At 37.2% G+C, this 117,771-nt stretch overlaps 1 long non-coding RNA gene and 1 pseudogene across 1 annotated transcript; both read left to right on the top strand.

Moving 5' to 3' along the window:
* Positions 1-35,984: 35,984 nt before the first annotated feature.
* On the top strand, positions 35,985-107,618 carry LOC110347864 (uncharacterized). Its single transcript, XR_002392733.2, has 4 exons — positions 35,985-36,112; positions 42,637-42,801; positions 106,724-106,832; positions 107,428-107,618. It is a non-coding gene; the product is annotated as an uncharacterized LOC110347864 (long non-coding RNA).
* LOC101699158 (unconventional myosin-XIX pseudogene) lies at positions 99,692-103,912 on the top strand (annotated as a pseudogene).
* Positions 107,619-117,771: the final 10,153 nt, after the last annotated feature.

Genomic DNA, 117,771 nt, shown 5'->3' with positions numbered 1-117,771 from the left:
ACTAAATGGTCAAAGACTGAAATCCTTCACACTAAAATCAGGAAGAAGACAAGGATGTCCACTATCACCACTCTTGTTCAATATAGTTTTGGAAACATTAGCCACAGCAATTAGACAAGAGAAAGAAATAAAAGGAATAAAGATAGGAAATGAAGAAGCCAAATTGTCATTATTTGCAGATGACATGATACTGTATATAGAAGACCCCAAGAACTCCACCAAAAGTCTTCTAGACTTCATAAACAAATTCAGTCAAGTAGCTGGTTACAAGGTCAACACACAAAAATCAATAGCTTTCCTCTACACGAATGACAGACAATTCCTTTCACAATAGCATCCAAAAAACTGAAATACCTAGGAATCAACCTAACTAAAGAAATCAAAGGCCTCTTCTCTGAAAACTATAGCACTCTGAAAAGAGAGATTGAAAATGATATCAGAAAATGGACAGACATCCCCTGCTTCTGGGTAGGAAGGATTAATATAGTGAAAATGAAAAAAAAGAAAAAAAAAGAAAATGGGCATACTTCCAAAATTGCTATATAGATTCAGTGCAATTCCAATTGAGATCCCAGCAGCATACTTCATGGACCTTGAGAAAACAATCCAAAAATTCATTTGGAAGAAGAAGAGACCCAGAATAGCAAAAGCAATTCTAGGTAACAGAGACATGGTAGGGGGTATCACAATCCCCAACCTGCAACTGTACTACAAAGCTACTGTGATAAAAACAGCATGGTACTGGCAAAGAAACAGACCTGAGGACCAGTGGAACAGATTAAAAGATGCAGAAACGCCAGACACACTCAGCCATCTTATCTTTGATAAAGGAGCCAAACACCCTCACTGCAGGAAAGATACCCTCTTTAATAAATGGTGCTGGAAAAATTGGGTTTCAACTTGCCAAAGATTAAAACTAGACCTATATCTCTCACCATGCACTCAACTAAAATCGAAATGGATTAAAGATCTAAATATTAAAACAGAAAGGCTGAACCAGTTGGAACAGAGGTTAGGTAGAACTCGTGAAGACATCAGTGTAGGAAAAGATTTTATGAACAAAACCTCAGTTGCCCGTGAACTAGCACAAACAACCAACAAGTGGGATCTCTTCTTATTAAAAAGCTTCTGCACAGCAAGAGAAACCACCAACAGTGTGAAGAGACAACCCACAATGTGGAAAAAATCTTCACCTGCTTTTCCTCAGACAAAGGTGTACTATCTCGAATCTATAAAGAACTTAAAAAGATCAGACCTCCCAAATTTAAAGACCCAATCCAACAATAGGCATCTGAAATGAACAGACATTTCTCAGACAAGGAAGTAGTTATAGCAAATAAATACATGAAAAAATGTTCTACATCACTGGTCATTTGAGAGATGCAAATGAAAACAACACTGAGATTCCACCTCACTCCAGAAAGAATGGCTGCTATCATGAAATCAACCAGTAACAAATGCTGGAAAGGCTGTGGGGAAAGAGGAACCCTCCTCCACTGCTGGTGGGAGTGTAGACTGGTGCAACCACTGTGGAAATCAGTATGGAGATACCTCAAAGAACTAGGACTGGAAGTCCCATTTGACCCTGCTATTCCCTGTTAGGGTTTTTCCCCAAAGAATTAAAAGAATCATACCACAGTGATATATGTGCACCCATGTTCATAGCAGCACAGTTTGTGATAGCTAATACTTGGAAACAGCCCAAATGCCCATCAACTGGAGACTGGATAAAGAAAATGTGATTTTTTTTATATAAAATGGAGTACTACTCAGCCATAAAAAATGAGAAATTAGAGACATTTATTACTAAATGGGTGCACATTGTGGCAATACTCTTAAGTGAAATAAATAGGACACACATGTATAAATACCAAATAATTTCTCTGGTGTGAGAAACTGAAAGTGTAAATAAGGACTAAAATGTATAATAGGTAATGTGAAATAGGAAGAAAAGGGGCAAAGGGGAAGGAAGTGGGAGGGGTAGGAGAAAGGAAAGAAGGGTATGGAATTAATATGAGAAAATGGAAAAATAGGAATAAAATCTTTGTAAATAGGGAGGATTGGAGGGGTTGAAGGGAATGCTGGGTAAGGGTGAAAAATAAGAACCAAGAGAGATTATGTAAAGTTACAAATTTCCAACAATGAATGTAATTATATTGTATACCTAAAATGTACAAATGATTAGAATGAATAATCAATAATGCAAAATAGGAAGAAAATGTTCGAAGGGGTAGGGGTAGTGGGAGGGGCAGAAGAAAAGAAAGAAGGGAAAGGAAAAATGCTGAGAAATGGAAAAAATGGAAATAAAGTCTTTGTAAATAGGGAAGGGTGGAGGGGGTGAAGGGAGGGCTAGGAAAGGGGAAAAAATAAAGATGAATCATGTAAAGGTACAAGTTCCCAATGAGAAATGTTATTGTGTTGTATACCTAAAATGTACCAATAAAAGAATTTAAAATAAATGATAATGCCAGTACAACATACTGGAGTCTATGGGACACAATGAAAGCAGTTCTACGAGGGAAATTCATAGCAGTGAATGCCCACCCTAGGAAAACAGAGCCAGCTCAAATACAACCTAATGCTGAATCTTAAGCTCCTTGAAAAAGAATAGCAAGACAAACCCAAAGCTCATACAAGGGAGGAAATTATAAAGATCAGAGCAGAAAGCAACGCAGTGGAGACTAAGAGAATGACACAAAAAAATCAATGAATCTAGTTGATTTTTGAAAGAAATAAAATCAATAAACCCTTTGATAACCTTATGAAAAAAGGCAAGAAAAGGCTCAGATCCATGCAATTAGGAATGAAAAAGGTGAGGTCACAACAGACCCAGCAGAAATCCAGAGGATTGTCAGTACCTACTTTGAGAAACTGTTCTTTAATAAAATGGAAAAAACAGAAGAAATGGACAGATTTCTAGATACATATGAATTACCAAATTTAATGAAGAAGATATAAAAATTCTAAACACCCCAATTATAATCAGTGAAATTGAAAACATAATTAAAAATTTACCAACAAAGAAAAGCCCAGGTCCTGATGGGTTCACTGCTGAATTCAACAAAACATTTAGAGAACTATTGCCACCACTCTTTAACCTTTTCAACGAAATTGACAGGGAAGCAATACTTCCAAATTCATCACTGAAAGCAAGTGTTACTTTGATTCCAAAACCAGCGAAAGACCTAACCAAAAAAGAGAACTACAGGCCAATCTCCCTAATGAACATAGATGCAAAAATCCTCAATATGATACTGGCAAACAGAATACAGAGGGTCATCAAGAAGATCATACAGCCTGACCAAGTCAGATTTATCCCAGGGATGCAAGGATGGTTCAACATATGTAAATCAGTAAATGAAATACACTATAATAACAGAGTCAAGGACAAAAACCATATGGTCATCTCAATAGATGCTGAAAAAGCATTTGACAAAATCCAACACCCATTCATAAAAACACCCATTCATTAAAAGCCCTGCAGAAAATTGGAATAGATGGTCTTTATCTCAACCTGATTAAGGTTATCTATGAAAAACCAACAGCCAACATCATACTAAATGGTCAAAAACTGAAAACCTTCACTCTAAAATCAGGAACAAGACAAGGATGTCCACTATCACCACTCCTCTTCAATATAGTTTTGGAAACATTAGCCACAGCAATTAGACAAGAGAAAGAAATAAAATGAAGAAAGATAGGAAAGAAAGAATTTAAACTGTCATTATTTGCTGATGATATGATACTCTACATAGAAGACCCAAAAAACTCCACCAAAAGACTTCTAGACTTAATTGACAGATTCAGTAGAGTAGCTAGATACAAGGTCAACACTCAAAAATCAAGAGCCTTCTTGTACACAATTAACAGACTCACTGGGAGAGAAATTAGGGAAACAATCCCTTTCACAATAGCATCCAAAAAATGAAATATCTAGGAGTCAATTTAACAAAGGAAGCAAATTACCTCTATTTTGAGAACTACAACACTCTGAAAAAAGAGATCAAAGAGGATATCAGAATATGGAAAGACAGCCCTTGCTCCTGGGTAGGAAGAACCAATATAGTGAAAATGGCCATACTTCCAAAACTGTTATACAGTTTCAATGTAATCCTGATTAAAATCTCAACAGTATATTTCACATAACTAGAGTAAACAATCCAAAAATTCATATAGAACCAGAGGAGACCTAGAATACTAGAATCAATTCTAGGCAACACAGACATGGCAGGGGGTATCACAACCCCAACTTGAAACTATACTACAAAGCCACTGTGATAAAAACAGCATGGTACTGGCAAAGAAACAGACCTGAGGATCAGTGGAATAGATTAGAAGATGCAGAAACAACTCCAGACATACTCAGCTACCTCACCTTCGACAAAGGAGCCAAACACCCTCACTGGAGGAAAGATAGCCTCTTTAATAAATGGTGTTGGAAAAACTGGATTTCAACTTGCCAGAGATTAAAACTAGACCCCTATCTTTCACCATGCACTAAACTAAAATCAAAGTGGATTAAAGAAAGATCTAAATATTAAAACAGAAACAGAAAACTTGCTGAAAGATAAGTTAGGTAGAACTCTTGAAGACATTGGCATAGGAAAAAACTTTATGAACAAATCCTAAGTAGCATGGGAACTAACACAAAGAATCAACAGGTGGGATCTCTTCTTATTGAAAGGCTTCTGCACAGCAAGAGAAACCACCAACAGTGTGAAGAGACAACCCACAATGTGGGAAAAAATTTTCACCTGCTGTTCCTCAGACAAAAGTCTACTATCTAGAATCTGTAAAGAACTTAAAAAAATCAGACCTCTCAAACTTAAGGACCCAATCCAAAAATGGGCATCTGAAATGAACAGATATTTCTCACACAAAGAAGTAAAAGCAGCAAAGAAACATGAAAACATGTTCAACATCACTGGCCATTCAAAAGATGCAGATGAAAACAACACCAAGATTCCACCTCACCCCAGAAAGAATGGCTACTATCAAGAAATCAACCAATAACAAATGCTGGTGGGGGTGTGGGGAGAAAGGAACCCTTCTGCATTGTTGGTGGGAGTGCAGACTGGTGCAACCACTGTGGAAATCAGTATGGAGATGCCTCAGACAACTAGAAGTCCTGTTTGACCCAGCTATTCCTCTGCTGGGTATCTTCCCAAAAGAATGAAAAGAATCATACCACAATGATATATGCTCACCCAGGATTATAGCAGCACAGTTTTTGATAGCTAAAACTTGGAAACAGCCCAATTTCCCATTAACTGGAGACTGGATAAAGATGTGGTTTGTTTGTTTTTCACTTCATAGTCTGAACTTTTATTTAATTTTTTATTTATTTTATTTTTTAAAATTAATTTTATTGGTACATTTTAGGTTTACAATATAATGACATTCATCTTTGGAAATTTGCACCTTTACATAATCTCTCTTTGTTCTTATTTTTTCCCCATTCCCCTGTCCTCCCTTTTACCCCTCCATCCGTTTCTATTTACAAAGACTTTGTTTCCATTTTTTCATTTTCTCATATTAATTCCATTCCCTTCTTTCCTTTCCACTACCCCTCCTACTTCCCCTTCCCCTTTGCCCCTTTTCTTCCTATTTCACATTACCTATTATACCTTTTAGTCCTTATTCTCTAGTGTGAGAAACTGAAAGTGTAAATAAGGACATGGGGTTTTTTATATAAAATAGAGTACTACTCAGCCATAAAGAATGAGAAACTAGAGACATTTATGGCTAAGTGGATGCACATTGAGGCTATACTCTTAAGTGAAATAAATAGGACACACGTGTAAATACTGAATTGTTTATCTGGTGTGAAAAACTAAAAGTGTAAATAAGGATCAAAATGTATAATTGATATTGTGAAATAGGAAGAAAAGGTCTAAAGGAGTAGGGGAAGTGGGAGGGGTAGAGGAAAGAAAAGAAGGGAAAAGAAAAATATGAGAAAAGGGAAAAAAAGGAAACAAAGTTTTTGTAAATAGGGAAGGGGGGGTGAAGGGAGGGCAGCAGAAGGCAGGGGAAAATAAGAACCAAGATACAACATGTGAAGGTACAAGATCCCAATGATGAAAGTAACTGTATTGTATACCTAAAATGTACCAATAAACTTAATGGGAAAAAAAAGAAATTTCAGGTACTAAACATACATGATAATTTGTATGAAGCCAGCTATGCTGCGGTCATCTGATTTGGATTAGACATTCTGTTACCTAAGTCATTAAAGCAAAATGCATTCGGATGTGAAATGAAAAAAAAAAAGAAAACAAGGAGTAGTTATAAAATCTTCATTTCAGAATCCAAACACTTTTTCCGTAGATTGAACGATATGGTTGAGAACTTGAAGCAAAAAAGCCACAGAATGCAAAAAATAAAATAAAAATAAAATTGAAAAAAATGAGGGATCTGGATCTTCTAGGAAAAACAGAAGGCTGTTTTTAAAAAATCCAAATATGAAATCATTGGTCCAAATTGGAACTGGATGTTCTCCTGAGGAAAAGCATTGTGCAGTCCAGGTGGGAGGAACATTAAGAAGCCACAATATGTGAAGGATATGTTGAAGAAGGCACATGTTTACACTCCCAGCAGGAAAAAAAAAAGACAATTAGAGAATCCAGGAAAACAAAAACATCCAAGAAAAGCATGATCCAAATATAGAGCAAACTAGAATGACAGCAATCTTGAGCAACTCATATATTAAAAAGATAATTTATTTTAATATTCTCTTTTGTTTTTAAAATTAATTTTATCGATGCTATATATATATATATATACACACCATATGATAACATTCATCCTAGTAAATTTGTACCTATACACGACATATCTTGATTCTTCTTTTTTCCCATTTCCCTGTCCTCCTCTCAACCCCCTTGCCCGCCTTATTTACAAAAGGTTTGTTCCCACTTTTTCCTTCTATTCTTTTTTCTTTTCCCTTCCTTTTCCCCTCAGCTCTCCCTAGTTCCCCTTCCTATTGTTCCTATTGGAGCATTTTTTTTCCTTTCCTTTCCCCCTTACCCCTCCCTAGTTCCCCTTCCCATTGTTCCCACTGGAACATTTTCTTCCTATTTTACAATATCTATTATACATTTTGGTCCTTATTTACCCTTCCAGTTTCTCACACCAGAGAAACCATATGATATTTGAACATGTGTGTCTGTATATTTTACTTAAGAGTATGGATTCAAGGTGCATTTATTTACCTAGAAATGCCTCGTTTATCCTTCTTATGGCAGAGTAATACTCCATTGTGTTAACACACACACACGCACATACACACACACTTTTATCTATTCATCAGTTGATGGGCATTTGGGCTGTTTCCAAGATTTAGCTATTACAAACTGTGTCACTATAACCATGGATGCGCATATATCGGTATAGTATGCTGCTTTTATTGTTTCAGGAAGATACCAAGAGGAGAATAGTTGGGTAAAATGGAACCTCTAGTTTTAGTTTTGTGAGGAATTTCCACACTGATTTCCGCAGAAGTTGCACCAGTCTACATACTCACCAGTAGTGGAGAAGTGTTCCTTTTTCTCCACAACCCTGCCAGCATTTGTTATTGGTTGATTTTTTGATAGTAGCCATTCTTTCTGGTGTGAGATAGAATCTCAGCACTGCTTTAATTTGCATTTCTCGAATGATCAGTGATGTTGAACATTTTTTTCATATATTTATTTGCCATTTCTGAGAAGTGTCTATTAATTTCAGATCCCCATTTTTGGATTGGGTCTCTAAATTTGGAGGGTCTGATTTTTTTTAGAACAAAGTTGAAGACAGCACACTTTCTGATTTAAAATAATTTTGGAAAGCTATAATAATCAAAACAGAATGGTACTGGCACAAAAACACACAGACCAATGCAATAGAAGAGTGAATGTTAAGAAATACAGCTAGGAATATACAGTCAACTAAGCTTTAACAAGGGCACCAAAAATACATAATAGGGAAAGGATTGTCTCTTCAATAAGTGGTTTGAGAAAGCTGGATATCGACATGCAAAAGATATCTTGCATGATACACAAAGATAACTTGAAATGAACACTTAAATCTAAGACCTGAAGCCATAAAACTCCTAGAAGAAAACATAAAGAAAAGTTCTTTAATTTTGAAGTTAGCAAAGATTTTTTGGATATGACAACAAAAGCATTGGCAACAAAATAAAACTCAACAAGTAGAACTACATTAAACAAAAGCTCTGTAAAACAAAGGAAATAATTAACAAAAGACAACATATAGAATGGAAGAAAATATTTGCAAGTCATATAATTGATAAAGGGTTAATGTTCAAAATTAAAATCTACCTTGACTCTCATCCTGAGAAACAACTTCTCTCTAGGTCTGGTTCCTATATCAGTGACACCCTATTTTTTTTTCCACAGATAAAAAAGCTTGCTATAAAAGGCAGAGTGCATTAAAGAGGGTTTACCATGGACTGGACTTTGTCAAGAGAGTTGGCAGATTTACCCTGATCGCCAGAAAAGGAAAACACTCACTTGCTTCTTTATACTATACGTGGAACCAGGGCCTATCAAGTAAACTAACTTGCTGCCTTCACACATAGATTATTCTAAAATGTGGCTATAGATACAAAAGCCATAGATACAGTAACAGCCTATTCTGGCATAAACTATTAATTTAAAGACACTTAAAAAGAATTGTGAGGTAGATTTTTCCATATTATTTGTCTTGGTATTTAAATATGAAGACTGCTCTGAACATGTTCTTTCATATAAGGTAAATTTGATATTATGTTCACTTAATACACTAATTGAGAACCTTCCATGTATTAGAGAATAAGCAATAATGCTTATTTCATATTGAAATAAGTAAACAAGATAGTGTATTAAACTTATTATACTCAGGAAATTGGGATTTGTAAACATGTATAGTTATTGTAGCACAGACTAAGAATTTACAAATAAATTATCATCAAAAGTTTGGTTTTTATAACTATTAAAAAGTAGAGAGGAATGTAACTTAGCTTAAAAAGTAGTGAACTTCTGATACATGATACAGTGAGTATGACCTTCAAAGACATTTTGCTAAATTAAATAAATCAATTAAATATATACAAAAATCTATAATTTCACTTTTATGAGGAATTCAGTATCTAAAATAGATATTGAATACAGAATTTCAGTATGGGATAATGGAAACATTTTGGAAAATGATAGTGCAATAAAGGCACAATCTGAATAACATATTGCCACAACTGACTTGACACTTAAAGTAGTTAAAATGGTAATATTTATGTATATTGTACCACAAATTTTTAAATGCAGAGAATCTATGTCAAGTGCAATTGTTTTGAGAACCTTCTCGCCCTTTAGGAATATCAGGATGTATTCACTCAGGACTGTGTCTTTACTCAATTCTCACAGGGGCATTGCTCTGTTAGCCTTTGTACAAATGGCCATGCACTTGAATCCTGTGTTGCTCATTCAGTAAAATGGAAGGTCATGAAGACCAGTTTTTAAGAAAAGCTTGGCCCTAAACCAAATGAAGAGATAATTAGAAAAACAGGGAGAAAGAAGATAGCAGCATAGAATTCAGCAGCATATCATAGTATCTCTAGGACCTGGACTTACAGTATCTGGAAAACAATAACATAACAAAGAGAAAAAGAAGTAAAAATCTGGGAATTAGTAAAGAGCTGACAGGAAACCTAGAAATAATAGAGAAACTGGAGAATCTGAAGACAATACAGGGAAAAGAAGGAAGCAGACTTCAATGGTAACCCTAGCTCAGGGAAGAAGGACCTGTTTCTGGAAATACAAGGTATCAAAGACTGGCCTCATCAAATCAGCAGTGGATGTCTCCCCAGAATATAGAATAATTGCCTGAAATGAAGCTTATCATAAGGTTATTAAAAATTGTCAAAGCAATTAAATGGAGACCTTTAGGTTTGGGGAGACTGCTAAATGAGATTCTTCTCAGTAAATAAAGGAGTAAATGCCAAAAAAAAGAAAAAAGAAAAACAAGTACTTCCCTAAGAAAAGGACCATAAAAGTAATGTTCTTTACACCTTTCCCAATCCCATTGATTTGGAAAGAAATTAGATTATAACCAAATTTACTTGTATCTTAATTAACTGGTGGAACCTTGATGCTTTACTATTAAAGTGTTTTTAAACAATATATACGACAAGTCAAAGTGTACACTTGAAACAAGTATTTTCCTACGTTTGAACTATATGCTGTGTAACTTTGACAGCCTTTGTTTATAAGAAAGCAAAAATAAACTCTATGCAATTAGTATGCTCTCTTGAAAGGAGGAATTGCTAAAGGTAATCATGGTATTATACAATAAACTTAATCTTCTGTGGTAATAAGTCTTCACAGCTACCTTGCTGTCAGTAAAATCAACACACTTCCTAGTCCATGAACCTATGAGTCATGTGGGCACTAACAATACTATTCATTACATATATGTAGCCCTTTCTGTGTCTGAAGCTTTAGTCAAGGCTAGAGCATACCCCTCCATAATGACTACGCTTGACTTACTAGAAATGCTATCACCCAGAAAGTTGTCATCAGAATGGTTTGATCTGGCACTAATTATATGCAAATCTACTCGATCAAAGAATGCTAAGAGAAAAGGCTTTGCTAAACCTTGATACCAGAAGGGAAAGATGACAGAGTAAAAGCCACGAGAAAATCACAGCCAATACAGGACCTAGAATGGAGACCCTGGAAAACAGCTAAGCAAAGAGAAAGAGAAAAATTGCAGTGAGAATCAAGAAAGATTAGACAAGGGGCCGGGGATTTAGCTCAGTGGTTTTGCCACCTGCAGCGCAAGCACAAGGACCCGAGTTTGATCCCTGGTACCAAAAAAAAAAAAAAAAAAGAAGAAGAAAAAAGAAAGATCAGACAAGAAGCAAGAAATCACAAAGAAACCAGAGAGAAGAATTTGACAAAAATAAATGTTAATACATTATAAAAATCCCATAGAGCTGATCCTATAGGTGCTGAAGTAGAGGAAGTTATGAGCATAGAACTAAAAACAAAATGGTTAAAGTGTCTTAAAAGATCAAAGAAAAAAATAAGCAAATTCATCTCATTTAGTAAGCTAGAATATTTAAATAAACAGATGAGTTGATAAAATTTTCAAGCTTGAGAAACAATAATGAGCTGATTGAGTTAAATAAGACAAAGTATGAATGACCATTTTGATTAAAAAATAGAAATTATAAAAAGAATTCAATCAGAAATTGAGGATATGAAAAATTCAGTGGAAAACATGGCAACAGATTTGAGCAGTGTGAAGACAGAATGTTAGAACTTGAAGACAAGTGTGATGTAGTAGATAATGTGCTCAGTGATACCCTAAAAACAAGGCATCATAGGAGCCAGAAAATCTCAGAATTAGAAGAAAAAATGAAAAGTTAGAAAATGACTCAAAAAGTATAAAAGTTTATTCATTGAAATAAGCAGAAAAATTTCCAAATCTAAGGAAACAATTCAATATTCAAGTCTAAAAGGTATATAAGACCACAAATAGTCATGACCATAAAAGAACTTCTCCATGACATATCCTAAGCAAAATTTCATAAATTCAATGGAAAGAGAATACTAAAAGCTGTTAGAGGAAAAAGCAGCAAGTAACCTATAAAAACAAGCCTACCCGAGTAATAGTAAAATTATTAGTACAAGCCTTAAAAGCCAGAATAGCTTGAAGCAAAGTTTTTCAAGCCCTAAAAGAAAACTATTGGCAGCCAAGACTTCTATATCCTGTAAAACTAGCATTCAAAATTGACAGAAAAGTAAAGATTTTCTATGATAAACAAATTCTAAAGAATACATGACCACTAAGCCAGCACTGTAGAAGATACTTAAGGAAATCCTAGACAGAGACAGGGAGATCATCCACACCGAAGATCCTAAAAACAGAGTAGTTAAACAAAAAGGAAAAAATAAAGGTGTAACCACTGGAAAAATAATGCAATGACAGGATTTAGGAAATATCTTATAATAATAATTCTCAATGTCAACCATATTAGCTCTCCAATCAAAAGACACAGAATGGCAAATTGGATTAAAAAGAAAAACAAAACTCAACCATATGTTGACTACAAGAGACATGCCCCATCCAAAAGGAAGCACACAGACTGAAAGTGAGAAGGTAGAAACTGGTACTCCAAAGGAGCCTGAAAGCAAGTAGCAGTAGCTGTCTTATTGTCAGACACAGGATACTTGAAGCCAAAATTGATTAGATGGCCACAATATACTGGTAAAGGCTACAATTTAACAAGAAGAGATAACAATTATAAATAAATATAATTGAATATTGGCACATCCATTTCATAAAAAGAAAGTTATTGAATGTAGAAAGGACAGATAAACACCAGTATAATCATAGGAAAGGACTTCAATATCCTACCCTCACAAATAGAAGCTGCCAACTAGACAAAAAAAAAAAAATCAACAAAGTTAAACCACGCCATTCAACAAATGGACATAACAGATAACTACAGAATATTTCAATCAACAAATGAATATACATATTCTTACCAACACCTGGAACTTTTTCCAAAGTAGACCACATCTTAAACTGAAAAGCATGCTTTGATAAATAAAAAAGAATGGAAATAACTACCTGCATACTATAGGGTCATACTAGAATGAAAGTAGAAATCAACAGTCCAAGAAACCACGGACTATGCAAATAAATGGAAATTAAGTAATACATTATTGAATAATGAATCATAGAAGAAATTAAGTTCCCAGAATCAAATGACAGTTGAAACACAACATAACAAAATATAGGACACAGTGAAAGCAGTCCTAAGAGGGAAGTTTGTAGTTCTACTACACACATTAAAAGAACAGAGTGATCTCAAAGAAATAAAATAATGATGCATCTCAAGATCCTAGAAAAACAAGAAAAATCTGAACCCAAAAAGTAGAAGGAAAGAAATTATAAAGGTTAGAGTTGAGAGTCCTGCCTCATACCATCAGTAAGTTCATGCAGAACCTGTTGAGCAGTGGTGTGGACCAGAGTGGTGCAGCTGTGGGCAGGTCCCAGCCAGAGGGCCCCACCCAGACACCAGTGGCTTGAGCACACAAGCCCATCCCAAAGAACTGCCCAGAAAACAGCTGCACAAGTGCACAAGCATTAGCCAGAGGCCCACACCATACCATCAATAAGTGCATGGAACCCTAGCCAGAAGCCTGCTCAGACACCAGGGTCTGGAGTGCACAGCCTCCAGCCAAAGGACATGCAAGACAACAGCTACAGAGGGGGGGAGGCCCTAGCCAGAGGCATGCCTAGATACCATCCCAAGTGTGCACAGGCCCCAGCCAGAAGCCTGCACAGACAACAGGTCAGCTCAGAGACCCAGAAGAACACCATTATGAACCCAGGAATTGGTACACTGGTGAGCAGCAGAGAAAACATTGTTCAGTGGCTTGGTGAGAATTGAAGACCACTGGGTGAGCAAAAGTTGCCTCAACAAAGAAACAGCAGGCTGCATCTGTTGAAATAAGAAAACACGTAAATAAGTCTCAAAACCAGACTTACAGAACTTCTAAGGCAATCCCAAAGGGAAATGAGATGGAACAATCTGATAGTCAACCACCTGGACTCCCTGAACTGGCAACAAAAGAGGATCTGGAAAAAACAAAATCAGAAATAATTTCTCAGATAACAACAGAGATTGTGCCCACAGTGCAAGACATGATTAATAAATCTGGGGCAGACACAGATTAAAAAAAATAGAGGAGCTGAAGAACATGATGGAATACCAACATAGAAAACAAATGGAATCCATAAAACATATGCAAACAGGTTTCCAGGAGATTAAAAACTCCATTGAAAGTTTATACAGCAGAATGATTGAGTGTGTAGACAGAATTTCAGATATAGTAGATAAGATTGCAATTAGTGACCAGGAAAAGAAAAATTTCTTTGAAATAGTAAGGGACCATGAGAAAGCATTCCAGCAGCTGCTAGATGATGCAAAGAAGAATAACATCAGAGTGATTGGAGTCAAGGAAGAAACAGGAGAGAGTGTAGATGACATAAAAAAAAACCCGTTCACAGAAGTAATGGCAGAAAACTTCCCAAGTAGGGGAAAAGAACTTGACATACAGATGATTGAGGCATACAGGACTCCAACTAGCCATGATAAAAAAAAATCTACACAAAGGCATATAGTTGTTAAAATTCCAGAAACCAAACAGAAGAACAAAATTCTAAAAGCAGTTAGAGAAAAGAAACAAATTACATACAAAGGAAAGCCCATCAGAATCACAACAGACTTCTCAGCACAAACCTCCAAGGCAAGAAGAGCTTGGAGTGATGTATTTTAAACCCTCTAAGCCAGATTGATGTACCCTGTAAAACTCTCTTTCAAAATTGATGGAGAAATAAGATCCTCTCATGACAAAGACCACCTTAGGAACTTCATGAATACCAAACCAGCCCTCCAAAGAGTTTTCTTTATTTATGTAAAAAAAAATTTTTTTTTTGGTACCGGGGATCGAACTTGGGTCCTTGCACTTGCAAGGCAGGTGGTGGAACCACTGAGCTAAATCCCCAGACCAAAAGTTTTAAATAATATCTGAGGGAAAGATAATGAGGATCACAACCCCAGGAAACCCAGCAGAATGGATCCATCAGGCATGACAAAAAATTAATTGCAAAGGGGGAGAATCCAACAAAAAGAAATGTCATGACAACAATAAGTCAATACGTATCAGTTATAAACATCAATGTTAATGGTCTCAATTCACCAATCAAAAGAAATAGACTGGCAGAATGGGTCAAGAAGCAAGATCCAACAATATGCTGCATACAAGAAACACACTTAACTCACAGACTGAAAGTTAAAGGGTGGAAAACAATACTCCATGTGAGAGGAACCTCAAAAAAAGCAGGAGTAGCTATCCTCTTTGCAGATCAAGTGGATTACACACCAACACTGATTAAGAGAGACAAAGAAGGACACAACATCCTTTTAAAGGGAACAATCCAAGAGGAAGAGATGACAATCATAAATATATATACACCAAACACTAGTGCACCCAACTATATAAAACAAATATTAACACACATGGAAAATGAAATAAGCACTAATACAATTGTAGTGGGGGATGTCAATACCCCACTGTCACAAATAGATAGATCAACTAGACAAAAAATAAGCAATAAAATACTAGAACTCAGTCAAACTCTTGAACAAATGAACGTAACAGGTGTTTACAGAGTGTTCCAGCCCACAAAATCAGAATAAACATCCTTTTCAGCTGCACATGGGTCATTCCCCAAAATAGAACACATATTCACTCATAGAACATGTTTAAGTAAGTGCAAAGGAATTGAAGTTATCCCCTGTATATTATCAGACCATAGTATGATGAAATTGGAGATCAATGCCAAAAGAAACCGCAGGTATTTCATAAAGCCATGAAATTGAATAACACACCTCTGAACAACCAATGGGTCACAGAGGAAATTAAAGAAAAAATCAGACAGTTCCTACAATTAAATGACAATGACAGTACAACATATAGGAATCTATGGGACACAATGAAAGCAGTCTTACGAGGGAAATTCATAGCAGTAAATACTCATATTAGGAAAACAGAGCAAGCCCAATTTAAAAACCTGATGCTGAACCTCAAGCTTCTAGAAAAGAAGAGCAGGACAAACCCAAAGCTCATACAAGGGAGGAAATTATAATGATCAGAGCAGAAATCAATTCAGTGGAGACTAAGAGAATGATACAAAAAAAATCAATGAAGCCAAGAGTTGGTTCTTTGAAAGAATCAACAAAATTGACAAACCTTTAGCCAACTTTATCAAAAAAAAAAGGAAAGAAAAGGCCCAAATTCATGCAATTAGGAATGAAAAGGTTGAAATTAAAACATTGAGCAGAAATCCAGAGGATCATCAATACCTACTCCAAGAACCTATACACCAATAAGATGGAAAACACAGAAGAAATGGACAGATTCCTAGATACATATGAATTACCAAAGTTGAACAAAGAAGATATAAAAATTCTAAACACCCCAATTATAATTAGTGAAATTGAAAACGTAATTAAAAATTTACCAACAAAGAAAAGCCCAGGTCCTGATGGCTTCACCACTGAATTCTAAAAGATATTTAGAGAGGAACTATTACCACTACTCTTAAAACTTTTTAATGAAATTGAAAGGGAAGTAATACTCCCAAATTTATTCCTGGAAGCAAGCATCACCTTGATCCCTAAATCAGAGAAAGACCCAGCCAAAAAAGAGAACTATAAGCCAATCTTACTAATAAACATAAATGCAAAAATCCTTAATAAGATACTGGCAAATAGAATGCAGAAGATCATCAAGAAGATCATACACCCTGACCAAGTGGGATTCATCTCAGGTATGCAGGGATAGTTCAACAAATGCAAATCAATAAATGTACTGCATTATATTAATAGAGCCAAGGACAAAAACCATATGATCATCTCAGTAGATGCAGAAAAAGCATTCAATTAAATCCAACACACATTCATGATAAAAACCCTACAAAAAATTGGAATAGACGGTCTCTACCTCAATCTGATAAAAGCCATCTATGAAAAACCAACAGCTAATATCATACTAAATGGTCAAAAACTGAAATCCTTCACACTAAAATCAGGAACTAGACAAGGATGTCCACTATCACCACTCCTGTTCAATATAGTTTTGGAAACATTAGCAATAGCAATTAGACAAGAGAAGGAAATAAAATAAATAAAGATAGGAAATGAAGAAGTCAAATTGTCATTATATATAGAAGACGGCAAGAACTGCACCAAAAGTCTTCTACACTTAATAACCAAGTTCTGTAAAGTATCAGGACACAAGGTCAACACACAAAAATCAATAGCTCTCCTCTACATGAACAACAGACTCACTGAGAAATAGGGCAAACAATTCCTTTCAAAATAGCATCCAAAAATTTGAAATGCCTAGGAATCAACCTAACAAAAGAAATTAAAGACCTCTACTCTAAAAACTATAGCACTCTGAAAAAAGAGATTGAAGATGATATCAGAAAATAGAAAGACATCCCTTGCTCCTGGGTAGGAAAAATCAACATAGTGAAAATGGCCATACTTCCAAAACTGCTATAGAGATTCAATGCAATCCCAATTGAAATTCCAGCAGCATACTTCACAGACCTTGAGAAAACAATCCAAAAATTCATTTGGAACAAGAAGAGACCTAGAATAGCAAAAGCAATCCTAGGCAATAAAGACAATGTAGCGAGTATCACAATCCCCAACTTGGAACTATACACAAAGCCACTGTGATAAAAACAGCATGGTACTGGCAAAGAAACAGACCCGAGGATCAGTGGAATAGATTAGAAGATAGAGAAACAACTCCAGACACACTCAGCCACCTCATCTTCGACTAAGCCAAACACCCTCATTGGAGGAAAGATAGCCTCTTTAATAAATAGTGCTGAAAGATTAAAACTAGACCTATATATCTCACCATGCACTAAACTAAAATCAAAATGGATTAAAGATCTAAATATTAAAACAGAAACATTAAACCGGCTGGAAGTGAGGTTAGGTAGAACTCTTGAAGACATTGGCATAGGAAAAGATTTTATGAACAAAACCTGAGTTGCACATGAACTAACACAAACAATCAACAAGTGGGATCTCTTCTTATTAAAAAGCTTCTGCACAGCAAGAGAAACCACCAACATAGTGAAGAGACAACCCTCAATGTGTAAAAACTTTTCACCAGCAGTTCCTCAGACAAAGGTCTACTATCTAGAATCTATAAAGAACTTTTAAAAAATAAGACTTCCCAAATTTAAAGATCCAATCCAAAAATGGGCACCTGAAATGAACAGGGATTTCTCAGACTAAGAAGTCGAAATAGCAAATAAACATATGAAAAAATGTTCAACATCCCTGGTCATTTGAAAGATCCAAATGAAAACCATGCTGAGATTCCACTTCACTCCAGAAAGAATGGCTGCTATCAAGAAATCAACCAATAACAAATGCTGGAAAGGCTGTGGGGAAAGAGAAACCCTGCTCCACTGCTGGTGGGAGTGTAGACTGGTGCAACCACTATGGAAATCAGTATGGAGATACCTCAAAGAACTAGGACTGGAAGTCTCATTTGATCCAGCTATTCCTCTGCTGGGTATCTTCCCAAAAGAATTAAAAGAGTCATACCACAGCAATATATGTACACCCATGTTCATAGCAGCACAGTTTGTGATAGCTAAAACTTGGAAATAGCCCAATTGCCCATAAACTGGAGACTGGATAAAGAAAATGTGTTTTTTCTATAAAATGGAGAACTGCTCAGCCATGAAAATGAGAAAATAGAGACATTTATAGCTAAATGGGTGCACATTGAGGCAATACTCTTAAGTGATATAAATAGGACACGTGTAAATACTGATTGGTTCCCTGGTGTGAGTAACTGAAAGTGTAAATAAGGAGAAAAAGGTGTAATAGATAATGTGAAATAGTAAGAAAAGGGGCAAAGGGGAAGGGAAAGTGGGAGGGGTAGGGGAAAGGAAAGAAAGGATTGGAATTAATATGAGAAAATGAAAAAATGGAAACAACGTCTTTGTAAATAGGGAGTGGTGGAGGTGTTGAAGGAAGGGCAAGGGAATGGGAAAAAAAATAAGAACTGAGAGAGATTATGTACAGGTGCAAATTCCCAATGATGAAAGTCATTATATTATATACCTAAAATGTACCAATAAAATTAATTTTAAAAAGATTAGAGTTGAAGTTAATAAAATTGAGATTAAAATATATATATAAATCAACAGTGCAACAAAGAGATGGTTCTTTGAAAGGCCAAAAAAGGTTGATAAACCTTAGCCAAATTTACTAAAAGAAAAAAATAAAATATCCATATCAATTCAATTAGAAATGAAGGCAAAATCACAGTGAACACCAATGTAAACCAATAACACTGCTTCAAAAGCTTATATTCCAATAAATTGAAGAACCTAGAAGACATGGGTAAATTTCTAAATGCAAGAATTACCAAAACTGAATCAAGAAGATATAAAAATCCTGAATAGACAAATAACGGGCAATGAAATAGCCTGTTGAGTGAATTCAGCAATGTGGCAAGACACAAAATCAATGAATTCCTGTACACCAGCAATGAACCCACTGAAAAACAGGTCAGGAAAACAATCTCATTTACAATAGCTTCAGAAATTTAAAATATCTAAGAATTTACCTAACCAAGAAAATGAAATACCTGTATAATGAAAACTATAGTACCTTGCAATAAGAGATTGAAGAGGACATCGGAAAATGGAAAGATATCACCTGTTCCTGGATAGGCAAAACCAATACTACCAAAATGGGTATATTGCCCAAAATAGGCATAATCTGGAACCAGAATAGATCCAGAATAGCTGAAGCAATCCTAAACAACAAGAACAAAGCAATAAGTATCAAAGCCTCAGATCTCAAATTGTATTAAAAAGCTACAATGATAAAGATTACATGATACTGGCACAAAAACTGATATGTTAATCAATGGAACATAATTGAGAACATAGAAACAATCCCAGCCTCCTTCAGCCATCTGATCTTTGACAAAGGAGCCAAAAATACACTGGATAAAAGATAATCTCTTTAACAAATAGTGCTGGTAAAACTGATTATCTACACACAGAAGAATGAATCTAGACCTCAGACTCACCCTGTACTAAAATCAAATAAAAAATGGATTAAAAACCTAGATACTAAAACAGAAATACTTAATCTGGTGGAAGATAAACTAGGTAAAACTCTTGAATATACAGGCATATGCAAGGATTTTCTGATAAGATCCCCAATTGCATGAAGAATCAACTAATGAGATTATATCAAATTAAAAAGCTTCTGCACAGAAAGGAAACAGCCAACAGAATGAATAGGCAACCTACAAAATAGGTTAAAATATTCTAGCTACTCCTTGGACAGAGGATTAATATCTAGAATATTTAAATAACTAAAAAAAATAAGACTCTCCCCCAAAATAAAAGACCCAAACAAAAAATGAGCAATTGAAATGAATAGATCCTTCTCAAAATAAGTGCAAGTGGCCAATAAGTACATGAAAAAAATGTTCACCATCTTTGACCATTAGAAAAATGCAGATTAAGGGCTAGGGATTTAGCTCAGTGGCACCGTGCCTGCCTTTGAAAGCGCAAGGTCCTGAGTTTGATCCCCGATATCCGCCCCCCCCCCGAAATTGAAAAGTTAAAAAAAAAAGAAAAATGCAGATTAAAATTAAACCAAGATATTTCATTTTACTCCAGAAAGAATGGTTATGGTTATCATCAAGAACACAAGAAACAATATTGGTGAGGCTTTGGAGGGAAGTGAACCCTTCTACATTGTTGCTGGGAATGTAAAAGAGTAAAATCACTATGGAAGGGCCGGGGATTTAGCTCAGTGGTTTCGCCACCTGCTGCACAAGCGCAAGGACCCGAGCTCGATCCCTGGTACCAAAAAAAAAAAAAAAAAAAAAAAAATCGTATGACTATGGAAACCAGTATACCAATGCTTCAAAAACTAAATAATAGAAATTCCATTTTAGCTCGTTATGCTTGTTCTGGGGGTCTTTCCAAAAGAGTTAAAGACATCCTATTACAATGACACATGCATACCCATATTTATAGCAGCGTGACTTATAATAGCTAAACCTTGGAAGCAGCCTATGAGCCCATCAACAAATAAATCTATTTTAAATGTGGTATTTTTACACAATGGAGTACCATTCAGTCATAAAGAATGATAAATTTGTGTAGGAAATTGGGTACACTTTGAGACCATGATGCTAAGTGAAATGAATCAGACATAGATTAAATATTGCATGGTTTTCTTTTATATGAGAAACCCAAAGAATAAATGAAGAGCAAAATAAAAAATAGATGATAAAAAATAGGGAGATAGACTTTGTGAAGATGGAGAGAGATTTGGGGATGGGTGAAGAAGGTAGGGGAAGGAGAAATAAAGGATTCAATATATATATATATATGCTTTATGAGAGAGGACTAGAGGTTAGAATTTCATTATATAAAATATTAACCATGCATTAAATATAATTTTATAAGATTATGTCAAATATTCTTTTATATTTCTTGCATGTATATATAACAAATTCACCACGATGAATGTATTTACTGTATACCACAGACATATACTAATAAAAACTTTTTAAAAACTTTGGTATTTCTTAATAACCTGTTCTATAAGAGTTTTACATTGTTTTTTATTTCCATCCTATTGGCAAGAAAGTGCAAGTTGTCATCTTTTGATTCATGATACCTTCATGGAATGTTCCAATTTTATTTTGCTATGCTACTCTAGAAAGATGTACCATATTCAGTGTGAAGTGCACAAGGCTGTTTTTCTACCTATTCCACTGTACAAAACTCCTCACTGGCTCTGTGCCAAAAGAGACCCCAACCCCACATTCCTGTTGGATTACCGCTTTGAGGCTTTCTCAACATCTCTCTGCTTCAAACTATTTTCATGATAAGAAAGGAGTAAACAAAGGTGTTTTTTTTTTACTAAATTCTCTCTCTGAAGCAGGTTTTTCTAATGCATAAACAAAAATATAGTCGGCATTTAAGGGCCTCTAGTGGTGTCTAAATGAGTTGGAATGAAGGAGCATCTGGATTTGTTTAGATACACAGATGGAGTTACATTTTTGCATTTGGATTGCATTATTTAGCAGAAAAGTGCTTCCTAGAAGACCTGCAAACAATTGCTTTTATTATCTGTCTCAGAAAATCTCATGTTTGATTTTTGCCCTATCAGTAGAGAATGCTATGCTCCGGACATAACTTTGGGGCCAAGTGCTTAAACACCTAACTTCAAAGGCCGTGAGCTCCAGAACTCATTAGCCTCAGGACTTGTGCACTAGTTTCTTGGCCTATCAGTGTCCCCCTTTCCTAATTAGTAAAATTAGTACCTATCTTGCTGTGTAGTGAGTACTAAATGAGCCACTTAACAACAAGTTTAGAAGAATACCCAAAACAGATAATTAAGTCGCCGACTTATGAACATTCTAGTTACGAACTTTCACAGATGTACTGTGTAAGACTCACTTTGTTGGCTTACCAACAAATCCGACTTATGAACAATTCTCCTGAGATGGAACTTGTTCACAAGTCAGGGACTTACTGTAGGAGTTTTAAGCTATTGTAATTACTGTGTAAGACAACTTATAACTTTCATAATTGTTAGCTTACAGTTATGGAGATACTTTAGCCATCATGTAGTTGATTAACACAGGTAGTTAAAATTAGGCTTTTGTCTTAACTTCATAATCTAAATATGCTATTTCCAGTTATAGTATTCACCATTGTCCAACTTGTAATTTGCTGATTATTTTTGCCTAGTAGAACTGCTTATATTTGTGCCTTTAAATTTTCTTTTAATAATGAAAGTCACTAAAATCATGGGATTCTAAAATCTTTGAGAGCTTGGTTATTAAAGATATGAATAAAAATGCAAGAAATGTAAAAAATATTTGACCTAAGCTTATAAAATTATCTTTAATGCACTTTCAATATTTTATATGATGAGATTCTAATCTCTGTTCCTTTCTCATAAAGCAAAAAGGAGCATCTCTACTTTTTCCACTTTTATAACATGGATCTAAGCCTCAAATAAAATAATTTTCATGAATTAAATTGACAACTGAGACATGCTATACAAAAGTCAAGTTTACTGAAATTCTGATTTAAACTGCCCAACACTGATGTGTAAACATTGCTTTAAACCAAAGATTTTTTAATTTCTCTTCTTTTTGATTAAATTTCTGTATTGCCTTTTATGATGCATTAATAATTCTGGTACTTTTATAATATGCATCAGTAACTCTTTCTTTAGCAAATATGTGTCAAAAGTTTGAGCAGCTTTAGGGAAATTCTATCAAATATTACTTTTTTTTTTTTTACAGAACTGGGGTTTGAACTCAGCACCTTGTGGTTGCCAGCCAGGTGCTGGCACCACTGAGCTAAACTTTGGCCCATAAATAATTTTCAATTATTATTTTACCTCAATCTTTTTCTATTTGAAACAGGAGAACAGTGCAGTTGTTTAATTATCTAATATTTTGAAATAGACAAGATCACCCACATCAACATTCCTGGATAGAAAACAGACACCAAATAACAGAAATGTGCACTGTTTGATATGAATAAATTTTTGTTATGAATATTTAGTATTTAATGTGAATGTACTTTGCAAGTTATTAGTGTATATTTATAGAAATCCTACATCTGATTATCTGCATTATCCATATTACTGGTGCTCAAGTGAGTTGCCCACTTCCAATTTGTTTTTATTAACTACATAGATTATAAAGGAACACATTTTTATATTTATTCTTGAGTAAATTCTCATCTTTGACAAAATATTGAATGATGTGATCAACTTCTTATCTTATGGAAAACTTTTCCATACAAACTCCATGAAATTAATTTTTCTCTTATACTCAAGATTAAGGGACGACTAATATCATAAGTGTCTTAGTTACTTTTCTCATTACTGAGGCAAAATACTTGACACCCAAAGTTAGAGGAGGAAAACTTTATTTTGGCTCACAGTTTGTGTTAGTTTCAGTTCATAGTTGGGTGGCTCTAAGGCAGAGTGGCATGGGAGAGGGGAATCACAGAGGAGAAATGGTCCATGGCAGGCAGAAGGCAGTAAGGCAGGAAGTGGCAAGCAATGACCATCTTTCTGTCCCTTATATTCTATCCAGGCTACCCACCCTTAGGGAGTATAGCACTCACACCCAGGTTGGGGCAGCCCTAATCCTAACATTGCACCATGAATCAATCCCAACATCACATTTTTTATCTTAGCATCGCACACCCTAGATCCAGCCACCTCTGAAAAGCCCCACCTACAACCACCATGAGGCTTTGAGGGGACATCTAGATACAAGCTATAACAATAAGTATTTTATTATCAATAAGGCCACATAGGGGGGCAGGGATTTAGCTCAGTGATGCTGCATCTGCCTTGTAAGCTCAAGGTCCTGCATTCGATCCCTGGTACCAAAATAATAATAATAATAATAATAATAATAATAATGTCACATAGTGAAGATACCATTAGTACCTATATTATTAAGGATTAAATAAGTTAATATATGTAAAAGGATTAGATCCTAGCACAGTAGGTTCTTGATTAATACTGACTGGGATTATTTCTTTTTATGGAATCCAGTGTCAAGACACTTATTTTAAAAATTAGTTTTAGTAAAAGTATTTGTACCTTTGTACCAGATGTTCCACAAATGGAAATATAAAGTGCATGAATTTAGACATAGTTCACTAGAATGCATCCATGCTATAAACAATCTCCTCACTGTTAGTGCTGAGGTGACTTATTTTTTAGTATTTTTGTGGTAATAAGGGTTGGAGATATATATGTGGCTTTGGGTTGTAACACCCAGAATTCTGGACAATTTTACATCCATTTTATTAGCCTAAATATGTACATCCAACCTATAGCCTACAGGATGCATGTGGCCTAGCAAGACCATAAACTTTATGTGAATTTTAGCAATATTTTTTATGACTCACTTATGCCTTGTAGACCACAACAGAAAGCTATGTAGAAAGATTCAGTGCAGTATGAATTCTACCTCCTAGGCCTGCCATACTCAGTGGAGACCTGTGTGTATCAGAAATGTTCTTGTGCAGCTTGACAAGTAAAATGCAATGATTATCAATATATTATTTCAACCTACCTATAGGTATGTGTGCCTGTGAAGATAAGCATTTATTGTTATTAAGCAGGCATGTAAGTTAACTTGGGCTTGTGTTATTTGTAAAATAATTTAATAAGTTAAAATATTAAAAAATGAAGCTTTGTTATTTATATACATTAACCATATTATATATCTCCTATGCAGCCCAAGACAATTTCTCTTCACTCAGTGTGGCCCAGGAAGCCAAAAAGTTTGGATGCCCATGGCCTAGGCAAGCACTGAAGTTGTAGACATCAAGAATTGTGTGTGGTCATGCGTAAATACTGAATAGTTTCTCTAGCGTGAGGAACTGAAAGTGTAGATAAGGACTAAAAGGTATAATAGATAATGTGAAATAGGAAGAAAAGGGGCAAAGGGGAAGTGGGAGGGGTAGCGGAAAGGAAAGAAGGGAATGGAATTAATATGAGAAAATGAAAAACTGGAAACAAAGTCTTTGTAAATAGGGAGGGATGGAGGGGGTTGAAGGGATGGCAAGGGAAGGGGGAAAAATAAGAACCAAGAGAGATCATGTAAAGGTGCAAATTCCCAATGATGAATGTCATTATATTGTATACCTAAAATGCACCAATAAAAAAAAATAGTGTGTGGTAGCCAGGCTCTTACAAAAGACCCTGTGGTTATGCGAGGCACCACTTGGTGGCAGTGCATCTACACAGGCTCAACACCAAAAAGTCCTTCCAAGGTCACTGTGTTGGTGAGAGGCTGGACCACCTAGGTTAGTTTTTGTCACATTGTAACTCTGTCCTCAGTGATCATAAATTGTTTCATCTTACAAATTCTGTTTAACATGAAATGCATTTTTTCACAGAAAGAGAATTCCATGGCAGTAAATTAGTTAGATCTATAGGCCAGTCCAGACACATTAACTTACATATTTTCTAAGAGAATATGAGGACTACACCCTAAAGCATTTATGAATATCCAAATGCCTCACCACTAAGAAAATAATTTCCCACCATAAAATGCTTGAAGTAAAACCTAAAGACATATGATCTTTAGATTTATAAAGAAAGTTCATCCATTTATTCAAAAAATATTCTCCTCTGCACTTGCTGTTGGCCAGACATTGTACTAGCCATGATGTTAAGACTTGTGAGACAGAATTTGACTCTGAAAAAGTGTAGGCAAGAAAAGCAAATGTTAGCCAGGGAAAAGCGGTGTGATAAAACTGCAAGGGCAGAACCTGGAGGGTGGTAGGAGGTCTGAGGAGGTGATGTTTGAGCGCTGACTGCAATGATCAGCCTGAGAAGGAACCAAGGAGCCAGATAATCATCCCACATTTCCCACATTTTCTCTTCGTGCTCTGTTAGGAAGACCACGGTGCAAGAAGGTCCTTATAGCAGGTCTCTGTGCACAGGGAAACAAATCGTGTTTATCTCCTCTTCAGGGAAAGACTGCCTGTGGGTTTTTGAAGTTTTTCTCTGATCCTGGGGCCTGAGCAATAGACTTTCTAAATTAGCAAAATAGGCAGTAGTTGCTTATAGGAACCTGGTAGATATTGGTGGAACTGTAGGAAAACATATTTGTTAAATTAACTGTTCATTGAACTCAGTGGGCCCCAGGTGAAGAGAGTGAGAGGCTCTGTGATGAGGGGGAGCCTGGACTCCCCCGCCCCGCCCCAGGAATAATTCAGGGAAAAGACTTGGAAAGGAACAACCAAAGGAATAGCTGAGTCTCTCTTCTCTTTCTGTAACATCATCTCAGGTGACTAGGTCATCACACTTCCCCAGCTGTACTGATTCTGGGGCAATCAGGTTCCTGGGAATGGGCTACTAGGTAAATGGAGAAGGAGAAGGAAAAGGGGAAGAAAGGCAGAGAGCTGACCTCAGACACTAGGCAGTACAGTATCTTGTCCTCCAGTCAGCCTAGTCACATAGTTGCAGGTGTATCTACATTTACATATTTCTATCTAGGGATCCTGATTTCATTAGAAAGTTGCATTTAATCAATGGTTGCACATTAACAACAACAATAACAACATTCTTCCTAGAGTTGAAGATTAATTGTGAGATTTGTGAGATAAGTGGTTTTTTCTTTTTCTTTTAAACCATGGATGTTTGGATGCCTGTTGGCTTACTTGCCATCTTCTTTCTGGAGATTCTATTCTGGTCATTTGTTCACTTCTTGCTCTGATCTCATCAAGCTCTTTTTCACTAGTTCTGCCTATGAGCACTGGAACATGCTTTTTCCTTCCTGGCCTCATATTTCTTTCTAACTCATTCCTTCAGATCCAAAACCCCTCCCACTTTGTGGTTCCACATCTTCTTGGTTCTTGGTTTATCTGTTTCTCCCTGGGCTTCTTCATGAGATTTTTTTTCTTTCTGCTTTCATTTACAAGTTGGTGTTCTTTCAGGTTCCATCCTAGACCCCCTGTATTCTAATTTCTCATTTAGCAATCATATTAGAGCAATGAAGCAAACAAATCCTATTACAAAATAAATGTGCTGAGTCAATAAACACCCCACAAGTGCGTAATAAACATGCATTTCTTGCTCATGCCACATTTCCAGAGTGTCAGCTGCAGTGCTGCTCTGGGTTCTGTCTACTCTGGAACTCAGTCTCTACATCGAAGCAAGGAGATTTTGCTAAAATACAACCCTGATCATCAATCTCTCCTTTTTGCAAACTTATGTCCAAATTCCTTGATGTGGCTCAAATGATACCTGACTCCTGCCACCTTCATCTTTCACTAAATTCTAGAATTCTACACACCAGTCTTAACAAACTAGGTACAGTCAGCCCTGTGTATCCACAAATTCAACCAATTTCAGATTGAAAAAATTACAGAAAATTCCAAAGAATAAAACTTGAATGTGCTGGTTGTGGTAGCATACGTCTGTAATCCCAGCACTTGGGAGGCTGAGGCAGGAGGATTGCTGTGAGTTTGAGGCCAGTTTGAACTACATAGTAAAGCCCTGACTCAAAAAAACAAAACAGAACTGGGGATTTAGCTCAGTGGTTCCGGCGCCTGCCTTGTAAGCTCAAGGTCCCGTGTTTGATCCCTGGTACCAAAAAATGAAACAAAATAACAACAACAAAAAACAAAAACAAAAACCTTGAATTTGCCACACAAGCACTGTGCTGAATCCATGTGAATGAAATGATGTATAGGCAGACTCCGCTGTGGCCTCCTGCCATTTCACAGATCCTCTTTCTCTCTCCATGTACTGTGTGGTTAGGCCTATGATGGTTGCATCTGCACTGAACACAGATGATTGTTCCCTTAAACAATACATACACCAGCTACTTGCATAGTATTAATATTGTATTAGATATTATATTATAAGTCATATGGAGATGATGTGAAGTATTTTGAGGAATGTGCCTAGGGTGTGTGAAACTATTATACCTTCCATATAAGAAACGAGCATCTGCAGATTTGGGGAACTTCAGGAACCGCATAGATATAGACACTGACTGTAGTTGCCCAAATGTGCTAAACTCTTTCACTTAGAGTCCATATACATTTTCTGTTGTCCTCTGTGATGTGGCTACCCCATATGTCCCCTGGCAGACTCTTCTGGTCCCTCAGCTCTCCGCTTACATTTCCCATCTCCAGCTGAAGCATGTCCTGATTCCCCAACACTGTTATCAGTCCTCTGTGCTTGCATAACACCTTTGCTTACCTCTGTCTCTGCATTGAGTGCACTAGGTTGAGGTGCTTCCCTACCAAAGGGACAAGAGTAGGTCACATTCCTTGTACCTTAGTGCTGAACCTACTTCCTGGCACATACTGAGTGGTTGATAAGTAATTGCTGGATACAAAAAGGACTGGTTATGTGAATGGTAATACTGTTTTAGAGGCTTCCTGGTATCTTACCTTTCTTTTGCCAAACATTTGAACATGAGACAATGGGCTGAGTATTTGGAACCTGACCCCAGAGTCCTGTTTATTTCCAAGACATGGTGACCTGTCAAGTCACTTCATTTCTCTGTGCTTCCAGCTTTGCATTTGTACAGTATTATAGTGAAGTGAAACTAAATGAGCCTTAGTTGAGAAGTAAGATTCTGTTGTTTTAACTTGTTCTTTTCTAGGTTGATTTTTATATACTGAAGAGCCATTATCTTTTAAATTAAATTAATTTTCTTGCATGAAGATGTTGCTTTTCAATATTCTCTGTAATCCACAACTTTATTGTAGGTATGATATTCCATACAGACCCTAGAAAAACTACTGTGATTCCACTGACTGTTAGCTATTTTGGCCTTGTCTCAATACCTTACTTATTTGTAGGAATCTAATATTATAATTTATATAAGACCCCACATTTACAGGCTCAGTTTATGTGTTTTTCTCTGAGTCATATTTGATTCGATAAATATAGGAAAGGATGCCTTTGCCCTCACCATCTATGCTTACAATATAACACTAGGAATGTGCTTTATGACAACACATTTTGATTGGTAGACATTGTGTTTTCTCTAATCATGGGGACCCAGCTGGGCTATTTTTTCAAAACATTCCAAATAGAGCCTTGGATGCCAACTTTGTTGATATTGTTCTTACAAATGGTGCACACGTCTTCTTTGAGCTTGGTAAGTTTTTAACACAACAGAAATTTCATTGAAACATAGAGATTTTTAGAAGCATTGATCCTGTTTTTATCTATTTCAGGTGCTGACATTGTTAATACTTGTGGTCCTGACTTTTACCCAAATTGAGAGAAGTACATGCCAGTGTATGAAGAGTTAGTTACACCTTTACTTAATATGATTTCAATGCTTATAAGGAAGATAAATACTTTCTAAAATATGAAGACTTTTGCTATATGTTTACTCTGCTCCATCTTTAGATAGACTCCACAGCCTTTTGAATATAATATACAATCATGCATTGTTTAACCATGGGTATAAGTTCTAGGAAAAGTGTTGTCAGATGATTTCATTGTTGTGTGAACATCATAGAATACAGAAATTAAGATGGCTACAACATCAGTGGGCAATATAATTTTCAAGGGACCACCATCATATATACACAATTATCATTGATCAAAATGTTAATGGGGGCCCATGGATTTAGCTCAGTGATACTGCTGCCTGCCTTACAAGTGCAAGGTCCTGAGTTGAATCCCCGGTACCAAACAAAAAAAAAATGTTATTGGTTCCATGACTATGCATATAAACACATTTTTTACCAAACACAGTTATGGGTCAGAAACTCTCCCACCAATTGCTAGATCTGTAAGATCAGGTATATATCTTTGTTATCTTTGTACCCCAGGACCCTGTACAATGTCTAGCATATTGTAGTCACTGACATAAGCAAGGAGGTTGTGTTTATTCATTCTACAAATGTGTGTTGGGTGCTTACTATATGCAGGCATTATTCTTGGAAAAGCAGATATTTTTCTCTCTCTGATGGAGCTAATGTGTTAACTAATTAGGAAACTGATAAATAGTATAAGTGTTAAGGAGATAAAACTTGGAATGTAATGTGTTAGTGGGAGTAGAAGTAAAATGTGAAAAGGAGACTTTTCATAGAATAGAAACTTTAAACGATGATATAAAGGAATTACCCCCGTGGATATATAGGAGAAAAGCATTCCTGGCCAAGAGAGATGCAAAGGGCCAGGGACAGGAACCTGCCTGGCTATTTATTGTGCTGTCCTGGCTAGTTATTGTGGCTGGAATAAAGTTGAAGAGAGGACTAGGGCAGAAGGTTACAGAGGGAATGGGGCAAAGTGAGACAACACAGCACCTTATGTGTAGTAGTAAAGATTTCAGCTTTTATTCAAGTGAGGTGGAAATCATGGGAAAGTTTTAAAATAAAGACATGGTTTGACTTATTTTTAGCAGAATCACTCTGGATGCTATAAACATAAATTAATATTTAACCTTTGATCATAGTTTTCAGTATATATCACACATAATATTTAATACATAATATATGTATGATGTATAATGTAATATAATGATAGAATAACAAATATCTGCATGGTTCTAAATATCCCAGCATTGGATCCCATGCAGTCAATATATTTATATTATGCAGTCACTTGATCTTTCTCGTGGCTGTTGTAATGGAAAGATACACAGATCAGAGCAGAGAGTAACTTGGATTTCTTCTTCTCTAAAACTAAATTATGAAGTTTTAATATTTGCTTTGGATGAGTAAATGTGATTAGAAATATCAATTTGTAATGATTTTTTTTAAAAAAAACACTAATCTACATATACTACAAATGAAAATCAGAGCCAATTTTATCCAGTACAGATAAGCAAAATGTATACAGAAATGAACTATTATGAAACTTGTTTAATACATTATTTTCCATTTCTGTTAGGATTAAATATAGAGCATAAGCCTTCTTTACGTAATGATATTAAGTATAAACACAGAGCATATGCAATTCTATAAAGGATTAATTTAAGTAAAACATACATTTAGCATAAGCTGACATTGTGAGACACTATAAAATTTCCTACAACTTTATTGGATTAAAAACACATTTATTATTCACATTAAGTCTTTAGATGAGTTTTAAGACTTCATGAGGTTCTATTTTCATGGTATATTTATTATGAAGAAACTATTACTTTTAAAATTAATATTCATTATTCCTAACAAACCATTTTGTCTAAATCACAATTAATTGTGTGTATATGCTTAATATAAGAGAAGTCCTTGTTTAAGAAAAAAAGAAAAATGAATGATGCCAATTATTGATTTCTGCTGACTATATTACATTTCTGAAATTATGCTGCCTCAGTTATCCATTGTGTAAGAAGCCATAGTGGATTAAATGAACAATCATTTTTGTTGCTGTGGTTCTGAGGGTCAAGATTCATGCTGAGTTCGGCAGAAACTGTTTCATTTGGTGTCAGCTAGGGTCACTTATATAATTCCATCTAGCAGTGGACTGACTTGGCAAAACTGGGTGGGAAGGTTCAGAAGGGCCTTTCATAATCAGAGCACTGGGACTGGAACTCCTTGATAAGTGATCTATTATCTCTCCTCAGTCAGGTAACCTGGATTTCTTAACATGACAGCTCATTCTGAGAAAGCAAGAGTGGATGCAGATGAGGTCTTAGAACTTGTACAGAGTCAGTTTCTCCACATTCTATTGGTCAAAGCATGTCACAGTATTAGACTGTCATCCTGGGAAGAGAAATATGTAGTCTTCCCCTTTTTCTTTTTTGGTACGGGGGATCAAACTCAGGGCCCCATGCATACTAGGCAAACTACCACTGCGCTACATCCATAGCTCTAATAGGTTCCATCTCTTGATAAGAGAAACGGCAACATGATATTGCAAAGAAGTAGGGACTTGGAAGGAGTGATCCATTGGTGGTGACTATTATCGCATAATAATCCACCACATATACAAACTAAAATCTAGTTTATCAAAAATTAATTAAGCACCTCTAATCCCAACACTCAACAGGCTGAGACAGGAGGATCTTAATGCCAACAGGGCCAATAAAAATGTTGCTATGTAAGATAAATTAAGTATAAATAACTAGAATACCATGATAACTTTAGAATGCACAAATGTCTTCACAGATTTTATTTATTATGGCAACAAACCTATCGGTGGCAACAATACCATGCTTGACAATGACAAAACTAATTTGATTTAGCATTCTGTATAATACCCTCCCACCTTCCTGAAGTTCAATCCTTCCCGAAGAAACAGGCTAACAGGATATTCATTGATCTAAGATGGAGATGCTCTGTGCACAGGAAGACTTTTGTCAGAGATCCCTAGGAAGGGTTTGGACATACTAGTGTCAAAGCACAAACTCATCTACATTTGCATGTTTATCTTCCTTGAATGTAAGATTCTCACAAAGAGAATGATATGTGACATTGATCAGTGTTGTGCAATATCCAAGCCTAGACACAAGGTTAAGGTCTGAAAAGTTGCTCTTTTTTTTGTTGTTTTGTTTTTTTATTTTTTTGGTACCGGGGATCAAACTCCGGTACTTGCGCTTGCACAGCAGGTAGCGAAACCACTGAGCTAAATCCCCTACCCAAAAGTTGCTCTTTTAAAGAAATGGCTTATGCCAGCAGTGGTGAACTTATTGCATGTGTTGCAGTGGGCTGTTTATATCATTGAAATCTGTGAAAGGTTTGCCATCACTGGGTTATGCTATCACTTATCAGTTAATTGCTACACTTAATTGGTAATTATTTTCACAAAAGTGCCTTCCTTCTTTGAATGCAACCACGCTTAAAATCACTGTTTTTATGCTAAAAACATTCTCAATTCTGATGCACTTATTGCTTATCCTTATAGCTCCTACAAATCTAAAGCAATAAGTAAGACATTTTGCAGTGGAATTTAAGTAGAAAGTAATTTTTGAAACATGATCAACCAGCTAAAAATTAAAACTTTGAGTATAGGTAAAAAAATGCACCTGTCATTTCAGGAAAAAATGGGTTGTTTCTGTGCTGAGCACTGAGCAGTAGCTGGGATTGCTGAAGGGCTGAAGTAACTAAACCAGCTTTTTGTATTCTGGTTGTTTCAGCTCTTTTGAAGGTTATACTCAGTTTTGCTTTTTGCTCATTTTTTATGCAGTAATTATATGCTATTGTGTAATACGAATAAGTCCAGGGAAGTTTTTTTTCTGTTTATATATTTTAAATGTCATCTTCAAAGATGCCCTGAGAAGGCTTGAGCCAATCAATAGCTACAGCCAAACATATTACTATTTACTTGGAACATGAACATTATTTTATTAAAATTTAATTATTTATATGGAGCAGAACTAAGCCACAGATAGCTTGCAGGAGTTCCACACAGATCAATATGTGACAAAATACTAAATCTGATTTTGTTTGAATCATAAAACACACAGTGCCAGATCTGAGCTAAATGTATTTTTCATTTGGTTATCACTATGAAAAGAAGAAAGAAAATCTATTTTATAGTTGGAAGTGGGAAAGCTTTTCATTCTTGGGCTTTCGAGACCTAATCCCCTGTTTTATCTGTGTTGAAAACATGGGTTTTCCCACTGGAGTTTATTGTAATAGCACTTTATGGGTAAGTGCAGTGGAAACAAGCGTTTCCTTCCTGCCACAGAGCATGGCAGGTGGGTGTACTGAGGCTGTCCTGAAAGTTTCTTGAGCCAGCTGTCCTTGCTTATAACATGCTCTGATGAACACACTCTGATGAAGCTTGACAGTCAAACACTGGTATTTCCCACACATCCTTCTTTTCTCCCACATCTCCATTCTGCCTGCCACAGATGCTCCTTTGAGTGGCTGAGGAGTTTATTGGTATTTACTGTACTGAAGGCAGGTGGAAACAGGTCCTCAGAGTCAAGGCATATGCAGTGATAAGGGAGCTAATCTGCTGGGTTGGAGAACCCCCAGGAGGTGGCACCTGGGCCGTGCAATGCTAATTTTGGTTACAAACTAGAGAACAAGTCAATTTCTTTGACATGTGTTATTGTACTTTACCCAAATTATCATTAAATTAAATTAAGAGGGGTTCTAGTGCTAAGCTATTTTGTTTGGATTCTTCCTTTATCCATTGCTGAATGAATAACTGTGCTTCAGTTCCTTCATCTGCAAGACAGAGAAAATAAAAGCATAATTATAAGAGAATTTGCTTAGAAAATGCTAATGGCAGATAAGGTGCTTAGAACAGGGCCTAGCACAGAGTAAATACTCAATAAACATAAGCCCTTATTTTTAATTATAATTTACCTTTATTAAAAATTTTAAATGGGGTATATTACTATAGTCCTAGCCTAACTGTCATGGTTTATTAAACTAAAAGTTTAAAACTTTAAATATCAACTACTCAAGCACTGCTATACAGATTTTTAAAAATCAACATTTTGTTAGTTTTACTTTAGATTTTTAAATATACAGAATTGAAGTACTTTATATTCATTTCTTCTCCTAAAAAAGCTTGAAGTGAATTTGATTTATATCAAATAAATGGTATCATACTGTATTTTTCTGTTTTCCTTCAATATTATAAATTTGAGATCTACATTGCTGTATATACCATAGGTTTAATGTATGTATTTCGTAGGGATCACCATTATTCATTCCCCTACTAACATGAGTTTTGGTTGTTTCCAGTTTTTGTTATTAAAAGAAATTGTACCATGCGCGCCTTATTTAGTTGAGTGAAAGCTTTCTTTTCTCCTTTGGTAGTGGGGATTAAAAACCCAGGGGAACTTTGCAACTGAGCTACATCTCCAGCCCTTTTGTATTGTGAGAGCGCAGTCTCACTAATTTTTCAAGATCAGACTTGTATCTGTGACCCTCCTGCCTCAGCATCCCAGGTAGCTAGAATTATTGACTTTGTGCCACTATGACCAGTTCCTGAGTGGAAGTCTATGGAATATAGAGAAAGAGATATTATCAGAGCACTGTGCATTTCTGCCTTTATTAGACATTACCAAATCACTGTCTACAAATTGTTAACAAAAAATACAGGTGGAAGCCATGTTTATATATAACCTAAGGCCAACCATCCATAACCACATGGTCAAAAATTTGTCACCTTGAATTTCTGAATTGCTAGCTGTAATCATAAACAAAACACAAAAGCTGTAAGCTTTACCTTGTTGTTAGCATAATTCACCAAAATTAAACCAATCAGCTACAAACAAGCAGTTCAGGGTTTTTTGCCCTAAAAAGGAATGGTGATGTATAATAGCCAACTACAAAAAAGTCAAAATATTTCCTTCTTTATGCTTTATAAGCTGTGCCTTAATTGCTATAAGGAGGCTTTTTACTGCTTTCAGTAGCAGGTCTCCTAGTTCAAGAACTGCTCTTTTGTAGCCATAATAAACTTGTTAAAATTATAAAAATAGGATTTTATCTTGACACAATTGACATTCCCATCAGAAGCCACTGAGAATTCCTCTACTCGATGTCTTCAGCATTATTTGGTATTGACAATTGTTTTAAATTTTGCAGATCTGCTAAATATGAATTGTACCCTGTTTTAATTGGAATATACCTGACACTTAGTAAAACTGAACATCTTTTTTTCATAGTTGTTGACTGAGTTTCCTCTTCTATGGATTGTATATTTCTCTATGCATTTTTCTAGCAGGAAGTTTTTATTTTTCCTTCAGTTGCTTTTGTTTTGAAAATGGATATGGCGGACTGTAAGACAACTTAGTAGTTCTAAATGCATATCATTTATCTAAATTATGAAGATTTATTGCAATTTAATAATATATCATGAATTTATTGAAGGACATTTCTAACTACATAAGTAACTACTTCTTATTTTTTGTCACCAGGGAAAATATTTCTGTTGTCCCAAAGATGATTTCTCAACAATGCATCATTTTGCTGGCAGATTTTACCTCAAAGAATATGAAGAGTAATAGGCCATATTATTTTAAACACATAGTCTCTTTACTTGGCTGTAAGTATTATGGTTGTTTTATTATAATATTTTATATTTATCTGTAAAGGTTCAGCAGTTTTTATTGATTGTCTACTGAATAACTAGGCACTGGGCCAGACTGGAGATGCAGGGAGGATCAATACTGTCATGTCCTTCACTAGTTTTGGGTTAGTGGGGAATAAAATAAAATCCCAATTTTAACCTTCAGGAATGAACTTTCTGTTAGGAGACATTCAAACCACACGCAGAGTGTAAAATATACGCTCCATATCTGGTAGGGGAGCCTTTGGAGGTAAAGTGACTTCTAAATGACTCCTGAAGGATGAGTAAGAAGAAGGAAAGGGTGTTCTAGGCAGCAGGAACTGCACATGTGAATGCCTAGAAGGAAAGAGAGATACATGCCCCCATGAAACAGTTTTATGTAAGGTCTCAGCCTCTTGGAATGGGTGTGGTCTACAGAGAGAGAGTGGGGAATCACTCAGACTGTAATCCGAACCCAAGAAAGTGTGTCAGATGAGGAAAAAAAGAGCAGAGAATGAGGCTTCTGTGAAGAAGACAGAGAAATTTACAGAGAGAAACAAGGCAATTGGTATGTTGTAGCTAAAAGAGCCAAGAGAAGGAAGACGATGAAAGAGGGTTGATGCATTCACTGCACCAAATATGCCAAACAGTCAAATGAGACAGGAGCCCAAACTAACTCACTAGATGAAAAAACAGTTCAACTTGTGAACTTGGTGAGGGGGTTTTGGTGGAGGTTGAGGGGTCAGTGGGAGCCATTTTTCTAGGACCATTTGCTAAAGAAGCTATCTTGTCTCCAGTAAGTGTTTTTGGCACTTCTGTCAAAGATAAAATAGTTGGATGTATCTGGGGTTGCTTGTGCATCTTCTGTTCTGTTCCACTGATGCATATGTCTGTTTTTGTGCCAATACCATGATGCTTTTATCACTGTAACCTTATAGTATAATTTGAAGTCAGATATTTTGATGTCCCCTTCTTTGTTCTTATTCCTCAGGATTGTTTTGCTATTCTAAGTCTCTTTTGGTTCCATATAAATTTTAGGATTGTTTTCTCTACTTCTGTGAGGAATGCTGTTGGCATTTTAATTAGGATTGCATTAAATTTGTGTTTCAGTTTTGCTAGTATGGCCATTTTGACAATTTTCGTTCTGCCTATCCAGAAAGGGAAGTACTCCTTCCCTTTTGATTTCATTGGAAACTTGGAGAAGTACTGGTGTTATATCCTCCATGAAGGTCTTATAGAATTCAGCAGTTAATCCATCAGATTCTGTACTTTTCATAGTTGGTAGGATTTGTATTATTATATCTACTTCCTTACTTTTTATTGGATTGTTCAGAATTTTTGTTTTTCTTGGTTCATTTTGGGTAATTCATGTGTTTAGGAATCTTTCCATTTCTTCAAGATTCTCCAATTTTTTTGAGATATAATTTTTCTTAGTAGTTACTATCTATCTTGTAGATTTCAACAGTGTCTGTTGTAATTTTACCTATTCATTTCTAATTGCGTTAATGTGAGTCTTTTAACTTTTTTTCTTAGAAAGTCTGGCTTATTCTTTCAAAGAACCAGTTCTTCAATTCACTGATTCTTTGTATTATGTTTTTAGTCTCAATTTCAGTGATTTCTGCTCTGGTGTTTATGATTTTCCTCCTTAAACTGGGTTCAGGTTTGGATTGTTGTTTATCAAATATCTTCAGGTTCATTTTTAGGTTATTTATTTGAGCTCACTTTGTTTTTCTAATGTGAGCATTGATTACAGTAAGCTTCCCCATTGGAACTTTCATTGTGTTCCATAGGTTCTGAAGTATTGAACTGGCATTGTATTTTGATTCCAGAAATTGTTTAATTTCTTCCTTTATTTTTTTCTGTGACCCATTGGTTCTTGGTTTAGGTAAATTTTCTGTGGTTTCTTTTGTGATTGATTTCTAGTTTCGATGTACAGTGGTCTGATAGTATACATGAGGTGACATCAATTCTTTTGTATTTATTTAAGCTTACTTTGTGGACTAGTATTTTTGGAAAGAGTGTCATGTGCTATGAAGAAGAATATGTATTCTGTTGTAATAGGATAGAACACTCTGTAAATATCATTTAAGTTCATTTGTTGAAAATGTGATTCAGATATCATATTTCTTTGTTAACTTTTTATTTAGTTGATCTCTTTGTGAATGTGTGTTATTGAGGTCACTCATTAGATTGTGTTGGTGTTTAGCTGATCTTTTATATCCAGCAGTATTTGTTTTATAAAGTTAGGTGCTCCAGTATTCAGTGCATATATATATAGTGGTACTGTGGTTCATGAACTTAATTTGTTCCATGATTCTGAAAAAGATGGCCACATTCACGTTCTTGTGGGGAAGATGGCTCCAGTCATGTTCTTCACCCAATGCAGAGTTCACAAACTCAAACAAAATTTTTCCAACCATTTCTGTTTGCAAACTAAATTGTTCACAAACAAAAGCATTCATGAACTGAGACACTACTGTATTTACAAGTATTATCTCTTCCTGTGGGATCATTCCCTTAACTAGTATGTAGTGACCTTCTTTGCCTCTTCTGTTCAGTTTTAGCTTGAAGTTTATTTGTCTGAGAGTAACATCGTCTTGTTTATAGCAACACAATTCATAATAGTTAAATCTGGGAAGCGACCTATGTATTCATCAGCAGATGAAAGAACAAAGAAAATGTGGTACTTATACACAATGGAGTACTACTCTGCCATAAAGAAAGATAAAGTTAAGTCATTTTGTAGAAAAATGGTTACCCTGTATGACCATAATGTTAACTGCAATAAATCAGACACACAAGCTTAAATATCAGATGGTTTTTCTTATATGAGAAAGAGCAAAATAAAAGTTAAATAATAGGTAATAGGAAGATAGGAATAATATTTCTATCTGTGTCAAAGGGGCATGATATCAAGAGATGGAGGGAGGATAAAGAAAGGGAGGGCAAGTTGATGAAAAAAGGAATTAAGATGTGCTACTTACATGTACCTACTCTATACAAGGAATGTAAACAATATGATATATACTGCAAAAATATACAAAAGAGGAAAGGGGTCAAGAAATGAATGGAAGGGGAAGAAAAGGAAAGGAAAGGGAATGAAAGTAAGGAATTAAGATGTATTATGTATATATACCAACTCCCCCCAAGGAATGTAAACATTATCTACTACAAATATATACTAATAAAGAAAATGATCTAAAAAATTGCTACATCTGCTTGCTTTCAGGGTCCTGGTGCATGAAATATGTTTTTCTGTCCTTTGATCTTTAGCCTATGAATATCTTTTTGGATTAGATGAGTTTCTTGAATGCATCAGACTGTTGGATTCTGTTTTTTGTTTTGTTTTTGATCCAGTCTGCCAATTTGTGTCTTTTAATAAGGGAATTGAGACCATTAAATTGAGAGTTATTACTGAAAGGTATTGATTTATTTTTGTCATTGTTTTCTCTTTCTGTTGATGACTCCTTTATTATTTCTTTTTTGTTTATTTGCCTTGCTTGATATAGTCATCCCATTTGAATTTTGGGGTTTGTTGGCTTCATTATCTCTGTCTAGGATATTCCTGAGTAGTTTTTGGAGTGCTTGTTTGATGTTCATTTATCTCTTAAATTGTTTTTCTTTTTTCATGGAATGTCCTTATATGTATTTTAAAATGTAATTTTTCACCAAATTCAATGGAATTAAATTTGTATTTTTCATGAATAAGTACAGCACTGTTCAAATACAACTCTAAATATTATATTTACATTGACATGCCCAAGGTGCCATGTTTCTTGTGTGTGTTTTCTACTTTTTCTCATGTTTACTTTTTAATCCCATGTTGAAGGTACAAATTATCTCTTAAACTCAGTATAAACAAAGTCACTCAAGGGAGAATATTTCTCTATATAAATGGGATAATTAGAAACCAGAAAAATTTGCAGAGTCAGGGTGGGCAGCACAGAACTAGGGCTCAATCATGCTCAGTTGTATTGGCTTGTTATGCAACTCATTATTTTCCTATTTTAATACAGGCTCTCATGTTGCCTTAGACTTTGCCTTTACTTCATGTTTTCCAGACATACAGCAGAAATCATATCTGTTTTCTCCATAGTTCTGATTAGAAAGAGAAAATATCAGGAAATAATGACCTGAAAATGCCAATATATATAAAAAAGTATCTAGATAACAAAGCTGATAGTGTATGTACATAGGGTGATGTATACTATCATACATGGAAAAATTGACTACAGAATATGCAAGGCCATTTTTAATCTACCCCTTTGAATATTGTACAAATATGAATATACATTTTATTTGTATGAAGCACAAATCACTCATGAAATAAGACATTTATATCAATTGCTAAATTTCCAATGGGCTATCTAAATAGTACCTGCAGTTACAGGATATGTGTTAGAAAGTTAAAGGCAGAAATAATTCAGTACAAATGTGCATTATGTATCTTTTTCTAAAGTACCCATTTAACTTGAGTTTTTCATAGTCTATTTGATCAGTTTTAGCATTTTTATAATTAATGTATTTCACTTCCATTGTTCAATTCTGCAATTCCTTTTAGAATTATCATTATATGTCATCATATAATTAGCACTAACTAGATGCTACCTTTTTGTGAGCAGGTGAATGAATTAAATGTTTTATCTCTACAATTTCTATCATCTTCAAATTGTGGTCACAGACATGGAAAGCAGAGATTTTCTGGTTATTTTGTCAGTTGAGGAATCCATTATTTTAATCATTCTGGCAGATGTTCTTGCTTTAATGGAACTTCTTGTAAATATAAATTCAGTCAGTGATCATCTAGATCCTGGGTTGATGCAAAGACTCCAGTTTACATTTGACCCTGTTCCAACCCATTTGACCCTGTTCACTTACTCTTCTTAAGGTTTGCACTGTTTGCATTGCCTGGCAAGGAATAGATTCTACCCTTTCCTCTCTTCTTGCATTCACCGATGCACTTCCTTTGTTCCAAATACTATTCCTTATCTCAACATATCTTGTTTCTCCCTCTTCTTCATGACTCCATTTAACAACCCTCTGAGAGAAATTCAAAACAATGGTCTACCTATCATACTGAGGCTTATGAGACATTGGTCAAGCTGATGAGTTTGTGTCCTGCACAAAGGCAACTGACCTGGAGCAGGTGATCATGTCCCTTTTAAAATTTGGAGGAGTGTCTCCATATTTCTTTTCTTCCTTTGGCAATGTCTAAAGAAGCCATTTATAATTCTGAGGCATAGTTACCCAGTCCTCTTTTAAGAATAATTAAGCATTTAAGGCTCAAAGCAGATTTTTCATCTTGAAGACAACTAAATGGATTTGTATGGTCCAACTTCAACATAGGTTATATTTTAGTAAATGGGTTCTGATTACACTTTCAAGAAGGGCTGCATTGTGTGGATGCTGAGTGGAGACAGTTCATGGAATGAAAGGAAGATTACCTTTTAAGAACTTGGAAGAAGAGTTCCTCTCTGTAATTAAATCAATCATTTCTACTTTTAATGGATTAAGACCCTAGGAATAGTAACATTCATTTGTTTATTCAACAAACATTTAAATGCCTCCACCATGCCAGGAACTGTTCTAATTGCTGGGGATGCAGATGCAAGTCCTTGTATGGACCTTATAGTCAAGTTCAAAGAGACAAACAAATTAATTAAGGAATAGTGATGCATTATGAAGAAAATAAAACATGATGATATAGTAGGGATTAATAAGGAGGCAGATTTAGCTTGTACTGTAGCCTAATCAGTTACTAACTATAATTTAATTTATATTATTGACACGATCAAAAAAAGGACTTTTTGGAAGGAAAAGGTTACCAGTAGACATAGAAAATGAGAGTCAGGCAACTCTCATGGAGGTAAGAGATTTGGTTTTGTTGCTATGAGCAAGCCGGGCCATAGAGAAGGATTTGTGCGTTTTAAAAAAGGAATGTTTTATCCAGTTTCATTTGACTTGGTTGGAATATGCCTTGCCTTATACCTCAAGATAATTCATCTCTCGTTGCTCTATTGCTATGCTTACTAAATGTTTTGATCACTAGTTTGATTAATAATTGTTTTTCTGTTAGTTAAATCAGGAAACAGGAGAAATGGTAGAATACCACTCTTGTATATAAAACCAAAGCATTTCCTTATTGTGAATTGATAACCAGGCTTCTGGTTTATAAATCAGTCTTGTGTGAATTTAGTCTATCCGTGACAATTTCTTCATTCCCCAAGGGTCAGTAAAATCTAATTTCTGATACTACAAAGTCAAGACCACATACTTTACTATGGAGAACTCATTATGATAATGCTTTTCTTGGCATTCCCTAAAAACCAGCTAGCCAAGTTTTCCATTTACTCTACCCTTCTTGCAAACTTCAGAACCATGCTATTCTGAGATGTTAATCAGTGTGGATGTAAAAAGTTAATACAAGCAAACACAATTTTCTCTTCCATGGATGTGTTTTCTTTCATTTAGCATTGTAAATACCCAGAGCCTGCTTATGAGTCTTATTTTTCTGTTTACAGTGGAACAGTTAAGCTCACCATGACTTACACAAAATTAATTGATGCAACCATTAACATTGGAAATATTACAGATATTGATTTCATTTGGAACAAACACTTGTGGACATTCTCACAATAAGTTGGGAGCAGAATGGTGGTAGATATAGCTGGAAAATATGAATATAAGTAAGTACTACTTTTTTCTTTTTATTTCTGAACATTTAAAATTTTATAAATGTCATTAATACCATTAAATAATTTAAAAATTCCAACCAGTATAAAAATTTATGTGTCTTGGAAAATTGCAACTAAAGAAACAAAAACTGAGAAGTTGATACTACGTTTAAGAAGTGTTTAGAAAATAAAAACTATTCATTAAATCAGGTCTCTCAGTGTTCCCCCCGACATGCTTAAATTATCTTAAAATCCTTTTTTGCCCCTTTGAAATATTCAGATCTACTTTCTGTAGATAGGCTATTATAGGACCGAACATTTCCCAGATTCTTATACCATACTAATCCCAGATACAGTCATGATGGATTTATTTAGCAGAAGCCATGAAAAAGTGTCTTTTCTACTTTATATCCAGACCAAAATTGACCCTTATAAAATAAGATAGAAAAAAATTACAGGTTTGTCATTGTCATTTCTGTATAAATGCTTTTCACATTGATTAACTTTCATATGTACCTCAAAGACAGACTGAGCCTTGGAACTGAGTATGAGGTCATGATCTTTAGGATCTGGTTATCAATGACAAAATAGAGCTGGGTTGGAATTTCCTGAATAAGAGGAGGTGATACAAAAGAAAGTAGTAGAGACTCATTGAGCAGAACAAAACCTCTGTCTAAGTGTTTGAAGTACTTAGTCTCTGGCTAAGTGTTTGAAGTACATTTAGAGTATTTACAGGTGGAAAGATCATTGTTCTAAAATGACTTAAAATATTTATTTTATTATGACTTTAAATATTTATGTTGTGAAATATTGCAGAGACAATATGTATATGGCTACAGTTCATGATATAGAGTAATTATATCCATGTGGGTTGATATGCCTACCTATTAATAATTAAAACTAATGAGACTATAGTAATATTTCCAAGGTGTTCCTGAGTTTTCAGGGTGTGTATGAAGTAAGAGAGATTTTGGTTCTTACCTATTGTCTTAGTCACTTTTCTCATCACTGCAACAAAATACTCAGCTCCCACAAGTTAAAGGAGAAGAGGTTTATTTTGGCTCACAATTTATAGAGGTTTCAGGCCATGGTTGGCTGGCACTAAGGCAGGGTGACACAAAAGAGGGGCATGATAGAAGAGAAATAGCTCATGGCATGGTGGCAGGAATCAGAGAGAGAAAGAGTGATCAAGGGAGGAAGGAAAAAGACCCTTCCAGACCATGCCCCTACTGACCGACCTCCTCAGACTAGGCTTCACCTCCCAATATCAAATTTAGCTATAAATTCATCAGTGGAACAATCCACTGATGAGAATCATGCTTCCACGATCCAGTCACCTACCCAGAGCTCTGCCTGTGAATTCATCAGGCCTTGGGTGGGGGGCACATCTAGATTTAAACCATAATACCAGTATGTGTCTATCTTTTAGCAGTTGTACATTGAGAATCATCAGCCTATACCATGATGGCCTCATTTCTCTAAAAGTCCCTGGACATGAGAGAATTACTCCTTTCCTGGGGTCTCAAATGCTCCACTGTGATTTTGTATTTGCCCTAACAGCAGTATTTCACTGCCCTTGAATATCCCTTTGTGTTTGCAGTAACAATATTGTAATATTTAAATGTTTGTCAACTGTATTTTTCTTTTGTTTTGCTTCAGTTTTTTCTAATTCAATCACCCTTGTCCAGTGAAAGAGAAAGATGTATGTCTTTATTTGCTGTTTTCTAATTCTAGAATTAATGTAGACTAGATAGTGTATCATTGAAATGTAGTATTTAGCCTGTAGTACTCTGTGATAGATATTGTTGCAGTGAAATGATGACAGATACTATGGAATTTCTTGATTCTTTTTTTTTGTGATTCACTTCCAGCTAACCCTTAAGAGTCCCTGGGATTTATATAAACAAACCTGAGTTGTAGCAGGAAAGAGAACCAAGAGAGGTAACTCTCTCCCATTGTTCAAGTTGGAGATGGAGGCTATTGGAGCATAAGGCTGGGTGGAAGAAGGAAAGGAGATGCAAGCGTACTTGGCATGCCCCTGCAGAGCGTCCTGCTTTCACTGGTGGTGGGACATACTTAGACCTGAGGGTAGGGCAGTCCAGGAAGGGGATAGCTGTAAGCAAGCTCGATAGAAGGAACTGAACTATACTGACTAATTGTGTCACAACCCCTGCGCTCACTAACAACCAGGTGGTGGAGGCAGCCCATGACTTGTTGGGAGGGGGAGGTGTGGGGAGTCTCCCTGTGAGGGCAGCTGTCCTGAGCCCGTGTGACTAGCTGGGAAGAATCTGGGAAGCCCTGGTAGCTTTAGGCTGTGGGAGTCCTAGTCTGCCTGTGGTCCAAGAGATCTCTAGGTTGTTTCTAGGTTTCAAAAGACAAATGGGAGGCAATTAACTTCTGAGGACTCTATTTTAATAAAGTATAGACTTTCTGTCCCATAGTTCATAATACCTGTTCTTTTTTTTTGCATTGTAAGAAAGTTGTAAGGATAAAAAATAGTGGTATAAGTTATCTAGGTAAAGGAATTCAGAAAGTTCAAAGTGATACCATCATTTTCTCTGTGTGTTATTTCCTCTTAGCGCCCTGCATTATTATACTATGATATTTTTGGCCTGCAATTGGTGGGGCAAGGACTGTTGAAAATTTCTGCTTCTTAAATAGATTACCGTTGATACTGAAGAGTGACTTCCAGTTCAATTTCCGTTTACTTCTTCCCTACCCTATTGCTATTGAGCCAACTCATACTTTGTCGTACCACTCACAAATGTCTACTTCCCAGATCACCAATTGGAATTTGTACCTCTCTCTGACCACAGCTCAGACTTGCTAAGTGACATGTTCAGACTCCCTTATGCGTTCTGATCCATTACCCTTTTACTTCCCTGAAATAACCCAATTTAACAACCCATTTCCTTTCTTAGCCAGCTTAGGTTGCATGATCATTTAATTCATTAACACTTTGTCCTAAATCCTTTTTTCCTCACTCCCTTCTTTCATGTTAGACAAAACATCAACATTGAATGTAGCAAGATTTCCTCTTCTTTTGAGTCTGAACAGCCACATGCTAATGAAGCATTTGTACCAAAGGGAGAATCAATGTAACTATAAGTTGTGATTAAAACTGTCTTGAAATTCTACCTGTTTTTTTAACCCCTCCTGCCCCTAACTCTCCTACTTTACACAGAAAGCAGAAGCCATCAGATAGAAAATCTGTCCTCTTTTTCCCAAACATATCAACTATCTACACTACAGCCATTCTATTATTTTTCTTTCTAATAGGGAAGCTGCCTCTTTTGTTCCTGGCAATCCATGGGTCTCACGCTCTCCCGCTTCCTTGGGAACCCTACCCTATTGGTTACTTTTGTCTTATTTTATATATACAACCTCTCATTGCATAAGATTTTAAACATTCTTTGTGTCTCCCATTAGAAAAAAAATTCCTCTCTAATCCCATCTTCACCTCAGAACAGCCTTTGCCAGGGTTCCCAGTGACCACCAGTCACTAGGTTGAGTGGGAAATTTACTCCTTAACTCTGTCCCTCAACAGAGGCCAGCACCATGGTCAACTCCTTCCCTCTTTCTAAAATAAATTTTTTCATTTTACTTTTTATTTGCAGAAATTTTCAATTATTTATGACAAAGAAAGTAGTAAAACAGCACTCCTAAGTTCCTGCCAGCCAGCTTAATGGTTTTTAAATTTTGCAAATTCTTTTTTTTAAATACTCACACAAACACATACTCTCTGTTTTTATTTGTTTGCCTTTGCTGGAGTGTTTTAAATCAAATTATAATTATTTCTCCCATTATTATACTTCAGTATGTATCTGTTAACAATAAACTTGATCAATTAACATAACTCTAAAATCCATTTTATAACAATTAAAAATAATCTTTAAAAATTAATAATTTCTTATATCATCTAACATTAAGGTTATATTTAAATTTCCTAAATTGTTTCCAAAAAGTCTCTTGCCAATTAGTTTGCTTAAATTGGGATGGAAACAAAGTACATATACATCATTTGATTACCATGGCCTTAAGTCTCTTTTAATCTATAAGAGTTAACCCTTTCCCTTTTTCCAAACCAACTGTTAAATGAACCAGGTCACTTGTCCTTTAAAATTGCCCACACTCAGCTGATGGAATGCTCTTGATTTCATTTAACTTATCTATCTGGTATATTAACTCTGACCCTCAGTTAGGTTGAGAGACTTGATGAGATTCAGGTTCCTCTTCCCATACGTGGTAGTCTATAGCATGGGCAACTTACACACCTTGGTCACCAGCTCTCAAGTTTGCTGCTGATTTTTTTCTAAAGGACTATGAATGCAATAGGATTTTGTAAGTTTAAAAGGGTTGTCCCAATTAGAGTCATAGGTAAAATGGAGTACTAGAGGCTTAGGATCTCATTGCTAAATGACAGGAGGAGAACGATAACTGGCAGGAGGTTTACAAAGGCTTGCACTCCAGGACAGCTGCAGGAAAGGGGCAAGTAATTGTGTAAAGATCCAATTATATGAGAATTGCTGGCCTCTGCACTATGCCTAGGGCTGGAGGAGGAAAGAACAGGTTTCAGGTACGAAAACTAAAAGAAAATGCATACATCTACTTAAGTTGCATGACTCTCCCCAGGCTTCTCAGGTTGGAATGAATAATAGAAATTCCCCTGCTTAATAGAGCCCCCAGGTTTTGTTGACTTTGCAACTCTCCAGAACAAGCAGGAGGCTTCAGGAGCAGAATAATTTATGCCAAGTTATTGTTTCCCACCCTCTTAAAGCCTGAACTCCTGTTAGCTCAACATCAAAATCTCATGTCCCTCCTGGGGTCTTCACTCTTCTATTAAGGAAAATCAGTCTTTTTTTCATAGACCAAGATTTTCTAAATCTTTATTTTCTGTAGATTTGTAGTAAAACTGATAAGTGTAGTTTGTATTATGTTAGGTTGTGTTTTTAGCCCTAAATACATGCTTATATTATAATACCAGAAGCATCCCTTACTTTATGCATGCCTTTCTAGTTCTTCCTTAAAGGATTTAAGTAGTATACTCAGAGTGGATTTTGTCTTCTAAATTTCATTACAATAAAAGACTACATCTGTATAAATTGAGCCAACCATTTGTTGACAACTGTTTTCTTCCTTATGCAGTTTAAATTTTGCAGACAGCATTGACATATACATATATACACCATAGATAGATAGATAGATAGATAGATAGATAGATAGATAGATAGATAGATGGGAGATAGACAGACAGATAGATTACTTTTTTCTCTTTCGGTCTCTTAAAATCACTCATGTAATGAATATGACTCATCTTTATGTCCCTAGCATCATTCTAAATAATGAGGTCCTATGAAGAACAAGATATAGTCCCTATTCTTGAGATGTTCACCATGCTTGGGTGGAAACAGAAAGGAAATTGTTGATTACAATACAACATAAGAGTTGTAACAAAAACAGGCAGGGATGGACCAGCTTACTTGACAGCTCTTAAGACCTTTGCCCCAACTCATTGATCTCCTATGGAACCAATAACTACACAGAGGAAAAACAGTGGTTTTCTATTTATAAATTCTGTGCTTGTCACACACATATTGTCATAAGCAATCTCATCTTGAAATTCTACTTTTCTACTAACTGTGGTCCTAGAGGAATAGAACTGACATTTCACTCCTGTATTCCCACATACATCTATCCATGAAGGATGTATTGACTGTCATCTGTGGCCAGAGGAGCCATAATTTCCTTGAGAATCCTAGATAAGGGGAGCAAAGACCGTACCCAATAGATTTAGGATGAAGCCAAGCAGAGTGTGACTAATCCACTCATTGCAGGCTCCTGACAGTCCAATGGCTCTAACGGAGTCAACTGCAGAACAATGACCACTGAGCATGAAGACAGATGTAATTACCATGCTTCAATACATCACTTAGGAATTACTACAGCAAACCTAACACATAAAATCACAAGGTTAAAGATGTAAGTGTGTAGAGGAACAAAATGTGGCTTAAAAGTAAAGAAAGTATTATTTCTTGACTCAGCTCAAAGAGAATATAGGCAGCAGGCATTTTTTCTGGTCATCATTCATTTATGTGAGGCAAGCCTCTCAATTTCTTTGGTTAAGTGAGAACTCTATCCAAGTTACTATACTGTGCATAACTGTGAGAAAAGGAAACTTAGTGACTCCCTTCTGGCTTAAATATGAAAATGTGGAATAGCACATCAATATCTAAAGTCCAAGTGTTTTACCAAACTGCTTTTAACATTTAGAAACAGCATTTATAGCAACACTTTTATTATGTACATTGCCATTTGCTTTTCCCCTGAAGCTGCAGGGGGAAAATGTGACATTTTCTCTGTCTCACTTACTGAAGTTTCTTTCACTAGAACTTACAAAGGCCTATGGATTTTCCAGGGCAAAAACTAAAATTACATTAGTTATCATAGAGAGAAAGAGCCAGGCTCAAGAAATCCAAAACACAAAACTTGGAAAAAGGAAAATGTAGAAGACAAATAGGACATGGGACATGTACTATTTTGTATCAACATACAGATGATGTTTTCTAACATCTCAGGCATTTATTTCATTTTGAACTTCTAAATATTAAAATTTAATACGGTAAATAGAACAAGGAATTGTGAATTAAAGATTTGTGATCCGGTTCTAACTCCAGCATCAATTAATGAAGCACACTTCATTGGAGTCCATAAAACGGACTGTGGAGCCTCACTGTCCTTCTGGAAAATCAAGATAGTATTCATGATTTGGGGATTTCCTTTCTCATTCTGAAATTCTTTGACAGGAATTAGATAAGGGTATGTGGACCTGAGTAACTGGTTAAGTGAATGAATTGATACAAAATAAGATTTTAGAGAGTTTTTGTGTGTGTAGTTCCCAAACATACACAGCTGTATTTAGGTACTTCTGTGTTTTTATAGTCTTCACTGATAGTACCAAATAAATACATGCTTTCCAAAAGTTTGATTTGTGTTTTTATTGTGGAAAGCCTTGCTTGAGTTTGATATATTAAGGTGCCCTCTAGTGGAAACATAAGTGTATTGTTTTGTCCAGTGGCATAAAGCACTGTACAATTTGTACATTTTTAATGAATCAAACCTCTAAGCTTCAAGCAGTGAATTTTCCAGTTCTCAAGATGTCACTCTCATTAAAATTCTTATTTGGAATCCATACTGAAATATAATAATAATATGTATAAAGATAGAGTATCATTTAAAACAAACCTCTTCTGTCTATTGTTGCTCTGTGAGTAACAGTGTACATTGCATTATATAAAACAAGGAGGCCTTCTCATACATGCTCATCAAATGCATGAATATTACTCCGTGCCTGTGTAACGGAGAAGGGGATGCAGTGGTCTCACAGACTAGCCCAGGCATACAGCAGAGGACATATTTTCTGAGAGTTCTCCGGGTCATCAGGTTACATTAGAACTGTCTGTCTAGCCTCTTACTCACTAGCCCTTGTAGCAACATAATTACTATTGGTGTAGTAATCAATAAAGACATTTCTTTCCAGAGATTGAACTTTCCCCTTGGTTAAACAGCAACTGAAAGCATGTGAGGGCAACATTTAAACTATGTCTACAAACCGACTTAGCACAATTAACTGATCAGCTTTGTTTATAAAAAGTGACAAAGGTATTTCAGTCAAGTGGCAAAGCTGATTTTGGGAACCAAATTTACCTTATTGATTTCAATTGTAATATATCTGTGCATGGATTCATACAAAATATCACATTTGTTATGTGTTATGAATTAAATGGAAAGAAAGATATGTAGAAATTTGAATGTTCTTAAGTTAAATAATTACTTTGATGAGTTTTTCATAGGGCAGTATTTAATGTAGTAATTTTCAGTGACAACTGTTTATATTAAATTCAGTTCACTCTTCATAGCAAAAGGACAGTACTAGAAAGTTCTATGGCAATTGTTTTAAAAAATTAGATATGTTTCTATCTTTAATTTTAACTTTTATTTCTAACTGACCCATTTGTACATACTTATGGAGAACAATATGATATTTCAATGTTTATAATATGCAACCATTAAATCAGGTTAATTGGCATATCCATCGGTGCATTTATCATTTATCATTTTCAGGTGAAATTACTGAATCATACGGTAATCTATTTCCAATTCTTAAAATCTCCATAGTACTTTCCATGATGGCTATATTAATTTACATTCCCACTAGCAATGTATGAGAGTTGCCCTATCTTTCCATTCCTTCCAGTATTTGTTATTTTTTGTCTTTTCAATAATAGCCATTCTAACTGGGCTGGTTTTACATTTCCTTGATGATTAATGATGTTGAGCTCTTTTTATACAGTTGGACATTTGTATATCTTCTTTAGAGAAACATCTATTCATATCATTGATCTATTTTTAAATGAGATAATTTTGGTTTTGCTGTTGAGGTGTTGGAATTTCTTATATATTATTAATGTTTATCTCTTGTTGAGTGAATAATTTGCATTTTCTCCTATTCTGTAGGTTGTCTCTAATTCTTGTTTCCTTTGCTGTCCAGAAGGTTTTTTAGTTTGATGTAATCCCATTTACCAAATTTTGCTTTTGTTATCTGTGCTTTTGGGATCACATTCCAAAAGTCTTTGCCCATCTGGGCAAATGTCCTTAAATCACCATTTTTAATGTAACTATGGACAAATTCCACAAGTAACTGAATAGGATATTGAAGAGGCAAAGTTCTGCCATTTTTCTGTGAGTGAATCACAGGCCAGTAGAGCCAGTACCCATTGGAAAGTGTCCTACACTGAGGTACACAGCGTGACCCAGGCCACTTTATACGTGGAGTCTCTCCGGGTAGGTACAGCCATGTATACGCCCACCTAAAATATTGAGAGTTTTGTCCTCACATTCTCACCACACCTGATATTCCCAAGCCTTTTAATTTCAGCAATCCTTGTGAACATATAGTTATATCTTATTTGATTTTAATCTTAATTTTTTTATATTAAAAGATGTAGAGAGCATCTTTTCATATCCTGATGGAGTATTTACATATCCTTCTTTGTAATTATTAAACATTTATGGACATTTTTATTTTTTATTGATTGATAAAATCTTTATGTATGATGGATATTAATATGCATTAGAAATATGTTCTTGTTGTAGCTTGCTTTTTGCCTTTTCATTCTCTTATTTTGATGAGTAGAGTTCCTAATTTTAATCCATTTTAAGTTCAATTTATCAGTTTCTCCCTGATGATTCAATTTTATGTTCTGATTGAGAAATTTCTTACCATTCAACAATTTCTCCCTTGATGATTAGGTTTTATGTTCTGATTGAGAAACCTCTTACCATTCAAATTCATACTGATGATTTCTCATATTAACTTATAAAACCTATAAGTTTATTTCTAGAGCCAAGGAATTAATTGTATATGTGTGAGAGAGTATGAAGATCCACTTAAATATGAATATCTAGTAGATCCACTTACTGAAAAGATCACATGCACACACACACACACACCACCCACTGAATTGCGTTGACATCTTTATCATAAATAAAATGGTTTGTATATTTTGTGTCTGTTTCTAGACTGTTCTGTTTCATTTATCAATCTTTTTGTTCTATCTTTTTGACAATGTGATAATTTTAAGTATTGTATCTTTATAATTAATATTGAAATCTGGCAGTTCAAGTCCACTGAACTTAAAAATTTTTTTTTTTGAGTTCTTCATTATTCTTCTCTCCCTTCCTCATTTCCACACAGCTTGTTTGGGGGTAATATTTACAATATTGATGCTTTTAAACCAATATCACGATATATTCTTCCATTTAGTTAGTCCTCTTTAATTCTTTAAAAGATGTTCATAAAACATTTTTATCTGTGTCTTAAATTTTTTCGTCAATTTTGAAAAGTTCTCAGCCAGCTCCTCTTCAAGTACTGTCTTTCTTAATTCTTTCTCTCCTTTCTTTCTGGGACATCAAGCACACATGAATTAGACTTTGTCTTTGTTTCTCATATGTTACTTATGCTCTTTTCTATATTTTCCAGCATTTGTTTTCTATGTTTAAACTGGGTACCTTTTCTTCACCTATCTTCCAACAGAATAATCTTTTCTTCTATTGTTTCTGATATGCTATTATACCCATTTTTTTAGTTACTGAATTTTTGTTCTTGACCTTTCTTCTTAGTTTCACTTTATAAATACCAGTTTTCTCATAAAATTCATCTAGCTTATTGAATATTTGAATCATAATTACTAGTGATGCAATTATCTTAATTATATAATGATTTACTAATCACTGAAAGCACTCAAAATATGTTTTTATTTTTCTTAATTTTTTTATTAGTACAGATTTGCAACACATAATGTTTACATTCATCTTAAGGAGTAGGTATATGTACTTAACATATCTTGATCCTTTTATCTCTTTCCGCTTCCCTCCCTCCTCACACCCTTGGTCTCTAGACCCCCTTCCCTCATTTCTATTTTATATTTTTTAGTTCATGTGTGCAGTTTATAATGATTACATTCATTGTAGGTAGCTGGTACATGTACATGACACATCTTACTACTTTTTACATCCCCTTCCCAACCCTACCTCTTATCTCTTCCAATGCCAAGACCGCCTTACCATTCACAAAAATCTTTCTATTTCCTGTCATCTATGTTTTATTTTGCTTTTTAATTTATTTATACTTGGGTTTTATCATATAAGAGAAACCATGTGATATTTAAGCTTATGTGTCTGATTTATTTCATGTAACATTATGGTTTGAAGGTGCAATCATTTTCCTACAATGATGCAAAGTTAGCTTTCTTTGTAACAGAGTAGTAGTCCAATGTGTATAAATGCCACATTTCTTTATGCATTTACCTGTTGATGAACATATAGGCTATTTCCAAGACTTATCTGTTATGAATTGTGCTGCTATAAACATGGTTATGCATGTATCACTGTAATGTGACATCTTTAACACTTTCAGGAAGACACCTAGTAGGAGAATGGCTGGGTCAAATGGAATTTCTATTTTTAGTTACTTGAGGAATCTCTCCTCTGAATTCCATAGTGGTTTCACTAAATTCCATTTCTACCAACCGTGTAGAAGTTTCCCCACAGCCTCACCAGCATTTATTATTATTTGATTTCTTGATCATGGATATGCTCTCTGGAATATGAAGACATCTCAGTGTTATTTTAATTTGCATTTCTTTAATGACCAGTGATGTTGAACATTTTTTCATGTATTTATTGGCTATTTGTATTTCTTTTGAGAAGTGTGTGTTCATTTCAGTTGCCCATTTTTTGAATGAGTCTTTTATTTGGGGATAGTCTAATTTTTTGAGTTCTTTATATATTCTAGATATTAGTCCTTCATTCAAGGTGTAGCTGGCAAAAATTGTCTTCCATTCTGTAGGTTGTCTCTTTACTTTCTTCATTGTTTCCTTTGCTGTGCAGAAGATTTTCAATTTGATATAATCCAATTTGTCGATTCTTAGTGTTATTTCTTATGCGATTGGGCAATTGGGTTTCTTTTCAGAAAGTCCTTTCTTACACCTATTTGTTCAAGAATTTTACCTATTTTATCTCCCAGTGGATTAAGTGTTTCATTGAATAATTTTGATTTTAGCTTAGTACATGGTGAGAGATATGGGTCTATTTTCAATCTTGTGCATATGTATAGCCAGTTTTCCTGGTACAGTTTACAAAAGACACTATTTTTCTTCCAGCGTATGTTTTTGATCCTTTTGTTGAAGATTAGGTGGCTGAATGTGTCTGGGGTTTTTTCTGCATCCTCTATTCCATTCCACTGATCTATCTACATGTTTGTTTTTGTACCAGTACCATGCTATTTTTTTTAATCTATAGCTTTGTAACATAACTTCAAATCCAAGATTGTGATGCCTCCTGGTTTGCTCTTGTTACTCAGGACTGCTTTTGGTATTCTGGGTCTCTTCTGAGTCCTCTATGAATTTTAGGATTGTGGTCTTTAATTCTGTAAGGAATGCTGTTGGTATTTTGATTGGGACTGCATTAAGTTTCTATATCAGTTTAGGAAATGTGGTCATTTTGACAGTATTGACTCAGTCTGTCTGGGAACAGAGGATGTCTGTCCATTTTCTGCTTCACTTTTTCGTAAAGGTCTTTCACTTCCTTTGTTAATTCCAAAGTATAAACTTCTTCTTGATGCTATGGTGAATGGTATTGTTTTCTTAAATTCTTTCTCAATGAGTTCATTATTGATGTACAGGAACAGGAATGCTACTGATTTCTGTGTGTTGATTTTGTTTCCTGCTAACTTGATGAATTTGGTTATTAATTCTAGGAGTCTTTGGTAGAATCCTTTGGGTATTCAATGACAGGATCATGTCAACTTCAAATAATAACTTGATTCTAATTTTCCTATATCTATTCTTTTCATTTATATCTCCTGCCTGAACTCTCTGGCTAGTGTTTTGCATACTGTATTGAACATGAGTAGTGATAATGGACATCTTTGTCTTGTTTCTGATTTTAGAGGGAAAGATTTCAGCTTTTCTCCATTTAATGTGATGTTGGCCATTGGTTTGTCATAGTTTTTATCAGATTGAGATAAGGTCTTTCCACACTCATTTTATTGAGAGTTTTTATCATAAATGGGGGTTGGATTTTTTTTTTTTTTTTTTTTTTTTTTGTACCAGGGATTGAACTCAGGACCTTGCACTTGCAAGCCAGGCAGTGGCACCACTGAGCTAAATCCCCTGCCCGGGTGTTGGATTTTGTCAAAAGATTTTTCTGTCTATTGAGATGATTATATGATTTTTGTCCTTACTTCTGTTTATGTGTTATATTATATTTATTGATTCATGCATTTTAAACCATCCTGTGTCCTTGGGATGAAACCTACTTGGTCAAGATGTATAATCTTTTGTTTCATTCTATTTGCCAGAATCTTGTTGAGGATATTTGCATGTATGTTCATTAAAGAAATCAGCCTACAGTTTTCTTTTTTTACTTCAGTCCTTTTCTGCTTTTGGAATCACAGTGATGCTGGCTTCCAGGAATTAGTTTAGAAGTACTTTTTCCCTTTCAGTTTCAGTAAAGAGTTTAAGAAGTATTGGTGTTATATCCTCCCTGAAGTTCTTATAGAATTCAGCAGTGAATCTACCAGGTCCTGGGCTTATTATATTTGGTATCTTTTTTATTAATGTTTTAATTTCATTGCCTGTTGTTGAATTATTCAGAGTTTTTATTTTCTCTTAGCTCAGTTTTAACAAATCATATGTGCCTAGGACTCTGTCCATTTCCTCATGATTCTCTAGTGTGTTGGACTACAATTTTTATTAGTAGTTACAAATGAGCTTCTGGATTGTGAGAGTGTTCGTTGTGGTTTTGCCTTTTTTATTTCCAATTACATTGATATGGGTCTTTTCTTTCCTTCTTTGATAAGTTTAGTAAGGGCTGGTCTATTCTTTCAAAGAACCAGCCCTTCAATTCATTGATTCTTTAAAATCTTTTGTTTAGTCTCAATTTAGTTAATTTCAGTTCTGATCTTTATGATTTCCCTCCTTATACTAGGTTTGGTTTTGAACTGTTGTTTTTCTAGTATCTTAAGGTGCACCCTTAAGTTATTTATTGGAACTTGCTGTGTTTTTTTTTTTTGGGGGGAGGGGGTACCAGGGATCAAACTTGGAACCTTGCGCTTGCGTGGCAGGTACCAGAACCACTGAGCTAAATCCCCAGCCCCTTGCTGTGTTTTTCTAATGTGATCATTCAAAGCAATAAACTTCCCTCTTAGGATTGCTTTCATTTGTGTCTCATAGGTTTTGGCCTATTGAACTGGCATTACTGTTTGATTCTAGGAATTGTTTAATTTCTTCCTTGATTTCTTCTGTGACCCATTAAATATTCAAAAGTGTATTATTTCATGTCCAGGTATTTGTAAATTTTCTGTGGTTTCTTTTGCTGTTGATTTCCAGTTTTAGTGTGCATGGATAATTTTAATTCTTTTGTTTATTTAAGCAGGCTTTATGGACTAGTATGTTGTCTGTTTTGGAGAAAGTTCCATGCTGTGGTGAGAAGAATGTATATTCTTTTGTGGTACAGTGGAATGTTCTGTAGATATCTTTTAAGGTCAAAGGTGTACATCAGTTCTGATGTCTCTTTGTTAATTTTTTGTTAGTTGATTTGTGAAAGTGGGACATTGATTATGTTGGTGTTTTGTGATCTTTTATGTCTAATAGTATTTGTTTTATGAAGCTAGGTGCCCTAATATTTGGTGCAGATGTAATTGCAATTGTTATCTCTTTCTGTTGAATTGTTCTCTTAGCTATTATGCAGTGAACTTCTTTTTCCTTCTGATCAGTTTTAGCTGGAAGTTTATTTTGTTTGAGATAAAATTGCTACCCTGATTGCTTTCAGAGTCCTTTTCCATCATTTGATTTTTTATAGTCTTTTGAATGAAACAGATGTTTTTGTTTTGTTTTTTGATTCAGTCAGCCAATCCACTTAATTGGGGAGTTGAAGCCATTTACATTTCGAGTGACTCTTGAAAAATATTGAGTAATTTCTGTTATTGTGTTCTTTTTCTCTGGATGACTTCTTTATTTTTCCCTCTTTATTTCACTACTAGACTTGCGTGACGTATTCATTACATCTGAATTTTTGGCTGTCTTGGCTTCATCCTCTTTTGAACCATTTTGGTCAACTCTTCTAATTTTTTATTTGTTTCTCACTTCACCTCATTGTTCAGTTTGTTTGATAGTTCCACTATCTTGGGTTATGTCTTCTTTGAGCTGACCTAGTTTCTTTACTTCCTCTTTAACCATTTCATACAGCATGGCTGTCTGACATTTGTTTTCCTTTCTAGCAGTGGTTCTGCTTAGGGAGAACTGGAAGTCCTTGGAAGCATTTTGTTGCCTTGTTTTTTGATGTTCCAATTTTTGTGTGTGTGTGTGTGTGTGGTGCATGCTGAGGATTTAGGTCAAATAGAATGAAAGGAGTTTATTGTTGATATAAGTATCTTTTTAGGCAGGTTCTGTTTTACTGTGATATAGTCTAGGCTTCATTTGTTAAGAGGTATTGTTTACCACTTCAACCTATTCAATTAAATTTGGTTGGGTCCTGTCACTATGTTGTAAGGAAATAATTTCTGCATATCTACACAAGTAACAATCATAAACAATAAAACTTGTTTTATTAATTTTACCCTTTTGTCAATACACTTACAGACTATACTATACTGCTATTGTGGTTTGTCTGGAATGCAGAGGATGTGGGGAAGGGGAGGGGAATGGCAAAAGAAAGGAGGTATATAAGTGGGGAAAGAGGGAGATAAGAAAAAATGTTAGTAGGTAAAAAAACAAAAACAAAAACTGGAGAGTACCTGTTTATAGGCCCCAGTCACCACGCTGGAGCCTTTTGGTTTTCAAGCCACGAGTGAATCCCACTAATTCCCAGCTCTGGAGCCTACTGTCTATAAGATATGGGCACATGGCAATTTGTTCGGTCCAATTGTGCTTTCAGCTTACCTAGATTTGTCTCACTTGCTATGCCCAGTAGGGAGGTTGGAGTGTTTGTGAGTCTATTCAGTTAGCCAGGTCATCACTGAAGGGCTACCTCCCAGCCTCAATCTGATCCTCTCCCAAGAGGGCATGTACTCTGGGTCTGGGGTGAGGGGTGGAGTACTGTGATCCAGGTCCAATTTCCCCTCATACACCTTTAAAGTCTGAGTTTCAGTCCCTCTAGATTTTCTTTTCATTTCTCTTCCCATATCAGACTTTATCTTTTGCCCTGCCTCAGGGTATCTGTTTTTCTCCAGAGCCAATTAGGAGACACTCACCCTTGGTGTTGCTCCCAGACAGCCATCTTCTCTCTGTCCAAAATATATTTTTAAATGACTAACTAGGATTAGCCTATTTTAGGTAAACATGTCCTTTAAATGAAATTAACTTAAAAACTGCTTTATCTGAATTTCTATTTATGAATCTGAGTGAATAGAAAAAGAATTGTGGTATCTATATACATAATAAATATAAATATAATTGCCTTATATTTAGTATAGAATCATTAAATATAATATTTTAAATGAACTATTAAAATCATGTGTCACTTGTTTTTAAATATTTTTAGCCTCAAGCTTGGCAATACACTCATTTAACAAACCACCATGTTATTTGTTGAATAGGTAATATTGGTCAGAACAGTTGCACTGGAGGAGAAAAAATTATTAAGCTTGGCTAGTAGAAGTGTAATAAAGTCCTTTAAGAAATGTAAGGAAGATTAAAAAGGTTGACATGATCTCTCATACACAAAAATTTTAAATCTGGAAGAAGTCAACAGAATAAGAAAAACTGAAATCTATTGGGCATACACTGTATGCTAGCTAAATTCTAAGAGATTTTCCCTCTTCCTGATTCAGTTTTCATAACAACTCTGTGAGGCGCCTACTACGGACAAATAAGTACAGAGAAGCTAGATAACTGGCCAAAGATCACACCCACGGTAAATAACAGAAATGGGATTCAGATCCAGGAAGTCTGGCTCAGAAGACAGCAGTACTACAAAAAAGCAAATGCTTTACCCATTTTGGACCACAGGAGTTATGGGAACCAGGAAAACGTTTGGAATTTGACCAAATTGCAGCACAGTCTCATTCTGAACTTGAAATGAAGGTTCTCTATTTCCAGTTCCCCTGGCAATGAAAGCACTTTAATTAATGACAGTGAAGCCTAAATGAGGTAGGAATGTTGTATAAATGAAGTAAATAGTAGTGAGGCAGAGAAACTAGGACAATAAACAACTCTACCTGGGAGAGGCATGTGGAGGCATTTGGGAAAGGGTGTACAACCCACATTGCATGGCAGCATACAGAGGAGCATCTGGGTTTCAAATAATGGGGCCAAAATGAGTGGTGATGCTCCAAAGCATGTGTTCGTCATTTCCCACATTCTTTGGTCAACAAAGAGTCAATAAATCAAGGAGTACAAACCTACGGCATCTCTTTTTTTCTATCGTCATCATTTACATCTAGAGGGGATGACTGCAAGATCCAACCCGTGCAGCTTGGCGTGGGACTGGGTGAAGAGACAGAGGCCGGCATGACCCACCCTACGATGGCACAAGTGCTTCTGCTGGCAAGCAGCAAGATTTGCTGGGGGCTGGATCGTTACTTAGGTATCAGGCTAAAGAATACACCTTCTGTGTCTTCAGGTTGTTGCTTAATGTTTCTAAGACATCATTTGACAAGCAGAAGGGATAAAATATACACATCTTTGTAACTGCACTTAGAAAATGGAAAGATGGATTTGATTTTTTCTCTTCTTTTAGTATTACTAATGGTAAGGTGGTGAGGGCAGCTGTGACAAAGATGAAGTTTGACTTTTCTGAATGTTCTTTGTTCTATAGATTTGACTTTGAAAACATCATGTATTTCACCTTATTATCTTTTTATTTAAAAAGCTTTATAAAGCCATTTTTAAAAGGCCTAGAAACAATGGCCAACTCAATAGTGATGAGCACCCTAAAATTCAGAATGTGACATCTAAATGCGGTATTCCCCTAAAAAAAAACAAAACCAAAGCTCCTTGGAGAAATGGCTGATTCCATGTAAAAGATGAGGTTGGTAAATCTTGTCAGACATGAAAGCAAGAAAACTATCAAGGACCACCAGGGTCATGTCAGAAAGCCTAAGGAGCTGACTTTAAAAGGTTCCCATCAGTTGTATATGGACATCCTGTGCTTCAGCAAACAGTGGTTATATGGCATTGGATTGAAACATTAGAAGTATGCTTTTATCTTTGAGTGTAAAGTGATACTAAAAACATAGCAAAAAGTTCAGTGACCACTTTTGAAGGTTGCTAAACTCATTACCTTGAAACTTGACAAATAAATGGGAAATCAATCATTGATTGTGCATTTCCAATATGAATTCTCAGTCAAAGGAATTAGTAGAGGCAAGCGATAGTAGAGAAGTAAGTTTTCTTTATAGAAATATTCTAGCTAATATGAGAAAAAAGACTAATATCACAGAATGCCATTACTTTCAAACTCTAAAGAATTAAGGGACCTAGGCAATGATTATTAATGCTGATAGCATCACAAAGAAAGAGACAACCAGATATTTGTACATGAGTATAAAATACAGTGCCTAGCATTGCTATGTAGAACCTCTAATGAGCATCTTTCAGAAATAGCTGCCTGGTCATCCTTCTGGGAAAGATTCAAATTTCCATTCCTCCAATAGATTTTATCACTGTTTCCCAAATTTGTATATGTATCCAAGCATCAAAGATATATATGCTTTAAAAATACTAAATCCAAACTACTGTCCCTGAGCATATAATTCTATAGGTCTCAGTTGAGGAATTTACTTTATAAAATTCCACAGATATTCATTATGTTTAGCCAGTACTGAAGTCATTGACCCATTATTATCCCAAAAGCCTCAGCTAGTGCCCTGTATGCAGCAGGCTATAGGTAGGTGAAGCCATGGGATTTTTAGGATCATCTATCAAAAGCCCAATCCTCAGTCACTCTTTTACCTTACTGCTGCCTCCTTCAAGTTCACTATCAGCATTTAAAGTGGTTAGCTTTTTACTGTCGAAATAGCTAACTAAAGATGGGAATGGAAAAGGTATAGCCCCTATGATACCATTTTTCCACTCCTACCCCATAGCCCCACTACTAATTGATCACAATCCTCTGTCCCAATAAAATCAAATGTGACCTCAGAATCCTTCTCACTCCAGTGCTCCAGGCGGTCACTACCAGTTAATTATTGTTGATGCACAAGTCAAAAATGATTTGTCGTCCTTGGCTCTGGCCTTACTGTTATCCCTGTGTACTCTGAGTAGGCAGAAAAATACGATATGTTTGCACCTACTTCTTAACATGCAGAAGGGGCCCCAGAGTGGGAGATGATGATAAAGTGAGTGAAATCATGGACCTTCCTGTATCTAAAATTGACACTGGTGGATGTGCTGATTCTTTCCACAAGTAATATTTCTGGAGTTGCCCATGTCTAGATCCTAGGCTAAGCAGCAAGGTTGAAAAGAACACAGTCTCTAGCCTCACAGTGTTTTCTGTCAAGAAGTGAGCATGTAGTTTGGCAACATCAGAGGATTAAAAGATGAAATAATATCATTTACATACACTTCACAAATATGAATGTCATGGTCGAGACTCCTGTCCTTCTTAAACATTGGTAGCTTATGTTGTGAAAATGGAACCTGTCCTTTGGCCTCAGCAAGCATTTTTCTTAGCAGGAGCAATCTCTCTTAGCTAATGTATTTTCACACCATTTGTGAATTTATTCTTCAATTGAGCTCATCGATTTGCACAATTTTGTTTTTACTTCCGTGTTTGCTATATCCCCAGTTTCTCTAAAATCGATCAATGATTCCAAAGTTATTCGCTGAACTGAGAAATCAGAGATAATAACAGTGTGAATGCCATGGCACAGGATAAAGTAATAAACCTAAAACCAGCCCTGGGTCAAATGAATCTGGAAGTATGAGAGGAACAAATTGAATAGCAAAACTTTTCTCCATCTTCCTTCAGGTCCCTAATGCATAAATATTTTTACCAAAATGGCATAAAGTTTTTAATATTCTCATCACATTTTTAAGGAAAATGCAAGTACTTTGTTGAGTAGTTTTTAAAACAGCAAAAGATAATAGCTTTATTAATAGGGAATTAGTTCAAGATCCTATAGGCCTCATTCATTATTTACTCCTCACAGCAAAAACAGATGCAACTCACAGTATAACAGAGGACCTTGTAAAGCCAGCCTCAAAGTCTAATGATTAGTTTTGAGGGAACAGAATAAGAAAATGGTTAAATTCCCTTTTTTAGAATGATATTTTTGGATGTTGCATTGTATCAACAGTATGCCATATGGACTTACTATAACTTGTGCATGTTCACAAGCTTGTACAGCTGTATTAAAACTAGGGGTATATAAAGTGATATGAGGAAGAAGCACCCAATGGCTTTTTGTCCTCTTTATCACCAAAAGCTCTGATTTGTATCCAGCTAAATGATTGGTCCAGCCCAATGACTGGAAAAGGAGTACTGGGATCAGAATAGACAACACCAGCTGGATTTGTGGCAAAGGGAATGGGAGCAGTGTGGTGCCAGAATGCCAGGTAATGGTTGGCTGAATTTGCAAAGAACAGTTGGTCCACAGAGTGCCTTGTGATCCTGCCCTGGTGCTAAGAAAAACTGACATTTTAAATATGACATTATCATAGCCACAGAATATATGGCATGAATTCAGCAGGCTGAATGAAGAAAAGAGCTCCAGTTCTGAGGGAAGTGCGTCCGTGGTGAAGGGGACAGAAGCATTGTAATGCACATTTTCAGTGCCCCTAGTAACATCTATTCCATGATTTAAGTGAGGTGCCTTAGCAATATATTTATTTATTTGAATAGCTTGAACTTCTCACATCTTGAAAAAAAATCACAATTTTTTCTGCTGATGATTAAAATTGTCAAAATCCTAAGATGAGCACACTGTAGTGAAAAATGACTTGATCCTCAAAATGTTATTTCCCATCTCTTGATAAATCACCCCTATACTCCCTGCCCACCTACCTCTGCCACCAAATAGGCACATTTTTAAGAATAAAAGAGACACTCCCTTATCCTCAAGTTAAGATGTTAAGAATGAATTCTGATTTTCTTGATTCCCTCTACAAAACATACCAACTGATGTCCACAGCACAGGGACTCAGTGGTGACTCAGCATATTCACTAATGCTCAATCACTTTTACCAGCTGTACTTGTAATTTAATCAAACATTATACCAGCTGATGATATAAAGATATACACCAGAACCTCTTAGGGCATTTTAAAATCCTGATGTCCAGGCCACTCTTCAGCCCAATTACATGGCGCCCAAAGATGAGCCCCCAAAGTCAGTGTTTTTGTTAAAAATTTCCAAGTGATTCCAATGTGCAGCTATGGCTGAGAAACAAAGATGGGTCACAACGGCATCTTTGATATGAAATAAACAATTCGGCACAAATTATTAAGTTGCATTTTTTCTTTTTAGCACACAACAACCTCTTTTCATTGTCTCTGGAAAGTTTCACTTTTTCCTCCTGTGTATCCCTTTTCATAATAAGTAGCGGCATTGGAGAAGTATTATTATTACCATTTCAGTGTTCTAGCAGGTATTTTTAGCTATTGTGAAGTAAAACTCCTTTCCTCTGCTCACGAAGATCTGAACTTGTAGGCATATTTAGATACCTGTACGGAAACTGACTAAGAAGAGAGGGCTGGGGGTGGGGGGGTGAATACCATAAGGAGGAGGGCTGAGGGCAGCACCAGTGGGCTAGATTTCCAGTCCACTATACAGATAGATACCCATTACTGCCAGTGCCCAGTGTGTGCTGGGGGCAGAAACTAATACTTCCTCTAGAGCAAAAAGGCAGGTGAGAGGAGAGCAGAGGGACTGTCTCCCCTGAGTCTCCCACTCTTGGAAACTTCCACAGCTGCACTGAGCAGCGTTCTTGGAATTTCTCCCTGCTGCCTCTGAGGTCCAGATGAGAAGACACATAACTTGTTCTCTGGAGTCCTTGTTTCTCAGACTTTCAAATGCATGCTCATTTATTTATTCAAAAAATATTTACCTGAGGTAGGACTCTGCTTGACTTGTTTGAAGAACGGCCAGTGTGACCAGAGCCACTATACAAAGCAGAAAGCAAGAGGAAGTGATGTCAGAGAGCAAAGAAGATCAACCTTGTAAGGAATGTGGAGCACATTCCAAGGAAGATGGGAAACAATGGAAGATTCTGAGCATCTCCTGAAACAATAAGTCCCCAAAAAGAACAATTTTTCCCTTAGCTTTTGCAGAATTGCTGGCTAAAGATATGTCCCCTGTTATGAATATCATCACCATTAAATATTAACATGAGTCTGTTAACCTTGGAAATCTTGTGCAGTTTTTCCTGGAAATATCTGTAGGGTGTTTTATTTAACAAACCAATTCCTCTGAAGAATGATTTCCTTGCAACTTCTTAGTGAGGAAATGTCTTCTCTTCTTTCTTAAAACCTTTTGTTTTTGAGTCATACGTTCACAGGGTTAATAGGTTCCCTGAGGTCAAAAAATACAGACACCTGGGACCTGCTTTTTCTCCCCTTGGCACCTATCACTGGCAGGGACCTGGGTGAGACAAGAATGACATAGGAGGGATATTTCAAGATGTGATGTGCAGGGGAGCCTGGAAGAGGATGGGTTTTGGTAGCAAGTCCAAGCAGCCTACCTGGGATATGTGAGTGCCTCCGTGTGCTGCTCCACTGGGCACCTTGGACCCAGTAGATGGCATCTGGGACCCAGGCAGCACTGGGGCATCTGCAGTGGAATCTGGGTTTCCTGGGAGTTGTGATTCCCATAGGTATGATAAATAACAACGGTTATATTCATGTACTCTACCAAATCATGAATTGGGGATAAGTTAGGAGTAGCAAATGGAAAAGGACATTTTTCTTACAGAAAACGCCTTTCAGAATATTATGGTTATGCACAAATACCATTTCTTTTAAAATATTCATAAATACTACACAAGCCATTAAAGATGTTTGCAGCCCAGTAGCAGATTTTTTTACTTGAACTTTTAATGAACTTTAGGGAGAAATCAGTGAATAATGAAACACTGAAATTCTCTAAACTATTTTTCTACAGGGAAATAAATGGTACTCTGGGGGTTTGAATAAATCATTGCAGCTAATACAATTTCCTGATATTGCCTCTAGTGAATTTGCACCAGGATGATTGAATTTATACAGATTTATACAGTCAAACAAGGTCAATTTTTACAAAGAAAAGCTGTTTTCCCAGCATTTGAGTAACATAAATTTAAACTACTCATTATGTAACCACACCTGCTGTGCTTGCCCTTTGTAACTTTTCTGTGAGATTGGAGAATGGAAGGCTTACGTCGCTGGTAATATTTATTGCTGCTGGTAAGAGCGAGCACTGAGGCGTTCATGCCCAGACTATTTGACTCAAAGGCCTGTGCCTTTAGTCATGGCAGAATTTTGGTTTTATTTCTTACCAAAATATCTCCTTTTAATTTGTATTTTCACTACTAAAGTTAATATATAATTTGGTTTTGATGATTTCATATATGTATTTTTTTAATTTCTGAATTTCCTACTTGTGTGCTTCACCTATTTTATCCAGATGGGTCATCTTTTCTTTATTGATTTGTAAAAACTCTTTGTATATCACAGAAATTAATTTTTTTCTCTGAATATATATATTGCCCCCAAGTTGTGGTTTATATTTTGTCTTTGTTTTTTATGCTATGAAGATGTTTGTAATTTTTTTGTACTCACTGATTATAAGAATTCAGGTTAGGCCAGGTGTGATGGCACACGCCTGTAATCGCAGCACTCAGGAGGCTGAGGCAGAAGGATCACTGTGAGTTTGAGGCCAGCCTGGACTACAAAGTGCGATCTTGTTTAAAAAAAACAAACAATAACATAAAACATGCCAATAAAATTTTTTAAAAATTAATTCAGGTTAAGATTAACTTTACTTTTTCAAATAGTCTAACTTGAAGAAGAGGGCTGCAGGTAGAGAAAGACCAAAGGGTGACAGCAGGAGACAAGAGCTACTATGGATTCTCTGAGACCCCTCACCCCTTCTGCCTGTGAGGACACAGCTAGAAGACGCCGTGTGTGGAATGAGAATCTGTTGGCACCCTGATCTCGGATTTCCCAGACTCCAGACTCTGAGTGCTAAATTTCTATTGCTTGTAAGTCGCCCAGTGTAGGATATTTCTCTTACCACCCCAAATGAACTAACAGAAGTATTATTTTCTGACAATTTAATATTTTTTAAAGCTATACAAAGACTAAAGTGGGGTTTCACCTCATCCCCACCATGTTCTGCTTTATTTCCATAGTTAATAGAAGAGGAAATGAGTGAACATACAGTTTGAATGTTTGTATTATTTAGAGAACATGACCATAAATAGCAAAGGCTACAGTAATTAGGGCCTTGGTGTTTTCTTTCCTAAACTGTGGCAAGGAGCTGCCATGCAGATTTAGCCTGTGGCTGTGACCCAATGGTTGACTTGACACTTACATAGCCAGATGCCTTAAAAAATAAGAACTCTGGGTCTTTTGCTCAGTTTTGAGCTCATGAGATCTTATTAAAATCCCAGTGTATTGCCAGGCCCGGTGGCGCACACCTGTAATCCCTATACTTGGGAGATTGAAGTAGGAGGATTGTAACAAGTTCAAGCCCAGCCTGGGCTACACAGTGAGTCCAAGGCCAGCCTGAACCACATAGTAAGACCCTGTTTCAAGAAAAAATAAACACGAAATCCCAGCGTAAAATTTTTTTAAAACTCAAATGATTTTATATTCACATAAAAGACAAGGTCATACAGTAAATACATAACTAATTTTGTTTTAAAATTTTAAAAATGTTTTCTTTTTTTTCTAATGTTCTTTTTAAATTTTTTAAGATTTGAGTTTATTTAGTACATGTTTGCAGTACATGATGCTTACATTCCTTGTGGGAACTTGGTACGTGTACATAACACATCTCAATCGCTTTTGTCATCTTTTTGCTTCCCTCCCGCCCTGCCCCTTGATCCCCTTCCTTTTTATTTGTTTTGTTATGTTGTACAGTTTCCATTGCATAATGTTTATATGCCTTGTGTGAAGTTGGTACGCGTACATAGGACATCCCAACCCTTTCCCTCCCTCCCTTTTCCCTCCATCTCTTAATCCCTTCCCTTTGGAGAATGATCTGTCGCCCTACTTATTATTTGTCTTCTAGTTTGTTCTTTATTTTTACTCTGAGTGTCTTCTATAAATGTGATCTTTAAGCTTGTGGGTCTGATTTATTTCAGTTAACATTACAATCTCAAGGTGCATCCATTTTCTTACAAATGACTCAAGTTTATCTTTGTTTATGGCAGCATAGCATTCCATGATGTGTAAATACCACATTTTCTCTATCTATTCATCTGTTGATGGACATATGGCCTGCTTTCAAGATTTAGCTATTATGGACTATGCTGCTATAAATATGAATATGCATGTATCACTGTAATACGATGTATTGAACTCTTTTGGGAAAATACCTAGAAGGGGAATAGCTAAATGACATGGAATTTCTAGTTTTAGTCTCCATACCGATTTTGATGATTGTACTAGTTTGCATTCCCATCAGCAGTGTAGAAGGGTTCCTTTTCCCCTGCAATCCCTCCATCATTTGTTATTATTTGATTTCTTGATGATGACCATTCTTTCTGTGGTAAGATAGAATCCCAGTATTGTTTTAATTTGCATTTTTCTAATGACCAGCAATGTTGAGCATTTCTTCATGTATTTGTTGGCCATTTGTACATCTGTGAAGTGTCTATTCATTTCATTTTCCCATTTTTTGATTGGCTGTTTTCTTTGGGGGGAGGTCTTTTTTTTTTTAGTTCTTTACTATATTCTAGATATGAGTCCACTATCTGAGAAATCACTGACAATAAATGTTCTCGTTCTTCAGGTTGTCTTTTCAACTCCACTGGTTGTTTCTTTTGCTGTTGATACCCCATTTGTTGATTCTCAGTACTATTTCCTGTGCAACTGGGGTTCTGTTCGGAAAGTCCTTGCTTTTGCCTGTGACTTCAAGACTTTTACCTATCTTGTCTTCCAGCAGGTTAAGTGTTTCTTGTTTAACATTTAGTTCTCTGATTCATTTTGGTTTTAGTTTAGTACATGGCGAGAGATGCGAGTGCATATTCATTCTTCTGTATGTGGAAAGCCAGTGTTCCCAGCACCATTTATTAAAGAGGCTATCTCTCCTCCAGTGTATGTTTTTGCCCCTTTGTCAAAGATCAAACAGTTCAATGTGCTTGGAGTTGTTTCTGCATCCTCTATTCTGTTCCACTGATACTTGTGTCTGGTTTTGTGCCAGTACCATACTGTTTTTAATCACAGTAGCTTTGTAATAATAACTTTTAAGTCTGGGATTGTGATGCCTCCTACTTTGCTCTTTTTACCCGGGATTGCTTTTGCTTTCCTGGGTCTCTTCTGGTTCCATATGAATTTCAGGATTGTTTTCTACAGTTCTGTGAAGAATGCTCTTAGAATTTTGATTGGGATTGTGTTAAATCCATATATCAATTTTGGAAGTATGGCCATTTTGACCATATTGGCTCTGTCTCTTCAGGAATAGGAAAATCCCAGTATAAGATTTTACATGCAGTTTATGTGACAAGGCTCATTAGACAAGATGATTTGCTCTTCTATATCTATATCTAATCTGATTTATATTAAAGCTAGTTCTTTTCTCCATGTTCTATTGCTACAAATACATCATTCAGCAAACCTCTCCATCAGACATTGTATACAAAGGTCTCTGCCCTCTTGTTTCTCTCTCTCTCTCTCTCTCTCTCTCTCTCTCTCTCTCTCTCTCTCTCTCTCCACCTGCTTTATCTTGGTACTGGGTATCTCTTCTTAGGACACACATGTAGGCCTTCCCATTTTATAATGTACTGTAAGACTCTGCTCCTGTCCTCAAGAGTAAAGCTGGTGGACAAGACTAACATTGTGCAAGTAAACTCCAGTTCTTTGAAGAAGATCTTTGCTTTTTTTTCAAGTTGGTGTTTTCAAGTTGAATCTCAGCTTCCTCCTCTTATCATTTTGTCTGGTAACCTGTAACGTGTTTTCCTATATTCTTTAATGACAGCGCCACTCTTAGCTCACTTTTTTCCTACTTTACTGCTAAGAGCTAAATGGGCTGGTCAGACTTTGAGGAAAAATAGCACCAATTTTTCTAAAATGACTGAAAGATCTTGTTGGAGTAGCAGTGAAGAACAATCATCAATTTTCTGTCTCTCACTTTCCTGTGGGTCAGATAAGCTATTCATAGAAAAAGTATGTGGGCAGGACATTTTTTCATGTTTTTTTGCCAGGCTCCCCTAATAAGCTTTGTGGTAACAAAGCCCTTTCAATCGTGAGCATGCATACTCTCAAAATTGTGGAATAAAAAAGAATCACAAAGAAAAAGTGAATCATTTAAGCATTAATTACCCAGATTCAAAGATAAATTTTATGTTTGCACTTTATGAACTTACCTCTACTATTGCTGATACAAGCTTTTCAATGGTTAAAATTGGAAACATATTCTTGGAATCCTCTCTCTTTTCTTGTTCATTTTCAATGGAATTAAAGGAAAAAGAAAGCATTTATCTACTGAAAAAAGGCATTTATACTCTGACATGATATACAGATCCTCCTGGAAATGTCTCAGACTCAGATCAGACATAGAAAAGGTCAGATATACATGGAGAGGAAAATAATTCTGGTCATGATGGGAACACTATGTTCTCAACATTAAGCCTATAAATTAATGAATTGAGTTTTTAAAACTGGCCACAGCCTCCTGCCTTGAGTGGGGCAATGAATTTGAAAGTATGACCTACTTGAGAAACATCAGGAAAGACAGCTTACTTCCTTAGAAAAAAGGGTTCTTTCCATTGATAGGGAGGATAATTATTGAAGCATTTGTTTGGAGGTTTGGATGTGGGTTACTAGGAAGAAAGCTAGAGTGAGAAGAAATGCCTGCTACAGACTTTATTTTAGTTTATCATCAACCTTTGAGAAGGAGAGAGTCTCAGTTAATATTCTGAATTAATTATTATCTTTGAAACCAGTTTTGGAAGGGTTCCTGCATATTTTTCCATAGACAGCAGTTCTAAAAATGTCTGTGGGAAAGATATTAACATCTGCTTATATAATGATAACAAAGAAACTTTCAAGTAAGACTGCTTATTGTTATTTGTATTTTAGCTAATCAAAATAAAGCCAAACATACAAGGTTTGTTTTGAATTTATGACCCTGCAATTCTACTCTGCTATGTACCCACCAGAAATTATAGCTTCTTCTCACCAAAAGCTGTGTTTAAAATGTGCATTGTAGTTTTACCATAATAGCCAAAACCCAGAAATAATACAATGCCCATAAACAATGGGATGGTTAAATGAAGTGTGGCATATCCACTCCATGACTACCATGAATGCACGACAACACAGTTTTCACAGATGTTTATTGAATGAAAATTTTCAGACATGAAAGAGTACACCATATGATCCCACTAATATAAATTTCAAAAACAGACAGAAAATAAAAAATGATATAGATCGTAAAAGTGATTCCTATTCTGGAGTGCTTACTGACCAGGAGGGGTCCTAGGAAGTCTTCTTGCCGATATAATGTTCTGTACTCCACTACAAATTTTCTTTCTATGCAAAATGATTGGTTCACATTTTTTAGAATTTTAACTAAGTGGAATCAGGGAGAATGTTGCTGTTCAGCATAATGACTTTGAGATTTACTCACCCACTCATCAGTAGGCCATTCCCTTATATTAATGAATATTATTCCATTGTATGGATCTGCCATATTGTGTTAATCCAGTCACATGTTGATGGACATTTGCAAAAGCCTGGGATATCATATGAGGTCAAAGATGTGTGGCAGAAGAAGCACGATTCCACCTAACAGTAAAAATAAAAACAAACAAACAAAACCCACCAGCAGCATTACTGAGTGTCAGATGGTGTGATAAAGACTTTTCCCAGGACTTGACTAAAAGCCATAATTATTCATGATAGACAGATGAGTGGACAGATAGATCAATAGATAGATAGACAGACAAACAGATAACAGGTGTAGATATAGAGGATACTGATATCAGAGAATAGTGAAAAAGCATGAAACTGGGGTTAGGGGTCCTGATGGTGGTAATTGGTGGTCCTGCTCTGGGAAAATTATGTCCTCTCCTTGAGCCTCAGTTTCTCTGTCAGTGAAATGGAGCTATTTTAGATTATTTCTAATGTTATGGCCTTTAGAAATAATATTGGATAATAAGGAAGGGTATTTCTAAATTAATTATTTTGTAATTCTTTTAAAGATTGCCATCCAGCATTAACTCTGACAATCCTTACAGTGGTCCTGACATTCTCCTCTGATCATAATTCTCCCCTATCTTATAAAGCTCTAATTGAATACCTACATGTTTTCATGTGAAATAACATTCCACTATTATATAGCAGTTGTAGTGATTCGAAAGCCTTTCTGATTAAAAAGATCTGCTGATCTTTGCATCATAAGAAAAATCTCTTTCCTTTCAATATAGTATTTAGTTGAGGAGCCCTCTAGTGGAAGAATCCGCATACAACATGACAACAGCTGCTTCGAGATTTAATCCCCCAGGATACATTTTATTCACTAAAAATGTCTGTGCCTATAGTACAATAAAATTCTCAACATTCAAGTTCTTATTCAATTTAAACTTTAAACTTTTAAACTTAGTTTACATTCTATATTGAAATGCAGAAGAGATTACATATGTAGGGCTATAACATCTACAATTTTTCTGTATCAATTGTTTATCGCTATTAGATTAACTGTGGGTGAGAATGTCTAAAATGGAAAAAAACTTTATTTTATCCTCTGCAATGTATTAAAGTAGAACTATACCAAAGTAGAACTATATTAAAGTCCTGAGTGATTTACCCCTTTCATAGATAGCTTGCGTGATTTTCAGGTGTGCATAATGAATACATCTGTGTGGACTGAACAGAAAAAAGCTGGGAACCCATCTTGGTTACTTTTCTCTCATTGCTGAGACAAAATAGCCAACACCCACAAGTTAAAGAAGGAAAGGTTTATTTACCTCACAGTTTGCAGGGGTTTCAGTCCATACTCCTCTGGCTCCAAGGCAGGGTGGCTTGGCAGAGGGGTATCACAGAGTAGAAATTCATGACAAGCAGAAGAGAGCAGAAGTAAGCAGGCAAGGGAGAAGACCAGCCTCTTTCTGTCCCTTATATTATATCCAGGCTACTGGGATTAAGGTGGTGCCAAACCACTGTACTGGTTTAGTAATCATACTCCCTTAATCCCAGCGTCACATACTGTAGATTCAGCCACCTCTGAAAAAGCCCTACCTATGACCACATGAGACTTTGAGGAGACATCTAGACCCAAACCATAACATTCTGCCCCATCCCCCCATATGGATTCCTTTACCGAAAAGGGCATTTAGTCTGTCTTTAAGAGTTGCCCAAGTCTTAACAGTTTGACCATTGCTGAAAATCCCAAGTCCCCAGTCTCCTCTGAGATTTAAGGCAAACTCTTAGCCATGAGGCCCTGTAGAAATAAAAAGAAAGTTAAACACTTTCAACATACGATGGAACAAAATAAACATTACTATTCCAAAAGAAACAACTAGGAGATGCAAAGGAATGGAAACAAAGCAAATCCAAAATCCAGCAGGGCAAGGGTTAAGTCCTGTAGTTCCATGTCCAGTGTCTGAGGCAATCTGTGGCAAAATGTGAACTCCAAAAGGCTTGGGTGGGTCTGCCCCTAGAGCGCTTCCAGTGGGTGTAGCTCCCACAGCTTCTCTCTTGGGCCAGCTCTGCTCCCTGCTTGCAGTTTTCCTCAGATGATCCATGTTCCTGGCTTTACAAACTTCTGAGGTCTCCACTGCACCTTCAGCTTCACACTCACAGCTTTGCACACTGCCCTGTCAGGGGCACACTGCCTGGCCTCCCAGACCTGCTTCTGAAATCTAGGTGGAAGCCTTCCTGACCTCACAGCTCTTGCATTCTGCATGCACCTAAAGCCAGCACCACAAGGATGACCCCAAGGTCTGTTGGCAGCTGGCCCAGGAGCCAGGCTTCCTCCTCTCTTGGCTGTAGGGTTCCAGTGCCCATGAACCAAATCCCAAGGAACAACTTCCCCAAGCCACTGCCATTCTGGAGCATAGTTCTCTGTGACTCTCTTCTCAAACTAAAGTCTTTCACAATTGCAACTCTGAGGCTGCAAAGGCTGGAGTCCTGCTGGTTCTCCTGATGTTCTCAGGCCATCTTTTCTATTGTCTTCTGAAATACTTGACTCTTTTCTTTCTGGTCTTTTTAGTGACCAATTTCTCATCTTTTGCATCTTTGCAGGCCTCAGCTTTACTGGAGCTTTCTTTCTGGCCAAACGCAAAATGTAAATCATTATGCTGGGCTCTTTGCTCTCAATTATCAACATAAATCTGCCTGAAAGACCCCAACAGTAGCCATGCCACTGCCCCAACATTAGACTGTCTTGTAATTTCTTCTGCAAGATTAATTAGTCCACGGCCCTTAATCAGGCCCAGGCAAAAATCTCTAGACATGAACAAAATGCAGACAGAATTTCTGCCAAGCCATACCACAGATCATCTGGAGTCCAATAGCCAATGCATCCTTCTTCCTAGCAGAAACCTCCTGAGCCTGGTATTTACTGGCATAATTTCGGTCAGCATTCTGGTCTTCTGAGCTCTGACCAGAATCTCCCATCAAGCACAGCCTAATGTGTCCCTGTTCTACTTTTTCAATTGGCATTTCTGAACCTTCTCTAACTCTTCCCCTTCCCATAAGCCAGCTCCAAAGGCTCCTAAACCACATGGTCAGGTACAGTCACAGCAGCAACCCCACTTCTCTGGTACCAAATTCTATCCTAGTTACTTTTCTCATTGCTGAGATAAAATACCCACACTCAAAGTTAAAGGGAAAGAGGTTTATTTAACTCACAGTTTGCAAAGGTTTCAGTCCATAGTTGGCTGGCTCCAAGGCAGAGTGGCACATGGCAGAGGGACGAAACAGTTCATTGCATGAAGAAGACAGCAAAAACAACAATGGACCTTAATAGCATCTTTCTGTCCCTTTTATCTTATCCAAGCTGCTCAGGGTGGGTAGCACTCACACCCTTACTCCTCGTGCCCTTGAACCTAGTTGCACCATGAATCACTTCCAGTGTCACACACTCTAGATCCAGCCACTTATGAAAAAGCCCCACCTACGACCACATGAGGCTTTGGGGGGACATCTAGACACAAGCCATAACACAGCCTGTGTTAGGAAGCAAAAGAAGGAGGGGAGACAGACAGACAGATAAAGAGGCAGAGAGAGAGAGATGGAGACAGAGACAGGCAGAGAGGGAGGCAGAGATGGAGGCAGAGAAGGTGGCAGAGAAGTAGGCAAAGAGAAACAGAGACAGAGAGAAAGAGATGAGGGCCCCATGGTGTCCTTTAAGGCCATGTCCCCCAATAATATAAGGACCTCTCTAGGCCTCACCTCTCAAGGGTACCACCAATTCCAACAGTGCCACCCTGGGAATCAAGGTTTTTTAATACATAGGTCTTTGAAGGCTTTCTAGACCTAAATTTTTTTTTTTTTTTTTTTTTTTTTTTTGCTACTGGGGATCGAACTCGGGACCTTCTGCTTGCGAGGCAGGCGCCAGAACCACTGAGCTAAATCCCTGCCCCATTCTAGATCTAAATTATAGCTGTGCCAGTGTGGAATTTCTTGTGGATACTGTATTTGTCAGTTGCTTCCAGGCTATACAGGAGCCTACAGGCCCTGCTTTCTAGGGGTTTGTTCTAAAGCAATGCACATGTGTGAGCAAAAACACTCCTCTCCTCAGCCTTAGCTTCACTCTTAATTGAACAGAAAAGTACTATGAATGATGACTATTTTCAGCTCACTCAAGAGGTAATGTAATCTCATTTACTAGTCCTTTCTGTTCAAAAAATATAAGTAAGTCTAAGGCAGTTTAATCAAACAATTAATGTGGTCTTTAGACTAAATTTCTTGAGTTAATTTTAATAGCTTGACATAATGCATCCAAAACATCAGAGTGGTTGTTTTATAGAGAACTTCATGGAGTAAATGAAAAGCCAGAGCTACCTAACAGAAAGAGATATTCTTTATTGCTTTTTTTTTTTTTTTTTTGGTACCAAGGATCGAACTCGGAACCTTGTGTTTGCGAGGCAGGTGGCAGAACCACTGAGCTAAATCCCTGGCCCAGAAAGAGATATTCTTGAATTTCATAGGGTTGAATTACTACTTTCATCATTATTTTCTTAAAGAAATTCTTTTGAATATCAAATTCCTGTAATGATTCATCATTAAATTTAACTTCTTTTTCGTAATAGAGGAACAAGATAATAACCCATTTAGTTAGATATACTCAAATTTTCTGATATAGCTATAAAAAATTATGGCTAATAAATATTTGGAATGCTTTTATATTTTACCTTTAATGGGCCCAACTCTTACTATTTTTCTGTAGATTTTATTATCAGATTATCTTGGCATGTTAAGGAGCCAAGGGTTCCCATTACATACACTATGTTATTAGATTCATTCTGGGATATTTTGAGGCAGTTTGCTATACCAAAGTGGGCATTTGTCTTCTGAAGTTTAAATCATAGACCCCTACAATGGGGATGCTGAAAGGAAAGCAGATGAATATGAATCTAATATTCAGCAGATATCAGATGAATCTCAGTCTGAATATCCTGCAGCCCAGAGCAGTACAGGCAGCACATTTAAGAGGGAACTTCCAACCCGTCACACATTAGCCTAAGAGAGTGGTTCCCAAGCATTTTCAGCCCTGGGTCACACAATTAGAAATCCAGTGTCAAAAGATTGGTGCAGAGCATGATTTTTATTGATACCAATACTGGAGTTGTCAGGGCCAAAAATATTACCCAAGACTCAAAAGTGCTTTGGAGATCTCAATCACATCCTTGTTCACTCGGTTACCATTACCAATGTCCCAGTTCTGTGATGTAATTTAAGTGAAATTAAACTTGTAGAGCTAAAAATGCATAATTAATTACCACCAACTTCAATTTAAATCTCTCATTGGCACAGAGCTACATGGAGCTGCACTCCAGGAAGTATCAATCACTCCAGGGAGTCAGCGAAGGAAGTCAGACCTTCCAGTTCATGTTAGCTGGATTATCATTTAAACTTTGAGTAAGCTGCAGAACCCATTATTATAGACAGCTAAGTTAAGTAAAAATATTGTATACAGTCAGATAGAGCTAGGCCCTTGAGAGAGTTGGTGCAAAAAATAAGAACACATTACAACCGTGACCAGAGACACATCAGTTAGAGGACAGACCTTAAAATAAAGACAAGGTGACCAGGCCTTCATACTTCCCCAAAACAAGATAAGTGATAACACCTGGCCTAGTCTAGACAGACATCAGTCACCCTGATGGATGACCAAGACTTCTGGGCCCATCATTTCCTAGAAAAAGTCTTTGTTCTTTCCACGTACATTTTTTATGTGACTTGTTCCCCCATTGGATCACTGTTACCTAAGCAGCTATACTTGTAATCTTATTGGCTGATCATAGCTTTAACCCATGTTGTACCCACCTGATTGTGCTTTATAAAACTTCCCCTGAAAAATGGGGCCCTCAGGTACCCATTCAGGCTCCCTCCTGCCTCTCAGAAGCTATCTTCTCAATAAACATTTCCTACTCTTAACTTCTGTTGTTCGTAGAACCCACTCTTCAATTTTAGAAAACAGGAGCTTGGCGTAACAGACATATAACATGTTGAAAATTAAAATATTTCTTATATCATTTAGAAATCCTATTTTATCTCCTGTATCATCCCTGCTGTATCACCATGGGCCATCTGTAGGCTACCAACAGGTACATGCCACCTGCAGCCTTGGCTAACAATGTCAACACTGTAAATTCAAATCACATGGATACCACTTGATGGATGAGGGGCATTTTAGGAACCAGCAGCCATCTTCCTATTACGTCCTCTTTCCTGTGGCTTCCCTAAGAGTTGCCAGCTCTTCAGCAAATTGCGTTGTCTTCAGATGTCCCAGAAGAGATACTTGCCATTTGGAATTTCTAGCAGGTTTATTCACTGGAGAGGTGTTCTCCATCACAGCTGAGTTGCTTTCATTGAAAACAGCATATCTCACCCCTGGCAGAGTCTTGATAATTACTCAAGGAGCTGCTAATCCTCAGTCAGGCATCCTACCATATTTTCAGGCAGCTGCCATGTGATGGGTGCTTAGTATGTGCCAGAGAATAAGCTTAGCCACACATGCATTATTTCATATATTCCCCACAATAAGTGGGGACAGTAAGTACACTTATTATGAACATTTCATTAAACTCATCTAGGTTGTCCATTAATTAGTTGCAATCACTTAAATGAATAAATATTTTTTCCAAGTTTGTTTCACACTTTTATCTATGGTGTAACTATGTAAAACACTTCTTGGGAATGATAAATGAGTCATAAGGCACAAATTATCCTTCATGATTGTAATATCCCTCTGTGTGATTCTGATCCACTTGTCAGTAATCTATCCCATTGTTGCATCCTAAACAAGATACTAACAAGACAAAAATAATTGTCACTAATGTATAATCAAGTCAAATTTCATAAGAGAATTTATGGTGTATCAACACTAAAGGAATTTATTTTTTGTAGTAGCATGCTAAAAGAGATAGATCCACAGGATATCTTTGCCTTTCCTGCAATGTTTAATCCGGGAAAGTATTTGTCGTTTCATGGCAGTGAGCAGGGAATAATATCACCCATAAACTAATGGAGAAAAAAGGGAAATAGGATATTATTTCCAGTAATTTTCATGACTCATACAATTTTCTGCATATTATGCATTTAAGAAAACTTTACCTAACTACTTATCTAAGAAAGGATATTTTAGAAAAAATTTAATTTAACCTTAAATTTAATTTTGCTTCAATTGCCTGAATGACTGTCTCATCTGAAATATTTACTTTTTATCTACATGCTTGATATTCTGGAGACAAAGTTGTAGTTACCATAAAAAAGAAAATAATGTAATTTAGCTTCATTATATCACAAAGTTAATTGTGGTTTTCATTATGTAATTATATTAATTACTTGTCAGTTATTTCTTAGAAATCAAGATTTTTAAATATGTATTTAATTTTAACTTGGTGATGTATATCATTTCACAATTAAAATATCACATTATGTGTTAAGTGTGTGGTATTAATCAGAGGTGAGATTGATTAGCTTTGATGAGGGGAAGAGCTTAAATAAAGGAAATAAATTGAGTTAGAAATTATGGAAGGGCTTACAGAAACACAAATACAACATAAGAAGTTATGAGAATAACAATAATAACATTTATTAAGCACCTATTAGGTGCTACTCCCTATTTTACATGTTTGTCCTTTCTCATTCATTCCTTACAAGTATCCCTCAAGGTAGATTCTATAACATTCTAACTGTGCATGAGATAAACATGTACGGAAACTGATATATAAAGAGAGTAAACAAGAAGTCTAATTCCCCATTGGTACATGAGGGAGTTGGATTCACAAGCAGAAAGTTTGGTTTCTGTGCCCACAAACTTCACCCCAGAACCATGGAAAGTTTAGCATTCTTTAAACCAGGAGTCTGCAACTGGAAACCAAAGGCCTTCTACCTGAAGCCTGCAAACAAAGAATGCTGTTTATATTTTTTTTAAACTGCAAGAAAGACAATATTCTTGTAACACATGAAAATTATATGAAATTAAAATCTCAGTGACTATAAATCAAGTTTTATCAGTGCATAGTCATCTACATCTTTTTATCAGTACATAGTCATAGTACATCTGTTTATATATTCTCTGTGGTTGTTTATAACAAAAAAGATGAGTGGTAGCAACAGAGACCATAAGGCCCATAAAGCCTAAGAGATTTACTGTCTGGACCTTACAGAAACAACTTACCAACTCCAGAATCACAGTTTACCAAAGGTCACAGAATTTGGGGAAAAAACAACAAAGGTCCATTGAGAATGGCTCAGTGTGAGTCATGCAAGGTTTCCTAGCATTGTGACCTCACCTCATGAAAATTATTGAATAATGAGAGAACATGTGTGTAATTGAATAGCCATCACAGAAATGAGTGTCTAGCCTGCTCTTTACAGCGGGAAGGTGTAGAAAAGAGTTTGGGAAGAGTCTGGGCAAGAGAAAAATAAGGGCAGAACTGTGTCCCAAACTTCAGAAAAAGAACACTTGCTATTTTCTCCATGGCTTTGGTGAAATTCAGAAGCAGTAAATCAAAGAAAGAAAAAATCTTATCTCTTCTACCTATTGTCATCACTGCCTGCCAGGGCTTTTGGACTGGAGATCTGCAGAACTTGTCCGGGTTAGGGCTGGGTTGGGGCTGAGGTGGGCTGTAAATGGGTTCGGGAGGAGCAGAGGTGCTGACAGCCTGGGCACTGCAGGAGGAAGACAAGGAAGGCCCTTGGTGTGTCAGATGGGCATAAATCCACGTGCCCCTTTGTAGATTGGCAGTATGTGCTGAAACTGTTCGTTCTCCATATTTTTCCTAAAATGATCTTTTGGAAAATTATGATTTTAAACATTATTAAGATCACTTTTAACTCCCAGATAGATTCCTAAAGGCTATTCCAGTTCCTTCAAAGGTGAAGTCTTAAAGTTTGGTTCATTTTCATTGGAACAAGAACTTCCCACACTGGCATGGCTGCCCAGATGGGCAGGGGGTTGGCACTCTGGCTGGCAGGGCCTGTGAAGTGAGCCAGGTCAGTTCCAAAACACAGGAGATGTCAGTCATTTTGTTTTAAAAAAAATCCCATGTACTTTATCAAATGGTTAAATTCTTTGTAAAGATGGAAAACAACTTCTACGGTGTCATATTCATAATATAAAGATGTACCCTCCAAAGTGAACATCATCAGTTTGAGTAACACAATTGGATTTGGGGCCTAAATTATGAAGTGACACAAAAGTGAATATCTTTGCATTACAAGGAGGCTGGTAAGTCTCTAGATCTCTCTTTTTTGGACAGATTTCAAACTACCTGAGAATAGTCAGATGTCTACAGGTAGAGGCCAGTGTCTGCTGAGGAAAATGCACCTCAGCATTGCTTTGTAGAGTCCACAAGCAGCAGCTCTACAGCTTCCCAAAGTGTCCTGTCTGGAAGGACTTAGATTTGCCAACTCTCCAACCCAGTGTGTTTCGTGTGTGTGTGTGTGTGTGTGTGTGTGTGTGTGTGTGTGTGTGTGTGAATTATGAGGGAAGAAAAAAAAAAGAATTATGAGGGAAGGTTCTTAAAAGATACAGACTCCTCAGGTCCCCCCACCCCCACCCTGCTGACAAATCTGATGCAGCTCTAGGGTGCATCCCAAGAATCCAAACTTTCATAACATTTCTAGGGTTAGGAGCCACTGATGTATATGTCCCTTATTTTTACAAGTACCTGACTTGATACTTTTCATAAAGTGAGGACAGGATAAACCCCACTTTTTCAGAGAAATCAGTCACAATAACCTCAAAAAGCATAATGGCCAATAAAATCCTAATGGCCTCTATCAGATACTCCCTAACACGGAGTCAAAGAGACCCTGAGATTCCACCATCAGTACTCAAAACCAATGGTCAGCAGAATAGTGCCCCTACCTGCAAGGGGTCCATATCCTAATCCCCAGAATCTGTGAACATGTTCCATTATATGGCAAAAGTGAATCCAAGCAGAAGGAAGGAAGGTTGCTAATCATCTGACTTTGAAATAGGGAGATTAAGACCTCCAAAATTTAAAGACCCAATCCGAAAATGGGCATCTGAAATGAACAGACATTTCTCAAAGAAGTAGAAATAGCAAATAAACATATGAAAGAATGTTCAACATCATTGGTCATTCAAGAAATGCAAAAGAAAACAACGCTGAGATTCCACCTCACTCCAGAAAGAATGGCTGCTATCATGAAATCAACCAATAACAAATGGGGGCGGGGATGTGGGGAAAGAGGAACCCTGCTCCACTGCTGGTGGGAGTGTAGACTGGTGCAACCACTGTGGAAATCAGTATGGAGATACCTCACAGAACTAGGACTGGAAGTCCCATTGGACCCAGGTATTCCCCTGCCGGGTATCTTCCCCAAAGAATTAAAAGAATCATACCACAGTGATATATGTGCACCCATGTTCATAGCAGCACAATTTGTAATAGCTAAAACTTGGAAGCAGCTCAAATGCCCATCAACTGGAGACTGGATAAAGAAAATGTGGGTTTTTTTTTTAATGGAGTACTACTCAGCCATAAAAAATGAGAAATTAGAGACATTTATAGCTAAATGGTTGCACATTGAGGCGATACTCTTAAGTGAAATAAACAGGACACACGTGTAAATACCGAATAGTTTCTCTAGTGTGAGAAAGTGAAAGGGTAAATAAAGACTAAAAGGTATAATAGATAATGTGAAATAGGAAGAAAAGGGGCAAAGGGGAGGAGGAAGTGGGAGGGGTAGCAGAAAGGAAAGAAGAGAATGGAATTAATATGAGAAAAATGGAAAAAGTGGAAACAAAGTCTTTGTAAATAGGGAAGGGTGGAGGTGTTGAAGGGAGGGCAGGGGAAGGGGGAAAAATAAGAACCAAGAGAGATTATGTAAAGGTGCAAATTTCCAATGATGAAAGTCATTATATTGTATACCTAAAATGTACCAATAAAATAAAAATTTAAAAAGAAATAAAAATAAAAATGAAATAGGGAGATTATTCTAGATTACCCAGGTGGGCCCTATGTTGTAAATGGGGGAGGAAATACCCCTAACATCACTCTAGATCCCCCTTAGATCACACTAACACAGCTACAGCAATTGTACTCAGAGAAGGATACAAAAGTAAAAGATTTATTATACTCACAGTTTCTGGAGAAGGAAGGAGAGCATGCCCCAAGAGCCACAAAACATACCCAGGAGTCTAAACTAAACAGCAGCAATAAAACAATCTAAATACCAAATAGTTTCTCTAGTGTGAGAAACTGAAAGTGTAAATAAGGACTAAGGCCTTTAATTTTTTTATTGTTTCAGTGATCACCTTTAAGATGTGACTGGAAAATATAAAGCATATTTGCTGCCATTTCTTCCTCCTAACCCATAGCCCACATTGCCCATTTATCTCAGTTCTCTTCCCTGTGTCCAGGGATGTAACTGAAAATCTTCCTAATGCAAGGTCTACAGGTAGTTGATACCTAACAAGTATAGTGAACATACTATTTAAACTATTTGCTATATTTGCTTTAATATCTGCTACTACTATTTTGTCTAATGCAATTTATGTTGACAGAGTGAATCTCTCTCTTACTTTGCTTGAAAGTCTGATAATAGATATTGATCAGATTTGAGAATATGTGAATTTAAATGTTCTTGGAGATAATGGTGGGGAACTGATAAATTCCTTAATTCATTAAGTATGTAGAGAGGGTTAATGATGGCCCAGGCCATAGTCTGGGTATCGAAAATCTAATGTTAGAAATATAACCTTCATGGAGTTTTCTCTCTAATTTGATATTTCTCAAAGCGTGACCCATCAACTAGAAAACAGATGCTCAATCAGTTAGTTTGCTGATCTTGTTTGTTCTTATACATGTGTCTGAGATGAGCTGACAGGTTGGCAGAGAGCTGCCTTAATACGGCCTTGTCTGCTTTGGATCTCCTCCACATGATCTCTCTGCCTATACCAGGTTGGCCTGAGCTCTTGATCTAGGGCTTCCTTGGATCCAAATAAATGAATGTAATCCAGAAAGACCTATGGAAGCCAGGCTTACAACTAGCAAGTATCATTTTCATCACATTTTATTAAACAAAGAAAATCACAAGGTAAGGCTGAATTCAAAGATGGATGAAGAAAATGTATCATTTGACAGAAGTAAATAAAGGTCATATTGCAAAAAAGCATGAATAGAGATAGGGAATTGGGACCATTCTTAGCATTGATCTAGATGGTTTGTCAGTTTTAGTAAAAAAATGCGAAGAAACTACTTTGTTCACCTACATTTGACACATTTGAGATGTAAAATGTATATGGATTTCTGGCCATAGCACCATTTCCTTACTAGAGAACAGTTTTTTGGGGTACAGTTTTTTCACATAATTTATGTGTATGTGTTAAATTTTCATCTTATATCATGCCTATTCTTTTAGGTTGTCGTCTTATTTTGAAGCGGTATAAATAAATAAATAAATAACCATTGGCTTACTATGGTTCTTGAATCGAAAAAGCAGTGATAAAAACTGCAATACATATATGTGGCTCAGAATAAGCTGATGAACCAATAGTGGAGAGGACTCCAGTGAGAATCTCACCTATGAACCTTTGTTTTACAACAAGTGGAAAATATAATGATGAGCTAAAGCTGGATTACGTGACAAGCACATTCATTTGTTCTGTACAGTGTCCTAAACACCACCACTTACTTGCAATGATTTTAGTCATAGTTGTTAAAAGCAGAATTGAGGGCTGGGGATTTAGTTCAGTGGTTTTGCCACCTGCTACGCAAGTGCAAGGACCCGAGTTTGATCCCCAGTACCAAAAAAAAAAAAACAGAATTGATAATACTGCTATTTTCACAATATTTTCAAACACTGAATCAGTCTGATTGGAAAAGTAGAGTGGTTTTTTTTCCAGAAGAAACAACAAATAATGCTTTCCAGAATGAAATCAATTAATTTTGTCACCAATAGTGGAAATCAACCCCAGACTACACAGGAATTTATTTAAAATTACATTTCTTGTCGTGAAAACTGTTGCAAATCACAGTATCAGAGAGGAGTCTATAAACTCAGCCACAGTGATGATGATAACATATTTTTGGAGAGAAAACAAAGAATGAGCTATCAGACACATTCCCTTATCAGATGATATTGTTGAATGTTACATAGTATCATTGACATAATATAAGAAATTATTATTTAGTGTGTACAAAAGGGACTTCTGGCATTATAGTCAAATGGTCCTGATACAGAGATAATGTAGGAGATGAAATAGGACCTCCAAATGATATAAGGAATATATTATAATTCGAACCTATTAGCTACCTGATAGGCCAAGTTCATATTCTCTAAAATTGAAGAATGAAGTTTTAAAACAATGAAGGTTGGGCTGGGGATTTAGCTCAGTGGTTCCACCGCCTGCCTCATAGGTACAAGGTTCCAAGTTCGATCCCCAGTACCAAAAAAAAATGAAACAAAACAGAAAAAATGAAGGTTAAGAGTAGGAAATGCTTATTGAGTGGCTAGCTCCTGAGAAGCAGGAGGGGGTCCCAAATGCATAGCTGAGGACCCTACCTTTCAGGGAAAGTTTTATAGAGCAAAAACCACATGGGTATAAAGCTATGAACAACCGCTAGTGTTACAAGTATAGTCAATTAGATAATAGTGATCCAGTGGGGAAACAAGTCATGTAACAAGTGTACATGGAAAGAACAAAGACTTTTTTCTAGGAAATGATAGGCCCAAGGGTCTTGCTCAGCCACCGGGGTGACTGATGTCTATCTAGCCTTATTAGGCCAGGTGTTACTATTTAGCTTAGGCCTGGTCATTTTGTCTTTATCATTAGGCCTGGCCTCTAACAGATGTGTCTCTGGCCACAATTGTAATGTGTTTTTACCTTTTCCCTGACTCTCTTGAGGTCCTAGCCCTATCTGATATTCTTACCTAACTTAATGGTCTATAATATTCACCCCTCTGACGAGGTACCCTGAACTGCCGTGAGGAGCCACAGGGTGATGACCATTCTGGGTACTTCAGGATGAAAGGGGTCATAGTTGTAATTGACATTCAGAGATATTCTCCAGGGAGCTAATCAAAGGGGGCTCATACAGAAGTCATGTTGGAGTTTAACAGTTATGAACTCTCTTTACAAGGTCAATCTGGTGGACCCTGATAAAAGGAGTCTTGCACATTTGTCATTAGTTTCATCTGTATGATCACTTGGAGTTTGGCAGCCTCTAGGCAAGAACAAACAAATTTTCTCAGATATTAAGGCATATATAATCAAAGCATGAACATTAGAATGGAAAGGCAGGTTGAGGAAAGAGCCATGTCTAGACACTGGTCCTAAGGGACTGGAGTAACAATTGTAGCTGGTTGGATCTTAGGCCCCTCTACTGATGGAAGTTATCTATAAGTCTGATATTTTTGTCACAAATCTTTCTAATTTTAGTTGTAAGGAGATGGAGAGTTTGGTGGTTTTGAAGGACAACTTTAGCTAAAGAACGTAAAGATTCTTGTTGAGATTTTATAGCCTTTTATCAGTCGTTTAGCCTCACTGAACCATAATAGTGGTCAGCTACTGGTGTAGCTGGAAACTGTCAAAAGAGGTCAGCGATTGGAGCCCCCTTTTATATCTAGCTTTTAGTACTATGATATTGTTTTTATATCTTTTTTGGCTATACTTTTCTACTGGGTGTTTAAGACCAAATTAAAATGAGATCTGTGTTAATCAAAATTAACCTCTCCCTGTCTAATGAGGTCAGGTAAGTCTCCTCAGGCATTACTTTTGGAACCCTGTACAGAGCCTCTCAGATCCTGTCAGTGTTGGCTGTCAGGATTGGTCATGGTCTGGCTTGACCATGTTGCTTTCTGTGAAAGCATGGGAGACTTTTTCTCTTGATGACCCTCCTTCGGCACACTATGCATTTGTTGATTTCTGTCCTCTGGGGTCCAGCAATATCCCTGCTCAGGAGATTGAGTGACTCACTAAAATTGTAGGATCCTGTAGAAAAGTTTCTCTCATGTTCTGGGTCCTCACTGACCTTAGAGGGCCAGGCCCAAAATATTGGCTGGTCTCTTAGCCCTGTTACCTCTCTAGTTCTGGTCTCTAAACTTTAGTTGTTGAACACCCAGAAGAGTAGATTACTTTCATCAGTATCGTAGTGGGAACAGTGAGCTTTAATTAGTATAATTTGATTTGGATATCAAGCACTTTGAAATACAAAGTATAGCCAGAGGAGTGTTATTTTTATCAATTATGGTTGTTTTAGAAGTTGAACTTCTATAGAATGTTAACAGATAACAATTATAAAGTTTTATAGAGAAAACATATTTTAGCATGACAATCATGATATCTTTGAAACACATATAAATGCCTATCTTAGTATAGAAGAACTTTTTAGTTAATCGTGTCTATCTACTGCACAAAGAAGCTCTCACCTAATTTGTTATCCTGTAATACGATGTCATAGAAGAAGCATGTGACATTTTCTGAACTGCTTAGCATCTAAGCATCTCTAAGTGCAGTGATACATAGATAACATACACATCACATATGCTTTTTTAAAAGAACTATCATGTGACTGATTATCTCATGCTGATTTGACATATACCTCTGGTCACAGTAGCTGGAGCACAAGAGAAAGGCAGATATTTGAGTCTAAGAAAAAGGTTGTCATCATAAACAGTCCTAGTTTTACATTTTAGGAGACCTGTACACCCAGAAGGGATGAATACATTTAGTACACCATGAGATTAGCAATAATGAACGTCACAGCTGTATGGAAACCTTTGTTTCTTAATTTATTTTTATACTAAGGGGATCTTTTAATAAGAAAACCTTATTGTTTTACTCACAGAAAACTTAATCTTTTGATGATAACCAATGTAAACCTATTACAATAATATGTTTATTAATGTTTATTGGGGTGTGTCTCCTATAAGGCTATGGAAACTATTGAAGCCCCATTAGTGAACAGAGGCTGGAATAAGACATTTCCAGGCAGCTGCTCCTTTGTTCACTGAGGAGAACCCTGTCCAGCCATTTTCCCAAGTACAAGGGATCTCCATTTAATTGTCTTAAGAAATTTTAGATGACCAATGAGAACCAGATCATAACAGTTAACACATTATTTTTGACCAATGAAGGACTCCCAATTGTACACAGACAACAATATGTATTGTATTTGTAAAATCAGTCTCAGCAGCATTTTGATCAGCTGGAAACCTGGGCGGAAACATGTCCTTAACTCTAATGACACTTATCTACATGCCAGCTTAACTTATAGATGAGCACCTTAAAAATCCAAAAAGGCAAAAAGAAGAAAAACTTGTTGAGCTCAAATAAAACAGCTGTAACTATTGTAACTGGTTATAGATTGGATAGACAGATGGACAAGCACACATAAAATGATTTATTTACAAACCTGAGTGCACTCAGATGTGTTGGCCAAGTTGAATTATAATAACCCTTTTATATATATTGTACAGTTTGTAACTATAAATAAGACTAGTTAGAACTTTTATAGGGCAATCAAAAGAGATTTCTTGCAATAAGAATTGAAAGGAATAAAAACCTTTTACTCATAATATTTTCTCTGCATTCCATTTTGTCTTAAGAATCTTGGCAACTTCATGCCCTCTTCCTCCACTCAGCCTCTGTCAGTCACCTTGACACCTTTTGTCACCTACTCAGATCTTTTTATTCTAACAGCATTGGAGGACTTTCCCTCCTCAGCAAGGGGTGACCCCAAAGCAGCTTTTATTGCTGTTTTCTTGATACATTTTAAAGGAGTACGAGATTTTGACATTGAGCTCCCCATTTCTGATATACAAGAGCAAGAATAGGTGTCTCACTATTTCTACTTGATTTCTATATTCTGAAGACGTCCTCCAAGTGACTCAGCCATGGGGCAAGTGGATGCTGTCTGGACAGCGATCAGGAGCTAGGTTGGGTCAGACTTCCTTCCTTTTACTGGCATGCGATCCTATCTTCTCTGGGAACTTGAATTTTTAACTCCAGCAGGTGTTTTTAAAAGCAAAAGTTACAATTGATTTCAGCTGTAACAATCATTTAAAGAAAGACGCATTGCTAGCAAAACCAATAATCAAGAGATCTAAACCACTGCATTCCAATTCTTTGAAAGAGAGTGAGAAAAATAGATCAATGGGAAAATTTGAGCACTCTCAGCCTGCAAAAGAGTTCGCCTCCAGAGACAGATAGAGTGAAGTTTTCCCTGGGGCTCAGGACAAAGTCCCTGAGACATTTATTTTATCTACTTAATCACCTAGGCAATTTTTCCTACCAGCAATGGATTTTAAAATCCATTTAAAAATTTTTATATTTCCATATCTGCAACACACTCATGAAACTCACAGATTAAAACTTATACTCATCACCTAACAACCACAATTCACATCTTAGCAAATTTATCAGTTTCCTACATGCACATGAAGCGAAAGGGTGGTTAAAAATCCCTTTGTACTCCTTCTTAGCATATGTAGAACACAAATGTAAATCAATTCTTGGATAGCTCTTCTCATCTGTGAAAGGTAGACCACTGTTGCAAGCTGCCTCAGCCTAAGACCTCCTTTAGAGAAGTGTAGTCTAGCCATAAGGAGTTCTAAAGTTAACTCTCAGTGAGCTGGACTGAAAAAAAAATTTAGGGGGGGGGGTTCTTAACTTAGACCTTTGTTCTAGCAAAGATTTCTAAGGGAATCTAGAGAGTTACTTTTTATTTTGCCTGGCCCCATGAGGGTCTACCTTACTAGCAGAGAGAGAAAAGTCTAAACCTGTAGCTCACCTCTTAAAGGAGGCTTAAGAAAGGGCTCTAACAGCATCATCTCATGTCACTCTGGGACAGAGGATACCTGAGGATCACTGAGGACTTTAGGTAGGGATGATAGATAAGTGGAGATTTTTCTGCTGGCAACCCAGTCAGACTGTTGGGACTCAGCTTCCACTGAGGAACCTTTGGGTATCTGCCAGAGAGTTACTCAGGCCATGATGCCTCAGTTGTCTTCTCAGCTTCCACCAGTTCCATGCAACCAGAGATTTGTCTCCAGGAAGGAATCCAGATGTTTGTTAGAGTTCTATAAGGAACAGATAAAGGCCTGAGCTATCTTCATCTAAGATGACTTCTCTGTTTTTGGTGTTAACAAGCACTCATTTCTAAGGCTCAACTTAAAGTTTTCAGGAGGAGAAGGTTGGGACACTTTAGGGTTCCTTTCTCTTTAATCTTACATGCCTCTAAAAAAAAAAAGTACAAAATGGCAGAAAAAGATCAGAAATGAAATCAGAAAAACTCATGCTCACAGTGAGTTATTGAGACAATTTGCCCATGAGTCATCATTTTCAGCCTGGAAAGGTGAGAATGGGGAATCTCAAGAGCTAAGACTGTCTTCTTTTCAGCAGAAGATCAGATCAGAAAGGAAACTGAGGCAGGACAGACACAACATTTCCTCTAGAGTGTAGGGAAAGATTGGGTCAGTTTGTTCCAGTGAAACCTGTCCCCAACTCTTAAGAAGGGATGCCAGCCTATTTCCTTTTAATTGGCAAATGAGGTCCTGTGATTTATTATTAGGCGTGTATATTTCCTAAATATGAACTAGAGTTCATAAAAGACCCATTTTACAGCATTTTATAAATTTACCTTGTAGTTAGTATCAATGCCCACCAGATGGCACTCTAACATTACTTTTTCCTAGCGCTGTTTAAAATAAACTACAGCAGTCAACTCAAACAGATCAAGCAAGTCTGAAGGCAGCACATATAAAACAGGAATATAAAACTTTGCCTGCAACAGTAAAAATGTCTTATCAAAGAAAGATCATTATCTTTTCATGTTCTCAATTTAAATGTACCATCATTTTAACAAAAGAAAATGCATAAAAGAGAAATAAGGCATAAAAATTCAGGGAATACAATTTTTAATTACCTAAGTAAGTCACAATCCAGAATCCATAAAACAAAAGCAACTCTTACCTCCTTTCAATTATCTCTTATCTCGGTGGGACCTCCAAATGATATAAGGAATATGATATAGGGATGATATAGGACCTCCAAATTAGCCAAATAGTATAAGGGAAATATAACTCTCAACCTGCTACGTATCTGATACGCTGAGTTCATGTTCTCTAAAATCGAAGAATGAATTCTAGGAACAATGGAGGTTAAGAATAGAAAGTAATTATTGAAGGAAAGATAGCTTCTGTCTAAGAGAGACAGGAGTCTGAAAGGGTGGCCAGTGACCCTGCTTCTCAAGGGAGTTTTATAGAACACAACCACGAGGTGAGGTGGGTATAAGGTGGAATGAAACTTTAGTCAACTAATAAGATTACAGGTATAATTGCTTAGGTACTATTGATCCAATGGAAAATCCCAAGGTGGGTATAAGGTGGGACAAAACTATGGTCAACCAATAAGATTACAAATATAGTCACTTAGGTAATATAGATTAAATGAGGATCACATGGGGAAGCAAGTCACATAGCAAGCATACTTGGAATGAACAAGGACTTTTCCTGGAAGGAATGGGCTAGGGAGGTTTTATTGCCCCACCCAAGGCAGTTGATGCCTCTTTAGAATATCAATCACTGCTGTTCATCCCTAGGGAAAGTATGTGGGTGTAGCCATTTCTCTTTGTCTCAAACCCTGACCTTCAATGATTGTGCCTCCAGCTACACTTTTCTTCTGCCCTGTTTTTGTCTGCAGGCCTAGCCAAGTATGAATGCCTATAATATTTCTAAATAACTTAGCTGTCTATAATACAACCACCCCTGTTTATTTGAGATGAGTGGTTACAGTATATTTGGCCCAGGAATTGGTTCTCCCAAAATAGGCCACAGTATTGTTAATGATCCTAAGGTAATCTAGATATTGTCATCTTTAGAAAACCAATTAATGGGCCAGGGATTTAGCTAAGTGGTTCTCCCCGCCTGCCTTGCAAGCACAAAGTCTTGAGTTCGATCCCCAGTACCAAAAAAGAAAAAGAAAATCAATAACAAAGCTATTACCTTGACCATAGTAATTCAATGAACATCAATTATAGCATGAAATACAAACTTGATATTGACTAACTCAATAAAGTATCACAACTGTCCACAGAAAATATATCTATAACTTGATATACAGATAAGTGAGGCATACAGGACTCCAACTATCCTTGATCAAAAAAAAATCTACATATAGGCATATAATTGTTAAGATTCCAGAAACCCAACAGAAAAACAAAGTTCTACAAGCAGTTAAAGGAAAAAAAACAGATCACATACAAAAGAAAGCCTATCAGAATCACAGCAGACTTCTCAACACAAACCCTCAAGGCAAAAAGAGCTTGGAGTGACATATTCCAAACCCTAAAGGAAAACAGCCTCCAACTCAGATTGATGTACCCTGCAAAACTATCTTTCAAAATTGATGGAGAGGGCCAGGGATTTAGCTCAGTGGTAACACTGCCTGCCTCACAAGTGCAAGGTCCTGAGTTCGATCCCTGGTACCAAAAAAAAAAGAAAGAATAGTGCCCATTCAGGCTGGGGATTTAGCTCAGTGATTTCTGCTCCTGTCTTGCAAGCACAAGGTCCTGAGTTTGATCCCGAGTACCAAAACCAACCAACCAACCAAACAAACAAACAAAATTGATGGAGAAATAAGATACATTCATGACAAAGGCCACCTTAGGAACTTCATGAATACCAAACCTGCACTCCGAAAAATTTTAGACAGTATCCTGGGAAAAGACAATGAGGATCACAACCCCAGGAAGCCCAGCAGAATGAATCCATTGGGCGTGACAAATTAAACGCAAAGGGGGAGAATCCAACAAAAAGAAAAAGTCATGACAATGATAAGTCAATACTTATCAGTTATAACCATCAATGTTAATGGTCTCAATTCACCAATCAAAAGAAATAGACTGGCAGAATGGGTCAAGAAGCAAGATCCAACAATATGCTGCATACAAGAAACACACTTCATTCAAAAAGAAACTCATAGATTGAAAGTTAAAGGGTGGAAAACAATACTTCATGGGACAGGAACCCAAAAAAAAGCAGGAGTAGCTATCCTCTTTGCAGATAAAGTGGATTTCAAACCACAATCTGAACACTTCTGGTCCTAAGAATTTCAGATAAGGGACAGTCAATTTGTATGTACAAATCTATTGTGAACATGGGTTTTCATTCCTCTTAAGTAAAAACTTAAGAACAGAACTGTTGGTTCTTAACAGTAATACAAGAAATTTCTGGGCCGGGGATTTAGCTCAGTGGTTCCACTGCCAGCCTCGCAAGTGCAAGGACCCGAGTTTGATTCCTGGTACCAAAAAAAAAAAAAGAAAGAAATTTCTATTTTGTTTTCCAAAATGGTTTTATCATTTTACATTCCCATTAGCAGTATTAGAAAGTTCTAACTGGTTCACTCCTAAGCTGACATTTGTTCTTTTAAAATTTTAACTTCATCTCCCTAATGAGTGTATAATATGATCTTGTTATTGTACTGATTAATATTTTTCTGATTCTAGTGTTGCACACCTTTCCTTGTGTTATACTGGCTATTTATCATCTTCTTGTGTCTACTTTTTAATTGGGTTGTCTATTAATGAGCTATAAGAGTTCTTTATATATTCTGGTCATAGGTTATATGTATTATAAATATGGTCTGTTTAAGGACTACTTTTCATTTTCTTAATGATGTCATTTAAAGTTCTAATTTTTTTTTTTTTTTTTGGTACTGAGGATCAAACTCAGGTCCTTGCGCTTGCACAGCAGGCAACGAAACCACTGCGCTAAATCCCCAGCCCTAAAGTTCTAAATTTTGATGGAATTTCATTTATCAATTTTTTTCTTTTATATATCATGTTTTTTGTATCCTAGGAAATTCTTGCCTACCTTAAATTCATGAACATTTTCCCTTATAATTTCTTCTTAAAGTTTTATAGTTTTAGTCTTTCATATTTAGGTTCATAGATCCTTTCAAGTTATTTTTATGTATTTAAATAAAGGGTTGAAGTTAATTTTTTACATATGGGTAACAGGTGTTCTAGTACCATTTGCTGAAAACACTATCTTTTCCTCTGCTCTTGAGTTGAGCTTATATTCTATAAAATGTTAATGTTAAACAATCTTTCAAAACTCAGTGGACCATATATGTGTGGTTCTATTTCTAGATTCTCTGTTTTATTCCAATGGTCTATATGTCTTTCCTTACACCAACACTCCCTTGATTACTGTAGCTTTAGAGGAAGTCTAAAAATTAGGTAATAAATGTCTCCCAACACTTTTTTTTCTTTTTTTTTTCTTTTTACTTCTCTAGATCTTTTGTACTCCTACATAACTTTCAAATTTCAATATCTAATTCTTCATTTATAGCAAGTATACACAGACCTGAATTTTTATATATATATATCTTATGTTTTCTAATCCTGCCAAATTCAGACACAAGTTCTAGGGGCTCCTAGAGATTTCTTAGTATTTTCTCTGTAGACCATCATTTTATCTACATATAAAGATTTTGCTTCTACCTTGCCAATCCTATCCTAATTGTGTCATTTTATTGCCAGACTATTTTGGTTTGGGCCTATGTTTCAAACTTTAATGGACAGATGAAGAGTAAGCATATCTGTCCTTGTTCCCCACCCTAAGGAGAAAGCATTGTATCTTTTCCATTCATATAAGGCATTTTTGCTGGAAATATGGAGTACATGTCTTTAATCTGTTGAGAAGTTTCTGTTCTACTTCTAGTCTCCTGATAGCTTTTACCATGAACAGTTGCAGAATTTAGTCCAATACTTTTTCTGCAACTACTGACAGATCATATGGATTTTCCTTTCCTCTGTTAAAATGATGACTTATGGGGGTGGATCTTCCAATGCTGAACCAACACTGCCATCCCTATAACAAAACCACTTTCTACATCCTGCCAGATCTTACTTCTAAGAGTTTGTTTTGTTAAACAAATTTCTATCTATGTTCATACTTTTTTCTTCTATTATCTTTATCCAGTTTTAGGATTAGCACAATATTGATTTAACAAAATGAGGGGAGAAGTGTTCCTTCTTTTTTCTGCTTTAAATGTTTGATATAATTCATCAGTTAAAATGTATATGAGCCTGCTGTTGTCATATAGGTAGGTTTTCAAGCTAAGAATATACTTTCTTTAATAGGTGCTATTCAAATTTTACATTTCCTCCAGAGTTCATTTCATAAATTTGTTATCCAAGGTACTTCTTAGAAGTTGTCAAATTTATTTCAAAAAATATTTTTGTAATATGCTTTCTATATCCTTTTAAATTCTGTAAGATCTGTGGTAATGTCTCCTAGATTTTAATATTGCAATTTTAAAAATGTATAACTGATATTGTGTAACAGGAAGAAAAGTTCTAAAAGAGCAGGGGAATTGGGAGGGGTAGGGGAAGGGAAAAAAGGGAAAGGAAAAAATATGAGAAAAGGAAAAAAATGGAAACAAAGTCTTTGCAAATAGGGAAGGGTGAAGGGGGTGAGGGAGGACAGGGGAAGGGGAAAAAATAAGAACCAAGATACTCATGTAATGGTGCAAGATCCCAATGATGAATGTAACTGTATTTTATACCTAAAATGTACCAATAAACTTAATAAAAAAGAAAATATATCTATAATTATAGTATGAATGCTAAGGTAAACCAAATATTGACTTACTGTTCATCTACAGTAAATGTCTACTAAGTGGAACAAGAGCATGGTATTCAACAGCAATAGCATGACATTAACTATTTATCTAGAGTTTCATAAAGCCTAGTACTAGTAAAGGTGGAAGGGGTGGGAAACTGAAGAAGAAATAAAGAGTGTCTGAGCTCTCTCATATGGGTTTGGGGTGCCTTCCTTCAGTCCCAGTATGCCTTCACATGGATGCAGAATCCCTGCTTCTCCCATGCAGGTGGGCCCCCTATGGTGCTGGAACGTTCTGCCATGTTCAACCTATGGGTTTTTGAGGTACCCTCCCTGCACCAGAGGTGCCTCTGTTCATTTCCCCCAGATTGTCGTTACTGTCCAAGCCAAGGCATGTCGTCATTCCTACTGGCAGATAAGGAATGCAGTCAGCTCTCTGGTCTCCTTGGATGTAGGCTTCAGGTCAGGGATTCAAGTGGGCTCTTAGACTTAATGCTCATGAGTACTGAGGACTGGTTGCTTTCTCCTGCCCTCAGTGTTCTCCTTGTCCAGGATTAGGCCAGTTGGTTAGCTCTTATGTTTGTTACGCAATGCTGTGGGGAAGCAAAATATAAGGCCAGCTTGGAATTAGTGGGTGGTTGTGTTCTTGAATCAGGAGGTGTTGTGCTTTGGGCAGGGATCTGTTTGCTCATGTGAGGGAGGGGTACTCCTCCTCCTGCTCAGATCTCATTTTTGTGACTTTCTGAGATGAAATATAGAAGACTTCAGATTTTTTACTTCTTGCCAAGGGCACTGGCCTCATCCAAGATCAGGCCAGTTAGGTGGTGGGCTCCCCTATAGTTCTGTGCTGAAGGAAACAAAATGAAGAGCCAGCCAAGAGTTGGCAGGTGGTAACAGCCAAGGCATATAAACCACCACTTAAAGTTTTTAATTTTCATTAAGCCCAGTTTATATGTTCTTATAAAGTACTTTTTATGAAATCTTTACCTAATCTAAGATAGCTGAGTTTCTTCCTTTTAGAGAGTTTCTCCCATTTTTCGACTAGAAGGTTTAACTTTATCTTTTATAGAATTTAGTTCTATGACTTTCAATGCTTTAAATAAGCTATTTCATAGTCTTCTTGATACAGGAAATAATACTGGAGATGAAATATGAAATATTATATCTCCCTATCTGTTAGGTGCCTGATACTTTGAGCTACTATTCTCTAAAAATAGAAGAATAAATTTTAGGAACAATGGAGGTTAAGAGTAGGAAGATATTCATTGATAAAATAGCTTCTGAGAGGTAGGAGGGGACCTGAATAGGTAGCTGAGAGTGCTATTCTATAGGGGAGTTTTATGGAGTAAAATCCACATGGGTACAATGTGGGCCACAGCCATCATCAAGGAATAAGGTTACAAGTATAGTTACTTAGGTAATAGTGGTCCAATTGGGAAAAAAAGTCACATAACAAGTGTGGATAGAAAGAACAAAAACTTCTCCTAGGAAATATTGGGTCCAGAGGTGTCTGGTCATCTACCAGGGTGGCTGATGTCTATCTAGACCTCATTAGGCCCAGTGTTTGTCCTTTGAGGAAGTATACAGGCCTGGTCATCTTGTTATTATCTTGAGGTCTGGTCTCCAATAGATGTGTCTCTGGCTGCAGTTGTGGTGTGTTTTACCTTTGTCCTAACTCTGTCAAGGACCTAGCCCTATCAGATTGCCTATAATATTTCTACCTAACTCAGCTGTGAATAACATTCTGGCTTGCTTGTTTCCATTGAGAATTTTTGAATCATTCTTACCCCCTTGTTTTTCTTGTATGTGATACATCTTCCCACCCACTCTTTCTGCCTTTGAGATTTATTTTTCTTTGTCGTTGGGTTTCAGCAATTTTACCATGATGTGTCTTTGTGTTGTTTTCATTGAATTTATACTGTTTGAGTTTGCTGAGAATGGACATGTGTGTTTCTTTATAAAACTCAACGTTGGACATTTTTCAACCATTATGTCTTCACATATTTTACTTAATACTTGCCCCCAGTCTAGTTGCTTAGTTTGGTTATTATAAATAACTATAAATAGGCAGTTAGAGAAGCTTAAGATAGGATAGTATGAAAGAGTTAAACAAGCAGCCATTAAGCTAAAAGAAATTATTATAAAATGGCTCACCCAGGTTACGAACTAATTCAAGCAGCTAAGCCAAGCTTAGAGCTGCAAAGAAAACAACACAAGAACAAAGGATGAAAGGTTGGGATAAGAATAGAGAAATAGGACTCTTCCCTCCAGGAAGAAGTCTTTTATCCAAAATATGCTAAGTTAGACAACCCCTTCTTGAACAGAGATGCAAGATATTCAGTTTTCCTTTCGAATTTTTAAAAAATCCCAGCTTCTTCCTGCACTCCGTTTATACAAGATCAGGATGGAGAACTTTGACTACCTCTTTTTTTTTTTGGTACCTGGGATGGAACTCAGGACCTTGTGCTAAGGGCTTTTAACTTATTTCTAATAAACCCTCTTTTAAACACCTCCTTTTGTCCTCAAATTTATTCTTCACTCTTAGGAGTCAAAGAACTCAAACAAATTTACTGTTTTATGAACTGTTTCGCCAAGACCCCTATCACACATGTGTTAAACAGCTTATCATCATACAGAGCACTAAGACTGCATTCATTTTTTCAGCTTTTTTCCCCATCTCTGTACTTCAGTTTGAGTAGTTTTACTACCATGTCTTCGGGATTTTGATCTTTTCTTTCTGTTTAATTGTTTCTATTGGTCTTTCCATTGTGTTCATGTGTTGCTTTAAATCTTGAGCATATTTATCATAGTCATTGCTAGCATTATTATCTCCATCACTCTGGTATTCCTTTGTTGACTGATGAGTCATAAGTTTGTGCCTCTTTGTATATTTAGTAATTTGTGATTGGATGCTGAGAGCTACTATTTTTATATTAGTAAGCACATTATTATTTCCATTAAAGAACATTGTAGAAGTTGAATTTTGTTGTTAAAAGGGACAAAGAGTTAATTAACTTCAGCTTGACATTTTGAATTTTCTTCTTATGATTTGTTATGGCAGGTTGAGATTAGCCTTTATTCTAGGACCTTGTGGGAGTAGGAATTTCTACTGAACGCTCTGATTATTCAATGTAAGTCCTTTTTCTGTTGAACTTTATGACTCTTAATCATATGTGAGCTCTAGAAATTGTTCATATTATAAATTCTTAGTAGCTGGGATTTTTTTCCCATACTCTCTAAAAGCATGATTTAGTATTTATCCAAAAACTCAAATAGCCCCTTATATCAATTCCTGGAGATTTTCATCTTTATAGCTTCCTCCTCTCTATTACTCTGTTCTGCCATTTCCAACTAATTTAGCCTCTTTGAAATCTGATCTTAATCTCCTCATCTCAATGAGTCTCTGCTTGGAGTGAATGAAGATCATAACCAGTTTTAAATAAGTGTCTACACACCCATACTAACACCTCTGTACTCATTCTGGACAATATTTTAATCAACTCTTGGGTAACACAGCCCAGGAAAACATGCCCTTATGTATCTTAGCACAAGTCATCTGAGCTAGTGAAAAAATATGTGCCTCTAAACTGACTGCTTCTTATGGAACGATGGTTGTTCTGGAAGGTGCCAAGCAGTGATCACTTCCAGATCATTTTTTCCTGCTCAGGTAAGGTTAGAATTCTCAGGCAAATATGTCCTTCTTCCCATGGATATTTTGGCAGTGGATGTGGACAGAAAAGGCTCTCTGAAGGTTAAGTAAATGAGACCCCATTTGCCTAACATGTTGGTTATCTGACCACACAGGTGTTGCAGGGCCTTTTTCCATTTTCACCTACAGTTTGATACCACAAGGTCACCAGAATCAGACCATTAAAAAGTGAATATTTCCTCTGCAAATAAAACTACTGATTAGAAACTTTCAAGTCTAGCTAGCATTTCTAAGTATTGACAGATCCTGGGTCAAAGTTGAGTCAGTGTTATGCTATGCTTTGTTGCATCCAGGAGATGTGGAATTATTTTTCAGTTGGAGCCCACCTGGACTTTTAAAGCCATGGAACACCTGAGGTGAGCCTACCATGTTCTGTTGTCCTTCACAAGGCATTGCAATCCTCACACCTACAATTCTGAGAAAGGAGGAGCCCGCAACAGAGGCTGGTGGGAAGCAGAGTTTGGGAGGCAGCTCCAATCCTTGCTGGTCTTGGAGGGTCTGTTGTGTATTTAGAACATTCAACTATTGCAACTTCATAATAATTGCACCTAGGGTACCAGGCAACATGGGGTGAATTTTCATTAGAGCTTGAGGTTTTATAGGGCCCCAGGTTACCTTTTAAACAAAGGTCTCCATCAGGGATTGAATGGAAACATACCCGTTAAATTAAAACTCCAGTATAATGAATGGAGAATTGAGAAGGTAATTAGAAAAGTGATAGGAAATGAGATTTTAAAAAATAAGTGTTGTGGGGGGCAATCGGCCAGTGTTACTGTTATGCACAAATCTCACGGTGAAATTACAGCCCAGGATTGGATGTTTCGTGTCTGAAAAGTTCATAGACATGGGCGAAAAAGTACATAGTATTTATAACTATTTGTTAAGGTAATGGTACCTGATATAACTTTACATCTCAGTGTACATAATAGGAATTTCTTACTCCTGTAAAATCCAAAATGAATATTCACGACTATTGAGTGGCTTTCCCATAAGCAGGAAACCCAGGATTTGTCTCAGGGATTTTCCAGCTTCAACACAGGCCTCTAAGGTTGCTGTCTTTGTTTGCATCAAGACACAGAAACACAGGACCCCGTCCCGGCTCTCCCCAGCCCCCACCTTTCCTCTCTCCTCGGAATCTTCCCGCTGCCTTGGCGGGCTAGCCTGCCCTGCAGTCGGCCCCGGTGGGGTCTGCGCGGAAGGCAGATCTGGGCGTGGGACTGAAATTCTTGGTAACCACGAACAGAGGGGGTAGGAACTGGAAGAACTGGAGAAAACCGCTCTACTCTGACTTGACTCCAGCTGGGAGCTGATACTGCATGGCTCTAGGATGACTCGTCTGAGACTCCTCCAGACCTGAGCACTTTGCTGGAGCTATACCCATGGCCCCATGACCAAGTGGATAGCACTCCTTGGGCCTGCGACCCAGAACCCTGGCTGACCACATTAAAGCAGGATGCTCCAGCAGGTGGATGACTAAGGTTCAGGCTCTGATGGCCAAAGCAGGGCGTCCCTCAGAGAAGACCTGCAGGAGTTCCTGGGCAGGGAGGCCCCACTGCACCAGCTGGATGACCTGACCAAGGTGAATCCTGTGACACTGGAGACAGTCCTTAGGTGCCTACAGGCCCGGTACATGGTAGACACGTTCTACACCAATGCTGGCTGCACCTTGGTAGCTCTGAACCCCTTCAAGCCGGTCCCTCAGCTCTACACTCCAGAGCTAATGAAAGAGTACCATACTGCACCTCAGCCCCAGAAACTGAAGCCCCACATCTTCACTCTGGCTGAACAGACCTACAGGAATGTCAAGAGCCTGACTGAGCCAGTCAACCAGTCCATTGTGGTCAGTGGAGAGAGTGGTGCTGGAAAGACATGGACATCCCGTTGCCTGATGAAGTTCTACGCTGTGGTGGCCGGTGCACCAACCTCCTGGGAGAGCCCCAGGATCACAGAGAGGATTGAACAGTGCAGCCTGAACTCCAACCCTGTCATGGAAGCTTTTGGGAATGTGTGTACACTGAGGAATAACAACAGCAGTCGCTTTGGGAAGTTCATCCAGCTGCAGCTGAACAGGCCCCAGCAGATGACAGGAGCTGAAGTTCAGACCTACCTCCTAGAGAAAACCCGAGTGGCCTGCCAGGCCTCCAGTGAGAGGAACTTCCACATCTTCTACCAGATCTGCAAAGGAGCCAGCAAGGATGAGACGCTCCAGTGGCACCTCCCCAAGGGAGCCACCTTCTCCTGGCTGCCGAACCCTGAGAGGACTTTGGAAGAGGATTGTTGTGAGGTGACCTGAGAGGCCATGCTACATTTGGGCATCGACACCCTCACCCAGAACAGAATCTTTAAGGTCCTTGCTGGGCTGCTGCACCTTGGCAATGTCCACTTTGCTGACTCAGAGGATGAAACCCAGCCCTGCCAACTGATGCATGATGCCAAGTGCTCTGTCAGGACATCAGCTTCACTGCTGAGACTGCGTGAGGACATGCTGCTGGAGACAGTGCAGATTCGAACCATCAGGGCAGGCAGGCAGCAGCAGGTGTTCCAGAAGCCCTGCCCCCGAGCAGAGTGTGACACCCGCAGGGACTGTCTGGCCGAAGTGGTCTATGCGCGACTCTTTGACTGGCTGGTGTCGGTGATCAACAGCAGCATCTGTGAAGACCCTGACTCATGGACTGCTTTCATAGGCCTTCTGGATGTGTATGGATTTGAGTCATTTCCTGACAACCGTCTGGAACAGTTGTTCATCAACTATGCCAATGAGAAGCTGCAGCAGCACTTTGTGGCTCACTACCTAAGGGCTCAGCAGGAGGAATACACACTAGAGGGCCTGGAGTGGTCATTTGTCACTTACCAGGACAACCAGACCTGTTTGGATCTCATCGAGGGGAGTCCCATCAGCATCTGCTCCCTCCTCAATAAGGAATGGCATCTTAACTAGCCAAGCAGCGGGGCCCAGCTTCAGACACGCATCAAGAGTGCCCTGGCTGCCAGCCCCTGCCTTGGCCACAACAAGCTTAGCCAGGAGCCCAGCTTCATTGTGGTGCATTATGCAGGGCCTGTGTGGTACCTCACAGCAGGCCTGGTGGAGTAGAACAAGGACCCTGTGCCCCCTGAATTGATTGGGCTCCTACAGCAATCCTAGGACCCCCTTCTCACAGTGCTGTTTCCTACTCAACCCAAAGAGAAGACCCAGGAGGAGCCCTCTGGCCAGAGCAGGGTTCCCGCATTGACTGGTGTCCAAGTTCAAGGCCTCCCTGGAACAGCTCCTGCTGGTCCTGCACAGCACCACGCCCCACTATATCCACTGCATGAAGCCTAACACCCAAGGCCAACCACAGACCTTCCTCCAGGAGGAGGTCCTGAGCCAGTTGAAGGCCTGTGGCCTCATGGAGACCATCCACATCAGTGCTGCTGGCTTCCCCATCCGGGTCTCTCATCAGAACTTCGTGGAGCGATACTCGTTACTGAGAAGGCTCTATCTTCACACACCTTCTGGACACCACAGCCTGTGTGCTGCCAGAGGGCTCGCTGGACAGCTTCTGTGCCCTGAGGAGGCCACACTACAGACTGTCCTGCAGGACCTTCTGCACGCTCTGCCAGCTCTAACTCGGAGGGCAGCCACACCTGCTGACCCACTGCACTGCGGCAAGACCAAGGTGTTCATGACTGAGTCCATGCTCGAACTCCTGGAAAACGGGTGTGCTCAGGTGCTGGAGCAGTGTGCCCGCTGCATCCAGTATGGCTGGAGGCGACACCAGCACTGAAAGCAGGAGAGGCAGAGGCGGGCGGCCGTCCTCATTCAGGCAGCCATTCTTTCCTGGTTAACTTGGAGACACATCCAGAGGCTGCACACGGCTGCCATGATCATCAAGCTCACCTGGCAGAAGTGGAGAGTGAGAATGGCCTGCCTTACCTCTGAAGAACTGGATGGTATGGAAGAAAAGCCCATGTTTCCAGTTCCTAGTTCCCTGAGCTCCTCCCCGCTGCCCCCAGCGCAGACCAGGCTCCAGGGGGCAATAATCCACCTCTGACCACTGGGACTGGTCCTGGCCAATGCAGCCATGGATGTGTGTGTGGTTTTCAGAGGAAGCTGGTGGTCTGCACCTGCCTCCAGCTTCCCTTAGGCAAGCCCAGCAACTACAGTGTACAGACAGCACAAGATCAGACTGGTACCATGTCCATCTGAGCACTGCCTCAGGGCTCGATAAAGTTTCACTGCAGAAAGTCTCCACTGCACTATCCGATATCTGCCCGAACCCTCGCCCTACAGTGTTACTGGCTTTAATCAGATTCTGCTGGAAAGACACAGGCCAGTCCACATTTGACCTCACCCCTACTCACCTGGCTGGGTGATCCATGGTGTCTTTGTTTCTACAAGGCTTTTTCCTGCCAGCTGCAGCTGCCTTGCCAAAGACACTGAATCAACAACTGCCAAACTTCCCACAACGGATCCAAATGCATACAGGTGCAAAAGGTCCAGCCTGCAGCCAGGGCTGTGTGGCCAGTGCACCAGCAGGCCTGGGGCTACAGCTCAAGCACTGGAGGGGTCAGGGCTGCTGGTTACCAAGCCAGGACTGAGGCCACAGAGAACTTCCAATTTCACCACCTTTGTAGCTCAAACCCAGCAGCAGATCCAACTATTCTAGAATGTATCTGTCACTACAGGGGGCACCCCATCACCCACAAGCACTTTAGAAGAAAATGGGCAAAGTCAACCTAAAATTAGCTCTAGAATTTTAACTGGGCAAAAATTTCCATTTAGTTCCTAAACCAGAAAACTTTCATATTTAGTAAGTTGTTGATTTATTTAACTTCAAACAATGACATTAGAAACTAAAACAATGAACAGTGCAATGTACAACTGAACTGCTGTGTTGATTTTATTAATATTGATTCAGTTTTTAACTCATGGGTATAAAACTTGATATTTATGATGTCTACCTAAACTGTCCCAAAGATAAAATATTTAAAACAACTATGTGTGGCTATCGTGGCTCTCCTCATACTAGCCCACCCTGCTTTCTCCAGGGTGATCTTTTATCTTGCTTTTTCCTTACTTGGCCCAGGCTTGCTCTGCAGTCAGTTTCTCTCCCACTCTTCACTTTACTTTTTCAAATCGACTTTGCCACTGCTAAAAAATAAAATAAAATAAAAACAACCACAGGTAGGCCAAGTCTCCTCACAAAAGACCACCACCTCGAGTAAACCCAGTCTGCCGCCTCTGGGACATCACCAGCCTCGCTGAGGGCCCCGCACCAGCAGGCCTCCTGGGAGAAGCGGTAGACAAGTTCTGAGTGTCAACTGTGTGCTTCGGAGAGGAGCACAACAATCCAGACTGAGAGTCCTCATTCTGGGATGGTTCCACAGCCCTTAAACAGAGGTCTGCGAACTCCACAAACAAAGGCTCTTGCATGTGGGCTCTCATGAGCTTTGCTTTGTCATCCGCCTGGTCAAGGCTGACCATCAACTGTCTCAGGTGTGGATTAAGCAGTAAGTTTCTTAATGGTGCCGATTCACCTTATAAATTAACAAGAAAAATGCCCGTCAAGTTCAAATGGGAACCCATCGAGATGTTTCAAATGCAATAAACATATGGCAAAAAAAAAAAAAAAAGACACAGAAACACAGAAGCATGGAGGACCAATGTGGCTTTTTATGACAAAGACTGGTTTTGGTATACATCCAGGCTGTCACATCTCATTGCCAGAATTGGACTTGAAGCCCCATCTTCTACAAGGGAGGTAAAAGAGTACAGTAAGAAGTACAGTAAGAAGATATCAGTGATCTCTGCCACAGATGATATAACCAGATGACACCCCCCCCAAGAGCATGTAAGTAATGTCTCAGTCTTAAAAATTTCTCCTTCTTTGGACCCTTTCCTAAGCTTCTCTCCAGGCTAGTATTGGGCCAGGTAATCCTGGCAGTAGTCTGGTCAGTATGAATTCCCCATAGGGAATGACTTGGGGATCTATTGGTGTCTACCTTATTGATGGGCATGCTTCAAGCATTTAGAAATGAAAGCTAGGGTTTGTCTAGGCTTCCGATTTGGGCAATGCCCTTAGAGAGCTTTGGCCATTTCTTTGTGGCTAGCTCAGCCTCCCTTTAGTTTAATAGATACCAAATCCAAGACTCTGCCATGTCTATCATCGGGTTCATTGATTCAGGATTCCACCAAATGCCTTTACTGTGGAGTAGCCTTCCCCTCCAGAGTGGAATACTTGTCCTTCAACTCTGTACTTCCCTCTCCACCCCTTTTAAACCAATCCCTTGGCTTAGGAAGAGAGAATATTTTCTAGGCCTTAAAGGCCAGCTAGAGCAATTTCTCCATATTGGGAGAATTATGAGTAAATTGAATTCTTTAGTCCTTTTTATGTTAAGTGGAAGCTAAAAAGAAATGGAGAAAAGTGTGACTTTTGAGCCTATTGTTCTCCTGATGGATCCTATTTTGCATATCAGAAGCTAATTATTCTTTCTTAAGCAATCTTTCTAAAATAAATTCTAACCAGCAACAGGAAGATCTCAAGCAATTGGGGCAATTTAAAGAGGCAAAGGGAGGAGGGTAAATGCCATGTCATTATGTGATTTTAATAGGCTTGTGCTTTCTAAAAGTGAAACTGTTCATTTATCCTTGTGAATAATGAGACACATTGCTAACCTTTGCATTTTAAAGTCCCTTTTACATCAGGACCCATTTGGTGTTAGAATATTTGCATTGTAACAGTACTTAGCACTATTTATTTTCACTAGAACCAGTGCTTCCCCTGTGCAAATGGAGGATGCCCACAGATGGGTCACTATGCTGATAGATTTTCTGGGAAAACAAATGGAATGTTCCAAAAATTTTACCTGAACACTGGTGATACGAGTAATTTTTCACGTTTCTGTTCTATGTACTTTACATTCTTAGTACTGTGTGTTTTATCATGCCCATTGACAACGTGTGAAATGCCATGCTCAGTGTAATGTTGGCTAATTGGAGTAGCAGAATGGAGTCTGAGTCTTAAACTGTTAATGAGACAAAAAGTAATTTCTTACCAGTTGACTCTGGTGCCCAATACAGAAGGTTTCCTTTGCTCCAGCCTCTCTGTATTCAGTCAAAAGTTTTACTGAGCAGAATTCTGAGCTTTTATACAAGCAGAAAAGTAATCCCAGAGAGAGATAACAGAGGTGGCTGGGTATGAGAGATTCCAGAAGCTGAAATAAGGAACTTCATCTACCATTTTCGTAGCAGGTGTGCTGACTCCTGCTGTGGAAAAAGAGGTTTTAGGACATGCCAGAAAAAGGCAGGAGAAGGGTTTATTAGACGGAGATTTAGGATGCACTGAAGAACAGTGCGAGGACACTCAAAGAAATGAGACGCATCACAGCTTGGAACTTGAAACTTTTATACTTTTCTTGAGGGAATGGAAAGCATGGGAAAAAGTGCTCCCACCCCCAATAATATTAACCTATCCACAGGCGTGGGAAATTATTTGTTTGTTTATAGGCAATTTGAATTTCTCTAGATTCAGATTCACTCAGCTTTTTCCTTTTCTTAGGGCCAGGTTCCCGGTTCCATACCATGGGTGATGGGAATTAGAGGGTATTGAAATGGTACAGAGGCTAACAGAGGAAGAAAACTACATTGATCAGAATCAGTGGAATTAAGAAAATTATGAAAACTGAATACAGACTTTAATCCCATCCCCAATTTGTCCCTAACTACAGCTGAATGGCAAAAAAAATGAGGTTTTTTATTGACTAGTACCAAAGGAACTTATTTTTGTCTTCCTAAATTGGTATATTTCCAAGAATGATGGAAATTTTAACTATGGAATATTTTTAACAAATATTTACTTATTCAGAAAAAAAGATGACAGTACTCTAAATTTTAGTGACCAATGAAAATGAAACAAACTGATGAAAATGTCACACTTTACTATCTTTCTAGTACCTTTGGACAAAATGTTCTTAAACCATTGAGGAACAAACTACTATGTTGATAAATTTTAAACAAATGTATTTCTTAGTCCCTTGGTTTAAATAATTTTTTGGTTAACTTTGGAAAGATTCTGCACATTCTCCACTCTTCAATACCTATCCTGTGAACACTTAGATAAGCGAATTACTATGATTATTTCATTAATAGAATCAGCAGCATTGTGTATAAAGTATTCAAAATTCTGCAGTAGTGAGATGGAAATGAACCAGTTTTTAGCGAATCTTCTCTACAAGTTGACATTTTGCAAATTTTATGTCCTGGGCAGGTTGGAGGTATCAGGTAGCTGTCACATTGTCGGGAGAGAAGGTTACAGGACATGTCCTGGTTTCTTTGTATGGAAATTGGGGAAACTCTAAGCAGTATGAAATTTACAAGTGAGTAAAATATTTTTCAAGCTTCTTAAATGTTTGAACACTGCTCATGTATATTGTGAGAAGAGTTTGTTTATTCTTTGCCTGGTGGGAATTGAGTACTGTCACATATAATAAAAAAGAAAGAAAGACATCTTTTCACATGTTCACTCTAATGCATTTCAGAATTCTAGTTCTAAATTTTTTTCTTTGTATTTCCAAGAAAACCATTAATATTTACTTTGATGCCTGGCATCTGATTTATAATTTAAAAAAACAATTTTCTCCCCCCAAAAGTGGATAAAATATGACATAATGATTATATATTAAATGGAAAAGATTGTGACTCAAACATTTTAGAACTTTCACTAAAGTGAAGATGACTAAAGTTGTATGAATCATTGAGGGCAAGCAAAACTTAATACTGAGTTAACATACATGTGTGAATTTATTTAATACCTTAGAATGATGAATTTGCTGTTAATCATTTTAGCTAGAGATACAATGCAAACTGGTTTTAGAAATACATCTACATATATATCTAGGTACATTTATATTTATAGATATGATTATTTTGAGTGTATTCATGTACATTTCTATTAACTTCTTTACTTCCCAGAGGCTCTCTCAAACCAGGAAACACTCATACTAGTCAGATTGACTCTGATGTGGATGTTGGGGACTTACAGAAGGTGAAATTTATTTGGTACAACAATGTGATCAACCTAACCCTACCTAGAGTGGGAGCATCAAGGGTCACGGTGACAAGAAATGATGGAAGAGTGTAAGTAATAAAAACCAAAGGGATGAGAAGGATTGAGTAGTGTTTACAATCCTATTCCCACTGAAATTCTCCTTTAAGTTACACTTCCTACCGTAGTTCTCCTTTACCTGAGGCACAGCTGCCTCCTAATATCTACTGTGTCTTTGGGAGCAATTACAGAACTTGAATAGATTTATAGGTAAGTGTTGTGTTTTCTGATACAAATTAAATGTTAGAATGAGAGTCCAGCATCATGATCCATTTCAAGGGGCAGAGAAGCTTTTTAGTAGGTATGTAATTAATATATATATATCATCTCCAAACTTCATGGTTTATCAAATTGGTACTTAAATCATCAGGAGCTTGTTTAAGCTATCAAGGAATAGAAATAGGCTGCTCTGTGTCTCTTCTGGGAGAAGAGAAAGATCCAGGAGATCTACCTTTTGTTCTAACCATGACTGTAGTATTTATAGGCCAAAGGATGCTCACCAAAAAAAGTATAATGATCATAATCATAATAATACAATATTAGCTCAAGAGTGTATGAGTGTTAAGACAAATTCCAAGGCAGAGAACACTGGTTCTTCTGTCATCAAATATAATTTACCCTTATAAAAATCCAATGGGGGGACTTGTGTTTCTGGCAAAGAAGGAGCAAAGACACCATTCCCAAATAAAACAATCAAAGGGCCAGATAAATATATGAAACAACAGTTTCAGAACACTGAACTTCCAGCAGTAAAAGACAATGCTGCTTGAGAGACAGAAAACAAAGAGGAACCTTAAAATTATCCCACCTTACTACTTTGAGAGTTTCCAGGATCTGACACAGCCAAGAGACAGGAGTGTAGGCTGAAATTATTAGTCTCTATATTGAGGAGGCAGAGTTAAGAATTAGAGAACCTAAGGCAAATAGATTTCAAAACACAGCCTACCAGAAAGTAGAGAATTGTGAAAGGAAAATTCTAGAGTTCTGAAAGGCCCCCATTGAGTAGTCAGCACAGTGTTGATCAGTACACACGTAAGCAAAGTAGCCAAGGCCAGGGAAACAGCCAGTTGGAAGGATTAGAGAGAACAGTGCCCAGTGCTCTGGCAAGGCTGAGAATAGTGCTTGTTTCCATCAACCAGATTGGAAAATCTTGTAATTCAAGAGACATTGAGTAGAATATTTAGGAAGGTTTTGTTTCTCCGTGGGAATGATTAATCTAGATTTAGCAAGACTCAGAATGATCAAATTATTTCCAAATAATTTAACTGTATCCCTGAACAAAGCTTAATAAGATTTATACAGATACAAAATTATCCAGCAGCTAGCAAGATAAAATCCACAATAAGTGATGTTAATCAAAGACTTCCAGTTGTAAAAATAGGAGGACAATATGACTTATCATAACAAAAGTAATCAATGAATTAATACCTGACCAGAATCGATAAAGATGTTACACAGGGACATTAAAGCAGTTATTAAACATCTATTCCATTAGTTCAAAAAGGTCAGTAGGAGAATGGCACATATTAAAAAAGACCTCCCCAAGAAATAAAAATTTAAAAAGATCCACTGAAAGTTTCTGGAAATAAAAATCCAATCTCAAGTGAAAAGTACACTGAATACAATTTACAGGAGATTACACATTATGAAAGAAAAGACCACAGAAGTTGAAGACATTATAGAGACTATCTACAATGAAATAGAGAAAAAAGAATATCAGTGACCTATGGAAAAGTTCAAGAGTATCAATATATTTGTGTTTGAAGCCTTCAAAGGCAGAGTCACAGAAAAATATATCTCAAGAATAATGTCTCCACAATCATCAAACTTGGTTAAAACTATAAATCAACAAATCAAATCATCATCATCATAATAATATGAAGAAAAAAGAAACACACACAAGGATCAAATTACTCAAAACCATTTATAAGAAAAAAAAAACACTCTTAAAAGCAACAATAGAAAAAGGTCAGATTACATACAGGAAAAAAAAAACTTAGCAGATTTCTTGTCAGAAACAATATAAACCAAAGGAAATATAACAACATCTTTAAAGTACTGAAAAGGAAAAAAGTTCAACAGAGAATTTAGGCCCACCAAAATATATTTGAAAAATGAAGGCAAAAATTTTTGAACATACCAACATTGAAAGAATTTATCACCAACGGGTCAACACTACGAGAACTGTTCAAGGCTAAGGATTTGGGGCACAAGAATGTACTATTACTTGGAAAAGAATCTGCAGAAAAGAATTAGAAGAATAGTAAATATTAACCACATTGAAAATATGCAAGATTTTAAAATCTTATTATATAATTCTCTCTGAAAATAACTGACTAGCAGATGGAAATGAAGGTCTGTCACACATCAGTTTAGCATGTACAAAGTCCTGCATGTTCAATTCCCAACACCAGTAAAAAAGCAACAACAACAAAATAACCTGAGTATTTAAAAACTTACAGCAATATTTTTGGGGTATACAGTATTATGTCTAGGTAAAACATATGACAACATCGTAAAAAGGAAGAGAAAAGAAATGGAAATATGCTATTAGAAGTTTGTTCTACCATATGTAAATTGGTTATATAACTTAGAGTTAGAATGTGACGAGATAAAAATATATGCTGTCAATTCTAAAGCAATCCCTATAATAATAAAACAAAGAACTATAGCAAACAAGCTAAGGAAATAAAATGATATCAAAACAATTCAAAGGAGAACATGAAAAGTAAAAGAGAACAAAGAACATAGCAAAGAAATAGAAAACAAATAGAAAGACAATAGAGTTATACCAAACCATACCAATCATTATATTAAATAAAAATGGCCTAAACACTAAGATTGGAAGGTAGAAATTGTCACATTAGATTTTAAAATGTCAATATCCAAATCATTGTGCTCTACCTACCTTAAATGCACTTTAAATATAAAAATACAAATAAATTTCATGAAGCGAAATGACAGAAAAATATGGACTATTAGCCACAAGAAAATGCCAATTAAAACCATGATATGCCATCATCAACCTTTATAAATGGCTAAAATGTAACAGATTGACAATATCAAGCAATATTGAGGATAACAAGTATCTTAAATTCTCATATACTACTGATGGTACTATAAATGATAAAAAGACTTTGGAACACAATTTGGCAATTTTAAATAGCCAAACACAGGCCTATGTATAATTCACCCATGCTGCTCTTAGTTACAGTAGTTTTCTCTTAAAAGCTTTGCTTTCTACAATTTCAGTTTTCCACAGTGAGCCATGGTCTGAAAGTATTAAATGGAAAATGAACCTTGGCCATCCTTTAGGGTGTAATTGGCAGTTCCTCTCTATGCTGTTTGCACAACCCTATTACAAGGTTGGAGAGGAGATTCTGTCCTCTCCACTAGAGGCCTCCTGTAGTTGATGTCTGGCCTTGGGCACAGGGTGTACCCTCTCTCAGATTGCAGGAGTGAGAGAAGAAAGCAGTAACTCTCCTCCGGCTAAACACCACAGCTTGGTTCCAGGAAGTGGTGACTTTTTGATGTTCTCTCTTCACAGGTTCAACTTCTGTAGTCAAGACACTGTGAGGGAGGACATTCTGCTCACCCTCAATTCATGTTAGGGCACTGATGACATGTAGCCATTGAATCTTAGTACTAATAAAATCTGGAAGTGAAGCAATACATTATGTCTTGTGTCAGCAATGTCCATTATTGCCAGTGAAACTTTTGGATAGAGTGATTAAAATCCAAAATCTGCAACTGATCCGAAGAACCACAAATTATTGGGGAATTTTGCTACAGTATGGCATTTGAGCTTAGGAATACAGCTTACAATACACTGTCATCATGTCCACCATAAATATGACACTGATATTCTGATCACTTAAAACAGATTTCCAGGCCCAAAGGGCACCCTTTTTTGTAGGCTCACAAGAAAAGTACCAACCTTTGTCCCTATTCATATCATCTTTAAATTCTGTGCGGCTCCTAATCAGACATGTCAAGAGTGATGACACAAAAGGAAATGAGGATGAGACACATCTGATGTTCCTGAACTGGTCTCCCTCTGCTCTCAGTGGGGTTCCCCCAAATCTCTTGACTCTGAAGTCTATTTGATCTTCTCAAAGCACAGATCAAAGGGCCCCTTGTGATCCCAAGGGCAGAATCCACCTCCCTATGTGAATTTTTCTGGCCCCTCTTGGTCTGATTTTCACCTCAGACTTCAGCCTTACTTCTCAGCATATTCCTTCTGAAACTTCATATTCCAGACCTGTCCCCAAAGACACCTTTAATTTAGATGGTGCTGGGCATTTGGACAACTTTCTCTTTCTAGAAAGATTTTCCATGCTTTTCAATCTGTTTAAATTCTAATGGTTCTCAGTTCTTTTTAAAAAATTCTTGTATTGGTACATTTTAGGTATGCAATATGTTTACATTTATCATTGGGTGCTTGCACCTGTACATGATGTATCTTTGTTCCCATTATCTGTGTGCCCTTCACGCCCGGTTTTCAGTTCTTTGTATAGACATTATCTTATCCAGGAAGACTCTTCACCACATTGTTCACAACTCCTAGATTAAATTAAAGTCTCTCCTTCTACACTCCCACTGCACCTAAAATTTCCCCCTTCTCCACACTTATCTCTACGTGTTGTCATTTCAGGTTCTCTTCTGTGTATATCGCATCTGGGAATTTAAGAGGGCTACATTTCTAAGCATCCCAATAATGGAAAGAATGAATGAATCCATTAGGGCCAGATATTTAAAATTCAGTTACACCCAAAAAATGTTACCATTAAAGAAAAAGCTATTTACACTAGGCCTTACAAAATGGGAGGAGTTGCCCAGATGACATGGGGGGAAGAGGGAATATCATAGACAAGCCATGCTTGGCTTTGGTTAGGGTTTGTTCTTGTTTTTCTAAGATATTGAGATGCATCATTGGGTTATCTATTTGAGATCTTCCTGATTTTCTGATGTAGGCACTTTTAGCTATAAACTTTTCTTTTAGAACTGCCTTTGCTGTATCCCATGGACTTTGGTATGTTTGGTTCTATTTTCATTTCTAGGAATTTGTAAATCTCTTCTCCGATTTCTTCAATGACCAACTGGATGCTCAAAACTGAATTGTTTAATTTCCATGTGTTAATATAGTTTCTCTTGGTGTTGATTTCTAGTTTCATTTCATTATTATTTGATAAGATACAAGCAATTATTTCAAGAAAAAAGAAAGAAGAAAAAATAAAACAAAACACAAAACAAAGAGAAATAAGCTTAAAATATCCCACCACATTGATGTTTTGGGTGTTTGGGTGGGTAGTTTCTTTCCAGGATATGTAGTTTGGGAATTTCCCAGATGTGGGGGAGGATTAGTGAGTCAAAAATGAGGCCTGTTGAAGTGTGAACGCTGAGTTCTTCCCTGACTTTTTCAGTGGGTGACCTCAGTTCATGGTACCTTGTCTACCTTAGGGCTATATTCAGCCTAAAGGCCTTTAGGGTTTCTTGGTGTCCATCTGTGTTCTCTAACCCATTGCTATCCCCAAATAACTTTGTGGTGTGTGGGGTCATGAGGTGCCTCTCTTGCTCCAGAGGTCCCACTGTATACCCAGGAACATGGCAAATGTCCAAGCAGAAGTATATCCCTGATCACACTGGTGTGTGAGGAAAGTAAACAGACCACTGAATTCTGTGCTGGAAATAGGCAGCAAGGGGAGCCAAGAAATCCACTAGACTTGATCTCAGCCCTTTTAGACACTGACCTCTCAGAAACACCCATGATGGGCCTGGCTCTGCATCACAGAGAGCAGTGCTGCCAAACATTATGTCCTCCATATTCTGCACTTCCTACTGCTTTCAGAGGGTTTCTGACCAGGCACCTGTGTTAGTTATTTTTCTCTTGTTGCTGAGATGAAATACCCGACATCAAGTTTGGAAGGGAAGGGGTTTATTTGGCTTACAGTTTGTAGAGGTTTCCGTCCAAAATCAGCTAGCTCCAAGGCAGGGATTGCAAACAGGCAGCAAAGAGGAGAAACAACGTGGTGTGCACAAGCCAGCAAAGGCAACAAGGAGAGTTACCAACATCTTTCTGCCCCTTTTATCTTTTATTATTATTAATTTTATTGGCACATTTTAGGTACACAATACATTTACATTCATCATTGGAAATTTTGCACCTTTACATACTCTCTTGGTTCTTATTTTTCCCCCTTCCCCTGCCCTCCCTTCAACCCCTCCACCCCTCCCTATCTACAAAGATTTTGTTTCCAACTTTTCCTTTTCTCATATTAATTCCATTCCCTTCTTTCCTTTCCCCACCCCTCCCACTTTCCCTTCCCCTTTGAACCTTTCTTCCTATTTCACATTATCTGTTATTCCTTTAGACCCTTATTTACACTTTCAGTTTCTCACACCAGAGTGCCCCTTTTATCTTATTCATACTACTTAGGGCAGGTAGCATTCACACCCTTAATCCTAGTGCCCTTGAGCCTACCATTGCATCATGAATCAATTCTACTTTCACACTCTAGATCAAACCTATGACCACATGAGGCTTTGGGGGGGCCATCTAGACCCAAACCATAACAGAACGCCACCTCTATAACTGCCTCATGTGGCATCTTTCACCTAGCAAGGAGAACCTAGAGACTCTGAAGTATAATTGTTCTGTGATTTCTGATTCCTAGAATGGCTCAGTCTTAAACAATAAATCCCTTCTCAAAATGGAACCTGATTACAACACTCCTAAATATGGTGGATGCTACAGTGGGATTTCTTCTCCAAGGCTAGCCTGCCACGTGGAAGGAGTTGTCACCAGCTAGCATGAGTCCTTGGTTTAGTAGAAATGGATATTAAAACTAAAACACAAATTTACAGGGAAAAAAAAAAAAGCTTTAGTTGAAAGGTTAGAGGGAAGGTTGCAATGGATTCCAGTTTAGGTCACTGGGAAAGGCACTATCCTAACTGCAAAGTGGGAGGTCAACTTTCAAGGGTTAGCTCATGGGCCAAGGTCCAGTAGATGATTGTTTCAGTTTTAGTCCTGAAATTTTTATGGTTGAAGGATGGTTTCCTTGCCAGGAAAGGATTGCCTCTGCTTATGGTGGTCTTAGTCATGTAGGGCCTCACTTTTCTGGAATCCAGGTAATTACAGGTTTACGATGATGGCTGGAGGTTTCCATGTGTAGTTTAGTGTCCCTGTAAATCTCTAATCTTGGTGTCCTCAGTCCTGAAAGGGGATGAGATCCCATAAATTGAGAGCTAATCAACTCTGTCTGGACACCTCTTAAATAGACTCTCCCTAAATGAACAATATAACCATATGCAGAACTGAGAAAAGAACTGACTCAAGATGAATAGTAACAAGGGATATAGAATAAAAGTCAAGCTCTGTTCTACTTTTAGTTACCTATTGGGCATCTGTAGGCCCAAGGGAAGAGTTATGGTTCATAACCAAAATGGCATTTAACTCTGTCCCAGAAGAAAACACAAATCATGCTTGTAATTAGCAGCAGGTAAAGGCCCAGGACTCTGCCTGTTCCCCATCTCTCTGGTGGTCTCTGTGTTATGACTGCTCAGAGTCACTTTCAGAGTAAAACCCCACACTGTTTGCAGCTTACAATAACCATGGGTTTTTCCTTGGGCTAGCACGGTTGGTTGATTGTTTATCACTAAGGCTGCTGGCTCTTTCCAGGCTTACCTTGTGCTTGTGGAGTTAGGTCTCCCCCATCCTGGGGAGCCTGGAATAACATTCCCGCCTGCTTTGCTTTGTTCTCTATTTTGTCTTCTGCTTCTCCATGAGTTTCAACATTCTTGTGATATCTTTCTTCATTCCTGGAGCTCTCCTTTTCTCCTCACTAAGTAGTTGTTTTCCAGATCTCTCAATTCCAAGTTTCAGAGAGGCTATGATCTACTGCCAGCTTTATTCCCCCATCCTGATTCTCCTTCCATCCTTGCCCTTTGTTAGATGCGATGCTAGGGTTCGGTTCTGTTTTTTTATTACAGTCCAAGTTCAAGACTGCACAAGTATTTCTTTTCCTCTCAAATCCCCCTACCACTTATATACAGATTTGCCCATCTGCATGCATACACTTATACAATACCCAGAGAAAACTGGAAGAAATATAAAAGTGGACTTCTCAAATGCTAGCGAGCAAAAAGTTAACATATTTTGCCTACTATCGACATATGTATAACAAGTTTAGTTTAAAGATATAATTGGTGCCTCGCAGGAGCAAGGTCCTGAGTTCGATCCCTGGTACCAAAAAAAAAAAAAAGATATAATTGGCTTTTATTTGCAATTCTTGAATTAGATGACACTTCATTTCTTTGAAGTGGAACAAGTTCTCTAATGAGCTGAAGAGAGTTTGGCTGTATAAAGAGAAAAGGGCAGGAGAACAGAAAAAAAGAATAAAGAAATGTTAATCATTTCAAAGTTACTTTCCTTATAATGTTCAAACAGAAAAGCCTTCCTTATGACACTGACTATGCTGGATTTCATGACACTTAGAACAAATAATTCTATTCTGTTTTGGTCTTGTCTGTGGAGGCCTATTACAGAAGGCTAGTCCAAAACAATGGGCTGCCATACAATTTGTTTAACAATTTCCCCATTTTTGAAAACATTTTTACTTAGGGTATAAGTGATACTCTCGTCCCCAACACATTGCGTTTTCAGTTTCAATATGTCATTCATAAGTTGGTGTCCCCATTGTCACATATTTCCTTGATTTTTCATTATTCTGTCCACACAGAAAGTCCATCTAGCATGTAGTACATGTCTAAGTATAGACATGTAAGACTTCTTGAGAGAAACAGCACACTAAGGAAATTATTATGATGACTATCAGGGGGATAATGTCAAGGGTTAGGAGTATAGTCCTTGTTTCTGGGCTATCTTCTCTGTGTGTCTGCTTTCAGATCAGCACTCTGATGTTTCGGTTTGTATGTATATAGCTTTGTATGTATATAGCTTTGTAGTATATTTTCAAGTTGAGTAGTGTAATGCCTCTAGATTTTTTTTTTCACTTTGTTTTGTTTTATGTTCAGTTTTGCTTTGGCTATTCAGTGCCTTTTTTGGCCATACAAAGTGTGTATGGTCTGAAACCATACAGGTTTTCAAGTATTTTTCTGTTTTTGTAAAAATATCATTGGTATTTTGGTAGAGACTGTACTGAATCTACAGCTCACTTTGAGTTATGCTACAGTTTGAACATGGCTTATGTCCCCCTAGGGTCCATTGTGATTAAACCTTTGGTCCCCAGGGGCGGGCCGGGGATTTAGCTCAGTGGTTTCGCTGCCTGCTGCGCAAGCGCAAGGACCGGAGTTTGATCCCTGGTACCAAAAAAAACCACCTTTGGTCCCCAGGGTGGTGCTCTTGGTAGGTGCTAGAATATTTGGGAGGTAAGCCCTAGCAAGAGGCCCTTAAATCTTTGGGGGCATGTACTTGGAGGGATTTGATGACCTTAGTCTTTCTCTCAGACTTTCTGCTTGGTGATGTAAGTTCTTCTACACATGCACCTTTGCCATGATGTGATATAGTGGAGAAAGAGAGAAGATCCTCACCAGAACTGAGCTGATGTCAGCACAATGCCTCTGAACCTCTAAAACTGTAAGTTAAATAAACTCTTTTTCTCTTTATAAAGTTAGTTGCCTTACATATTTCATCATAGTTGTAAAAAACTGAAAAATACAAATACTATAGACATTTTAACCATACTAATTCTTTTAAACCATGAATATGGGATGACTTTCATTTTCTTGTGTCCTATTTAATGTCTTTCATCAATGTCTTATAATTTTAACTGTAGAGATCATAAATTTCTTTGGTTAAATTTATTATAAGTTTTTTGTAGCTATTATGAATGAGATTTTCTTGATTTCTCTTTAAATAGTTCACTATTAGTCATAGAAATCTACTACTTTCATATTTATTGACTTTGTATTTGCAACTTGATAAAATTCATTATTATTTTGAATAGTTTTTAGATATACTCTTTAGAATTTTTTGCACGTTGTCTACAAATAAGGACAATTTGACTTCTTCCTTTCTAATTTTAGTGCCTGCTACTTCTTTTTATTTCCTAATTGCTATGGATATGACCTCTACTTCTATGTTGAATAGAAGTGGTGAAAGTGGGCATTATTCTCTTGTTCTATGTCTTTAGTCTTCAGTCAATATGATGTTATATGTGGATTTTCCATGTGCAGACTTTTCAATAGCACAT

This window comes from Heterocephalus glaber, unplaced genomic scaffold (assembly GCF_053883595.1).
Source record: "Heterocephalus glaber isolate CG9 unplaced genomic scaffold, H.glaber_assembly_v1.0 deba00001497, whole genome shotgun sequence".
NCBI lineage: Eukaryota > Metazoa > Chordata > Mammalia > Rodentia > Bathyergidae > Heterocephalus > Heterocephalus glaber.
This window is presented reverse-complemented; position numbering and strand designations above follow the sequence as displayed.